The sequence below is a fragment of the Epinephelus moara genome, chromosome 13 (genome assembly GCF_006386435.1).
Source record: "Epinephelus moara isolate mb chromosome 13, YSFRI_EMoa_1.0, whole genome shotgun sequence".
NCBI lineage: Eukaryota > Metazoa > Chordata > Actinopteri > Perciformes > Serranidae > Epinephelus > Epinephelus moara.
The window spans coordinates 21,343,250-21,464,944 of NC_065518.1; the positions used below are offsets into that span (position 1 = coordinate 21,343,250).

At 44.2% G+C, this 121,695-nt stretch overlaps 2 protein-coding genes across 4 annotated transcripts; both read left to right on the forward strand.

The window, feature by feature from the left end:
• Positions 1-16,968: 16,968 nt before the first annotated feature.
• Positions 16,969-19,978, forward strand: nog2 (noggin 2). Its single transcript, XM_050059966.1, has one exon. The coding sequence runs from the start codon at positions 18,237-18,239 to the stop codon at positions 18,870-18,872; it is 636 nt and encodes a 211-aa protein (XP_049915923.1). The 5' UTR covers positions 16,969-18,236; the 3' UTR covers positions 18,873-19,978.
• An 18,280-nt stretch (positions 19,979-38,258) lies between these two features.
• ntn2 (netrin 2) lies at positions 38,259-93,874 on the forward strand. Of its 3 annotated transcripts, none has more exons than XM_050060561.1 (7): positions 38,259-38,398; positions 54,039-55,312; positions 69,872-70,060; positions 79,205-79,354; positions 81,672-81,725; positions 87,576-87,650; positions 88,818-93,874. In XM_050060561.1, exons 2-7 carry the CDS (start codon positions 54,262-54,264, stop codon positions 89,201-89,203), a joined length of 1,905 nt encoding a protein of 634 aa, XP_049916518.1. In that variant the 5' UTR covers positions 38,259-38,398; positions 54,039-54,261; the 3' UTR covers positions 89,204-93,874. The 3 variants fall into 3 exon arrangements, with proteins under 3 accessions (XP_049916518.1, XP_049916519.1, XP_049916517.1); XM_050060562.1 differs by lacking the exon at positions 38,259-38,398 and adding an exon at positions 40,634-40,832; XM_050060560.1 differs by lacking the exon at positions 38,259-38,398 and adding an exon at positions 40,858-41,300.
• The last annotated feature ends 27,821 nt before the right edge of the window (positions 93,875-121,695 follow it).

The following is a 121,695-nucleotide window of genomic DNA, read 5'->3' on the forward strand; positions in this document are numbered from 1 at the left end:
GTGGTCGGTGAGGCCGTTAAATACATCGCGACTGGAGGACGGAGAATTATTTTCTCTAGTACTGCCGATGAAAGAAATTGAATTGTTATTTCTTCTTTGTGTCTCACTAGAGCTACGTATCGGGTAGTGACAGCAACACTGCCCCCACAGTTCCCGGTGGTACTGCTCTGTTTGGCCCGTATCCGTAAGCTTTATGGAAACATGCAGAAATACGGATGAAATGAACGCAGAGCACGGACAGAAGGCTCCATCCATAGCCCTTAGTCCCTTATGATTTTCTGCGTAGTTTGAGATCCTCAGGCAGAGGTCTTCTGCTTGTCCCGGAGTCCAGGCTGAAGACCAAAGGGGACAGAGCCTTTGCCACCAGGGCCCCAAGGCTCTGGAATGACCAGCCTGAGGATATAAGGCTGTCTGAGTCACTGGCTTTGTTTAAAGCCCGATTTTGCGTCGTGGAGGCTATTGTAATCTTTTGAGTGTTCATACCTGGCGATGTGTTTCATGTCAGCAGGAGTCTCGCCAATTGCATTACGACCTGTGTGTGCACCACAAGATTTCTCCACCGAGCCCCTGCCGACAGAGCCCGTGATCCTGTGGACGCTGCCATTGTTGTTGTTGCTTGCCGGCTTGTCAGTGATGCTAGATCTTGGGAGAGAACCAAGCAACCAGGGCTATGGAAACAAGCCCAAAAGAAGCGACTATCATGCGTTTAAATAACTTAATAGACGGATATATAGAGGAAGGTGACATTTAGAGAGCAAGCCCAAATAAGCAACTCCACTTTAAGGTGACATTTAGAGAGCAAGCCCAAATAAGCAACTCCACTTTAGAAACAAGCCCAAAGTTGCGGCAAATAAAAGGACCTGGCAAGTGGCAACCCTGCGGCTTGTCCTCCTGCGTGCTGATGTGGGACGTATCCGGCCTCTCATTGGCTGATGCTCTTTGTCAGTCGTGTCAGCCTTCTCCAGTTTTCTAGCATGCCAGATATCCAGTCCCAGTCACAGACGAGGAGGCGTAGGCTTGTCCACACGAGGACTCATCGTGGCAGACTATCTGCCGACTCACCTCCGACCCAAGGTGGCTCTCAAGATCCTCTGAAATTTTAAAATCATGGTGAAACTCTTGTAATGTGAACTAGGCTTAAGTCGCTCCTAAAAACGTACTTCTATCGGAAAGCATATCCGGACGTTATCTGAGCTGTCTTCTTTTTTGAGTTAGCTGCTAACTACTATCAGCCTGCTAGCAGCACACATAACACACTGTCCAAACCGCACACCTGTCCCGTCCATGGTCCCATCCTGACAGTTGTCCCTTTACACAGACATTTATTGAGTGCAGTTATTACTTCCGTTACCAGCCTAAATGTGAGACAGCTCTGTCAAACCTTTTACAGAGAGCATCAAGGTAGAATAACAGCATGTTAACTTGCTGGAGTAGGAGTTAGTAAATGGGATCTCATCTGATCTTTTTACAAGTATGCACATTGTCTCAGCTCAAGTTTCTTAGGTTATGTTTTCATTCATTCATTCATTCATTCATGCATTCATTCATTCATTCATTCATTCATGTTGTTTCCTGTTTTACTTTGAAACTCACACCTCCTCTCATTTCAGATCACTTCACTTCCTACCCCTGTGTGTTTTCCCTCCCTTTTGATGGCCTCACCTGTGTCTGATTGTCTGCCCCGCCCTGATTCGCCTCACCTGTGCCTTGTTACCCTCCCCCTTAGCACAGTATTTAGTGTGTGTCTTGTTTTCTCTCTGTGCCAGTTCGTCTTAGCTCCTTGTGTGTCTAACGTTCCAGCCTTTTGTTTCCTTGTGCCTGTTTCTTGTTTTGTTGTTTGGACTTAGCCTTTTTTTTTTGACTCTGCCTCTGCCTTGTCCCTTTGGATTTGTTTGCCTCTGATGATCGTCCTATGTGTACGTTCACACTTTGGACCAGTAAGGACTCATTTATTTACCAGAACTGCCTCCTGAGTCGTGCGTTTGAGTCCATTCTCTCCTGGTTCACCAGTTTTAACACACATTTATGTACCCACACAACACAGTGGCATCTGATCATTAACAAATCATATGGACCTACCTATATGTGTTTGGTCAGCCCAGTCGCCAGAAGAAAATATTGGCATTGTACGTTTCTGCTAACTGTGATCAGGAGGTGGAAGGGATGGTGGATGGCGTGACATCTAGGCAAGACATATGCAAAGCTGCAGACCACTGCTAGAGACCAAAGACAACAAAACCTGCAGTTTGTTCACTGGGTGTTTTAAGCCAAAACATGATCTTTTCCAACCATAACCAAGAGGCTTTTGTGCCTAAACATAACCACGTATTAACCACAGCATTGTTGAAATGTAAAGAAATGTAAAGTTTCAACATATCAGCTACATAATAATGTACAAATGCTACATATTCTGGCAACTGGATTGGTTCGGTGCCTCCTGTCACTCCCAAAACAGGCCCACACAAAACAGAAAAGGGTCACATCTTGACATAAAACTTCACAAAGAGGTCAAAGCAAAAACAATCCATCCAACATCCTTGTGGAGTGTAGCTGCAACCCCCGATGCTCCCCGTGTCAACCGCTTGCACAGTTATGACCCACACTGATTTGTCTGAAAGCGCTCCAACCTTCCCTCACCCACCCTGTGCTGTGAACGCTGGGGAAAACAACAGCTTGGGTCTGCAGTGAAAGCTGGGTGCATGCAGAGGAGCCAGAGGAGTTGGTACGAAGCGAGCCAACACCGATGCCAAAAAAAATCTAAAAAGCAGACAAAGATGAGAGAAGGACGGACCAGCCGAGGGTATTCTGTGTTCAGTATCCTGCGCCTGGCAAACAACCTGAAAGCAATTTATTTTCTTTCCCCAGACATTTAGGATCAAATCCACGTTAGTCATTGACATAAAAGGGTCTTGAAAAGAAAGGAAAGAGGAAGGAGAAAAACAGCAGCTTGGTTTGATGTGTGTGTGTGTGTGTGTGTGCATGTGGACATGTGAGGATTCAGGTACCTCAGAATAAACGGAGGAAATGTTTGAAGATGCAAAACGCAGTCGGGCTGCTAGTTCGAGTCTAATGGGGGATTTAGAAAACAAGAGGAGAATGTAAGAGAAAGGACAAATCTTGTGTTTCAGCCTCAATGCTGTGACCGATGGGCTTGTACACACACACATACACACACACATTCACACATACATCCATATTAACCCCAGCTCCAGCCCCCTTTGTGCAAAGGATGATGTCATGCCTTCTGAAAACATGTGGGGGGCGGCGTCGGGGGGTTTAGGGGGGGATTCCTTTGGTCCTTTCAAGTTTGCAGGGGGAGCCTTGGGCCACGGCAGGGTAGACAGTACGAGGGCAGGAGGCTCAACGCTGCCACCCCCCAATCCCACCCCACCCCAGCAAGCAGTCACATTAGGCACGCTCCGGCCACGCCATCAAAGGCCCGGCTCACAGCACACACACACACACACACATACACACACTTGCATCAGCACACACTAAAGTATGCGTGCACACAGTTGCTTTCCCACTGCATCTACGGACCCACAGACACTTTGACACAAGTCAAACGAGCATGTTCACACTCAGATGAAACAAACGCGTGGCTAAAAATAACAGCACACATGCACACACGCTCGAAAGACACACACACACAACTCACACACTTGCATACCAACAGATCAAACCCGCACACACTTCAATCATGCCCACCCCCCCGGCTGTGTTATTGTTTTGAAAATATGATTGCGGTGACGGATGGGGTGGGGAGAGGAGAGGGCTCTGGCAGGGGCGAGTGGCAGGGCCCCTCTATTGTCCGCGACCAGTGTGAGTCTGTGTCCATAGCTATAGAAACTGGGGCCACACTGGGAAGGCATGCTTTCATCTCCACCACAGGCTCACCGCTGGCAATAAGGGGTCAAATAAATCCCCCTGGATGTAGTGAGGAGGGGGGGAGTTTGCAGGCATACATGCGGGCACACACACACACACACACACACACACACACACACACACACTGAGCATGTTTACCTGAGCTATCTCATGTTCACATTTAAATAGACAGCAAGACAGACAGTTTGTTTGTGTGCCTTTTTCTGGCTACTATTTTTAAAACTCTTTCATTACGCTCCTCACTTCCTGCATTTCCACTTTAAAGGAATAGTTCACCCCCAAATGATGATTTGTGTACCAATTACTCACCCTGTGTTATGTTGAATTCATGAGGAAAACTTTGTTTTTTCCTTGCATGCCTCCTGTGAATGAAGAATCCATGAAAGGAGAAAATTCTTGATTAATTGAAGCCATAGGGGTCCAAGTTAACGACAGCAAAACTACATCAAAAATATTCATGTACCAACTCTCACATAATTTGTGCAGTATAATCCAAGTCTCATTTATCCCGTCACATGCTCAGTACTTCCCAAACAGACTGAAACTCATCTATGTTCTCTTCATAACCAGACTCCACTGACAAAAACAGTAATTTTACCTCACTGAACACGGGAGCTGCTGGTCTGCCACTGCCTGGATCGGTTAGTTTGTTGGTGTGATTGTTTGACTCATATGTGATCATTTAAAGCACCTTAGTCACATGATATTAGAAACAAACTATTGATCGAGGCAGCGTTAGACTAGCAGCTCCTGTGCTGAGTGAGGTAAAATTACTGTTTTTGTCAATGGAGTCTGGTTTTAAAGAGAGCATAGATACGTTTCACTTCCAGTTCAGTCCCCCATCTGAAACGACTATCTGTCTGACAAGTACTGAGCGTACGACTGGATAAATGAGATCTGGATTATACTGCAGGAGTTGTGTAACAGTTTTAATATGAATATTTGGATATAGTTTTGTTAAATTCGGACCCCTTTTATTTCAAATCATCAAGATTTCTTTCTGTATTTGGATTCTTCAATCACAGTGGAGGCATGTGAGAAAGACAAAGTTTTCCTTACAAATTCAGTGGGTGAATAATTGATATACAAATGATCATTTTGGGGAGAGGAATATTCCTTTAACTGCCACATCAGCTTCTTTCAGTGCTTCAATTTTAGCTATAACTTTGATTCTCTTGAAGTGTATTTTTAGCTTTTCAGTGAATATACAAAAACATTTCAAAATGCCATTGGATCAACACTTGGCGACATTTAAACTGTTTCAATCTTTTTGCACTGCAGTCTGTCAGCGAAGCAAATGTTCAGGTTAGCTCTGCCAACAATTGCACTTTTAACAGATGTGTGTATTTTCTTTAATTTACTTTGTGCCAGTTTTAAACAAGAGGCGTAAACCAAAAGAATCAAATCCTTTCCTTTGACGTGTCCTCTGTCTTGATAATGCTTGAAAGTATTTTTACTTTCATCTAGTTAATGAATACATATTGAATGGCTGCATTTACATAGGACCAGGGGCCTTGTCTCCACAGCACAGAAGTGGTTTAAGTCATTCTGGGTAAACGCGCCCTGAGCATGCAGCACATGTGACACAGGATCACAATGTTGATCATCAGGATTCACAATGTCTTGAGACATTCCAGACTCACTGATTGCACACACACCCTTAAACACACACACTATATACACAAACAAAGACATGCATAAAAAAGCACTTGCTTGAATACATGGAGTGCTGTGCAGGATTTGGATTTGACTAGATGGACTTCCTTTGGGGATCTTAATGAGTCACACTGACCAGATTGTTTGATGAGCATGCCATCATCCTCCCCCATTCTTCTTCTCTGGTGTTATATCACACTTGTCCAATTCGGCTCCATCTCCAAGGCCCTGAACCCTGCCCTGCTGAGGACCAAACCTTCACAGATTACTGCCAGACTCACTCATTATAATGCTGTGAGTGTGTGTGTGGGCACACACACTCACAGCATTATAATGAGTGTGTGTGTGTGTGTGTGTGTGTGTGTGTGTGTGTGTGTGTGTGTGTGTGTGTGTGTGTGTGTGTGTGTGTGCCCACAGCCCGGCATGAAGATGTAAAAGCTGGATATCTGGATCAACTGACCAAATATTAGACATACAGAGAGGTAAATATTGTCTGAAGCTGAGTGGATCACCAGTTTCATGTTGTGATATAATGGCTCAGTAAAACTTCATATTGAAACAGTTTTGAGAACTGGTTTCAACAAATTTTCGAAGACACATCTCCACAAAACAATGAAGGTAGAAGCTGCTCTATTTAGTCCCGGTGCCGACTGTTGCATCAACATCAGCACACACACACATTTCGGTATGATTAATGACTGATACAAGCATAGGGAAGACTTCACCGGACATACATACGTACAAAGTGAGCAGCCAGCTGTCCTACTCGCACCTGTGTGTGAGCGGTGCGGTGGGGTGGGGGATGTCTGGTGGAACCAGAGCCAGTCAGAGAGTCACCAGGCCTAAGGAGAGGAGAGGAGAGGAGAGGAGAGAGGGAAGGTCAGCACCACCGCATGCCACAGACAGACTGACGATACTTCTACTGGGCTCCACGCCGGGGACCTGGCTGTAATTACACCACACACTCACACACACACACACACACACACACACACACACACACACACACACACACACACACACACACACACATTCATGCATGCACACACACTGTTACCAGACTGACTGAGAAAGGTGCCCCGGCTCCTGAATTCTGTCTCCCTATCTCATTATAGTTTTATGTCCACCATGACATCCTCTATCACACCTGAACGGCCTCAGAACTACAGTTACAAGCAGTTTGAGGAAGGTAACCTGAAAGAGAGGGCTGTGATATGTTGACTGCATGTCAAGAATGTTCCAAAATAACAGAAATCATACACAAGATGGGTAATGTATATGCACACATGAACCTTTAGGCTGTTCACAAAATACGTTTCCTCCAAAACGTAAAGCACCCAAATTCGAACATATTCCACATAATGATGAGCCAGTAATTTGTGCATAACCCGCAAATTTTGAAAGACTGCGATCATGTAAACAATGTTCTGAGGGGAGTAAACAAGGAGGCAGTCCCGAGTAAGCAGGCAGGTTGTGGTGGTGGATGGGCCACAAAATACAAGACTTTCCCCCAGGACTTTCCTCTGGAGTCACGTGTTTGCAACCGTGTGAACTTTGAGTCATTTAAAGGTATGTCCTCATCATGTTTGTTTTCCTAAACCTAACTACAGTAACGTAACTTGGCTAAACCTAACCTCCAGAACTGTGCGTTAAGGACGTAACATCATTCACGGAGTGCAAATTCGTAGGATATCATACGAACCATTCTATAAGAATACCTTGAATACCATGTCTGATTGGGGAACATGCTACTACAATAGCTTCAGCTTTTGGAAATCTTTCCAGATGATTTCTAAACCTGGCAGCAGGAATTTGCTCCCATTCAGTCCAATCCAATTGCCAACATGAACACTGATATTAGGCGATTGCAAAACCATTGATAGAGTTAAATAAAACATCCCATGCCAGTGTTTTTAAAATTCATAACAATGTCTGTGTATGATAAATGTTAGGAAAAGATCTTGGTCTTTGGAGTGGATTCAGCCACAAGAGCATTAGTAAGGTTGGATACTGATGTTGGACGATAAGGAGTCATGGATGGATAACTGAATGGGTTTACTACAAAAACACAAAGACACAAAATTACCTCAAAAAGAAACAAAACAACCACAAAAAGAGGCAAACTTCTTCCACAATAAACTTGTGACTGTGTCTAGATGGTAACCCCCAACACATTCTCACTCCGACCTCGTCACAAGTTCTGCCTGCTAAATGCATTGTCTTCTTTCAAAATACACTTCCCTTTTCACGCGGTTGTAATCCAAGATTTGCAAAACTTCTCCAGATATTTCATGTTCCAGGTTTCAAGGGATAATTTTAACACAAACCAGTTTGTTTCCCCAACCGAATCTAATTGCTTTTTGTGTCCAAACCTGACTGGACCTTAATCACAGCCTTGGCACATCGTAAAACTGCCAGACAAGAATATTTTGAAGCGGCTTGCAAGAGTTTTGCAAATCTGGGGTTACCATCTGGCCTCGACCCAAACCCGTTTGCCTGGCTTTATGCATGTGGGCATTGCAATGTTGACACAAGAAAGGACCTTCCCCAAACTGTTGCTACAAAATTGGATGCACACATTCTCCTTAAACATCATCATCAACTGTAGCATTTAGATTTGCCTTAATTAGATCTAAGAGGCCTTGCTCAAACTGGTGTCCACATGCTTTTTTTCGCCAGAGTGTATCTGAATAGTCAGATTCAGAGTGCTCTCACACAAACATGGATTTCCCAATTTTCTTTTTGAATGGACACTTGTAGTCTGAGCTCTCAACTGGCCAAATCCAAGGTTAAATAAGGTCAACAAGGTTATTGGCACAAACCACAATTGTGATCCTGTTTGGCTCTCAGACTGACACCAGCACAGATCTCTGGTATCAATAGCTCCTTGTTGATCTACTTGGCCAGGCAGTTTGCCGTCTCTCTCTTTCTCTCTCTGTCTCCATGGGCCCTCTGACTTGTGAAAGTTATTGGAGTGTAAATGCCTTTAACTGCCTCTGTCTGCTGCTCTGCGTATGGAGAGCGCTATCTGTTGTCTGCTTCCTGCTTCTTAGCTATCTGTGCCCGTAGCCGAGAGTTTCCAGTTCAATCGGGAATTGATTAGTTCAATTATTATAATCTGATCAATGTAATTTGATAAAAGATTGCAACAGACTTAAGAGAGGAGATGTTGGGAGAATGCCTTGTTGGGTTTAAGTGTTTTGAATATTGAATAAGGGCCCAGATACATCAAACCGGCATCAAAGAACTAATGGCGACAAAGGCTTTGCCTCACGTTGCCTGTGTCTCGACCAAACAGTTACACTTGCCAACGGCAAACTAGCACGTACTGTGCCTACGTGACAGGATATAACTCTCCATACCAGCGGTAGTCTGTATTCATCTTTAAAAAAGGGAAACCAGAAGACCAACAGGACCGAATTAAGATGCTAGTTAGTCAGCTAGCACATTAACAACACAACACAATGTTGGAACAAATTACACGCACTAGCGAACAATAACACAAACAATTATGAACCATTTCTTCTAAAGGGCTCAGTGGCTAAAAAAAATAATCTAACCTCATAAAACAAGGTTGTTTGTCTTCTTGTGCACTGAGCTGAACTGCCAGTCAAAAGAATTTCATTCACAGACGGACTGCTGTCTCTGATACTGGTTCAACATGCTGAATTGGCCAAAAAGGAAAAAAAAAAGCCAACACGGGCCGACTACTGCCAATGGCGCAGAACTCACTGCCAAAACAAGGGGGACAGATGTTCACAGATGGCCCAACATCGATCAACGGCCGACCATCAGCTTGGTGTGTCAGGGCTCTTATACAAAAAAACTATCTACCCATTTTTACATTCAGTTTTGTAACAAGATTTTCGAAATCTATCATCATTTTTTAGGTTTCATTATGCAACACTGCATTTCGGCTTTGTCAGTCTCTGTAACTATGCTGTCTGTAGCTGCTCACATTACTTTGAGCAGGCGGTCAATTAAGAAGCGATTCTTATTCACAATGACAGGTGGGTGGGAATGGGTGTTCCCTGCTCCCACTGAGTACCCAATTAAAAAAACCCACCTTAATCCTTGATTGAGACATAAGCAGTTTGACGTTGAGGTCTAAGGAGGCTGTAGGCCTTTATTATTCTGCTGCTCTTTAACCACAGCACCACTTCAGTTTCTTGTGACATTGTCACTTCATTACTTCCCCCTTCAGTTTTCATATGTACTCCGGGCCCCCAAAGCCCAGCTCCATTTCCCTGTGGTGACAGAGAAAGGCAGACGCTCCTGTTTACTCATGGCTCCAGGGGCTTGTGGCTCCCGATTAGCAAACCAGTGTGAGTCAACATCTGGTACATCCCTTGGACAAACTATCTCTCTGAGCGCACACTCAGCCTGTTGTCAAACCCCCGTCCCTTTTCCGTCCGGTTCCCAAGCAGGCAGGCACCCCCTGGGCGGCAGTGCGCGCTCACACATCGGCGAGACATTTCCCAAAGCCTTCCCAGTCCTCCTGGCATCTCGGCAGGCTGTCACCTTCTTACCCTGCTGCGTGTTCCACAAACATACCAGAGGGCCAAAGGGCAGCGGAGGCCAGCGCTGCCCGTTTGTCGACATGCTTGATTGGGGTTAGGGGCGGTGGGACTCGTTCAGGTCGCGACACCGATGCGGTCCATCATGTGTGTGCAACCTGCGTTGATTATTTGACTGCATTCCATCCAGGACACAGGAGTTTTTAATGCGGTTTTAACAGGCTGCCAGGTTTAAACAAGGGCAACCTCAATCTGAATCCTGTCACAGACCAGTGAAGACGCCATCGTAGAATTTCCCTCCCTTTGTTTTTGTTACGCAGTGCCAGTCTATGAAAGTATCTTGGCTCTAGACTCAACAGAACACACATGCTGAGGAGAGTGTCAGGCAAGGGAACATCTGTTGTGGTCAGTGGCTGTGGGCAAACTGTTTCATTTCGACAAGATGGCCTGTGGCAACACAATGGCTTAGTGGTTGGGAGAATGACCGAATTGCCAGTACTTGTGGTCAGGGTTTACCTAAGTTGGACAGAGCTTCTGAAAGACATGTGGTCACATTTTACATCAAATCACTCTTTAGTTAGGGATATAAAAAAGGGTAATGACATTGTCTTGACACAATTGTGTTTTCAAAATTTGATCTTTTCAAGTGGAGTTTGAAGTAACTTATTCATTCCAAATGATGTTTCGTCTGAAGTCTTTATTCCATTCTAGTTTCTTTTCCATTTGTCATCTTGTGTAAACCAAGAGCACGGGAAGTAATTTCATAACAACAAGCATGCAGAGTGGGATCGATACAGCGTGCCAACGATGATTTCACTGATGAGAGAGTAGATTAGGATGACAGATTGAATCTTGAGGAGTCGCGAGTAGTGAAAACACATGACTTAACCATCCAAATAAACTGTGATATACTGTATGTTCCACTATCACGGCTCTCATATCGCTGCCATGGCTTTCATTCAACCACTGCTTGATGTCTTCAACCCGCCAAATCTGTCCAGAGGAATGTGGAGCACTGGTCAGCGTGGCTGTCTGAAGATGTTTGTGTTCTACTGTGTAAAGCAGAGGCCTTTAGGTCTTAACATTGCTGGCATCCTTTTTCTTTTCCCCCTTCTTTCTCTGTATCTCTCTCTCTGTCTTGGTCTCTCTGTCTGTCTTCCTCTCTTGGCTGTTGTGCCACCGTGGAGAAGGCAACAGTGACCCTATTGTGAACGGTGGGAATTGGGCAGCAGGCCAATGATGTCATCCTGCCATAGGGAAGACCAGGGGGAACGCCCTCCTGGCGTTCGGAATGCACTATTTTTTCCTGTTGTTTTCCGGAAGGCGGTGATCAATTTAATTCCATCCTCATCACTCCCTGCCATGGGGAGGGGGGCGAAGGAAGGAGGGAGGGAGGGAGGCAAGAGGAGGAGGAGGTGCAGAGAATAGAAAAAGCATGGGGGCACTCTCTTCCAAAATGGGATGCAACAAATGAAACGAAAGAGGAGGAAAAGATGAAGTGCACAGGATGGTCCAAGCTGTTGAGATCCTGATTTTATTTTAACTCCATAAGATGTGAATGAGGCTAATCACCCTGGAATGCTCTGAGGTCACACCGGCCTCCCCAATTAAAAGCTGCTGGGCACCATTACAGAAGAATAGTAATGATTCATCAAGAAAGAGAGGGGAGAGGCTTACGGAAACTGACAGCCCCTAACTTCAAGTAACCCCACCATGCCCAAAGAGATTGATTCTAGTAGGCACACACAGGGGGGACTTCTACTGAAGTACTTTGCAACAAGAGTGGTAATTACAACTTCGCTCATAATTTTTAGCCATGCTAGCTAAGCCTGTTCTCATTCCCAGGTCTCAGGTAAAATACCATCGCTTTGGTACACCCCTTGCCATGTGATACTGATGTCAAAGGCACCCTTTGGCATCTCTATGAGACACGCTGGGTTTTCAGCTAACTCTAATGCCTGTGTGACACGTAAAGTTAAAACAGCAGTTATTTTGGTGTGCCCGGGTGGGTCAACTGGTAAAGCATGTACATATAAGGCTAAGTCCTTTGCTTCACGTCGCCCCTAGCTGTCATTTGTCTTGTTTATCTTAAGCTTTCGCTATCGAATAAAGACAAAATGCCCCCCAAAGAAATCTAGAAAAAAAAAGCTGTTTTAATGTTACATAACTTAAGTCTGCCAACGCGATAATGTTATGCTGTTGTTTTTTTTTACCCAGTTTATTATTATTATTACCCATCTTCCTTCCCTATGGGACATAAGGCTTCAGTGAAAGTTAGGGGCCTTCTGGGTTTTCTTTTGTCTAGTGGTGTCCATCTTAAGGCAACTCTCGTGATCCAGCCCTGTTCCATTCTTAGCACATGGCCTAGCCATCTCAAATGTCTGTGTGCGATTTTCTTGGCAATGGTCTGGCTACCTGTTTTCTTGTACAGTTGAAGGTTGGAGAGTTAGTTTGGCCAGAAGATCTGCCATATTTGTTTGAGGCATCCATTGTGAACGTTTTGTGAGAGTTTATTACCAAAGCATGATGTTTCTTCTAAACTTAAACCAAGTGGTTTCATTGCCTAAGCCTAAAGATGACCACATGACAACTTTAAGCACCTGTTAGAACAGAGTTCACCCAGGAGACAGTTGTGCGTCACATACAGCAGTTAAAGGGTGGGTCTCATAGACACGCCGAAGGCACAAGAAAGCATCATTATTTGACAACCTGGGATGAGAATGTGTTGACTAGCAGCCTGAATCTAAGGATAGCAGTGGTGGTTGGTGTGGTGCTGATTGTTCAGTCCACCATTTTTACCAAGACTGGAACTTCTCAACAACAATTAAATGGATTGCCAAGAAATTTAATGCGGACATTCATGGTCCCCAGAGAATGGATCCTAGTGATCTTGGTGGTCCCCTAACTTTTCCTTTAGCAACACCAGTAGGACAAAGTTCTCACATTTCCTGTGAAATATGTCAACATCCACTACATAGATCAGCACAAAATTTTGTACAGACATTCATGGCTCCCAGATGATGAATCCTAGTGACTTTAGTGATCGCTCGGTCTCTAGCGCCACCATGAAGTTCAAATTTGTGGTTCTGGATGAAATATCTGAAACACTTGTAGATTGATTGCCTTGAAATATGGTTCAGACATTCCTGTCCCCTTCAGGATAAATTGGAGTCACTTTGGTGGTCCCTTAACTTTTCATCTAGTGACATCACATTTCAATTTGTCACTAGTTATTTTGGTTTATGACCAAATACTTGCAAAACTAATGGCATTCCTCTCAGCCTCAGCTGTGACTGAACACGTACAGAATCTAAAGCAATACATTTATATTCAAAGTGTGTGCATGTGTGTGCTATAGTGATGTTTTTCTGGCTTAGCTTGAGTTCATCAGGCCCCCAAGTTCAAAGTGGGCCCCGCCATCACATCACAAAGCCACCGAGCCGTCTCCGATATGATCACCATTAATCACAGCTTGTGATCAAGCATCGAGCAACATTTTCTCCATCATGACTGGAATGCCGTAGTAGAAACAAAGGATGTAGGGCCGTGCTCAGATTGGCTTCAGATTGCACATCAGAGTGGCGTGGTGTTCTCTCAGTAACGGGGACAAGCTATACACTAAGTGCTGTATTCTTTTCTTCTCCTTGTCATCAGAGGAAAAGGGGAAAAATATCACTTTGATGCTGTTTACTGGGTATTTTGCAAAAATAACTTTATGATGAATTTTAGGGGAGAGAAAAAAAAAAGTGTGGAGGGGGCTTCAAAAGTAGCGTTAACGGGAGACAGATTTTTGACATGCTTCCCGAGCCATCTGCTTTGGGTTAAGGCTCGGAGACAGAGTCGAATATGGAGGAGAAAGAAGAGGGGAGTAAGACTGGAGAAGATGGCGAGGGCAGCAGGGAATAGAGGGAATGCAATATTGACAGGCAGTGGTGGAAAGCTATTTATTTGCATTGTGAACCTCTCTGTTTTGAATTATTGTGGCATGGGGTGCATGTGTATTCAAGACCAGAGATATCTATCGAGCCAGTCCAACAGTACAATAAGTTGATCTTGCTCATACAGCTATTACAACAGAATATTTCAGTGGGTGCTGGATTTTACTAGAAACAAATATGCTGTGGTTCCAGTCTCAGGAGACTTGGAAATGTTAAGTTAAGAATACTTTGAATTTTTTTCTGCAGTTTTGACAATTCCAAAAATTGTGTGACGGCTCCGCTTGGTTCTGAAATCTGTCAGCGTGCCAAAGATCCAACTGAGAGTGTTCTGCTGGAGACGCCACAACATAAAACTAATTAGGAGACATGCTCCAGGCATATCTGTTGGTTTGAAGGGAGGGGGGGCTTGGGGATTTGAGAGTTGCACTATCGCTGCCACTCAAGACTATTTCTAAAAGGCCACAGCACCATGCCAAATTCCTCAACTTCCCTTATCTCCTCACATTAGCTCATTTAACGCAGCAAGAGTAAGATATGAAATGCGAAAACAATGCTGATTTTGTCAGCTCTGCTTAGCGATGTTTTTCATCTTGGTCTCTGAGTCTGTCCTGTTTACTCCCCTCTCTCCTCTCCGTCTCCATCCACCCCCCCTGTGCCATTCTACCAGTCCCCAGTGGGCACAGTCAGCCAGTCTGGCCAGGCCTGCCCCTTGCTGTGCCCCTGCACTGGATAAGCTCCTGCCTGGACCTTGGGTAGGGGCCTTTGTGTAGAGCTGTGGGGGTGTTAGTGTGTGTATGTGTTTGTGTTGCGTGTTAGTGTGTGGATAGCATTCACAGCAGTAGAGGAGAAGGGGGTCCTATCTGTGCCTAAGGGCTGCCCCCCAACGCACCCTCACCATGCGCCCTATTGAGACCTAAGGGAGCGTGAACAATCACTGCAAAACCAAAGAGCTAAGTCCCCTTGTTATACAAGCCCAATTTTCAGCACCAGCCCCACCTCTCTCCTCCATGGCGCGTCCCACCCCCCATCCCAGCACCCCAGCCCCACTCGTCAGAGGTTGACGGGCTTCGTTAAAGCGAGCCGGGGTCCTTTTATGGCGTTATTTAATTAGCCATTCCACAGCAAACTGCCATCCGGCACCACCGCCGCCCCCTCCCATCCTCTTCTCTTTGCTGAAACCACCACCATCTTCATCATCTTCTGCCTTCACCCCCACTTGCTCAACATCATCACCATCACCACCACCACCAACCCTCCCTACTGTGCTCACCGGTCCCCTCCTCTCTCCTCTCCTTGTCTTTATCTTCAGTAATTAGCCAGGAGATGGGGGTGGACTCATTGCTAGGGTTGCTCCACAGCATTAGTGCCTGAGACTATAGGAGGAAGGGAAGTGTCTCTCCCTGCATGGGGTTTCTTCTCTCAGTTCAGCACCTCAAGACCTGTGGAGGAAGACAATGGAAATGGCCAGTTCTACAGTAGCCAGCTCAGCCTTACTGTCCCCGCTGCCCACTGAGCTCTGTCTACACTGCCACCCTAATCATTAACCAGATTATGACATTGTGTCTGCATGCATGCTGGAGGGGTCAGCGGGAATTTACTATTAGGATGTAAAAGACTGCTGGCAACTCTTCCGATGTGGTTCATGCTGTTAGCATTGGATAATGAAGTCTCTTAATCCAGCCAGCCACTAAAATTAGAGCACCTCTAGTGATAAAAGATCCTCCATCCTTCAGCACTTCAGCAGGAAACTTTTTTTTCATATCATGCTCACATTATAGATGACTCAGGTTAATCACTGCATTCGGCACAATGACTCAAGCATTGGTTTTTAGATCTTTGATCACAAAACTGGTGAGCAATTTCACTCGAGCTGTATCATAACTATGTATGAGCGCACATTCCTTCCCCATGCACTCAAACATGAGGAGTCAAACAGTGAGGGAGAGGCTGGGGAGCCCCTCACTGCAGGTCCACACCGTGCTGGATCGACGCCCTCTAGTGACCACTACAAAAGACAAGCACAATGACAAATCGAAATGCCCAATAACTGGTCAGCCAGGGTAAATACAACAACCAGAGCCAGGATCAGTTAATGGGGAACCACATGTAGACTATGACCACCCTATGTGACTTTAATGACATAATGAGTAAAACTGTTTTATGTATGATTTGGAAAAAAAAAAAAGTTAAAATAATTTTGATTAAATGTATTGTTGTTTGTTTAAACTGCAGGCCAACATATGCACCAAAAAACAAATAGCGGTTTATTATGGCTACAGAAACTGTCTAGAAACATTGATTTAGTAGACAAATTAAACTTGCCTGAATCATTCCTAAGTGGCATTAAATAAGGTCCAACATAGTTGAAGCAAAAGTCCAGCATGGCCTAATGACTGCTTAGCATGGGAAAGGTACCGCTTAGTTATCCATGGCCATTTATAGCCCTTAATTACGCGCCTATTTTGTGACCCCTGAGTTCAACGGGCCAATTCCTGTGTGGACCCAAATGCTGACGAACAAAGGTGGAATGTGATGCCCCTTTTCCGCAGACAAGCGACTAAACGTTTCCCATCAATTTCATGGGAAAGTTCAAGCCAAGGAAAGTCCTCAGCTGAATATTGACAGCGTATTGAACCTATTAGTGTATGACAGACACTCTGCTGATGAAACGCGCAGGAGAAAACAGTTGGTATAGCACTTCTAAGTGTGTGTGTGAGATTTCAGATGCCCTGTAATGTAATAACTCTGCTCGTGTTGTGGAATATTACGCTATAATACGGGATAAAAGTGGTGCTCTAGGACCCAGTTGATTCTGTGATTGTGGCTGATATTTTCCACGTTGTGAGGGGAGAAGGGGGGGAGGAGGGGGGGTGGCCCGGAGGGGGGGCTGTCAATCATAGTGAAAGTGGCCGGGGTGGGCAGGCCCCTCTGACACTTTGTACCGTCGGAGGGGGATATTTAACTTGGGACTGAGCACCACTCGCTACAGACACACTCACACACAGTGTGCCTAAGCAAAGAAACGCTCCAGCGCCAAGTCTCTCAGACTCCTGAAGTAGGAGCGACTCTGTAGGAGCTTCTGTACCAGTTATCAAAGGAGTAGAGACGCTCCCTCGGGAATTGACCGCTTGCATCGACCGGGCAAAAAGGCTCCAGATTATGGACTGTCTCGTCATGCAGCGACAGTGGGACCTGGAGCTTTTCTGAAAAGGATTCAGCAATGCCACAGTGAAAGGAACTTTGAACTAACAGCGTTTACTGGCGTTTTTTTGCAGTTTGCATTTGATATGCACTGACACTGCAATCTGTAACGCCGCTTTTCAGCGTTTATTTCAAATTACATGCACAGCCGAGAGTTGTGTTGGGAATATACAGCCTGAGACTTTTGTGTAAAGAGCTGCTCTGCGATTTGGAACATCCTCTGGAAAGATAAATGGCTGTTATTTCATAAGTTGCATCCCACTGCGGCGCATTCTTCTCTAAGTTATTTTTGGACATTTTCAGCGAGGTGCACGGATCGACGGCTGGAATACCACAGGGGACTGACTGCAGAGAACATTTCCTCAGTCCATGGATTGTGCGCCCTGGGACCTTGTCAAACCTGAGAGCGTCAGGCGACGTTAAGAGAAGCCACGTTTATAAAAGCCGTGCGTAAAAATAACATTGGCCAAGGCAGCCCTCATTGCCGGGCGCGTGACATTTAAAACTTGGTCAAGTACTCTTTTGTGCGCCCTTCTCTCTCGGGACGCTCCGGATCTATTCTGTCTCTTTAGAAAACACTTCATTCCATGCAGCTCTCGCCTCGGCCGCTGTCATCCAGTGTAGACAGTTCGTCGTGGCTTCGAGTCCCCGGGGTAACCATGACAACCGAAAGAAACCCAAAGTGAATCCAAGGGAGCGGGGTGAGGCCGGAGAGAGCGTGAATAGAGTTTTCCCCATTCTGTTTTGTGCTTTTTTTTGTGTTTAGACTAAACACTTTTTTTGCAAAGCAGGGGCACCGCGCCGCGCTGCAGAGTTGCATCAGCGGGCAAATTGCAAAGTTGAAGGAGCCCTAAAAAGCAAAGCGCTCCATGTCATTCAAACCCGACGTGGTCTATTAAAAGTATCGCCTTGCTGGTGACTGAACTTCTACTATTTATGAAGCCCCGGGCAAGTCATTGCAGAGAACACAGTGACCGGGAAGAGAATTGAATATTATTTACGCGAGAAGAACCGGTGCGTAAAACCAAGAGGAATAATGGGCCTCTCACAAACGCTACTCGTTTACGTGCTGGTGTGTGTTCACCTTGGAGTTTCACAGCATTACCTTCGCCTCCGTCCATCGCCCAGTGATCACCTCCCCGTGCCCGACCTCAAGGAGGACCCCGACCCGGAGTACGACCCCCGGGAGCAGGACTTGGCCGAGAGGACTCTGAGGAAAAAGCTCGGCAGTAACTTTGACCCCAACTTCATGTCCATCACCTCGCCCATGCTGGTGAACCTCTCCGCGCCAGACAACCAGGTGAAGCTGCAGGGGCCCATGCCTAACGAGATTAAAAAGCTGGACCTCACAGAGACCCCCTATGGAAAGCGGGTAAAAGTGGGCAAGAAAGCCCGCAGGAAATTTCTGCAGTGGCTGTGGACCTACACGCACTGCCCTGTGGTACACACCTGGAAGGATTTGGGCGTGAGGTTCTGGCCACGTTACATCAAGGAGGGAAACTGTTTCTCTGAGCGCTCGTGCTCCTTCCCTGAGGGGATGTCTTGCAAACCCGTCAAGTCAATCAACAAGATTTTCCTCCGGTGGTATTGTCAAGGCTTTCTAAGACAGAAATACTGTACGTGGATACAGGTGCAATACCCAATCATCTCAGAGTGCAAGTGTTCGTGCTGATTTTCTCTAAAGGAAGTGGAGTGGTGGTCGAGGGGGGAGTGGACTGGAAATACGGTTTCTATTGCACTGTTAACTCTCTACAGAGGTGGGCACCATAGCAAATCTATTTTTTTATATAGCATTTTAAGTGAAATACCAACATTGTACATATTTAAGAAAAATGCAGCTATTTTTTCTAATTGAACCAGGACCATATTTTATTCTCAGCCCTGAAACGTTGTTTTTTGGGGGAACACGAGCACTTCATAAGGAAGAGCTTCTTTTTTTTTTTTTTTTTTTTTTTTGATATTTTTTATGAGACATTGAGGATGCAATGCATATGCTACACTTCTCCAAGAGGTGACCTTTTTTTTCTCTTCAACTGAACATTGATGCTGACTGTTATTTCACTGCAATGCTGCCTAGAGTTTTTGTATAATATTAATATCAATAATAATTAAATTGTAAAAAAAAAAGAAGAAAAGTTGAGGTTAAAGATATATATAAAGGCGTGAACTCAGCTTTTTTTTTTTTGGAATACATAGTATTGTAGAAATAAACAAAATCTGTACGTTTTATTTATTATTTTAACGATTGTGAGTATAGAGCATAAGGAAAGAGAATAGCAGAGTATACCAGAAAAAAATATGGGAGATGTCTACTTGAATATTTCTAAAAATTTAAAAAAAAATCAATAAAATAAATAAAAAAGTAAAACATATCAGTGTACATGTTATGTTTACACGTTTTAGCAATAAAGTCTATCCTTTCAACGTGTATTAGTGTCAAGCCATGTTGCTTACAACGAGTGTCTATATCCAGGGGGCGTGTACACTGTAAAAAATATCATCTGAGCATGTTGTTTCATTCAGTTAGGATCTGTCCTTGCAAGAAAAGTCTGCTGGTTATTTCACTTGTTTGCACCAGAGTTTGAGTTCCTATAAATACGCATAATTTGATTCAGGAAAAAAAAGTTTTCTTGGTTTGGAAAGAAGCGAAATCGAAAAGTTTTATGAAAAAATGTTGCACAAGACTGATGTTTTTTGCAGTGTAGACGGTCGGGCTCCGAAGTGGAGTGGAGTTACTAACTGCACAGTAAGTCCAAGCTTCAGTGACTCTGTGTGGACTGCCTGACGCTCCACGCCGTCACAGTGATTTTAGAAAGGGCTGATTTACTACGCTGTGTAATGCGCAACACATACCTCAAGCGCCTCCACAGAACTGGCATTCATTTGTCTCAGCCAGAGAGAGAGGAGAGAGGAGGAGGAGGAGAGGCCACGCACATTCATCCCCCCCCCCCCCCCCACCCCCCCACGCCCCCCCTGTCTGCGCACATGCTCGTTTCAGGGGGCTCCGAGGTGTTAACATAATGGGTAAAATATGATTCAGACATTTCAAACAGTGTCAGATGATGAAATGGCGAGCGTATACGCGCGAGCCAGGGGCGTCTGGGGTCTGTGCTTTTTACTCTGGAAGCTCCACACAAGTTCCACTGAGGTATTTGTATAGAGGTGGACTGGAGCAGACCGGCGCCTATTCAAGTCTGACCGCCCTGGAGAGAGAAAAAAAAAACACAAAGCCCATAAAACAATGGTCAACTGTTTTTGACGTTAGCAGACTATTAATTGGAGAGCTGCTGTCTGCGAGTTAAAGAGATATGGCCAATTAAACGCGCTGGAGACGCGCAGGGAAATTAACTATGAAATCAAAGCGTGGACTCATTTTCTGTAAGTAGGGGGGGTTTATAGTGTTTATATTATTCTTTAAATACAATCAACGACTTAAACAGAGCTATGACTGCATGTCTGAAAGCTAAAAGGAGCGTGTGTAGTATTTCCACTGAGCGCATCTTGTGCGCGTTAAAGTGATTTGTGTTTTTGCGGGCAGAGTTGGATTTGACACTTGCCGCCCGGTTATTGTGACAGAACCACTGAGGGGATTTGGTAAGCAGAGGAGAAGGACGGCAGCATGCCAGCGGAGGAGGAGGAGGAGGAGGAGAAGGAGCAGCAGCAGGAGGAGGAGGAGGAGGAGGGGGGGGAGCTGCTTTCCTTACTGTCAGCTTCTTTCTTGATGATGTCTCGGGGTTTTTAGAAACTGCGTCTCTGACTCGACGGCGCCACTCAGCCGCCCCCTCTCGACTGCGCAGAATGAGGCACTTTGGGAAACAGTAACCCTTTCAGGCTCTGCCCGGAGAGTATTTTAGAAGCGTGTGAAAGGCAATACGCCGCCCTGGCTCCAGCCAGTTAGGTGCGCACCTTTTAGAAACAGACCCTGCCAGCCAGTCAGATCAGTGGTTCTCAAAGTGGGGTCCGGGGGCCTCCAGGTGGTCCTTTAGGGGAGTCCAGGGGGTCCTCAGCAAAATGATGAATCATTGATTTTTAGCATGAATCACCAGAATGAACCCCATTTTGGCTATTTAATCAGTCCAATCCTTATCATATACCTGATATGAAATAAACAGCATGTCAGTGAGGTGTCCCTGCACACACATCTGATTAAAATGAGACTTTAAACTAATATTACATGCATGATCAAGACACATATATTAAAGTACATATTCTGGGGTTATATTTTAGAGCTCATCTGATTAGATAAACTCACGTTTCATCCAACACTGGCTATTTTCTCAAAATCCAGCCCCAGCTCCAAATCCACCGTCCCAGAAATAGTAACCTTTTAAACACAGAGTTAACATAGAAGCATCTAACACAGTTGCAGATTAAATAGGGACCATGTGTTGTTTTTTTCTAACACCCAAGTGAAAAATGCCAATCCTCAAATGAGCAACTGTCACTGACTCCTGTCTTCACTTTATGCACAAGCGGCCACGCTGACCGTGCAACAACTTAACACCATTCATAAAATCTACACTTTCATTCATCAACAAATCGCAACGTTTCATCACAAAACTCACTTGATGTACATTTACGGTCCTCACGGCTACAGACAGACTTTTGATTGACGTTTTACGCTGGGAAAAAATGGGAAACTGTCTCCCCGTCAACGCATGAGGCGCTGACACTTCAGAGCGGCCTGCGTTCACATAAAAATGTCAAGACAGTAGTGGCCTTTACCCTGTCAGACGCTCAGCATCATTGCAGTCTGACACAGTCTCCACATTCATCAGATCTCTGACAAAGCGGTCCACGATATTAAATACATGTTGGTATGCCTGGAAGCTTCATATGTATTTAAACCCTCATGATAAAGCACATATTTGCAGCCTGTAAGGAGAATTAAATAAAGGCCTGGAGACAATTAGGATAGGGATGATGGGGAGGGGGAGGTTTGTGGGGAGGGGTGGTAAGTTTTGTGGTGAGGATGATGAGGCTGTGTCTCCTGATGAGACTCAATTATTATGATGGATTGTGGTCCGATTGGGAATGATTGGGGCGCGTCAGCGGGCGGTGGGTGGTAAAGGGTCTGCGGTGATTTTCATTCGAGCAAACACGCGGAAGACGCTTTGATACCTGTGTGGATCCATGTTTGAGAATAAGTGTGTGAGTGTGCTGATTGCATGCTTGCACACAATCAGCCACAGGCGCACGTGCACGCACACATCTCCGGCGTGTGTGCGGCGAGCTGACAGACAGACAGAGACGGAGACAAGGGTCTGTGGCTGTAAGTAAGGCCCAAACCCTATGGTTGTAAAAGCCAGTGAGTCAGCAGTGTTGAGGTTATTGATGATGACAGGGTATTAGATGAAGCACTGAGGGGAGGGAGGGCACACACACACACACACACACACACACACACACACACACACACACAGACATAAGCGGAGTCACCACAGATGATACCCGGCATTCCGTTAGACCACCAACTCCGGCTTGTGGTGTCTGGAGGTGTGTGTGTGTGTGTAAGGGCGTCAAGCATTTGTTCATGTGTAAGAAGCAAGAGTGTGCCTGCAGTGTGTGTGGGAGAGAGAAGCTGTACGTGATGTGATGGTGCATGAGTGCACGTATGTGTGTTTCCAAAGATCCATTACAGTCTTCCTGGTGGTCCTCAGTTGATTGGTCACTCTCAAAACCACCACACGGCCCTCATTGGTTAATTACACTCTTCTCTCACCAGGCATGCATGTGTGTGTTTTTATCCGTGTGGGTGTTTAAGATGGGAACTTCCTCAAGGAATTCACCCTCTTAACACGCTCCCAGTGCTTCGAGGCTGATCCAAGATCAGCCGCCCCATCCTAATGTCGACCATCCATCACCACGAGAGCTCACAAACCTGACCTGGAGTCAGCAGCGGCAGGCGCAGAATTCATGACATGCCATTACATCAACACAGCGGCCATCTTTGCCAGCAAACAACAGGTGACTGTAGTCAAATAACAGGTGATTGTAATCAAACGCCGGTCATTGTCGACAAGCGGCGCTTCTGACAATTAAGCAGACTGGTAATGCACTGGAAATGCATGCAATGCCACAAACAGTCATTCATCTTTCACAGGACTTAAATTGTAGTTTCTTACCACTGGTTGTTGAGAGGTCTGGAGGTAGCTTCAGTATGCTGCAAGACTGAAGAGTGTAAAGATCAGCAAGCTGGAGTTTCCCACTTAAACACAGACAAAAGGCCAAAGTTGACCAGGCGTTAAGTTTCCAGGCTCCTTTCTTACTGTCTGAAAACATGTCTTAACTAAAGGTCCAGTGTTTAGGATTTAGGAGCATCTATTTGCAGAAATAGAAACTCATGGAATATGTCTTCATGCATGCATCATGTTTTCGTTATCTTAGAATGAGCCATTTATCTACATATATAGCAGGTCCTCTTCCACTGAGTCCACCATGTTGTTTCTATAGTAGCCTAGAACAAGTAAAAGGACAAATCAAACACTGGCTTTAGATAGAGCCATTCACATTTTTGCATCGGCCACCGTAGTTCAAATTTCAGTTCTGCAACCTCACCACTAGATGTCACTAAATCTTACACACTAGACCTTTAAAACATTTCTCCATGCACACAGTTGGTTCTTTTTGGCTGGTGTGGAGCATGTGACACCAGCTCTATAAATGCGAAGGTCTGTCCATGAGTGAGTACGTGAGTAAGTTTCTAAGTGAGTAATGGCATGAGTGTTGTTGTTACTCATTGGAGCCATTGCTCTTTCAAAATAAATAGGTGGTGATAGTCATCTATTACTGTATTCCTCATTTTCTGTGACCAGTGTAACATGGTGGAATCAGCAAGCTAGTTAGCTACCTAGCCGCTACATGAGTAAAATTCAACAACGTAATGTATAATCCACACACTCTTGTCACAGTGTAGGAAAGCAAATTGCTATCATCAGGTGAGTGACAACTTTGTTCTTCTCATTTTCTGTACCCATGTTAGCAAAAAAGTATGCTGGAATTAGCAGGATAGCGAGCTAAATAGCTAGCCACAGCCATCTTAGTAGCAACCCGTAACTAGAGATTGACGGGTTAATTGGTTCGGCCGATAAATGGGCACCCAAAGAACGTTTTACCAACTATCATTATCAGCAAAACTTTGTTCCGATAGTGGCTGATGGCTAAGCAACCTCCGCGAGTCACATGGAGACGTATGTCACCAAGCGGAGCTAAAGAGAGGAGGGTGGTGTGAAACGATCAGTGAGTTCGGCTCCTGAGAAAACAGAAAACAAGTGTACTTCATTTAAATCTGTATTTACATGAATTTTTGGGCAAGACCACAACAATGAGGCAAAGTCATAGATGCACAATAATAACAGTAGGTGACTCAGTGAATGCTACAGCTTCCTGTTTCAAATTAAAAGCCGTCTACCATTTCATACATGGTCCAGCCATATACTAGGTGACCTAGTCTTGTATGTTTGCTGTTGTGGCTGCCTGTTGTAATCCTCTTGAGTCAAGGTTATCTTATTAATCTTATTTGTCTTCTGTCTTAGTCTCTTGATCCCAGTGATCTGATAAGCAATAATCATCTAAATGATGTCTGTTATATGCGGTTTGTGTCCTTGGAGCTCCCACTAAACACACAACAGTCAAAGGCCTGCAGCAAGAGCCTGGTTGCCCTATATGTTCTTATGCTGCTACCCTTTTAATCAGACGCATAGTGTCAGAGTCACATTTCTGTAGTCATGCTTGCTGATTACTCAGTTTAACTCTTGTTAGATGTAACAGATATTGTAAGCCCAAAGTAAGGCCTAAAAATAGAGCTGTGGGTGGCGTGGCACTCGCAGGGCTGGGAATAGTGCATATTCTGAGCTCTGTTTCCATGGTTACTTGTGCTTTCTCCCGTTGCCAGCATGGGTCTCGAATTCAGAAAATAGTCCCTTTTGCATCAATGGCCGTGTTATTATCCCTTTAAGAACGGCCTAATTTTACTTTTTATCATGTTTTTTTCCCCCTCACCAACCAGGAAACGCGCGTTAAAGTTTGTGGAGCGTGTTTGGTACATGCCAGTGTCACAGACCATGGATTGTGAAAGTGTTATGCCCCGGGGCTAAAAATGTATGGACACAAATACGCCATTAACCACTACTGACTTTACCATCTTTACCTCATCAAACTAAAATCAGAAACCTGGCTTGTCTGTCAAATGGGACACAAAATTGAGGCTGTTTTGAGCCCACTGACCCCCCCGGGCCTCTGCAGAGTGAGTACAACAAGGAACAAACTCACAACACAAACATGCACAACACAAACTGCCTGTAACACACACACACACAAACACACACAAGCACACACGTAGCATCTCAGGATAGACATTAAAGTTGGACAGCACTCATCACCAGCCCATACAAACACTAGGTGTTCCCAGAGTACTCCTGATACCTAATTGGTCCCTGGTCGTCATAACGACGCACACAGGTAAACTATCTTTAAGTTGTTTACTTGTCTACTAAACTCGATCGTGATTGCACCGGCTCGATAATATACACACTTGTGAGTTTTCCCCCAATTAAAATCTATATTTTCCATATCCATCTCCTCTCAGCTCACTGATTGCTGCTGTACACTCCCTACACACACACATACACACACACAGTCACACACACTCACATATACACCTCCCCCTCACAGCCTGTCCGGCGGCTGTCTCCCAGTACCCCTCTGTGCGCCTAGATGGCATGCTGAGAATGTTTACTTTCGCCACAGTGTGTATTTACAGAGCCTAATAGTTTTTTAGGCCGCAATGGCGCCTCGCTTCGTAACATGTGTACAACCCACCTACTCCCTCTTACTCCCTCACACACACACACACACACAGAAAACATACATCGCCCCCACCAAACAACAAATCAAACCTCTGGTATTTTGGGGGTTTGGCAAATGGCGTGAGCTCGGATGCAGCCAGGTGACATGAGGAAGCAGCAACAGCAGAATGTGATGTTACCTCTCCTGTGATTGGAGTGAATGGATCTGATGATGCCAAAAATAAGGCAGGAGAGGAGAGCATGTGTGCTATTAGAGGGTGAATGAATGCACGGAGGGCTCGCAATGAATGGACACATGATGTCTTGAATGGTTATGCGTGACATGTGGCGTCCAAAGAGATTTGGGAATGTGTGTACACTATGTGTGAGCAGGTCTGTGAGGGAGATGATGAAGTGTAGCTGAGTAAAGCAGATCATAAAGTGTAAGTGGCTTTTCTGATAGCAGATAACTCCCTCCTAATCACACTTGCAAAATAGATGTGGATCATATGAACTGACCAACTCTCTCGGGGTTATTGATTCTAAATAAGTTATATAAGGCCTTATATTGACACAATCAGCCAAGACCTGTGTTTTTATGCCGACTGTCCTGTCCTCTGTGGTGGAATGTAACAAAGTACATTTCCTACTGTGCTTATGTGCAGATTAGAGGTACTTGTATTTTTACTCCACTACATCTCGTAAGGCAATTTGTCTGCATCTGACAGTTTTAGTTACTTTTCAGATCATTATTCATATCCATTCTGTCCAATGAAAACCACGTGTCTCCAAATTTGGTGATTTTGAATCTGGAATGTTTCCGATAAAGGATCAGCTGAAGGATCAAGTTATCTACTGAGCAGTCATAGTTAAAGTTAGCACAACAACTACATGGTTTTCAACATGGAAGTGGCTGAGTGGCTAGCAGCTAACGGTGCTAACTCCCCCGACAGTGCTAAACAATGTCAAAAGTGCTAACGGTGTTAACCAAGGGGGAACCACTACCATAAACTACATGAAATAATAGACGTAGCTACTGTGACATCACCCGTTGGCTTTTGGATTGCTGTTTTGAAGCCTTGAGTTCTGCATTTTGACGTCGCCATCTTGGTTTTTTTTTTTGGAGCCAGAAGTGACCGTATTTGGAAGAGATGTTGGAGCTTTGGAGTGAGCGTGGATCTAACTCATAGACTGCAGCGACATCTTGCAAGCAGCCTGTCACTCAAACGGCCCTGCCCTTAAACGTGCTCAACTTTGGGTCTTATAAAAATGTAAATAGGTGAGTTATAAAAAAATTCACCCTTGTGCAGTTGTCATTAATGTTAAAATTAGCTATAGAGACATGCTTATTTCTGCTGTGAAGTTGGGCATTCTAACATGGGGGACTATAGGGATTCAGGCTGTTTTGGAGCCAGCCTCAAGTGGCCGTTTAAGGAACTGCAGTTTTTGCACCTCTGTGTTGGCTTCCTCTTAAAGCCTCAGGGTTGCCACTTGGGTGCTATCCTTCTGTTACTACATTGTCCTGATATCAGCAGTAATTTCCGTATGAGCGCAGTGCAAAGCTGCAGTGATGAGCTAGCCAGCGGGATACACACATGCATGAGCAGCAGGACCGGCTTACCTAAACAAACCATAGAGAAGCTTGGATTACAACACACACAGAGGTAGTGTGATTTTATTCTCTGCTCAGGACGCCATTACACCACTATATCTTTACATCGCAAATCGTGATTTGCTGCCATATTGCTGCTCTAAATGTCGCATAAGAACCTTTGAGTAAAGGATCTGAATATTTCTTCCACCACTGTCTTTACAGACAGTAATAGACAGCGGGGTCATGGGTCATGATTACATACTGTTGAGCTGCGTAAAGACCTCAATTTAAGAAAGTCAGTCCTCTGCAGTTTTACTCAGGCTCTTCCTAACAGGTTCCACATAAGCAATCAGGAAAAAAAAGTATAGGACTCAATGATTAAAAAGTACGTTCAATTAATCTTTTGTCCCCTGAGAAATCAGGTGACTTAATGAACAAGGTAGTGTGTGAACAAGGAATGAAATGGCTGCTTTCGATGGTCTATGTGCACCACATTTCAACTAGTGCAGTTTTATAGTAAAGTCCTGGCTTGCGTGTGTGTGTGTATACTTTAATTCTTATTATGTTTTTGTGTGTGTGTGTGTGTTTCAATCGTGTTTCTTACCACCTGAATTTAGAGGATATTAATGTTTATCTTGAACTTGTTGACATGGATTTTGGTGAGATCTTGCAAAACAGTTCTGCATTTTTTCCATGTTGTTGTTCAGTGCAGTCTGTCCCCGCTGATGAGTACACGAAAAACAATGTGTTGCCATGTTGACATATGGTATTTCCAGTAAGCCTCTGTTCAGTGGAGTCAATTATCGTAGCCATTACACAGTGTTAAATCCTTTGGAGAAGAAGCAGATGTTCCAACGCTGTATCATCAATAGTCAATTGAACAAAATCTGTGGCAGCCGATAAGACGTGTTTGCTGTGTGTTGAATAATTGGTGCCACTTTAAAGCCACTGTGTGTCAAAATGAGCCGATCATGGTGAGAACTGGTGCAGTCTATGTGTTGCTTTCAGCACATTAGACTCTCTGTGTTGGATCCAGTGACCCAAAAATGAAGCCAAAACACCTCAATCGCCCCGACATAGCTGGCTTCAGTATAGGTCATAACAACATGATTGACAGCTGTGGTGTGCTTGGGATCAATGGTGCTGCTCACGATAAAATGGGATGGTAGCATGGAAGGGAACTCGTTACAGTTTAGATTGCCACTGCGCAGACTCTGGCTCCAAATGACGTCACCGGCACAGCTGCTATATTGTGGCATTTTGGCTTCATTTTTATACAGTGAGAAGAAGTGGAGATGTGTTGTCCATCTTTATTGACAGTCATTGGTGTCAATCCTTGTGCTCGAGATCAATGGCGGTGCTCACGATTGGTTTAAATGGGTGTATGGGTGGATACTCAATATTGCGGCTCCATTTCCCGATTGCTACTGCGCAGACCCTGCCTGCAAATGATGTCACCAGTGCAAGACTGGGAATTTTTATATGTTTAATATGTCTTGTTGCAACCTTAGTGGCAGCTAATGGGTATCTGAATAAAGAATAATGATGGCAGCACCCATATCCAGGATACTTTGGCTTTTTTGTGCAATGGGAAGTGGATATGCGTCGTCCATCTTTATACAGTCTTTGGTTGGATCCAACATGCGGTCATGGAGATCTTTTAACCCACAACATCAGCCCCATTCTCTATTGACAGGCATTGCGAGACATGTGGGAGCACACTAATGTAAGTAGAAGTACACAAGACAGGTTGCATACGATAGAAACCATCACAGAAGTAACTTGTGGGACACCATAAGCATGGCAGATTATTGGCATTTACCAGTGTGAAAGTATCAAAAGAATGTGTCCTTTAACACCGATCACTATAACAGGGGTGAAGAGGGCAGTGTACTCGATCCCACTGAAAGGACAGAATAGGCATTAAGAGCCGAGTCTAAAACACTCGGGCCGTTGTTTTATTCCCCTTTTCCCGTAAGACAAAGAGCGCGAGGGAACCAAACAGGTGAAAATAACTGGCTGTATTTTCCCCATTGGGCCGCCATGCACAACTTGGGCTGCTGAACCTGATGTCCTGACGCCTGCCTGTCTGTCGTATTCAGCCGAGGTGGTCTATTCAGAGTGAGGGACCAGGGGACACACAGCCCAGGGGGTGTGGACGTGTGTGTGTGTGTGTGTGTGTGTGTGTGTGTGTGTGTGTGTGTGTGTGTGTGCTCATGTATGTGTGTTGGTGTGTAAGGGGGAGGGAGGAGGCGCTGCGAGCGGCAGAGAATGCTTGGTGATGGGTTACCAAAAACAGAGCACCAGGGGACAATAGGACCCAGGACATTCCTGACATAACCCCAACACACCGGGGAGGAAGTGGAAGGGGGGATTTATTGGTGTCAACGGCCCCTCGCCCCGAGAGGAGGAACGGGTGCCTCTTTTGTCCCCTCCGGCGTTGGAGATGGACTGAATCGAGACGCCTTGCACAGAGAGGACGCCTCTAAACACATACACACATAATCACTCCTTTGAAAGAAGAACCACCAATTAGGGAATGGACATATACGGCCATAGAGGTTTAGACTCAAAGGGGGCAGTTTTGTGTGTGTGTGCGTGTGTGTGTGTGTGTGCGCGTGAGTGTGTGTTGTTGCATGCCTGCCTGCATGCACTTGTCAATAGGATCTGAATGTAAAGGGAGAGCCAAATGGGATGCTTTTCAGCTCAGATTGCACACGGGTTGACCCCATGGGAACACTGCTATGAACTTGTTTGAATCAGAGGGCATTTAGTCTCATTTAGGAATGGTTCATGTTACACTGAAAGAAACCACAATGAACAACACAATGTAATACTCTCCTAATTGGCCAGACAATTGTCAAGTGAATTTCCCATAGTGTTACCCAAATCTGTGCGTGCAGCACTTAAGACATGGGTCGTTCTCGTGTGTTGAGTGGAATTAATTTATGATATTACTTTAATCCCTCATTATACAAACTTTAAAAGCCAGTTTGTGTTATCTTGTATCAGAGATTTTAAATTATTCCCATTAAAGGCGTGTCACCCATTATGCCCATTTAATATTATTCAACTGGTGAGAAGAAACATCCTTTTAGTAAAGGGAGGGCTGGTTTTGAATTGCATTGTAATTACTGACCCACCCGGAGCCTCCTTAAGGCTTACGCAAACCATATTGAAGGTAAATACCCCTTTTGTGAACGGAAATGACTACGGAAAGCTGACCACTGGGCCTGACAAAGAATACTTTTTCTCCAGAGATACTCGAGACTTCAACCCTGCAGAAAACATCAACACCACACTGGCTGAAGACTACATCTAAGGTTATTGGTTCAGAAAATATTGATATACCTGCTGAAGCTGGATATAAACTCACTTTGGAATCTGCCCAGGACACATTTCTTACAGTCAACTGAACACATTTACAAAACAGATTTCCTCTTGGTAAATCCAAAGAAACAACTAAATATCTTCAAGGATTTACACCTGCAGAGTGCTATATTGATAACACATGCCCTCAATTGCAGTGTAGAAACGTTTATATCCCAGCAGCTACGGAAACTGCCTGGGATCAGTTTGAAAGTTTTACTGCACTACCCCAGTGTTGCCCATTTCTCACTGTCTGAGTATGAGCAAGTGTTGATGGTCTCATAACTTTGACCTGCTTAACAAACCCTGGAACAGGTGGAAGAGCATGTCAAACTTGACCAATACTGCCATCTAGTGGTGGAATGTTGTGCTGTCTCTTACTGTAAATGCAGGTGAGCTTGCAAAGCTGTGTGACTACACTGTGACCACAGATAAGCAGCAAGAAGCAAACTTTTTGATGACTTTTTGAACCAGTTTAAAGGATGTTAATTTGCACATAGCTGTTCTGGCAGGGATCAACATAGTGTGCTAAAACTGATTCAGTTCAGTTGATTTATATTGTTTCCAACTGTGCTAATTCTCATCCTCTACTACTCTATATTGTATTTTGCATGTAACTTAAGTGTAGTTAATCTAGACTCAGTGTCTGCTTAGTTTTAGCAGCTCAGTGTGGATGAACTCAGGTGCAGCGGTGCTTTGAGCTAAATGCAACATGCTCAAAAATGAATTGTTAGCATGCTGATGTTAAGCAAGTGCTAGTGCATGAGAAGAAGAAGATATACTATGAATCCTTGAGAAATTTGATTTTTTTTTTCACTCTGTTGTCAAATACACTCACATGCACAAACAAGACCTACGTATACATGCATTGACTGGAGAGATGTCAGGGTGAAGGAGCTGCCCTTGGACAGGTGCCCTGAGCAGTTGGGGGTTCAGTGCCTTGCTCAAGGGCACTTTGGTGGTGCTCAGGAGGTGGACTGGCACTTCTCCAGCCACCAGTCCACACTCCATACTTGGTCCGTACGGGGAGTTGGTCCAGCGACTCTGTGGTTGCCAACCCAGGTCCCTATGGACTGAGCTACTGCTGTCCCATCTCATCTTGGGCACTATCTTAGTTTAGCACAGTGATACGCAACGTACAGCCTTCCAAAACTGATTCATACTGATTTTTTTACACTTAAAATATGTGTATAAGTTGCCAGAGTTCATGAAAAAGCATCAAAATCAGGCTTGTGTCTGAAAAAAAAGAAGCTCCAAGATCCCCTGGACAGAGGTTCAGTCTAAGCCCTGAATGTCCTGAAATCCCCTGCATACACCTGACCTAAGGTGGGCTGCTGTGACTGGATTTACCTTTTGGCGAAGATGAGTGAGTAAAGCAAATGTCAAAATCTTTAAAACAGGCAATTTATTCATTCTAATAAATATTCATACATGTATATGACAGACATATATATCATTCATTTATCAACTTGCCCCTGGCCTCCTGTCATTTTGCAAAAACAGGTATGTTACCACAACCACTAAGGACATTAGTCTTACAGGTGTGATGAACCAAAGTACTGGACAAATTGAAATTTTCACCTGATAGTTGGGCTGGATGAAAAATAAGGGCATCACCAAAGCGATTACAATTCAATTGTCTGTAACAAATTTGATGGCAATCTAATAGCTGTTGAGACATTTTACTAAAAACTACAAATATCAATCTCATGGAGGGGCTAGAGAAAAAGTCAGGGAATCACCAAAGTCTGTGCGTATCTGTACCAAATTGTTGTGTGCCAGTAGACCTTTCTCACAGCAGATAATTTGGCTTACTACATTAGGAAAAGCACAGGTGTGACTAATAGCACTAACAATGCCTGAGCTCCATTCAAGTGTTGTAGTGACGGTGAGCCAGCATGCATGACATCAAGAATCTGAAATAAAAGTATTCATTTCATTATTTACACCTGTGCTTTTCATACTGTGACAAGTCTAAATGTCTTCCATGACAAAGGGCCTGATAGAAGTTTAGAGATATTCTCTAGATGAGTGAAAACTTGAGCTGCCGGTGGAGCCATAAAAAAGTCAGGGGATCACCAAAGTCGTTTCGATTCATCCTCTGGAAATCATGAATGTCGTTGAGAAAGGACACCGACATCCGAAGAGTTATGCCACCAGCATGCCTGAAAAGATGATTAATGACAAGGCAAAGAACACTTGACCTCTGGTGGCCTAGGGGTTAGTTGTGACGGTACAGGAGATAAAATAGCACACACTTGATCAGTATTGACATTTAGGAATTCCCAAGTTACTTTAACTCTTTCCAGTTGTCACAAGTGCATCAACTGAGCCATCGCCCACCAATCAAAACTACTAATAAATGCCATTTTTGATGTTGACGAACTTCGACAAGCGGGAATAACTCCTAATCGACTGCAGATTTTTTTGGCTGTTATTTACTATCAGTGTGCTCGAACTGAACTTCCACCATCATCCACTTCCAGCTCACTGGATTACAACTAATTCACAGAGAACCTCTGTAGCCCTGGGTGGCATTGTTGTGGCCACGCAATTTATTAGCTAATCGACAAGACAGTGCCAGACTCTGCCGCTCATGAATATCGAGGCGGAATGAGAACCAGAACGTGAGCGTTCATTAGAGAGTTTCGGCTCTTTTGCTCTTTCTACATCTTCAGAACACACATCGAGTTCAAATGGGAACTCCCAAGCGCTTCCAGCTGGCAACACTTTGGGATAATGATGCTGGATTCCACACAAATGAAGGGTCTAAATACCACCAGAGAGGTACCTGAATCCCCCCTCCTCAATGCACAGACATGCATACATGTATGTAAAAACACACACACACACACATACTTGTAGTTTTTTCTTCTCTGTGGGTTAATCACACATGCACTGCACACCAAGTGGGAAAGCCAATTTCCCACCGTCATTCTGGACAGTCACTGCTGTCAAATGTAAGCAGCTAACCCAAAAATAATCCCACAGCAAGTCAACAGTACCCCCCCCCCACATACACACACACATACACACTAAGGTCGGCCCACATCCTCCGAGTCTTCAGCACTGCAGATTGGGTTACTGCAGATTCCAAGCTGCGGCCTCAAGGTATCCTCATTTAAAAACTCTCTGCGGTTGAGTCATCAGTGTGAGCTGGAGGAGACCACCTTCAGTGGTGTGATGTCAAAATGATGGATGGGACAATAATACTGGCAGAAGAGCTATTGATAGCTCTCTTTCCTTAATGTTGACATGTTGATACCGCACACCCCAAGCGATGGATGTGTGTGTGTGTGACACAGAGAGAGAGAGACTCTAGGCCTGCACACACACATGCACTGCACAAGGACATGCTGGTATTATACCCATTAATATCTCTTCCGTTCCCACTCAGGCCCCGGGTCTTTGAAGTGGAGTGGCAGCTGAGCCCTGAGCGAGTGAGTGTGTGAGAGGATGTATACAATAACGCCAACACGCCGTCCTGACTTAAGATGAGTCGGCAGAGGGAAAGTAAACAGGCGGGGTTCCCCAAGCGGCTGTCGTTATAAACAGGGGGTGTGCTGAGAGGGGCTCATGCTGTTTATTTTTACATGAGACCTCAGTGTCGTTTGATGTGCCCTCAGTGCCCTCTTGCTCTCTCTCTCTTTCTTCTGACCTGCTTTTCCCATTTTCCCCCAAAACCCTGCCATAACTTTCCCCCCCAACCCCACTCCTCTCTCTTCAACCACCCACCCATCCTCTCTGGGGTGCTCGCCAGCAGCAACTAATTATCAGTCGGTTGGGTTCCACCGTGCCCCTGTGCTTGGCCCACTTCTCTAACGCTGACTGTAAAGGCATATGGATGTGCAGTGTGCTGCACGTTTCTGTACGTGATGCAGAGTTCCAGTGCTGAACTGAAGGGCATCAGCAGGAGGCTGCACAACAGCACCTTTACAGCCAGAGTCATGTCAGGTGTATGGGTTTGTGGAGGCGTGGAGTATATTGGCTATCTTAAAGGGACAGTTCACCTCAAAATCATAAATACATATTTTTCCTCTTTCATGTAGTGCTGCTTTTCAGTCTATATTATTTTAGTGTGAGTGGCAGAGAGTTGGAGATATTGGCCATAGGGATATCTGCTTTCTCTTGAATATAATGTAACTAGATGGCACTCGGCTTGTGGTGCTTAAAGTGCTAAAAAGATACATTTATTAAACTCAACAGCAATGTGTCTTTACAGAAATCATGACCTGGTTACTCAAGATAATCCACAGACCTTGTTGTGAGCAGATTCATGTAGGAACTATTTTCTTTCGACCAAACTACACCCACCAACCGTAACATTGTGCAGAGGGAAGCGTGCATCTACTGCTAGCTCACTTAGCACCACTGAACTAGGTAACATTACAACTCAGCTGAGGTTCATTAATGTCACACCTCGCACTTTCACAAGCATGAGCCTCTAATCCATGAGTAGATGCACACTTCCTTCTGTGCGGTGATTCAAGTAGCAGGTGTAGTTTGGTAGAAAGAAAATAGTTCCTACATGAAACTGCTCAAAACAAGGTCTGTGGATTTTCTTGAGTTCCCATTTCATTATTTCTGTAAAGAGACATTGCTGTTTAGTTTTTCAAATGCAATTTTGGCACTTTGAGCACCACAAGCTGAGTGCCATCTAGTTTCATTATATGCAAGAGAGGGCAGACATCTCTACGGCTGATATCTCCAACACTTGGGAACACACACCAAAACAATGTAGACTGATAAACAGCACTACAGGTAAGAGGAAAAATGCATATGTTTGATTTTAGGGAAGACTGTCCCTTTAAGTGTGAACTTGATTTTGAACTTGTTGATAACATTTAATTGTACCACATTTTATTAAGGCAACCTTTATAAAAGATTCATAAATAGTAACAATGGCAACTGTAGTAAAAAGTAGCTTAATAGGCCTGTGTTTACTTTTTGAGGTACTTGTACTTCACTTGAGTATTTCTATTTTATCATATTTTATACTTACTGTACTCTGCTTCATCTAAGAGGTAAATATTAGAGGTACTTTTTACTCCATTACATTTATTTTACGGTTTTAGTTATTTAGATGAGATCAATAAAACACAGTGTGATTAATAAATGAATTATGATTTATTATTATAGATTAAGCAGCCTGTCAGTTTGTAAGTTTGTTAAAAAAAAAAAAAAAGCTCCACAGTATGAAGTGTGTGTGTTACGCTAGAAGAGTCAGAGGACGGGGTCTTTTACGTGCTACAACCTGGAGTGTAACTGGAGTTTTTGGAGTGCTCAAATAAACGGGCCTTTTTCCTGAACGCAAGAACAGGATGTCGCGCAACACCCCGTACAGCTTTCACAGGCTGCCTTTGTTGAACGGCGAGATGCTGAAGTTGTGGCTAGTTGTGCTACAAATGGATGCTAACACTCTGCAGTGCTCACTTCTCCCAAGATGACTACTGCCAGTCGAAGAAGAGAAGACATCCAATCTTCCTCAAGAAAACGGCTGTCCCACGTGTAGAGAGAGCTACAGACACAGTGGAGCAAAGCTCATGACATCACACAGCCCAGAGGTAAGGGGAAGGCTAGTATGCTATTTACAGAGATAGCACTGGCAATCTGAACTGGTCAGTGGCGAAAAAACACACACTTCATACACACATACTCACTTACAGTACCCAGCGGGGCAGCCCTCCCCCTCTCTGCTCCAACACTGACTGACAGCTGACTCCACTCATAGCACTCATAGCACTGGCGATCTGAACCGGTCAGTGGCGAAAAAAAGCACTTTTAATGCGCAAACTTATACGGGACGCATTTGCCCCCGTTACCGTTTTAGCTCGTTTTGCAGCTCCGGTTGCATCCGCCTCCCTCAATACTGAACCAATTTTAGAACGAGTTGTACCCATGAATCATACGCACACATACACATGGGGAAATAGGGCCCAGGTTGAAAAATACCGAAGTTGTCCTTTAAGCATTTTTTCCAGACATATCTGTCCATTGGAGTGGATGTTGGATGACTCTTTAAATGGTTAAATACTGTTTGAATAGTGTTCTAAGGTGATTTTCTAATGATACAATCTGCTCATAATGCATTTTATTGATTATGTCCACACAAAATACAATTTCAACATATCTTTTCTGGAAATACTTAAGAAATTTAGGATTTTTAGAGCTGTGGTGACGAATACAGAGTAAACATACATATGCAATGTGTTGTAAAGCATCACTTTAGTCATTGATATAAGTTAACCATCCATGAAAAATAAATTAGGTCATGTTTTTCTTCTTTGAAAAAAAAGTCAGTCAAGACCATCTACTGACAAATAAATAAATAAATAAATAACCCAAAAATCCACCATTTGTGTGTGTTATAAAATAATTAAATAATTAGATTCTGAATTAGGTTCTGAATGGGTCACCAATTTGGCCTTAAAAACACAGTCTTAAAATTCTAATGAATAAAATCAAACTCAGTAAAACCTTGGAACAAGCAAACACAACATAGTGTGGAAATATTCTTAAGTGGTTTTCAAAAAGAGACACAAAATCCTGAAAAATTACTCTGTGTGGTCACATATTTTAAGTGAGACCGGGGCTATGGATCATACTCTTACTTTATTTTATTCTATTTTGTTGTTTTTATTTTATTATTTAGGCCTAATTTCATTTCATTTCATTTTATTTTTTGTTTTTATTTTTATTTTTATTTTTTTATTCCATTCATTTCTTTGTTTTATTTTATTACAGGACCTTTCTTGAAGCAAAGACTATGGCCAGGCAGACACAGGTGTAACTAATACTAATGATGGCTGCACTCCATTTAAGTGCCAGTGCTCTGTTGTATGTGCTGGCTCACGTGCAGGACTTACAGGGACAACCTAATGCAGCAGGGCATCATTACTGTTATTAGTAACACCTGTGCTTACAGGTCTGAACGCTGCACTGACAGAGGGCTGATATATTACTTAAACATAGCTTCTAAATGAAGTTGTTTAATCGCCTCTTATTAAAATGACTTCTTATATTATGTGGACAAGGACGACGATGAAGTTGAGCTAACAGGATGTAAAATATGCTGAACTGTGAGGATGACTCTCTGGCCAGAAACGTGACGGAGCTTTACACATGCTCTTCCACAAGAGGGCGCCCTCTAATCACTGAAAACCAGGTAGGGGGGTTTCCCCCCCAAGGACAAGGTAAGCATCTCTCCTTGCGCCCAACAGCAGGGGCGCCCAACAGCAGGGGTGCCAAAAAATGAAGCGAGGAAAAAGCCGGAGGCTGACATTTTCTCCAGGGTGTCCGCCGCAGGGAACCCAGCGCTGAGAGCCCCGGGGCTTTGAACAGACACACCACTGAGGCTTGTTTTGCAGACAAAAATCAGCACACTGATCCAAGTGAACCAACTCTAAAGGACCGAGGAGAGCTCCCCGCTTGAATCCCATCTGACAGCAAGTGAGTGTGTTGCCTGTTGTAAGTCTTGCTTTCTTTCATTCTGTCTTTAACGCAGTCTAATCTCTCCCAGTTGTAATGGGAGAGATAATCTAACTAGATTAGTGCCTGGCTGGCGGGGCTCCTTTATTTTACAGAAATGCGTCAAAATTGGCCCTGTGTGGGGAAAATGCCTGGACTGCGTGAAGGGACACAGCTCTGCGTGTCTGTGATAGAAACAGATGAGCTGACACCAGAATGTTTCAGTTTGTTGTTTTCTCACTGAAGATTTGCAGCATTGTGCTCAATTCCAAGAAACTCTGTTTGACCACATTATTGAAAGCTTGCTGAGATTGTTCCAAATTCTCCATTTACTGGCCTGCTTTCCCCAAATGCCTCAACATTTTAAATTGAAAACAGTAAAGCAAATGACAAAAGTGTGTTTACAGCGTCATTCCCACAATAACATTAATTTCATAAAGTTAGCAGAAAAAGAAGAAGAAGAAAGAAATAGAGCAGGGAGGAATGAAAAATGTAATTAGAGGAGAATAAGGAGGATTCATTATAAAACTAATTTAGACTGCTGTGTGAAGCCGAGGAAAAGGTTATTTTAGGGGCTGATTCACGTGAGAAAATCGTCGAGAAGCAGAGGAGACTTTGAAATGAAGAATTGGTCTTAGACTAATAGGAGGATGAAGTAATTGGACAGGAGGCCAGAGGAGCAAAAGGAGTAATAACAATAAATACAGCGCGATGGCAGATGAATGTGCGCAGACTGGAAGTTTCCTGGGAGAAAATGTGTCAAGTTTTCGCTTCCAAAATAAATGCAATACTTTAACATCCTGCGCAATAGCTCATAGCCTCGCGCTCGCTCGTGTGCCATTTATCCCAGCTCGGGTCTGATGAAAGTTAATTAATTTTATCCTATTTTAGATGAAGCTGGCACCACTTTTCCCTTTTGTGCGTAAACCCCATTAATTGGCAGTGTCTTTTTCTTTTTTTTTGTCCTGCCCCATTCCCTCACTGACACCATTAATGAGTGCTGGCTGCAGGTGTGTTCTCGTGCAGGGGTCACACACACACACTCAGGATTGGGGTTAATGCTTTTTATCCTAAATTATCCGCGGGTTTGAATACATATTTAAACGGGCTTTGTAGTGAGATGAATTACTGGAATAAAGGCACCAAAGCGCAGCTTGGTCCCGGGCCGGGCCGAGCCCAGCCGAGCCGGGCCGGGCCGGGCTGTTCCCCCCAGAGGATGGTACAGTAAATACAGGAGGAATGTTGATCAGCTTACAGCGGGGCCGGGAGGTGCTCGGGATTTTGATCGGCCGTGATGCTCGAAGGCTGCACCTGCACCAACACAGAGAGCAGCGCGCGGGCTGTCGCCTGTAAATTAACGGGAATTATGAAGCGGATTGTGGCTGTCCTCGCGCCTCTGCTGGAGTGGTTTCACAAATGTAAAATGTTATAAAATGTTATTCCATGCGCATTTACAAAATGAGTAGTTGTGGTGCGCAGATGCGTTTGGCTGAGACATTTTGAAAGTTGGAACAGGCGCAAAAAACCCACCTTAACGCCATTTATGTTCTCCCGCTGCTTCATGTAGACAGAAGTCAATATTAATATCAGTAATTACCACTGACTTCAATTTTAAAAGCTGCTTTAAGTCGCCAGTGACCTCTCCAGTGCGCTTTTACGCACGCTCTCCCCTAATAGGCTGTATAAAACTGCAGACACTCATCACGACAAACCACATTTAGCTGTCGCTCTTTAACCTACACACACACACACACACACGCACACACACACACACACACACACACACACACACACACACACACACACAGGGGTATAAAGCCATATGAATGCAGTTAATGAGTTAATGTGCTGCTGTCATGGCCGAGGGCGCAGGGCCACATTTTCTGTGCCAAAAAGAACCTCTCTCGCTCTTTGCGTGCACGCACACGCACACACATCCCTCCTCATGATGCAACCACGAGCCAATACTATAATATACTTAATTCGATGCTGCTTTAATTATTACATATTAATAAAACCATCAACATAGTCGCTGCCTTGGCGCGCAGGCTAATAAATCCTACACGTGTTGGGACTGTTATTAGGATTAATAAATTACAACACCCTGCATCTGCCTCTTGTCTCGGCGCGCCCCGGAGCCCCGCTAGGTCTACTCTTTTTCAACAGGTTCAACGTTGTGTTCTCATTACGACCTCCATATGGCTGCCTGTGAACACAGCGAGCCATGGGGCATTTAGAGGCATGCGGCGCGGTGAGAATGAGTCCGTAAAGCGGCGGAGGTATTTGTTGTAAAAGTGAGACCAGTTGTGTTGTTTGAGGGGAAAACAAATCTAGGAGCAAGTGGTCGTTTGGGCAAGTGTTTTAGCGCGCGTTATTTTGGCTACACGAGGAAATGGCACACATCAGTCAATGGCAGGTAAAATTAAACTTGAGCTAGGAAAACGCAAAACGCAGTGGGACTGTTGGAATATTTAGACCTCTCTCTCTCTCTCCCTCTCTCCTACACACACACACACACACACACACACACACACACACACACACACATGGTGGGGGAAATCTGGGTTTGATTTTAATGGGGAGTAGCCTACCCCGGGCTCGCTTTACAACCTATGGATGTACTGGACGGTTTTCAGTTGGTTTGAGCTCCGGGCGCGGATGCAGCGGTCCACCTCCTCTCGGTGTCCCCCTCACTTTTTCACTATGTTGCGCGTTTTCCTCGTCTCCTTGTAATATTTTAACGAGGCGAGTGTGAGAAACACTTTTGCGTTTGGAGAGGACACTTTCTGACGGAAGAGAACCTGAAGGCTAATAACTGGTGTGGATCTCTGGAGGGACGTCCTTTTAAATTCAAAGACAGCGAGATTCACGACTTGACACCGGGGTAAGTTTATAATCTGCGGGTCTCTGTTTCTGTTCCGCATCCAACGTGTTTTCGTGGATAGTTCATTCCAATTTTACGCACCGCTTATTCTCTCAGAAAAGAGGTGAGTGACTCAGGGCGCTCGCTGAGACGGGCTGTCCATTACCTGCCATTTGTTTTAAATGAACGCAATGACTGTCATTACTTTATTACAGGCTGAGCTCGTGTGTGACTGTATAAGTAGGTGTTTTGGGTCGCTGAATCAGCGGGGCGCGCTGGATCAGAGCGGCGGACACCGCAGACAGGTGTCAGCCTCCTCGGTTTACAGCTAGCCCGTGGGTCGTAGCAAAAAAAAAAAAAAAAAAAAAGCGAGAAAAACAGCCCGCGCCGAGGATTTAATACGAGGTACAAGAGGTGGACTATACGGAGCCAGTGAGCTTTAATAGCGACTTGGAATCAGAGCCAAGCGCGGATGCCAAAGCAAGCAGCGCGCTTCTCGGTTCCCGTCTTCCTCGACACTGCCCTGGCCAAGTCTCCCAATGCGTTTGTCACTTCTAATATTTTCCCTTTTCGCTCTAACGCCACCACCTGAAAAATATTTGTGTGTTAAAAAAAACATTATTTTTCAGCACTGAAGCAACTTTAAAGAGAAAAGTACAAGAATGAGTCAGGCAGCTTGAAGTTGTGTCTGTGGTTCATTGAGGTTTAAAGTGGCGATGAGCTTGATTTGAAGGGTGAAGCCCACCATGGCTGTAGATTTAGAGCATGTGCATTTGTGTCCCCCCCCCCCTGCTTTAAAGACATGAAAGTAGCAGATGGCTTTCAGTTGGACAAAATCAAATACATTTACACCATAAAGTAATGCAGAAAACACACAAATTGGTGTGAACAAAATCACCAGAATTCTGGAAATAAAGTGTTCAATACTCAAAATTCTCTGGCAGAGGAGGCCCCCATTTCAAAGCCCCCTCAATGCGGAAATCAAACCTACGCCCTTGAAGCTCACCGTGGTCAAGGTGTGACAGGACTCCCTTGGCTCATCTCCTCTCCGCTTACAAGCAGCAACAAGCCTGGTAGTGAAAGCGAGAGTCCCATACAGATTGCTTATCTTAACTGCTTCAATAGCCTTAAAGTATGCCCCTATTGCACACTGAAACAGTGTCAGCCACTTGACCTACTTCTCACTCTCACCGCAAATGACTGGAATCATTCCACGAAGAGGAGAAGGCCTCTGAATCCTCGCTGTTCGCCGAGGTCAGGGAGAATGCAAAAGAAAAAAAGTGTGTAAACCGAGGGGAGAATGTTTGAGTCGAACACGTGTGGTGAAGCGAGGCGCTGCTCATCTGGCCACCACTGCCCTGTTTTTGCAAATTAATCATCATTATTTAATTGCATCACGCCCTGCTTCCATCAATAACAGGGCGAGGGAGGTAGAGCCAGGAGCAGCTGAGGGCACATGATGTGGAAGCTAATCCAAAGCAACATAGTGCAGATTTGTGTGTGTGTGTGTGTGTGTGTGTGTGTGCAGTTGTATGTGGTATTTATGAACCCCACAGTAAAGCGGACGGATTGAGACGGAGAAAGCTGCAGTAACATAATCGTTTTTCTTTTGCTTTTGAAAAGCAGGATCCCTCAGAACTCTTGGCTCCGTCCACTTGAGCGAGTTAAGTCAACACATCCAATATATTTTTCTCTTATGGCCTCAACAGTTTGACAGGGCGAAGTAATCTCTCTTTCTGCCAGTCCTTCGTTTTCTGCTACCATATCAGGCTCTGGCACCTGATTCCACTGTGAATATAGCACTCTAAAGTTCCCTTGAATGGCAGTTTAATATTGTGATTTGACTCCAGGTGGAATTTCACGTGTAGTATATTTTCTGTTCTGTCCTTCCTGGATCATTCCCATCCCTGATATGAGTTTATATTTAGACCTGGAGATGGATGTGGTGTGATAAAGAGCCCACATTACACTCATTGTCTCCACTTTAGAGGTGCTGTCGCCCTGCAGTAAGTGGCCCTATGTTTTCTCTTTGAGTGACAAATTGAGTGTGTGTGTGCGCCCTTGCGTTTCCTGTTAAAATACCTGTCATTCGTCAGCGTGACGCCCAAGATGTCTCCCACTGTGTGAAGAGAATCCAGGGGCAAATGCTTCATCCTGCCACTCCCTGTACCCTGCTAGGCCTGCATGTGTCAGCCACACATTTCCTCCAGATGCAGAGGGATATGTGTGTGAGGTCTGCTAGTGTGTCTGTGCCCACTTAGTGCCTATAAGTATCCTTATCTCGCGTGGAGTACTTCTGTATTGATGGCAAAGTTCTCAGATGTGACGAGTTGAATTGACAATAGACTGGAGGAATGTTTGGCTCTCCGAGCGCTATGGCGACCGTGTGTGCTACCTGCTAGCTGAAACCTGCTCATCTCAACAGTTGTTCAGCATGTGAGCACAGAGGGCAAAGCAACACGTTGTTAAAATAGCAGGCTGCTGCCATAAAGTTGGACCAACTCTTTGCTAGCATGCTAACCTGTTAAAGAAGGGGGTTCTCTAAAGGAGAATGACGTCAATTAGTTGTTTCAGCGAGTAGCCCAAAATGGCAGCTACTCATTTTGACTTAAGCATTGCGTTACGTCAAAATGCTTTTGTGTTCTCTCTCAGTACACTTTGAAGTCTTTCTGATCCACAGCTAGTTAGTGAAACTAGTTAATCTAGCTCTCTGTGCCATTGCTGCTGCGGCTGATTTTGACAGACTATGACTATAGCAATGGGACGATGAAGCTTTGGCTGTTGCTGTCGATTGTGGCTATGCACCTCGTAGCAAATCAGTTTATAATGGGTGCAACACGTGCAGGGCTTGTGTGTGTGTGTGTGTGTGCAGTGAATTGACATGGTTGTGCTGCTGGCGGAGCGTTGTTTTGAAGCTGCTGTATTCTTGTGGTGTGTTTGGGAACACATCTGTCATATCTGATAGAAGCGCTGCGGGTTCAAATCCCCTGCGGGTTGGAGATCATAACCATAACCGTATCTATAGCATCGCAGATTCAACCACAAATGCAGCCGTAGTCCGAGCAGTAACTATATCCGCAGCCGCAGCTTCAACCACTAACTTACAACCAGGCAGAGCAGCTGCAGCCAGTGGTTGTGTACTGTTGGAACTCAGCCTTTTGAAATGAGTTATGAGAAATAGATGCAAAATATAGTGTGTGTAGTATCTGCGGAGCGTTTAGCTGGCAGTGTAACTGGACTGGACCAACATGCTACTGTATAGATCAGGGGGAATGCAAACTTGAATGCGAGGTAACACAAAAGTTGTTGTGAGGAAGCACAAAAGAAGATCAGAAAGAAATTCCCATCTTGACTTGTGCCCAAACCTGACCATATCATTGTCACGTCATAAAATAGACGGCACAGGCAAATGGCGTGCTAATAGGGCTGTCAGGTCAGAAAACGCCTGTCATTCTAAAAGGCATGGCCACATGACTTATTTGTCATTTCATTTGGATGACTTGTGTTAATGTCAGCCAAGCCAAAAGACAGACATTTAGGTGCTTTCCCCTTCTCACTGGGAGACAGCTGACCTTTGAGCTTTAGGCGAAGGTCACTCGGTGCGTGCTAACATTGGCACCGAGAGAGAACGAGCGGAGGTGTAGATAGGGAGGAGAGGAACAAGGGAAGAGGGGAAAGGGAGTTTTCTGATGAGTCACAAGCTCTGGCATCCTTCACAGTGTGTCTTCCTGTGTGAGCGAGGGCACATATAAAAACCGAGCGGAGAGCATGTGTTTGTCCGTCAACAGCGTGTGTGTTTAAGTGTAACGTACGCAACCGTGCGAGTATTCCAAGCACTTAATAAAATGATTTGCGGTTTTCTTCCCCCTGCGAGTTCAAAGCGGGTCCTTGCTTTCGGCTGTGGGGTAGAGGTTGCTCTTGTGCAATGGAAAAAAAAAGAGACTGTTTTCCTGTTAGGGGGGCTTTTTTGGGAAAACCGCGGCTCTGCCTACCGCAGCCAGCCTTCAAAGGGCTTTGAAGGAGTGCTCACCTCTCCTCTCCTTAAATCCTTCCATCCCTCTAAACGAGCTACTTCCTCTCGTATTCAGGAGCACCTCACCTGCCTCTCCTGGACCGCCACTGTCCAACCGCACTGCTGCAAAGCTGCGGTTGGGGTTATGCTCAGGTCCATGGGAAATGTTCAATCAAGGAGCCCTCAGTCCACCCACACACTCTCACAACAGCACACTTTAGCCTCTCAGCATTTTTCTTTTTTTACATGTCTTTATCATCTGTGTAACCTCGCTGCATTGCCTTCATCTGACAAGCACTGAGGACAAATATGTCATCCTTTTCTTGGTGCATCTTGACAGCACACAGAGGAAATAATTCTTGTATTTAAAAGCAGATTTGACATACAGAAGGGGACTATACATTTTTGAACCCTTGTCCCTCCACTCCCAAGACTGTCACTCTGTCACTTAAAAATCCAAGGCAGAGTATAACTCTTTCCTCCCTCACTCGCAAGTTCACAGCTATATTTCTCACTTGAGAATGTATTCGGGACTGAAGCCCTGTTGGACCTCTTTGGTATTTTTAACCCTCTGCGTTGATTTTTAGCAAAGATGCCACTATGTTCCCAGGATTTTTAGTGGCATTTTTAGTGTTTATTAAGCCCCAGATGTGACTCAAATCAAGGTTCTTGGGTTTACATGGACAAATCTGTTTTTTGCCCTTATTCCAAAAAACACAATATTTCTACTAAACTGTTTACATAGCTAATAAAAATGAGTATTCCACTAGTATTTCCATTCACATGCAGCCGCGCATACTCCGATTAACGTGCCCTTACATGCCGTTTATCATGTCAAAATATGGAAAAGTAGAACAGCTGTCGCTTGTGCCAGGATTTTTTCCAAGTTTTCCACCAGTGGCAGTCTTGTTAGACTACACGAACACAGCCTCCCTCTTTCCTTTAATCACCTTCTTCAAAAGTTCAGTGATGCGATATTTGCATTTTCATAATGTTTAGACGTAGGCGTGTTCCTCCTTCCGGCCAGAAATGTGGGCTTTTCTTTTGAACATGCATGTCTGAGCCACAGCCTTGCAAACTGTTGACTAGTTGGTTAGTGTACAGCGCATCCATGACAATGCAGAGAGCTGACTGAAACAGGGAAGTGTAGCAAACTGCGGTTACACCCCCAAATGAAACGCATAGTCCAAATGTGCTATACATGCCCAAAGAATGCTGTTCAAACCTGGATAATACCAGCATATCCCACATGTCTTAGTCGGAAAATGCTTCCTCCGGAAAAAGGCCTCATTCCGAACATCCAATTGGAATATGCTGCTGACATGACCAGTTTTAATCTGGAATATTGTCATATTCAACATAATTGTGGGATTTTAGTGTGCATGGAAACGTCCCCATTGTTAGCTGCAAACCCTGCCACTGTACTTTGTATGTTATTTATGATTTTGTGTTAAATACTAGAAGAAAAATAGACATAAGTTTAGAAATATGATTTTTGAAACACAATTTGAAGTTCAGTCACCTTTACATTGTTTTTAATTTACTCTTAAAGAAGACTCAGCATCATATTTGCATTTTTCTCTTCATTTTTTATTACCAAAAACAAATAATTTACTCTAAACTGCAGTCACCACTTTCTTTTTGCTGCAGAAAACACAGCAGTGTGTGGATATGCTGGGAAATCTGTAAAAAAACAAAGAGCCCTTCTTATTCTAGATATCTATATTTTTTGTCTGTTCCATTTCTCACAATTTAACCCTGCTTAAACCCTGAATCTGAGTCACTGTTGCCCAGAACTTTCTGCTTGCTCATGTCCTTTCCCCTCCCTACGCCTGCCACTTTCTCACCAAAAACACTGACCTCACAGAACACCTCATTAACAGAAAAATACACAACTTGTCCTATCAGCAATTTTTTTTTCTCCTGCTTTTGTACCAAAGTGCATATAAATGCAGAGAGTGGTAGCTCAGCGCAACTTCCTGTCAGTGAGTCTGTGAGAATGAGCCTGACCTCGTCTTCCACCTCGCGCTGTCTGTCTTCTCTCCTCCTGTTCGGTTCTGGATCAGGTTCTGTTGATTTAAAGAACCGCTGTCGGACTCGGGGCCAGCCGTGTGGGCTGGGCCACAGAAGCTGCTGCATTCCTCTGCTGGGCGTTCTGCCTTTCTCCCTGCAGTGTCTCTCCCTGCCAGATGCAGAGATGGAAAGGCAGGGATTATTTCACTTATATGTTTTATGATTGGATCCTCCTGCTTTGTGATTAGCCTCACGAGCCCTTTAGAGCCTGAGATATATCACCAGATTATTAGTAACAGATAGCAGCTAGTTCAGGTGCAGCAGCTTGAGGTGACGGGAACAGTTCTGAAGGTTGGAATAAGAGAAAAGCAAAAAGAAAAAAAAAAGCTATGGGTATTTTTCAGATTAAACCTTTCAGAGACACTCACACGGAGCCTCTGAGCAGACTTTAGAAATTTGTCAGTGATCCCCCTGCTAATGACGCTCTCAGCTGTGAGAGGTGACCCCCTCCTGCCCTCGGCCCTCCCCGCTCCTCCTCCCCTCCTCCCCAATCCCTAATGAATGCCAGCAAGGAACTCCAAGCACCCTACACCCCAACACCCACCACCCACACACACACACACACATACACACACGCTTACACAAACAGCAGGATCGTCGTCACCACTGTGGAGACGGCCATCATCAAGTGGAATTCAGTCCACTAATATCTGACCCCGTCACCTGAGGCCTGTCAGTCATGTTGATTCATCTGGATAGGTTTATTTACCTGTTAAATGAGTGTGTGTGTAAGGTTACGGATGGAAGGATGTGATTGGTGCTGAAACAATTATTAAATTAGGCGATAAGTCCATTGACAGAAAATGAATCCCCCAAATTTTGATAATCAATTAATTGTTTAAAGCTTGGGTAGGCAGTTTAATTTTGGTGTCACTGGGCAAAAATCCCATAACAAACTTGGCTCTGTTTTCAGGCTTTAGAAAATGTAGTCCAGGACTGAATACCTTAGCCAATCACAGGCCATTTCAGAGAGAGCAGCTGTCATTCATGTCAATCACTGCTCATGAATTGTGGTCATGGAGTCAAACTAGGCAGTGCTGATCAAACACAAATCGAGATTCTGTCACTACATTGCCAATTTCACATCTCAGATGTTTTCAGAAACACATTTTAGCGCACTGTGTAGCTGTAAAATGAAAAAGTTTGCCAACAGTTGAGCCAAAGACAAGCACCACCCACAAGCTGGGGCAAACATTCTCATCTTACAGCTAAACAGTACACTGAAATATGTTTCTAAAAACATTTTAGGCAACAAATAGTCAATACAGGAACAAAATCTTGATGATATTTGACCAGGGCTGCCTAGTTTGACCATTTGACCACAGTTCACGAGCAGTGATTGATAAAATTGACAGCTGCGTTAGAGATTCCTTGGCTCTGATTGGTTGTTTTCATGATTCTTGCAAATATCAGAAGAAGAACTGTGAGGAGGCAGAGAAGCATGATTTTTTTTCACGGATTTTCTGCCTCATGTACTACTGTCAGGTTATAGTGACAGTTAATTAAAAAATGACTGCCATATTTGCTCAAAAAATGTTTCTGTAAGTAATACATTTAAGAAAAGTGGCAAAAAATTGACATTGTCTTGATTAAAATACTCAAACGTGAGCTCAGACGTTGTTCAGGTGAAAACAACAACAACCTTAAACTGTGCAGTCTGCGTAGAGGGGGATTTTTGACTGTGTTGCTGCTCACACTGTTCTTTTATATTCATCTCTCCATAATGATAATGAGAATAGCGGTGGTCCTGTTGTTAGCCCATTAAAAAGTCCTCCATGGTTCTGGGCAGCCACTAATAACCCCACCAGGGATTACTGTACAGCAGGCTGGAGGGACAGCAGGGCACCAGTTTGGACCTCAGCTTGCTGTCATCCGAGAGAGGCGACCCCGTAGACCCCCATTCACTCGCAGTCTTAGTGGGGCCACCACGCCAACTCTCTAGAGCAGCGTGAAAGGCTCCCACTTGGGATACAAAGTGGCTCAGCTGTCCCTCTCCTATCCTCACCTCCCACAGCGGCCCCTCCTCTACACCCAAGCCAAATAAAGCCTCTCAGCGACTTCTGTTTTCCTAATCTGTGAACTCTGACAGAGGCGCCCACGCTTGAAAGAGAGACAACTCAACATGGGATGATCTCCCGGTGACAGGGAGAAGCTGAAAAAACGTTGCCGAAAACCACCAGACCACCCTGTCATCTTCCTGTTCCTGTCTTTCTGCCTCTCTCTGCTGCTCCTTCTATTACTCACCCACCGCTAAAGGAAGGCGAATTTAATCTAATTTCCCCTCCTTTTGCCCTCAATCATCTACCTTCTCTAATTGGGCTGTCGCTGTTTGATTAAAACCCTTGAATACGTTCCAGTAGCCAAATGGCCTGAGTAGTCTTTGTGGTATGGCACAACTTCTCATGCAGGGGGGCTTCCACTCTCAAAGCCCCATATTTGTTCATCCATTCTCACACTGTGCCTGTACTACTAATGGCCAAATTATTTAGTACTGCAGTAACTTAGCCACCAGGGATTGTAGCACGTCCGCACAAGTACATTCTCTTTGCCATTAATCCACACAGGAATGTTGCGGTTGTGAATGCTGTTTGTATTTGTCACAGCGCTTCCAAGCAGCCTATCACTGAGAAATTGCTTAGCTGCTACAGGAACAGTTTGTCTTTTAACATACCATAATGGTGGTATGTTTGTGTGCTACTTTAAAGGTCAAGTGTGATGGACTGAAAGGGATATATTGGCAGAAATGGAATATAGTATTATCACCTGAAAATAAGAATTGTCATGCTTTTTGTTATCTTACAATGATCCATTTTTATTTAGAAGGGGAATGGGTCTTTGTCCACAAAGTCTGCCATGTTGCAACGCCATATTTCTAGTAGCCCAGAATGGACAAACCAAACACTGGCTCTAGGTAGGACCATTTGTGTTTTCGCTTTGGCCACTGAAGAGAACAGCCCCTCTGATGAGCCAAACAGTGTTTGAAAAAAACTGATTTTAATCTGAAACTGCTTTATTTTGTGTTTTTACTGGTTCAAATCATGAGGTCTGTTCGTTTTGGAGACGAGGAGACCTCTGCGGCTAATTCGGCTCCTGATAAAAACCTCCTGAACATCTTGATCTTAAGTTATAGGAGAAAATAGCTGAGCACACATTAGCAGGTATTGGGCTAGCAGCCTGTTCAAGGCAAACAGCATCAGAGAAACACTGATTTGTAACATGACACCGCTTCATTCAGTGTTTTTTTCTGGTTTTAATAAGCAGGGGTCTCATTTGTAAACATTGCGTATGCACAAAACGAGGTCCGAAAGACGCGTACGCCACTTCCCATATAAAGTTGATGGGAGAAACTTTGACCCATGCTTACGAACGTTTTTAGTATGGATCCTACACATTGTTTTATAAATGAGACCCCTGGCCAGTTTGTTTTGGAGAGGAAGAGACCTCTGCGGATAATTTGGCTCCCAGTAAAAACCTCCTGAGCAATGGACACCGAAGGAATCTTAACCTGGAGTTCACGCTTGTCACACGGGAGAAGTTTCAGCTGGTCACAATCAGCAATCCTAGCCACTAGATGCTACTAAATCCTACGCACTGCTCCTTTAAAAGTCGCAATCTGTGATCTAAATGCAAACAAAAGTGAAGCCAATACTAAAATCAAAACTCAGATGGAGGCTGATATCACTCCAAGATTGACTGATACATTTTTTAATTCATGCACTGAATTTATTAGAGGTTGACATTTGGGGAATACGCTTATTCCCTTTCGTGCTGAGAGTTAGATGAGAAGGTCGATACCACTCTCATGTCTGTACACTAAACATGAAGCTGCAGCCAGCAGCATTTCTGTGTGGTATTCATTGTCTTCTTCAGGAAGACAGAGACACACACGGGCCTGCAGCTGTTGCTACTTCAACCACATTTAATGAAAGACAATGTCTGCCCCCACTGAGGGGAAATTGTGGCTTGTTAAACACACTGTCGATGCTGAAAGCAAAGACTTTTCTCGCTGAAACAGATTCTTTACTATTTCAAAGGTCAGCCAGCTACACCACTGTGCTGACGTCCTGGCACAGCTTATGGATGCAGAAAAATTTTGTGGAGCTGGCTCACATTTTTGCAGCTTTTATAGCGATATAGAATAAGTTTTTAATAGATACCAGCTTTTTGCCACAGTGTAGTGTTGCTCAGAGGAAGCGTAACACGAGGCTAGCATCTATTTCAGAGGGCGTACAGAGTGGAATTAAACAGCCTTGTCACTGTTCTCTCTCTGTTTAACCTACACGCTCATCTGCCAGACGCGCCTGACAGCACCAGACCCTGGAAGAATCTCCCAGCAGGCCCGGCAGCACGGCGGACCGCACCATATTTAGTCATCCAAAGTCCAGACACAGACCAATGCAGTCCTCCACCTTAATCTGTCTCCCCTCTCCGTTTCTCTCTCCATCTCTCTCATTTTTTATGTCCTTTCCTCAACTCCCTCCCTCCATCTCTGTCACTTTCGCTCTCTCTCCTCCGGCTTCCATTCATATCTGTCCTCGCTCGGCCTCCCTCGAGTCAGTTCTGCTTTATCACTGTCGTGCCCCTCGCTGTTTTTCTCCCCCTCATGTGTCCTCCTTATCTACTAAAACTCTTCTTTCCTTGTTCCTGTTTGTCCTCTTTTTCAGCCTCATAAGTCTGTCAAGTATTTTCCTGCCTGTATTTTTTTTTAAACTTTCTAACTTCCTCTCACTCCCTCAACAACATGCCCGTCAAACATGAAGTCTGAATAATTCCCTCTCTCCGTCTTTTTCCTTTCTTCCTCACCTGTCATAAATTCTTCCCCCTTTACTCCGGCTCCTTCCCCCCTCCTTCCCTCTCCGAGCCTCCCCACTGTCTCTTTTCTCGGATGAGCCTGCCGCTGATGGAAGCTGGGCCTGGATGCTAATGAGTTGCTAATTCTATCAGCCGTCTCTCCATGCCCTCCCCAGTGGGTGTCGGGGCCCGCCAGCTTTACCACGGCCAGCCTTTTGATGGAGTGCCTCGGCTGATGAACTCCCGCCTGCGTGCCCACTTTAACCTCCTCGTCCTCAGACACATGTCATTGATCAATGTCCTTATCCGTCCTGGCAAGGCCCACTCTTACTCCAGTCATTTATGAGCAGGCCCATTCCCTGAAATCCATTTTTCATATGTTGAATATTGTAATAGCAGGGGATTTTTTTATAGTGTTTTCAAGTTCAGGTTTTCAAATTTCGTGGCTCATGCACTCCAAATATACACTCTTTATTCCAAGTAGAGTTCAAAATGAAGCAGAAAAGACAGTTTAAAAGATGTGGTTTCAATTTGGAGGGTTGTTGTACTTCCACTTTGTGACAGTCTTTCTGCTCTGTGTAAGTCCCTCGTGGTATTTTCCTCTAACACCCAATCTGCGCTTGAGAAGAGGCCAAATGGCTTGGGTTTAAGCACTTGAGCACAGAAGAGTGGCCCTATTTACCAGGCCACTGGGCCCTTTTTTCAGAGGGTTGCTAGCTTTGGACCCCTCACATAAGAAAAGAACGAAACTTTTGTTTTTCCGACTCCCCTTAAATCCGTCTGTCTGCCTTCCTCCGCTTGACTGAAGTGGATACAGAGGCGGCCTTTTGTTCTACCAAGATGAAGAGGGATGCTGTAGTATAAGAGGGAGAGTGAGGGTAAGGAGGAGGTGGGTGTGATTCATTGTAATTTAATAAATACCTCGCAAAGAGGGTTGGGGTGCCTTCTCAACCCCTCAGCTGTCTGTTTTGAAATGGGGCTCTTCTGGATTTGACACCCAGGGAAGTAAAAAGGGGATTAGGGAAGGAAAAGCCTCAGGCTATATACATCTCTTTCTCTGTCTTTTTCTTCGCCCCAAGGCTTTCTCTGTCCCCCCCTGCTTCAATCTTTCTCTCTTTGGGACCGAGAGGCCCCTCGTCTCGCTGTGAGCGTATGAATGATGTCATCCAGGTACCTATCTTGACCCAAAGAATTAAAAAGGCTTGAATGGAGTCTCATGGCCTCAGTTCTTCTAATGCAGAGTATAATCCTCAAATAGCTATCACTTTTGGTGAATTTTCTGGTTCAGTGAATGAACATAATGCTCCCCTCTCGAGGGTCAGCACCGTGTAACAATAGTGTTGCAACGCTTGATTTACTGTCAAATTCCTGCAAAAAAAAAATCACTTAAAAAAGCTTAATATATAAAATAGTTTGTCTTTTTTTTTCACTCTTAAAGCAGAAGTTTGACCAGGGTCACACACGGTCCACTGCTTCGCAGCATCAACAGGGATTATAGGGTGACTTCTGCCATGCTGCTCAAGCATGACCAGAAGGCTTGGCCAGTTTTGACCTGAATGGAAGTGCTGAATGAGAGGCCGGCATTAAAATTCAGGATGCAGTCACTTGCAGCCACTAATGTCTCTCTTTAAATGGTCACATCCTTTCTCTTGGGGCCCCCCAGCTCACTGTCTTATCCTCTGACAGGCTTTTAGTCAATGAAAACATTCACTTGTGATTGTACAGTACAAGAGATACAATGTAATTTGCTTTATAAGGGCAATATAATTTGTAGATGATTTTATACAGTAGAATTAGATCAGCATCACTTTCAATTTTATATCCTATTATGGTAAAAATATGTCTCTGACACTGACCTTTGTGTTTGTTTCTCTCTCTTACAGGAAGGGCTCTGGTCAGCCTGAAGTGAAGGGTCACTGAGCTCAGACACTCTCCTTCCCTCACACACATAGGGGAAAGTCACACACACACACACACACACACACACACGGACACATCTGCACGACGACACGTTTACATTTACACACAGACTCTTGGGTACACGCACAAAGACTCATCCGTGCATAAACACAGACACACGCTCACACACAGGCCCCTCTGAGCAGGATGAGGGAACCCTGGAGGTGCCTGCTGGGCCTGTGCCTCCTGGCATGCTCAGCCTCCACCCACAGTGCCACCAATCCCTTCGCAGGGCAGCAGACCCCCCCAGACCCTTGCTACGATGACACAGGCGCAGCCCGGCGCTGTATCCCCGAGTTTATCAATGCCGCCTTCGGCAAGGAGGTGATGGTGTCCAGCGTCTGTGGCCGGCCTCCGTCCCGTTCCTGCAGCGTGGTGGAGCGGGGCGACGATCGGCCTTCTGTGCGCACGTGCCAAATCTGCGACGCAGCCGACCCCCGCCGTGCCCACCCTGCTACCTACCTCACTGACCTCAACTCAGCCCACAACCTCACCTGCTGGCAGTCAGAGAATCTGAACACCTCGCCGCACAATGTGACTCTCACCCTTTCACTGGGGAAAAAGTTTGAGATCACCTATGTCAGCCTGCAGTTCTGTTCACCACGACCCGAGTCCCTGGCCATATATAAGAGCATGGACTACGGCAAGACCTGGATGCCCTACCAGTTCTACTCCTCACAGTGCCGGCGTATGTACAACCGGCCCAACAGAGCAACCATTACCAAGCAGAACGAACAGGAGGCTCTATGCACAGATGGCCACACTGACCTCTACCCGCTGTCTGGAGGACTCATTGCTTTCAGCACTCTGGACGGACGGCCCTCCGGCAAAGACTTTGACAACAGCCCCGTCCTCCAGGACTGGGTAACCGTCACCGACATCCGCGTGGTCTTCAGCCGGCCCCAGCTGCCCCGGGAGCTGCAGCTGGGGGCCGGAAGCAACAGCGGAGGGAGGGACGACGACCCCATGGCGGTGACATCCACACTGCCAACTTATTTCTATGCAGTGGGAGACTTCCAGGTGGGCGGGAGGTGTAAATGCAACGGACACGGCTCGCGCTGCCTGAAAGACAAGGAAGGCAAACTAGTGTGTGACTGCAAGCACAACACAGAGGGACCCGAATGTGACCGCTGCAAGCCCTTTCACTATGACCGACCGTGGCAGAGGGCCAATGCCCGCGAGGCCAATGAGTGTCTGCGTAAGTCTTTCCCTCTATCTGTCATTCTTTATGTGCTTTTTACATGTCTCAGTTAGTCTGCTGTGGAACATACTGTAGAGTTCTCTTTGCCTGCAAACAATACAGACCGTTCTGAGAACATTTAACACAAAGTATTTTCCTGAGAAGAGACATAACAGGATGGCTTTACAGTAAGTGTAATATTGTGACTAGGGCAACAGCTTTGGTCCGTGTTTACTTCCTGTCAGCTACTGCATTGACTAACACTTGCAGGAAACACAATTGTGCCCATTTAGTGGCTGTTAAAGGGATAGTTTGGATTTTTTTGAAGTGGGGTTGTGTCCCAAAGTCAGTGTTTTACCTACAGTAGATGGTGATAGGTTTGGAGAAGCAGCAGAAGTCCCAACAAAGAAACTAAGCGATGTTCTGCTGTGGACGGAGTGACAGCAAGGCAAATTTTAGCCACCAAAAAACCCCATAACAGTTTAAGTGTACGCTATATTGAGAATATTTTCATAGTTTTACCTTTCTGTCAGACAGCCCGTTCTCACGGAGAAGCCGTTTAGTTCCCTATCTATGCTCTCGTCAGCCACCAGACTCCTTAGACAAAAACTGTGCTTTTAGTTTGCCGAACACAGGAGCTGTCGGTCTGCCGCTGCCTCGATCAGGAAGTTAGTTTGTATTATTGTGTGACTTCAGTAAATCTAAACAAACCCGTTTAAATGCCAAAATCACACATTAGAAGAGCCAATCGAGATAGCGATAGACCAGCAACTCCTGTGTTTTGCAATGTTAAATCACTGTTTTTCTCAAATAGGCCTGGCTTTGAAAACAGCAAAAAAAATGGCTCCAGTTCCCTGTCTAATGGTAATGTAAAACAATAAAATATTCTAAATATAGCACTTAAACTGATATTGTTTTTTTAAGTGGTTGAACAAGTTTTTGTTGCTGACCCCTTCATAGCAGTACATTAGCTTGGCTTCCATGTCAGACTCTATCCAGATACTCCAAACTGGCGCTGTGCTTAATGACATCTACTGTAGGTAATACGCTGGCTATGAAAAAGTCAAGGAATACCACTTCAAAAGATCTGGACTATCCCTTTAATAAAGAAGCATGCATATGTAAATTTCTGCTCTGTTCCTTTCCCCTTTCTATGAATCAGGGAGATATTGTTTCCCAACAGTATATCTCCTCAGCACGCTCAGAATTCCTAATGAGCAAATGGGATTCGGACAGAAGATTGGCCGCCTTATATCTGATACAAATATCCCATTCTAGGTTGAAAGAGTGTATGAAAATCTTTTTGGAAACCCAGGTTGTTTATTTCTTCATTGGATGGAGTCATGACCGTTTCACCACCCACTCTCAGGATATGACAGCAACGTAAAATCAGGCCAACAAATTGAATTTATACACAGACACACAAGGAAAGAGAGAGGGAGGCAGAAACGGACAGATTTAACTATGATGACCTGTGTTTGACTGTCACATGGGTAATTAAGAGTGTTGCCAGAGCACACCGGATGAATTTGTGTTTGTACAGGTGAGGACTTCTGGTAGGGCAGTGGTTGAGCTTGCAACTTTGGCAACGTCTCCCAAAACACAAGGCCCTTCCTTTTTCCTCGCATTTCCCATCAGCCCCTTCTATTTACCGTTCCTCCACAGGGAAACAGGCCTACTCTTAACAAAATCATGTTTTCTGGACTTGTCCATGAAAAAAAGCCTCTTTTTTCACCAGCAAGTCTAAACAGTGGATGACAACAGCTCGAGTCATTGGCACACGGCTACAGCTAAGTCATCCAAGAATGTTATTTGGCAGTGTTTGCCTTCACCTCAAGACATGCTCCGTAAAAGTCATCCAGACGTGCTCTGAACACTCGCCAAGTAAAATTATAGCAATTTCTGTGGCAATTTTTGTTAATATAAATGGATTACCTTTGTATTGGATTAGGCTTTTATGTGATATTTAGCGCATATATTAATTTCATGGCTGTACAAAGGTTTTAGACACACGCCGTGCTCCCCGTGTGTTTTCAGCAGGAATGCTCTTTCTAATGTGTTTCTTTGGTGGTCATTTTTACAGCATTTCTCTGTTAGTATAAATAGACATAGGTGGAACTTAATTCAGGTCAATTTTGCTTGTCATAAAAATTTGTTAGCGTAGGAAAATAAAACCATATTAGAAACCGCTGTCCCCGTTTTAACCTCTCGCCATAATGAAATAAAATTACACCCGGAGAGAGAGAAAAAAAAACAGGAGCAGAACATTGAAAAACAGTGTATATTTTTCTTACATGTTATAATTGCCCGGTGAGCTGGCCTGAGATCATATTTAGCATTAAACAGTGCCAGATCTGTTTAAAGGGGACAGAGAGTGACAGAGCCAGAGGAGTGAGGCCATTTTAGCATTAGACCTGCCGCTGAAGCCAGCGTTCCCTCACTCCCGCGCCAACACTACCTTACTTTGGCTTCATCTGCCCTTGACGCCCTCACTTACTCCGCTCTCAGATACAGTCACACACACACATTACACACCTTAGCCCCTTCTACAACAATATCCTGTAAATCCCTCAGTGTTTTCTCGCTCATACTTTCTGCACACGCCCTCTTTCAAATGTCCCGTAGCCGTTTCCGAAATGTTACGCCTGCTTCCCGTAGAGCTCTTCTCAGCGGGATTGATATGTCACTTCCATCCACAATTTCTGGACTAAACAGCCCGGCCGCACTGGCCAACTCCGATGACCTAATCCCAGTGTTGATACAGGGCAGTTAAAGCCTATTGCGAGTCGCACGCTATACCTGATCACACATCCGGACACGCCAAAAAAGCCAGTCCCAGATGTCCCCGATTTCATGTTCCAAAAGCCTCTTTACAGCTTATTCCGGTAGAACGGGTTCCAACATATCCTCAAAGTAGCAGGAGAGCCTTTAAAAAGCCTCTCCAGTGTATCTTAAAACCCATTCTTTAAATGCATCCGCCCCTTGTTGATTTCTGCGCTTGCTTTTCTTTCTGCAGTGCGAGCCGCTGTGACAGCAAGGTGCAAGTATTTAGCCCGGGCGAGTGCGCAAGAGTGGCAAGTTACAGAGCCAAGGAGTCCCTTAGGTGTCACCAGAGCCTTCATGAGGCCCTGTGGGTGTCTGGGTTGGAGGTAGGGTCCGAGGGGGCTGGGCTGAGGTCATGATCCTTTGCGGAGTGGTGACAAGGTTAAGCTCGCGAGTGGGGGGGTGAGAAATGAGGAATCCAGAGTGGGTAGACGTAGAGCCAAATACATTTTGTTTGACACAGCAGTTGTTCGGAAATGATGCGCCCAGTGCGCCAGTTTCACCCCTTAAACATTGCTGTTGAGATGGCTTTAAAGGTTTTGCTCACTCGTAGCAGTCTTGACTCGGATCTTTACCCTGCATGACAAGAACATTGTCTCTAACAGGCTGGTTTGATTGTTCGCCGGTTTTACTAAATGTTTGACATGCACCGCACCAAGATTACTGTCTGTGCTCTTGGCAAGCTCACGTACTGTCTCCAGACACAAGCCATGCACACACACACACACACACACACACACACACCCCATCTGCCGCCTCCCTCACTATGAATCCTGCCTCAAGACATGGGTTTACAAATCTCCGCTCTAGTAGTCAGAGAGGGCAGCCTCGTAAAGGAGCGTGTCTGTTTGTATTGAGGGAGACATGATGGAAAAAGCTGTGATTTATCTGCCCCGCAGTTTGAGCCACAGGACAGAATGAGGAAACAGATGGATAAGAGCTATTTGGTTACCGGTTGTGATGGAGTATTGGCTTTTCTGCTGGCACTGTCGATGCTGTAATGTATACTTTGTGTTGACTTAAAAATGCGAGACGGTGTATCATGCCATAACAGAGTCTGCCAAAGTCGCCGTATGAGATGAAGAGGCCTCTTGTGGAGTCAACGACAATATGACATCCCGAGTAGATGATAATTTATGGCGGTGTCGGAGCTCGCCACTCTTGGCTGCAGCCATCTTGGCCCTGTTTGGCTGCGGCACCAAGCTGTTCTATTCTCCAGCCCCTTCCTTTCCCCTCGTTTTGGACTCAGCCTGCAGGAAGTCCAGAGTACTGCTCTGGGGCCAGACACCATCCATCCCTAATGGACCAGCCAAGCCAGGTCTGCTCCCAGTGTTGTGGCAGGCACACTGGTATGCATTCATAGCATTAAATACAGAGGTCATGTGAAGGCTGTTTTGGATTGCCACTCGGGCTGATTTGCCAGAAATGCAGGTGAGCTGCGGTTGGTAGCGGAGCTGGGTGTTCCCGCTCTGCTGCAGCCTCTGGGTGTGGCGTTTAATAATTTAAATGATAGGTTTTGACATATTGAGTCCAGCGGGGAATAAGTGATACGGTGTTCTGTTTTTGCACAAGAAGAGTTTCCTTTGAAATTAAATCAATCAATGAAATATATAAGTATTCACAGTCTCATTATACATCGGTCCATGTCATCACCTGAAGGGAATTCCCACAAATTAGTTATTACCGCTAAAAAAAGTTATTACCCGTTACATAATAGATGTTATTAGATCATGTCTGCCACACTAATGAATGAGCAGCTGCATTAAAATGTGAATTTTAAAGAGGAGAAGCAGAACAGACAGATTTCGAAGCCTCGTCACAAGCCCCGCTCCAACCTTTTGTGGGGGCTCGTGGTTTTCGGTGGGCTCGGCCTCTGTTTTTTGGAAACTATTAGCTGGAATTACAGGGGGATTTGACAGATGGGTTTCTTGGGGAGAGCGGTGTGGATCCAGCAGAGGTGTGTATGTGTGCGAATGTGTGTGTGTGTGTCAGAGGAAGAGGCCAGCCAGGAACACATGCTCAGGAACAGGGCTCAGAATAAGCCCTCAGATCTGTACAGAGCTGTGGAAACTCTGAAGACCACAGAAGCAAAAACTCTCTTTTCTTGAAATATTTCTCTCTCTATGTGTTCGTTTCCCTCACCGACAAGGGGCAGATGTTTTTTTGATGCTGATTAGAATTTCAAAATAGGCCTCCATCCTTTCACACCATTTTTTCCCCCTTCCACGTAGTGAGGGGCAAGCAGAGGTCAGGCCCATGTTTCAGTCGTACACCCGATTCGTCAAGACACTTTTTAGGCCCGGCTATCGAGAAATGACCTCATATTTAAACACGCCACACGTGAAACCATGTGAGTTTGCATGATTTGGATAACATGAGCAACTTCGCATTTTTATAGTTTCCTAATCGTGGCGTGGAGAGGAGCAGGATCTGTGTGCTTTTGTTCTTGCGACACAGTGTTTGGTCTCGAGTAGAACAAAGTTAACCTCACTGGATTGCGTTGAATTTCCACACTGAACCCTGAGGATCCATCATTGCAGCACACAGCAGCCTGAAACTGTCTTTCACGGCCAGCTGAAATGTTGCTGTCCGTCCCTAGAGGGCAACATGATATGAAGATGGAGTGTAGATGGGTGAGGATGAAGAAAGCCAGAGCTGCCTTGATATTACTACATGCATGTGCCATGTTCCTACTTTCGCTAATTGACTTAAAGACCCCCCCTCCGCCTCCACCGCCTGTCGCTGGAGGCTAACAGGGAACCGACACTTCAATTACTTACAGCGCGACACATAAATGAGCAGGAGATGTTTGTGTGTGTGTGTTGAAGGGGGTTGCTGGGTGAAAGAAAGTGAATTTAAAAAAAGAAACCTCCTGTGCTTTCAAATAATTACACAGCCAAGGAATGTTGTTCTAAAATCAACAGCCCTATGAAACGATGCCTCTGGGGTGGTTTGCGTGAGACGCAGGGGCAACGGCACAGCGAGGCCAACAAACATGAGGTGTGTGAGATTTGCTTTCGTGTGTGTGTGTGTGTGTGTGTGTGTGTGTGTTTGAAGCAAGACCTTTATCTGGCTGAGACAACAGGGTTTGGTCAGTTTGTACTGTAGACGTGCTCTTTGCTTTTATTCCCTCTGTCAGTATTGCAACTTTGGTCCTCGGCCAACCCACAAGGAATTGATGCTTTTCTTGCTCTATGAAGCCACCCATAAAGGCTCTCTGGCAAGCAGGGAACATGGTGAAACAAATGTTAAGGACAGCAAAGTGTCAAATAACAGCGTTAATGTCAACCGGGTTAAAGCGCTGGATCCTTCGGAAATGCTCTGCGGCTGCCCGAGGCCAAGTGCGTGTGTGTGCATATGCATCTCTTCGCATGTGTGAGAGCCACATGTAATCTAGTAGTGCGATGTAGCGTTTCATCCCCGTGCCAAAGCAAACTGGTGGAGCTGCAGTGTGCCCACCCTGCTCTCCCAGGCCCCCATCCACTCTCCCCCACAGATGGTAGCAATCACCTCCCGAGGTGCCCGTCACCGCCGGCACTCTCTTCCTCTCTATCCTTGTGTAACTGACTCTTGTCATAGATTAACTTTCTTTGCCTGGACCTTTTCCTGTCCGCTACCTCTTCTTTTATTTCATGTATGTTTCTCTTTTTGCTGAATTCAGCCTTTTTTTTTTCTTCTCTCATTGAGTTATCTGTGTTTTGGTAACAGTTTGCCTCTTTTTATGCTGTTGCAGGCCTCTGTGCTCTATTGCCTGAGAAAATATGTGGTTTTTGGCCGCCGGCCGGTGTTGCTGGTGGCAGCAAGATTCAGAGACTGTTAAGAGAAAATATATGTCTGTTTTTTAACAATGAGTGCACGATAATTGCTCGGCTCCCTTTGACTGTGGTTTTGTCTAACTGTGACTGACATGGTTGCTGTCACTGTGCTTGAAATTATGTGTACGTTATGTATACATTCATACACTAATGCATGTGAAATGGAAGTTGTCTGTTACTGTAGAACAGCAGGAGTGACATAAAAGGACGCAGAAGACTAAGCTGTTTTCCTTAGGTTTGTGTACAAGTTTGACTGCTGAGACTGATCTACAGATGGGTGTTGAATGAAAGGGGCACTCCACCATTTTTAGATGAAAACAATTGAATAATGTCCTTTGTGGCTCTGAGAAATAAACCCTGATGATGTCATCAGGGTAATCTGGAATTGGGCTATAACCTGTAACACTGAAAGAAAGACCAGAGGGTGACGTATGAAAGACAGGGGCATTTACCACGCAAGGATGGTCTAATAAAATACACTAAAGTAGGGTTGGGTACCGGACTTTTAAGTATACTGACCGAATTACATTGGTACTACTGAGTTCTGATTCATGTTAAATCCATCTGTGCCAAATGCCTGAGAGCACATCTTGGTAAAAACACCAGGTTTAGACGAGAGGTGGAAGTGCCCTGAACCCTGGAAGCCGGTTATGGAACTTCATGACCGGCAACGGACCTCTCCAGAGCCACTGGGTTCAACTTCAGACAGGAGGTAGAGGTGCCCTGCAGCCGAGAAGCCGGCCGTGGAGCTCCATCAGCTCCCCAGCGAGCCAAAACTATGGTTGCAGCGCCAGTCTACCGTGATAGTTTCAGCATCTGGTCCATTTCCTTTTCTATATTCTTTGTTATAATCCAGTTTCACTGCTAGACAAGCAGACACACAGAGAGAAGATTAGTTCTATGTGTGATTACAAGGAGCAGAGGAGCAGAATTGCTTTTCACCATACTGTACTATACTACATCAGAAATTAAAGTTCTGACATTACAGAGAAAGTAAACTATGGGGAAAAAGTGCCATTTTTTAATGGTACCAAATTATAGGTACTGGTACCCAACCCTACTGAGGCTTGTTACGCCGTAGGAGTCTAAAAGTAAACAGCCAAGATGGCACCTGCCGAAGGACCGCGTCCATTCAGTTTAGCTTTGGAAGAAACGCGAAGCCAACTACACTTATCTTTTTCCTTAAGAGAGGAACAGAAGACTACCCTAGAAGCCTTCGTTTCCAGGAAGGACGTTTTTGCCGTTTTGCCGACGGGATATGGCAAAAGCATAATATATCAGTGAGCCCCACTGGTCGGCAAACAAATGGGGCTTAGTGCAATGAATACGTCACCTTGTTTTTTGCTCTGATTGGCTATCATGCTATCCAATTGTGTGCGGCGGCATTTAATATGCCTCAGTTAGTGCCACCCCTTGGGTAGGAAGGGTGTATCGGTGAGGGCCAGACTCAAAATCTTTCTAGATTTGAGTCTGGATTTCCAGGCTAAGCTAATATTGTAAGAGCATTACATTTGTTGTAATAGAAAAGCTCAAGAAGCTAACTCCTGGCAACGACCTGTCAAACAGAAAACAGTGAAAGTTATTCACTCTCGCGTTGGAATGAGATTACACTTGGTGTTTCGCCTTGCTATATTTGGGTTTTTCGGTGCTTTGCTTGCAATATTTGTAGCTTCCTCTTGGATGCATGCTGCTACTACCTGGCCACTACTAACCTCACCTGCGTGCTGTTATTGGCCGGGAGCTACACACCATTGCTCAAAGGTTGCAGCCCATAAACATCCAGAACGCTGCACAATGAGAACGAAATAAGAAAAACCAGGCAGATGGCTTTGCAGATGCATATGACGCCACGAACTCCTAGTGAGTCACAAGTGATGATTGAGAGGGATTACTTTTGTATGAGTCTGTACATTTTATAAGGAAAATCCTGCATAATACACAGTACTTTATCCCACACTAGGGAGTAAATGTCAGCATATCTCAGCTCCTGTGATGTCATTCCTTTAAAACATAAAGCTAATAATAAAAACCACAGCAGCTTCACTAATGCTTGTAACAGATCCTCAAAGATCCTGAAACTCTGTTAATGGGATGAGCTCCATCCTTTCCAAGGATATTCCCTCATCAGGTGTTTTGATGATGGCTATGGAGAGAGCTGTCTCATATGCTGGGTCAGTATCTCCCATAGGTATTCATTAAATGTGCGGAGGCCACGTATGATACACATCATTTTCACACTCATCAAACCACTGACATAAAAGTCCCTGTAAAACTGAAAGTGATCTCATTTCAAATTGAAAAGTACATGGTGGTCGTTGCAGTGGATTTTACTTTTACTGCTCAGTTCTGGGTGACCCATCATCATCTCAGGAGTCTTCTGCGTTCACATACAACCTGATCAGAGAAAAACATTAGGTTTCCCCTCTGCCACGCCACTGTCATCTCTGGCCTCAGCGGTGAATTTACACAGTAGGTTCCATCTGTCACTTTCTATTTCGAAACCAGCCCAGGCATTGCATGCATCCCCCCGATTGGACCTCATGGTTGTGTATGCCAAGAGTCATGGCAAACGTACATCTGTTTTTACCTCGCTTTTTACTGATTCGCCATGATAATTTGATTGCACAACAGTCGTCTACTTCTGCCCCTGCGCTCGGGACTGCGGGACGTTGCCTGTGGGGAAAAAAAAAAAAAAAGAGCAACCAAGACAGACAGAGAGTGAAGGCAAAGACGGGACACAGATAACAATGTTTAGATGTGGGGAAGTGAAGTGGACCAGAGAGAGGGAACAGAGCTCAACTCTCCACTGACACCAGGCCCCCCAACATGGCAACCCTCCAGCCTAATCTCATTAAAATCTTCCCCCGGCTGATGCCATCCAGAGAGAGAGAGAGGGGAGATGGAGGAAAGGATGGACAAGAGAAAGGGTCGGGGCAGGAAACAGGCGAAAGGAGGGAGAGGCAAAGCAGTGAGAGTATTTGAGATGGGGTCTCGTGAAAGTAAGAGGAGAGAGGGGAGGGTGGCTCAGGGGAGGGGTGGGAGAGGAATTAAGGGGACTCTCAGTTCAAAAGGGCTTCCAAGAGCTGGCTCTTAAGCCCACGGCGTGAGGCTAACCGCAGAAACCATTGGAGGGAGGGGAGGGCTGAGACGTGGTGTCAAAGTAGAAGTGAAAGATATGTCTGTGTGGAAGAGAAGGAAAGAGCAAGCGGTTCTAAAGCAGCTATGTTACAGCGAGGTAGACGCTCCTGTGTACATTATACGGTCCACGAAATGCACACAGCAGGACTACAGGAGTTGTAGTTTCCTGTTAGTCCTCGGCTCAGAGTTCTTAAATCTTTGTCTCAGCTTGTTGTCCACAGCTCATTAGAGTCCACAGACCCAGCGGTGTTTACATCTGTTTAAGTCTCACTTCTGACTTTTTTTTTTTGTGGCGTCTTTTGTTACTTGATCCATGTCATTATGTGAGCAGTTACTACCGCTTGAAGGAGTGTCTCTGGTGTGTGTGTTTGTCCACACTGTACACTGCTTTGGCTCTAATGAGGAGCTAATTAACCGGGTGTTCCCCTCGGTGCCCTGAGCAGGTGGCTGGAGCAGCCAGGCGGAACTCAGCCCAAACACACAGCACACACACACACACACACACACACACACACACCGACACACACATACACATGATGGCAGGAGCCCATATAGCAGAGCCTGTTTGGCCAGGCGGAGAGGGCACCCAAGGGGGGCTGCAGCAGGTCTGGACCACGGCCGGGGCCAAGAGGGGAGAGGGTGGTGGTGGGAGAGCGGCCCTCCAATTTTCAAGGACCAATTTTAGCCATGGGATTTGGGTTTTGCACAGGCATCCAAAATCAATTGGCTGTGCTTACCGGCTTGGCTTTGGTGGAGCTGAAGGAAAAATGAGGTTAGATTTATCCCTGACATATGGAGGGGAGCAGAGAGGCGGTGCACTCCACAAACACACTTGCATTTTATTTGTCGAAGGGCAGTCTTTACGGGCCAATTTGTCATAGCACACACATGACAGGCCAGACTGTGAGCTTGTTTGGAACACATGTACTTGTTGAGGCACCTTTAATGAAAGCTGAATTAGAGCAGCTTGACCTTACCTGTAGGAAGTAAGGAAGTAAGCACCACCTACGTCACAAATGGAGACGTGTGCAAACTGTGTAGAGGAATATATCAGATAGAAATTTACTCTTGCAGTTATTCCACTCAAATTTGCATTTGGCTCGCTTTATTTTGATGACAAAGTGGTGCAGCTATTCCCTACTCTAATATTTTCCTAGGGGTTTCTTGCTCCTTTGCCTCCACCCCCTCCTTTATTTTTGTTGCAGCATCCCTCTGTTTGCCAAGCCTGTAGCTTGTGTTTGTTGTTTGATTTCCACGACAACACAAGGAACCAGATTTACGCATCCTTGAATTGGACACTGACCCATAAAGGAGCCGCGCTCACTGGAGGATCGCAGATTCTTTGCTGACTTTCCACCACCCACAGAACAACACAGAAAAAGTCTGCTCTTTTCCAACAGATAAGAATAAGTGTTTTTGCAAAGCACCAGTGAGGCTTTGATGTGTTAATGAATTGAAAAATGGCCTTCAACAGCGTTCAGTTATCCCCGCTGAGCCTAATTTGGGTGGGGGGGGGGGCTGCTGCGGTGGTGGGGGTGGCAGGTTGGGGTGTCAGTGTGTGTGTGTGCGCACAAGCACTTCAAAACAAACCCATAAACATTCCAGGATCTTTAGGCAGCTGCAGCTCCGAGCTGAAGTTAACTGCACGCAGCATGTACACCATAGAAAACCCACCTACATGCATACAAACACCTACCTGAGTGCCTTTTGCTTAGTTTCTCAACCTTAGTTCAGTTTCATTCATCTTTTCCCAAACTACTTTTTCTGCCAGACACTAATTCTCTAATTCTCTGTCAGTCACAAAAAGTCTGGCTGTTGTTAAAGCCGTCAGCGCTACACATGCTAAATCATTCAAAGGTTATATTCTGGAACTTTCTTTGCATTCTCCACACTTGAACGTATCCTCTCCTGCCTCGGACTTTGTTGCCCGATCTTGTTGCACGGCAGCGAATCGAGAAGATGCCATGAGAGGCAACGTCGGTACTTCAGCGGGGGAGAAAACGCAATCCATCGCTTTCATGTTCTGCTACAAGGTGTTAATGGACACAAGTGCTCACAGCTGTGTGTGTGTTTGAGACGCTTGATCATAATCACAGTCCCCCACCTCGGTCTCCCCCCCCCCCACAGCAGCCCCAGCCGCTCACCAGAGCTGGTGTGTTCTTTGTCACATTCCCCTTAGAAGAAGTTGGACAGGCTGTTTAGTTGTTCGCATGCACACACACACTACACACATGCATCCACACCGATTCAATTTGGAACATTTTTTTAGTTAAAACATGCAACATATCACTTAAAACTTTGTTCAGTGTGCACGCTTCCATCAGAATACATATTTATATTTTTATCCAGGGTCAAAGGTCAGTCCTCATCTTGCCATTTCATGAAAGCACACCAAAACATCCAGCGGTGTCTCTTCACAATATGGAGCCATACATGACAAAATATTTAATTAACTACAGAATTCCATACAAATTGGGCCACGTAATAACCAGATGGAATTGGGAAACAGTCTGGGAATGTGCTCCCCCCTTTTTTTTCCAGGGTCTGCAACCAGGGAAAACTGGGCCTCTTTCCCAACCTGGTGCCAGGCTTCCCCTTTTCAGTGTGGATGGAGGGGCATATCATTCACTGCTTACATATTACTGGACATATATATTCAAGTCACTCCTCTCCTGTGAGAGAGCCATGGGTGTCATTAACAGTCATTTTTGATCAACTGCAAGGAGCTCATCTGACATTATACAGATCATTGAGCTCAGTGTAACGGCAGAGCTGACCTTGGCTGCAGCAGCAGTGCATGTGTCAGCTGGTGATGAAGAAAGAGACTTTAAAGGGTAACTTGGTTAATTTTCAACCTGGACCCTATAGTCCCATGATTTTGTATTGAAGTGTCTAATGAAGAAAACACTTTTTGAAACTTGTTTAGTATTGAACAAGAGCGCTGCAGGCAGCAGCAGTGAAACATGCTGCAATGTAACCACTTGGGGCAATTGTGCACCGCTAGTCTATACCTCTAAAAGTGCTTGTTTTTGCTAATGACAGGCTCAGCTTGTTATTTAAAATGTCTGACAATATTATGGAAAGGATCCCTACAGAGATAGATCTTTTTGTTTAATGAGAAACAAGCCCAAAATCTGTATCAGCAAGCCCACCAGACTCCATTTAAATAAACAGCAATTTTAGCATGTATAGAGACAGCACATTTTCACATCCAACTGGGTGAATTAAGGGTTTATTTCAACCAAACCAGAGTTAGTGATTGTTGGAACAGTGGAAAGACAATCCAAGAGGGTTTTTTTGAGTTTTATTTTGTTTCTGTTGACTCTAAATAAAGTGTGTTGTCCAATGATAAATTACTGTTTTTTTAAAATGGAGTCTGGTGGGTTTGTCGATAGTGATTTCAGGGCTGTTTCTAGCTGAACAAAAAGAGTCTTACTCTGTAGGGATCCTCTTCATAATGTTGTCAGACACTTCTAATAACAATCTGAACCTGTCAGTGGCAAAAACAAGCACTTTTAGTGGAAGTAAATTGACGGTGCACTGTTGCTTATTATTGTTACATTGCTGCAGCGCACTCAATTTGAAAAACTGTTGCCTCCATTAGTCACGTACACCCAAAAACATTGGAAAATGGAGTCCAGGTGACAAGTAAACATCTTTTTTGTTACCTTCTCTGACTCATAAAAGTACTTGTATTACTTTTCTCTAACTGCCCACTCACCAGTCACTGTATGGCACACAAAGCCACACATACATAAAGTCCTCCCAGTCCTTGAGCCATTCTGTCTTTGCTTATTCCCCATTGTTGTGTCTTTTTCTCTTCTAAACTTCTATTGTTAGTGCATGTTTCTTAATCACACTCACACCAGAATAATTAATATCACCCTCTGTTGTGATGCCCTAATAATCCTTCTTTTGCCATAACTGTTGACATTTTCGGTCAAACAGCTCTGCTGTTGTTTACTCCTTTCTAATTTATCTGCGGATAACTTTGAACCAGAGCTAAGCTCCGCAGCAGTCGTCTTTGAAGCCGCGGCCAAGTCTTCAGGTCCCAGGTCTGACTCTGATTTAACCAGCAGAGGGTCTGGATCAAACTCTATTTCACAAACAAGAAGGGCAGGTTTCTCATTAAGGCTTCTCAAATGCAAACCCCACATGTAGAGAGTGGAGCGGAGTTTCTGAATAATGTCAGAGCTGGTGAATGTGGTCTAATATGGAGAAATCAATGGAAAGACTGGTGAGGCAAAGAGACATAAAGGCATCTGGGAGGGACTGCGAAGAGATATAACCTCACTTCACATGTCCCATATATTGCGGTTCGCCTCATTTAGAAGACAGCTAGCTCGAGTCCGTTCCTTTATCTGAATCGCTCTCGCTTTTAATAGATCTTAGGAGTCTTTACTCATCAGTGATTCATGAAATTAATGTCTCTCTTTCCAGTGATTAATAACTAATGGGCCGAGAGAAGCAGAATTCATTAATTATGAAATGGAGAAAATGAGCTCTGCAAATATCACTTTTGATTGATGAGTTCTGGAATAGCAGCCAAGCACACAGCCGCAGTGTAGATTATAAACCACTCACTGTTATACTGCCTCACTGGAAAATCTCCGCCAACTCTCCTGCGATATACTTGGTAGTGACCATATGTTTTACTGCATTGCACACTCCGTGTGAATATTTCATCTGAGCTAACTTCCATTTAGACTCTTTAAGGATAAATACTGTGGAGATACTTTTACATTTACCCTCCTTTGCTGATGTTCACACAACTGATAACTTTTCTCTCTTCCCTCTGCAGCATGCAACTGTAACCTCCATGCCCGTCGCTGCCGATTCAACATGGAGTTGTATAAGCTGTCGGGGAGGAAGAGCGGAGGCGTCTGCATGAACTGCCGTCACAACACCGCAGGCCGCCACTGCCACTACTGCAAGGAGGGCTTTTATAGAGACATGGCGAGGCCGATCACTCACCGACGAGCCTGCAAAGGTAAGAGGCTTGTCTGTAACAGCTGTGGCATTCATTACACTTCACTTGTCAATCCATCAGCAGCTCTGATCTATTTTTCTTCCATTTTCTGTTTCTAATAAGGTTTGAGCATCTCTAGGTGGGACTCATTTTGTTTTCTGTTCAAACATGCTGTGGTGTCTCCAAGGCAGTCTTAAAGAGGCTCATTTTTTTAAGCTAGCATCGAAGGTAGTGGTATCTTGCAAAACAAAACAAGCCAAGGCATCCATTGGTGGTAACCACGTCAGCATAAGTTGTCAGGAAAGGGGTTAATATCGCTCCAAAATTAGGCTGGATAACCACAAGTCTCCCCTTGACTTGAGAAGGCTTGTTCCCAGGAACTGTTTTATTTCATACAATCATGTACTCCTTCAAATTAGAATTGTATATTTTTCTTTTGAAGAAAAAGGACAATTAACCTTTTAAAGAACAATGAATCACCTAACATATGTAACAAATTAAAACAAGATTGCTGTGGAGCTCAAAATGTTAACTGTACCAATATTAAGGCCCAGACACACCAAACCAACATCAAAGAACTAGTGGCATAAAGGTCTAATTTTTGCATCGCTTCATGTCGCCTGTGATTTGGCTAAAAAGCTGCACCTGAACACACCGCAAAGATTACAGCCAATGGCAAACTAGCACGAATGTTCTGTGCCTGTGTGAGAGGAAATAACCTTCCATACCAGCAGGTGGCAGTAGTCTGTATTTGTCATCAAAAAAGTAAGACCAGAATGCAGGTATATTTCTGATCAATCTGAATCACTTGCAAGGGCCTGCTCTCTCTACAGGCCCCTCCACCCCAGAGGCCCCTGTGCAATTGCACTGCCTGCACTCTCTATATTTATGCCCTTGCTTATGGTATAACAAGTTTGTTTCGATGTGATGCCCTCATGACTTGAGTCCTTTGTTTACTTTCCTCACTTCAATTTCCCTTCTCGAGCACTGAGCTGTACTGCCAATCAGATCGATTTCATTCACTGACAGACTCCACTGTCTCCGATGCCGATTCAACATGCTGAATTGGCTGAAAAAAAGCCAGGGCCAAGGGCTGACTAGTACAAACGGTGCGGGGAAAACCACCAAAACTAGCGTCAGCTTGACGTATCAGGGCCTTTAGTTTATACACATCAGATAATTAGTGACAAGAACTATAGAAAAAGAAGCCAAAATATATCAGTAAGCGATTCCTCTACATATTGACATAAGTTTCAACTAGCCTAGATACTTTAACTGCATAATCAACCCAGTCTCACTCCGAAGTCATCAAAATCCAGTGCTTGGGCTGTGACTTGCCGCGTCAGACACTGATGAAAAAAGCCGCCTTTAACGTTGGTATGATACACGGCCAGCTGCCGTTATAATTTAAAAGCGTGCGGCAGCATTAGGGGGAAATGCAACGGGACAAGGACAAAAGTTAAGGCAGCAAAAGTCCAAGTAGGGCGGGTGGGAGTGGTGGTGGATGGGTCCAACAAACACCGACTTTCACTCAGGAGAGCGTTGCTCGCGTTCCTTAAGATTATGAAGCCAAACCCTGTTCTTTTTTCCTAAACCTAGTTGTTTAGTTGTTGAAAGAAAAAAACATCAATTCACAATTTTTTTTACGTAGTGTGTTTGTTTTGAAAGAGACTGCATGTAAATGTTAAATTTCCTGTGAAAATGGAAGTGTAATTTGAAAGAAGACAGTGTATGTAACAGGCAGAACTTCGTCGTCAACCGAATTTCACCCAGGGTACCTTTCATGTTGTATCTGGACATGGAAGGTCCATGAGTCAGAGTGAGAATGTGTTGGCATAACAGAATTCCTGAAAATCAGTTATGGCTTTTAGTTTTGGTCTGCCAACCCAAGATTCTCAGTGGCCCCATCTGGCCAACCCTAAGAAAAATTTCTGGTGGCACCACTGCAAATATGGTGTGACCGCTGCTCCTACACCCAGTTCTCCAGCTGTCAGAAACATGCAACAGAAGTATTTTTCTGGGAAAGAATTAACAAGCACTCAATGTTTACAACAACTAATGGAGAAATATTCACAGACAAGGATCACTTTTGTGTTAAATCAATCAGTAAGAGAGTAGCAAAAATGAATATTTATTTATATGAACATGTCACAGATTATTACTTTAAGCTCGGTTTGACTTTTTATTTGGCGAGTGCTGTGCGAAATGTTTACAAAGTGTTCAAACAAAAGCTGATTGAGACGTTCTAACCCTTGTAATACTTGTGTAATCGTGTCTGAAAAAGTTTAAGACGTTATTATTGGAAACATACACGGTCATGGTGACTTTTAATAAAAAATATCAGCATATCTGAGTTGCTGTACCATAGCAGGGAGAAGGAATTGATACTATGCCCGAAGCTTTTCTGGCTGTCCTCACAAATGTTCCCCCCATACCACACACCACATAATATTATCACTTGACCAAGGCATTCCTCGTGGAAAAATGTATTTTACCCCTTTTATTATTTCACATTTGCAGTGAATATTTTTCAGCCTGATATTATGCTGGAAGCATTTCTCTCCTCTTGCTGGACTGGTTGCAAAAACAACACTAGTTTCCTGTACTTGTTGCTCAGGAAAATATTCAAATCAATCGCAGAGAGTGAGAGAGAGGGAGTTTTTTTTCCTGTTGATCCTGATGTAGGTAAAGAATCACTTCCAGAAAATAAAAAACAGCATTAGCGAGAGCTGCCAACGCTCACAGCCGTGAAGATCTTTTGGTTGAAATTTCATGGCGAAAATCTCCTGCTGGCTTCCGCTCACTTTTTCCTTCTGCAGCCGGCCCAAGCTGTAACTGAACACCGGGAGGTTAGAAATGGCACAGTATCAGGCCGCACTTGCCCATGTTAGCTGCGCTGAGATGCCGAGCCATTCATCATATAATGGCAAGCGACTTGGTCACATACCTTAAATCTGAAGTCATCTGACCTGTTGCTGCACCAAAGCACTGACAGAAAGAGATCCACCTCGGCCCTGGCAGGAGATCAGTCCTGAGATGGCATCCCCGCGTGCAAATTGTTCCCTCATCTTCCATTTCCTGCAATACCTGCGAGTGTGATGCTCCCACACACACGCAGGCTCCACTGACACTGCAATTTGTCCTTATCAAAGCCTTACGATCAGGTGGTAAACAGTTTATCTGCCTCCCTCACAAAGGCCCCAGATGTGACGGAAATGAAAGTTAACGTCCGCAAAGCCTCAGCTGAGCGACTGGCTCCGTGATTGATCAGAGCAATTCCGCAGCCTTCTAGGAGCCGTCATTTTCCTTTGCCTCAGTACTTGCTCACTTTTTTTTCATCTCCATCCCCCATGATCTTTTATAACCACCATCTCCTCTTCCTCCCCAACTTCTTGTCTTTCTTTTTCTTTCATCCCTAATTTTATTTTCCAGCTCTGATTTTTACTCTCCTCCATGTGTCAGGGTCAAGACAGAGGTCAGAGGTGCAGCATGGCTAAAGGGGGTCAGGTCTGAAATGGAGTTACAACAATAAAATACAGGTGTTTTCTAAAGGTAAGACAGGAGTGGGGGAGGGCTGGGGTTCTGGTCAGGCTCTAAGAGGACGAACAGGCCATGTCTGTTTCTAATGAGACCTGCTCTGTAGATGGGGTGTCTATGAGAAGGAGTAACCACCTCTCCCCTGCCTCCATCACCACCACAACTTACCTCCCACGCACCACAAAACTGCAGGGCTCCAGCTCCCCAGTTGAAATGCCCGGGCAGCACCCGCTCGACGAGCCCTTTACAGTGTCACAGGCATTAAAACAGTCAGCAAAATGAATGAGACATGGCAATCACCACATGGCCTGGCTGCAGTATAAGAGCTCTTCAGAGTGCAAGGTTTTTATGTGAATCCAAGCCGTACAGCTGGTATCCGTTGACCACAAGGAACATTGATAAAAGGCATTAAAAACGAGGCCACGGTCCATGTGAAGTGACGCCGGCCAACATAAACCACACCGGCCGTATGTCTTAAATATCACTCTGAAGCAGGGCATGAGGATCTCTGCTGTCAGAAAACACTGGATAGAAAAAGTGTTACGCAACCTAATTCTAAGCGTAATTTCAGGTTAGTTAATATAGTGTGTGTCCTATAGCAAGTGTCAAGTTTAGCTAGTACCTGCGACTTCAAGGTTTTAATCTCAGATGTCACTGAGAGGGTTGAGCTGTTCTATTGATTTTAGCTTTTCAGTCCTTTAACATAGCATTATTACTTTAAAAGCTTCAGTAATACTAATATCTCTTAAAAATTAGTTGTGCAAGATGTACTTAATTCTCTTGATTATATGACTCAGGGACTGTTCTTTACTTATCAAAGGAGAGGGTTGGCTGTGGGGTGTGACTTTGTCTTGAACCTTCCAGATGCTCCACACATTTGTTCCTTGAGCCTCCCTTAGTATCTGGGGGACAATGCAAGAACCTCCCTCGCCAGATTTACATCAAATGTAGGTACTGGAGATAAAACAATGAGTTATTATCAAAACAAAGCTAATTTCTTAGGCAAAACACAAATCCTTCTTAGAAATGACATCATCATCATTATCAAGGAAGTTTTTATATTTTCTGGAAGGGGTGTACATCGCCAGTTTCATCACGATACAATATTATATTGATTCTTTGGCAATGATAAGATATTTTCCGATATTGCAAAGTCTGCCACGATACGATTTCGATTCGGTGCAATTTAGGGGCCTGTGACTGATATGAGACGATATTATATGCCCATTTAACACTATCGATTTCTTCAAAGATAAAAACAACACTAACACATAAAACACCACATGGCAAAACCTTCAGGGCTTTCTGTCAAGGTCCTTCCTGGAAGAAATCTTTTCATTTTAACCCAAACCATCTTCTTTTTACTAAAACTTCAGGTCTACCTAGCTTAAAGCCCTGAAGGCGAACTTCCCCAAAGAGCCATAAAACACAGATTAACAGCAAGATCATTTCACAAAAGTATCAACTTCAGCTCATTATTAGCTTAAGCATGTTTAAAGGAGAAGTCCGGTATTTTGCGCTTTGAGCCATGAAACTCACCGAGTGGTCAGTGGTGTTCGTTGATGTTCTGACATAAAAATCGTAGCAAACTGTGGTTTCCATCCGTGTTTTCGCTATTCATCTCGATTGTGGAACTTTTTTTCAGCTGTCTCACACCCGTATGTAAACTTCCGCTTGATTGTTTGTTTGACCATGAAGCGTTATACGCTTCAGCCCACTTGATGGTGATAATGCTCCTATACGTGGGTGTCGCCAACTGGCAGGAAACCATTGCAATGTAATGGGGCACAGAAAAGAAGCAGAAGAAGAAGGTTGGCATCGTGTTCAAAGGCATCGTACTGGGAAGGCTGTTTACAAGCAAGTAATCCATTGTGCAGTTGTTTAGACTTATTACAAAACTTTTTGTTTGTTCTTGTTCTTCCACACAGCACTGTCGAGCTGGCACTTTCGCTGAGCTAAAAGACTACAGTGACTACAACCTTGTCGTAAACAACCCCGTTTCCGTTTCCAGTGGCGGATTACTACCAACGGACAATGAGGCTTCCTATAGAAAACCAATGGGGTAGACTAAATGTCATATAAATCATCACGGAAACCACAGTTTGCTACAATTTTTATGTCAGAACATCAACGAACACCACTGACCACTCAGTGAGTTTCATGGCTTTGGAAAGGAATGTTTAGCGTGGTTTTAGGACAGGTTCACACATGGCCATAGGCAGCAGTGTTAAACCAGGCAGGGGAGAGCCAAATTCTCCGAAAATGAGCAGTCGTCACTATTTTGGTCTTGGCCACTCTATTTCACCATAAACAACCTAGAAATGGGGCTCAAAGTGCAAAATACTGGACTTCTCCTTTAAATTGAATAAATTAGCTTAGCAGCTAGCAGACTTTTTTCTGTACTCCTACATTAAAAAATTACGTGTAATGTTATTTTTGTTCCTGCTCACTGTTAGTTTAAGTCACTGCAACGCCCAACAGAACAGTTCAGTTGAATTTCTGTCTGCATGCACGTTTTTTTCAGCCAAACAGTGATACAGAGCAGCTAATGTTGCTGTAGTGAGAAGTTAGTGAGTGAGATGCCTGTCCAGGCAGGTCCATGGTGTTTTATCTCGTAACGGCATTGTTTACTGTACGTACGCAATGTGCTCTGTCTGTTGACCCGTATTTTCTTCGAAATCTAAAATATTTCCACGCCGCTGATTTATTTCTGAGTAAATAATGTTATCCTCATCATCTCTCTCGGCCGCTTGCCGTCTGCCTGCCGCTGTTTGACAGTGACACAGACTTTCAAAATAAAAGCATATCCTAAAGATGACGATATGGATCGATGTTCTTACTTAGCATCAATGACACATGATCATTGATCATTGAATTGATATATCAATTCAGATTGATGGATTATTACACCTCTAGTTTCTGGCTATGATAAATGGTGGAATTTTGGCAATTTTTTTTAAAGAAAACATGCCTTTCAAACCCAGAGTTCAGAGGGTATTTATAATGAATACAAAATACAACCATTTGAAGTTGTATGTCCCCAACTAAAGCCAGAATTTAAAAAGATTATTTGATTTTTATTTTGCACCACCCTGTCCTGCATCATAAATAATGAACAGTCCCTAAAAACTGCACATATTTGAACACTTTTATTTATTTTGACAGTTAAATTATGAGCAGAACATAGCTGACTGATAAAAAACATATTTCCAACTAAGGGCACAAATAACACCACCCTCTCCAAATGTGGCAACTGCCAATAACTGCTGACAAAGAGCAGTCCTCCCAAGTGCTTTAGCCCATATGCACACACACACACACACACACACACGCACAGAGCAACACGAATCAGTTAAACTGAGCCTGTCAAAGGAACTACAAATCCCAACGCAGTGCCTGTCACGTCTGCAGTTGCAAAGGCTTGAAAAGTCATCAACCTCTGAGGACGTTTTTACTGCTTCTTAACTGGCCTGAGCCCCTGCACATAAAACTTCAGAAAAGCAGTTCAAGGAGGAGAGCTGGGGGTGGAGATTGACACCACCCTCCCCCTCCCGCCATCCCCATCCTGCCTCTTACAGCCCAGTTCAGATCTGGCAGTTGCTGGTTGTTTACTGAACATTGTGGACTCTGACAGTAAACTCCGATGTCTTAACAGCCTATGATTGTTTAGAGGGGAAGTGAGAATGTCTAACAATACTCACATCTTGTTCATACTGACTGGATTGTGTTGATAGCTTGCACTGTTCAGCGATCAGCCAGGAAACAATGGCCACATGCCTCGGCAGGCATGATAGACCAACTCCAGACTTGTATCAGACAGATCAAATAACGGGGGTTTATCCCACATGTGCTTTGGACAAATAATTTCACAGGGAAGAAGGAGGGGGGCATAAACTGTAGGAATGAGTGGTCTGTGGACGCTGTAGTGTCTGGTAACAACGGTAGGAGCTCTGACTGATGCAGGTGAGGATGTAGCTTACAAAGAGACCCTTGTCGACCTGACCTCTGACATCCTGCCATATGCAGATGCCTGTTCCCTTCAGGTCAGTCTGGAACTCTTACCAAGTGTTATCAAAGCTTGACTTTTCCTGGTCCGGCCTGCGTGACTCAAGTGGTGGGGATTTTGCACGGACGCTGAAGCATCAGATTTACGTCTCTGTTGCGCAACTTCAAACAGAGCGCAGCCACTCTGACACCTGTGGACCGGTCGGCCTTGCCGGAAAAAAAAGAAAGGCAAACGTGTTTCTGAAGATCTGAGCCGCAGTTAATCCCCTTCCCCAACCCCGCCGCCAGACACACACACACGATCACTCTTGGGTCAGTTTCAGCCATTTAAACCCTCCCTTTGCCCAGTCAACAGGTGGTAGGGTCCTCAGGCTGTCCTCTGTTGTAGCAGCTCAAAAATGTCCGGCGCAAATAAACACATTCACAGTTCCGTCGAGCGGTGGGAAGAAACCGCGGCATGTTAGCAGCTGCCTTCCTCTGGCAAGCCCTGGAACAAACTGTTGGGTTACAGGGTTTTTCCCCAAAGTGTAATTTTGGCCTTTCTTGTCTTTTCTTGATAAGATTGGACAATTACAGCTATTGTGTTACAGTCAAGTCACTCTTTTTTTGCACTATCCTGTGCCTGTTTTCCAAAGAGTTACATTGGAAATAAAGGGGAAAGGCAGAATGTTCACCTTGCACTTTATGGTTTGTTGTATTTTTGGCAGCACGTCTCCTTCATACGATAGGAGAGGATACTTTTCTCTACTTGTTCTCTTCTGGACGGAGAATGTCACATTTCAAGTGAAACCAATCAGTCACACCGCTGCTCAAGAAGACGCAGAAGTCCAGCATTTGTTTTGATATGTCACTGATGTGTTTGTCTGGCCGGATTGCCGTGAAATGTTAAGTATGTGTTTATTACTCAAAGAACAAATGTCTGTTTATTTAGTGGAGTCGGCGTAGCCACAGTTTGGTTAGATTCACTCTTGTTTATGCTGGGGAGCACACACCAGAGGCTCTGTTCGGGCTGTGCCTCTCTGATTCACTCCCATCCTCTCCTTCACCTCACACTCTGTGATATGTTGCTTCTCCCTCCCTCTGTCATCCTCTCTAACATCTTGTAAAGCTCTCTCAGAAGGCTTTTGGACCAACACGCCAGCTCTTATATTTAACAGCTCTTTAAACCAAAAAAGAAAAAGACTCACGTTGCTTAAAGGGGGCTTGGATAAATTGCCTAGAACCAGCAGAAGTCATAAAAACCTCGCCAAAGCGTGTTGACCGGAGCATTGCTTGTTGCTGTTGGCATTTGCCGGGCATCGACTGAACTTTCGGGAAGTGATGAAACGGCAGAACGTGTGTCACCAGGCAGGCACACGGCATTTAGGAGAGCGGATACAAGCAGGCAGGAGAGAGGAGGGCACAGTGGGCCTTTCTAGGTCTCTAACACATCCTCTGCTTGTCGCCTGCTGTCTTCTGCTTTCACATGTAGCATTCAACCCTGATACATATCTGTTTACTACTGGCAAACAACAGAAGATTACTCCTTTGGGTGTAATTTCTGCAAATATGTAATGAATTAACGTCGAATATGTTTTCTTTCTCCTACCTTCCCCCTTCACACCTGTCCCCAACCCCCCTCAGCCTGTGACTGCCACCCTGTGGGCGCAGCAGGCAAGACGTGCAACCAGACCACAGGCCAGTGCCCCTGCAAGGACGGCGTCACCGGCATCACCTGCAACCGCTGCGCAAAGGGCTACCAGCAGAGCCGCTCACCCGTGGCCCCGTGCATCAGTGAGTGACTCGCATGCACACACAGCTACCAGTCACTGCATCCTCAGCTTGGTAATTTAATCACCCTGGCAGTGAGTCACGGCATAAAACTGCAAAACACAGACAAGCCCCATTGTGAGGAACATAATGTAACAACAGGCCTAATACATAGTTACAACAGAGTACACTAAAAGCAGCACATACTCAAACCAGTGAGATTACAGGGCGTAATTGAAAGCACACTCCCCCCGTAGCCTAAAGTCATTCTGGCCTTGTGACAGGCACACCCAGCCCGATCTCTGCGCTGCATGTATACAATACATGTGCTCTGCGGGTTTGCATGGCCACTGAAAATGCAATGATAATTTCATAGAGAACAGACCGAAACATGTGTGCAAACAAGGGCCCAGATGTAAAAGCAGGCTGAACTGAAATGTGATCTTTGTTAAAGTGGAGCGGGGAGCTGGTAGTGTGAGAACTCAAGACTTGGTTATTGTTGTTCCACTTGCTGTCAACGATGTATAATGTGTGTGTGTGTGTGTGTCTGTGTGTGTGTGTACTCTGTAGTTTGCATGTCGGCTACATCAGGTTTTTAATTTCCTGTGACAAACGTGCATGTGTGCGTGTGAGTTATGAAATTTGCCAGCGGCCCGGCACATGCAGGCATAGTGTAATAGAGGGCAACTTTCCACAACACTGTGTGCCAGGCGGTACGGGCACACATTGCACACACTCACAAGACAAACCTCCACCAAAGCAAACCGTGCCGCCCAGTGCCGTACCGAGCTCCGCCACACTGTGCCACATGCTGCCGTGTTGTTTCTCTCACATGCGGCTCCGGAGCAGATGGCGGACGGGGCCGAGAAGGGAGAAAACAACTGTGGTCATGGATGGCAGACCCCACTCACTCCAGTGCCACTGAACCATCCAGCGAGAACAAGACAAATTGTGTATGTGCGTTTAAGTACATGCGCACATTTGGATCCATCACGAATAGACAACTGTGTGTGTCAATACGGCCCCATGGCGGGCATCTCACCTCCTACTGAGGCTCCCGGACCCCGAGACAGAAGACAAGCCCATTAAGCAGCCAATTAGTATGATGGCAGCAACCCTCATCTGAATGATCCTTTCATCATCTGTCTGTCTTCACAAGACGTGGCCATGAGGGCACACGGACTCAAAGTGGCTCCGAGCAGCTGCGCCTGCCTTCACAAAGCTCCGTGCCCTTGTTTGTTTTTGTTGGCGGGGTGTCCATAATTTCAGAGAGACAACTGCCGCCTCCCGCCAACACACTCCCACTCGCTCAGTTCAAACCCTCAACCTCCAAATCCAATCAAAAGCAGATCCTCTGGGTGGATGCTAAGCCGGCGTTCCAGTAACTCTGTTTACGGTAAAAGCCGAGGGCCCGTTGTTAGCATTAGCATTTGTATTGGAAAGTTGCATACGATTAGAAGAGAAGTCCTGGAGGAATTCCACAAGGCACTTTTTAGTGTAGCCAGCGGGCACAGCAAGGGAGGGCTGCATCTGTCTCAAGACGATCCAAGCAAAATTGCCCCCTTGCCATCTGTCCATCTGTCTATACATCGCTTGCATGGAGATTACACAGCAGTGTTAACCCAGCATCTGTTGGGGGAGGACGAGACTAATCTAGTGCAGCCACCTTTCCATTTTAATCAGTGTGCCTCAAAGAATCAACTTCTGCCTCAGATGTATCAAGTGTGCCGACTTTGAACGGATTGACTTCTCCGAACTGGATTACTGGGTGATTACCGTGTGATACATCCAGAGAGTTTGGCTCAAAACGTAAATTTGGTCCTTTGACCTCCATTATTTCTTCCACTTATATTGACTCAGGATCTCTCTTCTTTAAAAATGACAGTGAAACCACCACATTAGTTGGTGGAATGCATGGTTTATTTGAGCCTGTCTTCCCTCTCACCACCAATAAGTACGCCTGTCAGTCTGTCAGTGTTTATCTAGCTTGTCTGTCTGCAATGCGCCATGTGTTTTCATGTGCATAGTTGACATATATCACAATCCAAACCTACTGTAAAACAACCCTGGTATTTTTTCCTATTGGATTTGTTGGGCAAATCCACTTTCTACTTCTTCTGCCCTCTGTATTTTGTTGTGGCTTTATTAATATATTCACCAAACCTTCCCATATGCACTCTTTGCAATTACTTTTAATGAATTCAGACATACTTCATTTCTCTGACCACACATGCACTCTCCACAGGCATGCAGCCAGATCACTTAGCCCATACTTGAAAGGCATGGATTTACATTTACCCAGTGAAATAACTTTTGTATTTCGTGTGTGTGTGTGTTTCAGAAATCCCAGTGGTCAACCCCACAGCTGTGGTGAGCAGCACGGAGGAACCAGCAGGTTAGTGTTTGCCCTCTGCACCTCGCCCATAAGCACCAACGCTTTATGAGAGGAACAAAAACATATTTCTTAATATTCCTGGACTTGAGTTTTAAGGTGTGGAATAAATATTAATGAAGGGCGGGGTCCCCTCCTTTTGAAGTTCTGCAGAATGAACGAGTGCACCGGGAACGGCAGAATTTTTCCATTGTCTTAAAAACCTATGTCCTTGGCACAGTTTCCTCTAACCGCTAACCTCAAGTTAGTGGAGCCTCGCTGTGCTCAAAAAAAATATAGCTCGTGCTCAAAGCCAAGGCCAGCAGATAGGCAGCAGAGGTGATTAGTTAAAGTTTAGCTGGGAGATATAGTGGAAGTTTTGAGGCGTGAAAGGAGTGCTGGCAAGTGTCTGGGGGGAAATTTGTTCAGTCTCTCCCTCTAACTGTCCAATTTACGCTCCGGTCAATTACCCTGCCCTTATTTTTCACTCTGCGTCTGTTTGATTTGAATGGTGGTGTTGATTTGGAAATGTTGATTCATTAGTGAGTTTACAACATATATCATCACTCAGGCTGCTGATCGCACCCCTCACTTTGCAACAGATACTTCACCATACGATTCAAAGCATATCATTTTATTGTTTTTACATCTTTGCTCTTATACAAATTAAATATTTTGTTTGCTAATTACACTTTTGACCTATGGACTTCTTACATTTGAAGTCCAGTTTGAGGGTATGAGTTATAGGGTTAAAGATGTCTATAATGGCTGGTACTGACTTAACGGGAAAATTGTGAAGCTGAACGCCAAACACGCAGTCAGTGCATAATGCATACAGTGACTATGGAAAAACATCCTATTAAATCCAATGGTATAGAATAAATGCATTGGTTTGCATTAAAGCAATACTTTAACACCCATTTCAATAATTCATTCCTTGTCACATTGAATTTGTCAAGAAAACTTTGTTTTTCTTGCATACCTCAGGTGAACGAAGAATCCAAAAACTGAGGAAATTCTTGATGAATTGAAATCATAAGCTGCAGCATTTAACAACAGCAAAACTATATCAAAACAGCTATTTCCGAACTTCCACAAAGCTCATGCAGTATAATCCAAGTATCATTTATTCAGTCACAACAGCACATTCTCAGCTTCCGCCCTTTCCAACAGACAAATTAATGAAAAGTAAAGGTTGTCAGTGATCCCTTAAAAGTCAGACACTATTGACAAAGTCGTAATTTTATCTCACTGAACACTTGATTTGTTTGTGTTATTGGTGGACCAGCAGCTCCTGTGTTCAGCAAGGTAAAATTACTGCTTTTGTCAATGGAGTCTGGCTTTGTGTAGATAATTTTCACTTGTAGTTCAGTTCCCTGCCAGAAAGGGCTATGTGTTTGAGGATTACTGGGCATTCGACTGGATGAATGATACTTGGATTATACTGCATGAATAATGTGAGAGTTGGTGAACAGATGTTTTGATTTAGTTTTGCTGTTGTTCTTCTGGTACTCAGATGACAAAAGTTAGAATGGCTGTTTAACTGTGATGCGTTTAAGTTTGCCAATTTTGCTGCAAAAGTCTGAAGGAGAAGGCAAGATAGTTTAACTAGTACTTGTTTTGATTTTTTCAGTGCTGTATGGTAAATGCCTTGTGAGTGATCCATGAACTCGGCCTTACAATAGTAGTTGTTGTTCAAATTATGTACATTGCTTTTGTTGTTTTGCACAATTTTCTTTCCTTTTAATGTTGTCTGAAAATATGTATGCTGGACTTTGGTCCTGGCTGTTTTTTAAAATTGTATTTTATGGTGTCTTGTAAGCCCATGCAGGCTGGGCATAACTGTTTGCATGACACAATAATAAAATAGTAATTTATTCATTCATTGTAAAACATGGACTGCTATGACTTCAGTTTATCAAATTTAATGTAAAAAAAAAAGGTGAGTTATTGATACACAAATGGTAATTTGGGGGATGAAGTGTTCATTTAACGTAATAGTTTGACATTTTGGGGGAAAAAACACTTGTTTGCTTTATTGCCAAGAGATAGATGAGAAGATTTATACCACTGTCATAATTGTGCTGTAGATTCTGTATATTGGCTAAGCTACATTAGCCTAGGTTAGCCTAACATAAAGACTGGAAACAGAAATAATCAAAGAAGTTGTCCATCACATGAATAACCGTAAAATCACAAATCTTTGTTTTTACACTTTTTTTGTACAGATTTAAGAAATAAAATATAATAGACTTTGTTGCCTTTGGACATGCAGACTAGCTGCTAAACTAAGATAAGCTAAGCTAAGCTAATCATCTGCTGCTGGCAGCTGCATATTTACCACACAGACATGAAAGTATTATTTAACATCTACTACAACTCCAAAAAAAAAAAAAAAAAAATCTAAATATTCTTTTGAAGGTAAATATATCAATAATAATAGGTTATTATTAATAATAATAATTTTCCTCAACATTTGCAGTTTTTTTTTCTTCATCAGTGACTTCTCTCAATCTGTTTCTCCTCATTACTTGGGCCTTTGAGCCTTTGTGAAAAACAAACAAAAAAAATGCACAGTCCAACCCTTTCTTGTGTTTACTACTTCCCTGGGAAAATGTTACGGGGTCTCAGAACACAAGAGTTGTTGATCGCCAATTCACCTCAGGCCCTACCAAACACACCACAGCGTTTCCCCTCCATCTTTCTGCTTCCTAAACTCCCATAGAATGAGCTCTGCCATCAGAGAAACCCAAGGCCCCCAAAAAGTTTTTGTGTAAGGGGCGGTGGGTGCAATTTGTCCTTGTCACGGCACAGTGAGAGGGGCTCAAGGGAACGAGGGCATCGAGAGCCCCCGGAGCCAATTGTGAGTGTTTTTCAGTGGGCCGGTCTTCTGGGTCAGTGGGCGATTCACCGAGAGCTTTTCCAGGTGAACAGCCAGCAGTGAGTGACTCTTCATGGGAAAACACACACTGTCTCCCAGCCAGTCGCCAATACCTTCAGGCCAGCCACTGTGTACAGCACACACAACGGCAGCAATCTAATGAAACCCATGCACATCTCATACAAATGCATGCCCGTCACAGCTGCATGCACACTTACATAATAATGATCTGCACATGAAACCACACGCCCACTTTTAATGAAAAAGAAGCAAGCAAGCTATGATATTAACATCATTTCTTTAAAGTACAAAACACACATAAACACAAATCCATCCACACGTTCACCTCTGCACCCGTCCACATCTACACCTCCACTCATCATGTTTTTAAAGTCACCCTGTCTCGAGGTTATTGGAAGCTGCCATCTGCTCTCTCTTTCTCCCTTTCTTTCCTTGTCTCTCCTCTCTCTGGCTAATAAAATCTCCAGCGCTCTGATATACAGCCAAGCCTCCTGGACATTTTTATGGGCTCCTTGGTCCCCCGTTTCTTCCTCCTCATGCACTCCTTCCATTGCTCCATCCGTCCTTCCCCAAAAAATGAACGATGCAACACCCCTACTCTCATGCAACCCCAGAAAGCGTAATTTCTCTCTCTCACGACCATTTTTTTTCTAATTAGGGCATTTCACGTCCAGCAATTTTATTTGGTTTGCTTTGGGAAGCAATATGACTGAATGGTTTTCCTTTTGAAGGCAATGAAAGGCCTGACCGCGGATACCAGTCCAGTAACAAGCATGTGGTTTTTCAGTTTCATGCCCTGACATTCCAAGCGAGCAGCATGGTCAGCTTTTCGTGTCCCCCTCACTAAAACTGACTCGAACCATGTTGGAATATGACCCTCTTGGCATTCTCTGCATTTTCAGTCCATCATTTTCATGTGTCCTCCTCATAGTTTTGTAATTGAAATAAGTGGATCCAAAATTCTACGGTTCATAAAACCCAGTGGCATCCAGTCAAGTACAGTACGAGCCTCGCTAATGATCAACAGTGTCTCGCTCTTTCTTGTCACAGCTCCAGTAGCAGGAGTTACCATGAGCACAATTTATGAAAACACAATGCGATGCTATAAATTTTATCAGGAATTCTTGATATTGATTTCTAACATGAGCACTTTCTCCTGTTTTTGTGAGTTCATTTAATTTGGCCCGTCTTCTTCGTTCTCCATTGCCTCTGCTCTCAGCTCATGGAAAACGTGGTTCTTGATCACAGAGAAGCAAAGCTTTTAATGTCAGGATGACAAAATAAATATTTCAGGGCTGCAAGAAACAAACCATGAGAACTAATGACATGCATGTGCTCTATCTGACTTAACTTAAATCCTACTTTCTCGGCCCATAGGAAGTTTTGTATACAGTCATTTTTCAACATCAGTTTGCAAATAAATTCAACTACTATTGTAATTTTTTACTCAGATTGAAGGTAAACTTTGGGCCATAGAGTCAAGACATGTGAGGCTGTGGCCAGAGAAGTAGTTGCTTTAAGTCTGTTAGTACACTTCCATGTAGTGTACTGTGTACACTACACTGTGTGCGTGACTTTCGACAGTGTAGTGCTCTCTCAGACCAACCATGGCTGTTGTGCACTTCCCGAAAATGACCATCACAACATTTGACCGCTTCTCCTTCTTTTTAATGGCAAATTGCAACCGGACGGAGCATTACCTTCAACATTTGACCGCAGTTTCTGCTGGCTTCTGTTCCCCAGAGCAACTCCAACTGCTGCAGCTTCCTCGGCTGCCCTTCTCAAAAGTTTACTGGTCCTTCCCCTTCCGCTGCTTAGCCAAGACAGTGACCACTGAGGTGGAGAAGTGTCCAACATTCCTACCTTTTGACCGCTATGAGAACACCATCCACAGTGCACTGCATTTTGCCACACTTGACAGTGTGAACTCAATTATACACCCAAAATAGCAAGCGTAAATATGGAAGAACGGGAATTGAGACACAGAACCAGATGGAGAAATTCAGGGCAGAACTGTTTCCAGTGCAACTTCCATGTACGTGTAACTGTGTGAAGAAGTGTTGACCTGAAAAAGACGCTCATAGATACTCGATGACTAAACCAAACCAAGGCTGTTTTTAAAGTCAGTCAGAAACGAAGAGATCTGAGACTCAGCCAAAAGGTCGATTTCAACTGTCACAATCATAACTGTAACACCTCATCACTTGCGACTCCACCTATGAATGGTCAGCGGAGGTCATCTGTCCAGTGTGTGGTCTCAGTTGTCACACTGGCAGCCAAGGTCTATTCACATCCATCCAACCATGACCTGCTTCCACCGTGCTCTGTCTTTCCTCAAGACCCCCGAAAACATGTCAAACCGAACACTTTTACTACTCTGGTCTGCTTCACCTTGCGTCCCGACACTGGCTATTGCAACAGTTTGATGTGCGATTTGTCAGAAAGTTGTATTTTAGCGTACAAAAACCAAACCAAGCTCAACATTATCCAACCTGCTCCGGTTTCTCTTGGAGCCTTCGGACCTGTCAGGGAAAATATATTGTGAGGTGTGAATATGAGCATACTTGCCACAAGGTTATGAAACAATACAAGTGGAAATAGAATCCAGAAAAGTAGCTTTGATACGTACATATTCTTGTGTTGATGTTTAACAGCCTTGGCCTGTGTGCATGTGAAGCACATAGTGATTTATTTTGATGCTGTTGGGTGTGTTTATTGGTGGTTTCACAGCACATAACAGTTTACAGTGTTTTGTCACACTAACTTTAGCCCAACAGATGTGCTGGTGCTGCTACAAAAGCACCACATAATGAGCTATAAAACGGTGTGTCCTGAAATCGAACCTTATGACAACGATTGAAATTTCAAGTGTGTAAGTGTCCTGTTATGTGTGTAATTTAAGTGTCAGTGAGTAATATTAAGTTACAGCCTGCATTACAAGAGTGAATGTTGGGTGTCCTTGTGCTTTGCAGATTGCGAGTCCTATTGTAAACCAGTGAAGGGCAACCTGAAGATCAACATGAAGAAATACTGCAAAAAGGATTATGGTAAGAGAGTAAAATTAATTACTAATAGGTGCATTTACATGGACCCTAATATTCCACTAATAATCAGAATAAAAGTGCCTCATTTAACAACCTCCGTTGGGACTGGTCCAATCGGAGGGTATTTTTCATTGGGTTGAGAGGGGTGGTGTAAACCTTTGAAAGTCTGCTCAATAGGAAAACATTAGCATCTAATAAAACATGTAAGCACATAATCCATGCTCCACATGAAGGTAACATTAAGTGAGCTCTCTCTACGCAACTTTCTCTGCTGATTTTGACAATCGTTAACCAATTAGAAAAATATTTGGCACTCTGCTAGTGAAACATATCCTCAAACGGTGATATCTTCAGAAAACGCACGGTTTGTATATCTAACAATTTGGCACCCCACCAATGACATTACAGTATGTACTTAACATAAAGTTACATGCTTAACGTAAAGTTGCTTTGGTTAGGTTTGGAAAAAGAAGCATGATGAGGACGTACCTGAAAATAACTCAAAGTTCACTCCAAGTTCTGAACGCCAGTCTCCTGCGAAAAGTCCTGGATAAAAGTCCTGTGCTTTTTGACCCATTCACCATCCCACCCATCTCCCTACGGGGAACGCTTCTGTCTTTACGCTCATCAGCACATTGGTCATGTGAACGCAGCCTTCCCAAATACGTGGGTTTTACACGAATTACTGGCTCGTGATGTCGTATGATATGTACAAATTTTGGTCCATTACTTTTCGTGGGAAAACTTACGTGAGTGCACTAATTAATAAACGTATCTTTGATTTCGAAACGGTAGCCTTTTGAAACATTGCTGCTACAGGTTGCATTTGTGGAGTCGCTGGACATTATAGTCGTCTATCGCTAACAGTAGTTCTAGCCTGCATAGACATTTACATTGTTCATTTGTAGTGTCTACCAGTAGTCTACCATATGAGGTGTTTAGGGGACATCTGTTTGTTGTGTTTAAGCTATATTCTGATAAAGTCCTTTGAGGTGTGTAAATGCACATCTTAACGGATCACTTAATTTAGTGTCCATGTCAACAGTTAAGTTGGAATCTTTTATCAAAATTATCAGATTTAAGCGATATTGTCTATGTAACCGCAGCTAATCATAATTAATAATTATACTGTGTTGGGAGTATTAACCCGAACCTTTTTTTTTTCCTCAGCGGTGCAAGTGAACGTCCTGGACATGGAGACGGTGGGCGACTGGGCAAAGTTCTCCGTTAATTTGGTGTCCGTGTACAAGAGCCGCGGCGAGCCCCTGAAGCGAGGCGACAACATCCTGTGGGTGCACATGAAGGACCTGGCGTGCAAATGTCCCAAGATCCAGATGAGCAAACGATTCTTGGTGATGGGCGGCAGCGACGGCGGGACGAGCCCAGCGACGGGTCCAGGGGTCGGGCCCGGGGGAGGAGCCACCAGTCCCGGAGCAGAGCGCGTGGGCCTGGTGGCTGATAAGAACAGCCTGGTGATCCAGTGGAGGGACGTTTGGACGAGACGCCTGAGGAAGTTCCAGCGCAAAGAGAAGAAGGGGAAGTGCAGCAAAGCGTGATGGGATAGCGGCGTTACCTCTCCCTCCATCGCCCCACCTTCATGAACCCTTACCCAAGCATCTCCCTGTCCTCCCCCATCACAGGAACACTGCACATTAGAAAGACTGCATGTACCCTACCTGTTTTAAGGACCACGTTTTGTGTATATTGTATAATTATTTTCCTCTTTTTTTAAGTTTTGTCTTTATGTCTTTTTTGTCCAATTGGTTTGCCTTAAAAAGGGACCATTAAAAAGGGTATGAAGTGTAGACAAAAGCAGACGCCATTCCCTCCCTCAACGACGACAGCGGAAATGTCCACTCGTCCCCTGACTCAGACCCACTGACCCTCCGCTTTCTCTTCCTGTCAAGACTGACTGTCTCCTGACACTTTTTTTGACATATACAACACTTCACACACTTCTCTGAGGATTTTATTCAACAGTGTTTGTCACTGACTGATTTCAGCAACAAGACAAGCTGCACATCCTCAGCTTGGCCTCCTCACGTTTCATTGTTGAAACAACCTCAGATCAGCTCGAGCTGGACTGCCCGACATGACAACCTTTCAACATTTGCTGTTAAAATGTTCATTAAAAAAACGGGCCTACTTGCTTTAGGTCTCTGCAGTAACTACTACAGACTGTAACTATGAAACTTGTGTCCTGTGAGGAACCAAGGGCTCCCTTTGCAGGGACGTTTTCCACAGCAAACCTCAGTCTCACCACCACTGCTGCTGCCACCAGACAGCCCTCACAGAATAAACTGCTCTTGTATCTTGCAAGTATTTGATGCCACTGCTCACAGTAGAGGTTATATTCTTCGTGTGGCTATGTTTTATCTCATCCATCCATATCCCAGCCGTATCCTTTTTTTTGAGATGTATCCTTTTGTTTCATTTTAAACAGAGCAAACCCGTTAGCATGTGTGAGTCACATTCCAGGCCTCCAGGGCTGTGCCTCTTCACCACCAGCCCCTCTCATGAGTGGTTTACAAAGTCATGCATCACCATCATGACTCATTGCTTGTCACTTTTTCTGGAAGACAGATTAAGCGGTGTGGACAAATGGCTGGAATTTCAGAACAATACCAATATTTCCAAGGAGACTTCTTTTTTTTCGCTTTATGGATAATGTCTTCCGCTGGGTAGTGGCCTTCCAGATGTTGCTGTGTGGCCAATGTCATTTCTTTGTATTTAAATGTCTGAACATTTTCCTGATGTGTCCAGTGACTGGCAGGCTTTTGTTTGCCGAAATAAGAGATTGAAACGAGAGTTCCTTTTCATGCAGTAAAAAGAAAACAAAGTGGGATAAACAACACAGTCGTGTTTCTCTCGAGTGTATTTTGACAAAATGAATGAGGCTGGAAAGTTTTTAGTGCTCACTGATTGTATTATGACATGAGAGGATCATATTTCATTCCTCATGTGCTTTGTTATGTTTGCATGTTTGTGGTTTTTGCTGGTCCATCAAAACCGTACAGTGAGCAGAGCACGGACTAAACTAAAAATGAGCATCAAGATCCAAAGGAAAACTTCCCAAGTCATCTTCCCCCCACTTGCCTACCCTCACACAGTCCCTGTCATCCTTTGCCAAATAAGCATAGTCAGTTTTTAAATTCAATTAAGAGACTATGGAAGTCAGGACCAACGAAAACCACAGAGAGACCCGTCTGGTTGCTCTCAAGCTTTTTATCTGCCTTTTGCTGTTATTTCATTTTGTAAAGCACATTACAATTTATTTAAATAGAGTACAAGATAAACACACAGTTTTGAGGGGCACATCAAGCCAGCGTAGCAGCGAGTGTGCCGACAGGCATGTCATGCTAGCGAGTGGTTACGCTCCTCTGGCTGCGGCCGTATGTTTGGTTTGTCATTCTTCCAAAAGTGTCTCTCCTCTGCTCTCTTCTCTCTGTCAGCCACCACCCTCCCCAAGCTCTCCTTTTTTTAACCCGTTTTTGCATGTTGTGTATTCAATGTCTTAGATAAGTGACAGCACAGAACAAGGCTGCCAAAACTCCTCAGTGGTGTACTGTACTGCACTGTAGCTCTTGTTTTCACGTCTTCCGAGAATGTATGTCAAACTGTGAAGAACACACACACGCAGGTGTATGGTCTGATTGTAAGTGTTTATGAAATAATGTCACCAAGCTTAAGAATGTGGACGCCATGACAGCTGATGCTATTATAAACTCTGAATGGGATGTTGTTCAATATGATTGTGGATCTTCATGCTTAACTGTCTGTCTCATAATGACTTTTTAATTATCCAAAAACAACCATAGACTGTCTATAAAGATGGAAAACACATCTTGACTTCGCCTACAATACAAAAAAAGAAGCCATCTTGCTCTGGTGCGGGCTGCTCTCAGATTGGTCACCAAACAAGGGATTTTACCCCAAGAGACCCGTGTTTAGAGAGTGTACGTCATTTCCAGGTACATCATTTCCTAAACGTAAGTGCTAATATTGTAGGCAACTAGACTTGCTTACGTTTCTTGAAGACGCTTCGCCTCTCATCCAAGAAGCTTCTTCAGTTCTAAATGACTGGTACGAAGTTGCAGGTTTTAAACCCTGTGTGGGTGGGAACCCTTGCAGAGTCGTAGGGTTTACGTGAGCTCTTAGTTTCAGAGTCGTTAGTTGCCTATGATATTAGCACTTATGATTACCATGGCCTGGATGACTGAGAATCTTCACCGACATCATTTCCTAAAGCTAACCTCCTTATCTTTACTTGCCTCAACCTAACTTTCGTAACTTTACGTTAAGTACGTAACTTTACGATAAGTACTTAATGTCATTCATAGGGTGCTAATTCTATACAAACTATTGTGTGTGCATTTCTGTAGGATATCAAACAAACTGTTGTATAATGATGATGGCTGGTGACATCATTTGGAGCCAGGGTCTGCACAGCAGCAATCTCTGGGATATCAACTTCCCACCCTTACACCCATCCAACCAATCGGGAGCAGCGCCACTGATTGCGAGAACCCACAAAGTTGTCAGTCATGACAGCAACCCCCCCTTTTTATAGTATCAAATAACTAGTTATAACCAAACCTATTGGAAAAATGAACACTTGAACATAATTTGACACATACTTTGATCTTTAAGTTTCGCCAATGTCCCATCTGCTAATATAAAGGGGGCGGGGTTTGTGACCAATACCAGTACTACTGCATTAAAGATATTTTGGCTTCACTTTCGGGGAGCTGTCATGCCGTCCATCTTTATCTACAGTCTATGAAAACAAAACCCCAAACCAAAATGAGTCATCACCCACTGTGATTTCTGGTGTGTGACAAAAGAGCAAAGGACACAAAAAACAAAATGGTGACAGCGCTATACCCAGGGCGCAACCCACCGCTGGAATTTCACAAAAATGCAGAACCAAACAGTCGATTATTTGTGTGTTGGCTGTCTGCAGCGGCCCGTCAGACAGGTGGTGTTACAGTAGCACCAGTCTCCTCGCCCTGGTATGTGAGTACAGCGTGACACATTATGATTGATGGTGAAATAACGTGCCCGTGAGGCCTCTCTGGCGCTCAACTCCTTAAGCGCCCAACATACTGGCGGAGGAGCGGCAGTGTCCTTGAATCTGCACGCACAAAATCCCACTTTTCTTTCTATCAGCTCTTCTGTCGTTTTCCTTTTCTCGAGTGCCCACCCTGAATGTTGGTGTAAAGATAAGAAGTAAGAGTGAGCCAGATGTTGTTTAGGGGGGGTGGAAGTCTTGTGAAAGCTATTTAGTGAGCCTCGTAGGGAGAGCCGTCCTGTTGTTTTACGTTAACAAGCCGAGCAGCTTGGCAGTGGAACTGAGGCCATAACTGCTTTGCTTTGTTTCGCCCCCCCTTTTTGCAGCATTTATAGCATTTGCAGGTGTGTGTGTGTGTGTGTGTGTGTGTGTGTGTGTGTGTGTGTGTGTGTGTGTGTGTGTGTGTCTAATTAACCTTACCCGAGTAAACAAGTGATATGCACATGAAGTGAAGGTGCAGAAAGGTTTGCCAATGTTTTAATGTTTGCAATGACGAGTCTGAACAGCCGATGATGAAGGATTATCATTTACATTTCCCCTGGCCTGATTTCCTTCTGGTTCACTTCCATCTCGCCTTGTTAAATAAGTCTTGACACGTTTTTTTAATGTTGTAAATATGTACTGAACTGCCTCTGCCATTCATGTTGTCTTTTTGTAAAAGCGTCACTTGGCCTGGGATGACTCACGTGTATGGATGTACAAACCAGATGATGTTATATGGATGTGGAAAACCAGAAACATATGCTTTTGTGATCACGACCAGAAGATGTGGTTCAGATATTACACAGAATGTATTCCTTTTTTTTTTTTTTTTTGGTTTTTACGTTGTTTCCAGACAACAACCGCCCAATTGTAAATGACTTTGAGGAGAGTACAAATGTGACGCGGGCTGATTGGACCCTCTGCTTTTCCTATAGAGGCACAGACGGGAACTGACACAACAACCCACCACTTTCTGTTACTTTAACGTCCTGGGAGTAATGGCTCACTCACACACAAATTATCCACCTACCTTTCATGGGGGGAACAAAGGGATTCTTCTCTCAGTTCAGTCCTGCTCTGTTATATCAAAGTCTTCCTTGTACATTTTTCCTCTGAGGCAATGAACCACTGACTTTTTAATCTAAATGATAAAAAAATAAATTATTAGTTAATGAGCTGTGTGTTGTGTTGATAATCTGTCTCTTTAATTGAAGTCATTAGCCTGAGCTGCGGAAATAATGTCAACTTGATATGTGTGTGTTTCCCATTGGAAAGTATGCTCGCATACAGTGGGCACTGCTCTGGTGTGTTTCCACTCACAGGGGCTAGACTGGGGTCTGAAAGGGGAGAGCACCGGGTAGAGCGAGCGGCTCCCCGTCTGTATGAACAGAGCAAAAGCTCTGTAAATAAACAGCGAGGCACACACACACACACACACACACTTGGATGTGCACCTCACCTCTGAGAAAACCCACCTCCCGAGTCAGGTCTAAAGCAGGAAACTCCTTACTCTCTTTCTCTCTTTTTTTTCCTCCACCCCCTCTCTCACCTACACTCTCCTTTCTCCTCGTCTCCCCACCCTCTAACCAAACAGGCCAGCTCCATCCATCCTGCTGAAGGTAAATTACAGGAAAGCGACCATTTATCATCGCTCTCCCCAGGCATGGCCATCAAGGCTGTGAGAATAGAGGTTGCTGAGATTGTCTGGGCACACACACACACACACACACACACACACACACACACACAACATATGTCTCTGCATTGAGCACATCCATCCTCAACATCCTGGCCTCCCAACAGCTTGCTTGTCTTTCTATCTCCCTTTGTCTCTCTGTCTTTCTCTTTTATTACTCTATTACAAGCTGCGATATCGGACAAAATCAAGCAGCACATTATCCACTTTGAGGCACAGTCCCTACAAAATCATCACCCTCACTCAGTATTTTCTGCATCATCTGGTTAATCTTAGCACAAATTCACGGCAGATGATAACTGTTAAAATGCCAACCTGTCCCTTGAGTTATCAGACTGTAGGATGGAGAGGGGGTGTGAACACTCCAATGAGCATGAAGCTTCAGGCTGCCACCAGCGTTGTGCAGGTACAACAAAACTTATAACAATGGAGTTACCTCTCGTTAACTGTGTAGCCATTTTTGGTAGCCAAGTGGCAACCTTGTTTTTGTGAGCTTTTGAACATGGTCTGATTGTTCCACCCCAAGGTCTCTAAAGCCAGTAGGCCACCTTTCCATCCCTTAACAGGTGTTTTTGTACATAAAGGATATATAAGACAACGCACCTACTGTTCAGGGTTGGGAGTACAGTAAGCCTCTGCAGCAGTGTATCAAAATAGGTTTTTAGCACTATTCTGTCCAATATTACAACCTGCACAAACACCCAAATTCTCATTTATTGTTCTGCTTGCATTTCCTGAAGTTGCAGTGCATCATGCTGTGTTAGGGTCAGGTTAAAAGAAAGGTGATCTACATCCTGAGGCTGTAGCTTGTGGTGCAGGGGCACGGGGAAAATAATATCAAAAATATAGTATGCAGGATTTTTCTAAAAGGGTAAGGGTAAGGGTTACAGTAGGTAAACCCTTTCAATCATCACTTATGACATCTTAACTCAAGATATTAAAAGGATGCCGGTTAAGCTTTAGGAGTGGGAGAATAAAACAGTAGTCTCATCCTCTCCTCGTTCAGTATGTATTCATATGGCCACCACTCAAGGTTGTGACCAAGCTCAGCTCAAGTTCAGTCAGGACCACTTTAGTCAAAGAAAACCTTATTTCCATTTGCAGTATTGTATTTGGCGGTATGGTTCTGTTCTGGGGCCTCTCTGCATTCCTAGGCCAATGCAGAAAGCTTCTTCCACATGCCTATGTGGAAAGCCTGAGGCAGAAAAAGCACACCTCCCTGCCCTTCCATGTGCAAACAAGGAAAGCATGAGGCAGAGAGAGCACACCTCCCTGCCCTTCCATGTGCAAACAAGGAAAGCCCGAGGCAGAGAGAGCACACCTCTCTGCCCTTCCATGTGCAAACAAGGAAAGCATGAGGCAGAGAGAGCACACCTCCCTGCCCTTCCATGTGCAAACAAGGAAAGCATGAGGCAGGAAGAGCAGCAGCAAAGACCCCCCAGGAACAGAACAGAGCAGCATCAATGACAAACAGCAATGACATTGATAAGTCAGACAGCATGAAAAGAAGGAGCTGAGTGGCTTGCAAAGGAAGCAGCAACAATAGGCAGGCCAAAGCAGTTTAAATAGGGCGCCCTGAATGAGATTTGCCAACTGGTTCCATAGAAAGGACAACTGTATCTCCTACAGTATAGAATATAGACAGAAGGCTCCATCTATCTCCGTCTTGCGGTCTAAACCTAACCAACCCAGCTAACGAAGGCAACGAGTACTAGCCATGAGAGAGTAGTCTTTGCTATCCTAGGAAATGCAAATTCGCATCCAGTAAGCTCATGTCTTATACTCAGAAATTCTAGAAATTTGATAGATGGATAAAGAGCTGAGGGATTCTCGCTCTTGTGTTCATCGTCAGTTATAGCTACACCTAAATAGATAAAGAGTTAAATTGATTATTGTCACTTTTCTGCAACTTTGTGAATGATAACTCAGTGATGATATCTTCAAGTGTGTTTTGAAAGCCATTTCAGTGTTTGCAGAGAAAACTGGAGCTCTGGAGAGTTACTGGTCTCAGAGAGAAGCTGCTGCTTAGAGTGCTGGAAAAGAGCAAAGTAGATCCGGCCAAATGCTGTCCATTCTTCCCCCTCCCTATCCTACTGACACTCACACACACATCCACACAAACACACACCACCCAGCGGCAGACGAGGGGGGCTTACCAATTGTGCTTTCATAAGCTGCCAAAGCGGCTTCATTGGCTTTAAATGGAGCCTCATTACCACTGTGCTTCAAAGCTCAACAACGGCATTTTCCAGCATGGGGTCTGTGTGCATGTGTGTGTGTGTGTGTGTGTGTGTGTGGGTCTGTTTCCTAAATCTTCTTTTTCCTAATGTTTTACTTTTCGCCACATTCACGACTTTCCATTCTAATGATCTCTATGACTTATTTCCCCCCATCTCGTTCCCCTCGGAGACAGCGAGAGCATGTGTGAATATCTGAATGTATCTGTGAACACTCATGTATGCTTGTCTGTGAGTCTGGGAGTGTGTGCGGGTCACCAAGTACTAACCCCCACAGAAAACCGCAAAAAATGTGGCGAGAAATCTGTGTGGACCAAGATCATAAATATTCAGTGGTGAAGGTCTGATCTCCCTCTCTCTGCTGCATGTCTTTTCTCTGAGTGAAACCAGCTGTCGACTGAAGAGACACCACTCCCTCTGGAACTGACAACATGCGTGACAATGACCACACCTCCGCTCGCACATCTGTCATCCTTCAATCTCTCCATCTTTCCATTTTTTCCATTTAAGCTTAAAAAAGCACATTTAATGCCTCCAAAGGAAATGTCTTCTTCTCACTTTCAAACCCGTCCAATCTTTGAGCCCACAAATGAGCCAATTGCGTCTGTGATACTCGTGGACAATTTTCCAGACACAAACACACAGTGTCGAGGATTGTCAGAGACTGCTGTTGCACAAAACTGGGATTCAGTGTTCCTTTGTTGGTCTTTTTTATTGGAGAAACAAACTTTATTGAGCCAGTGAGTGATTGAAAATGAGTGAGGAATAGGGGGTAATTTAAAACCAGTGTGGTCCCTGATAGGAGCATTGTGCAGCACCAGTCTGCTCCTAATCCACCCCTCAGCTTTGTGTTTGATTGGGTACTGTTGAAAATGGGGATGAGTCTGCCTCTTCAAAGCCTGTAACATAAGAGGAATGTGTGTGTGTGCATGTGTGCGTGTGTGTGTGCTGCCCATGTATTAAGGTGATCACAAAAAGCGAATTGTGTGCAGATGGACAAATAGAAATTACACTGATACATTTTGCATAAGCCCTTTGTGAGTCGTCTCACTTATTACAACACATTTTAATAGCTTTGCTTCAAGAATTACAATCCTGGCTTTAGGGCTGAGTAATTATTAAACTTTCACTTCAGTGCGAGTACAAACACTTTTAATGATGTATTAAAGAACAGTCGAGTGTGTTGCAGTGTTGCATTTGGCCGAGGACGCTCCATCTGGTCGCGGTGGGCTACTTCAGGATGGAGCCTGAGGCAGGCATTTGGGTTTGGGATAAAGTTTGGATACAGAAATCAGAGTGTCTTGGCTTTGATTTTGCTAAGGTCTGAGAAAAGAGGAATGTCAAATAGATAATTCTTCCGCGGACTCTTTAAAGAAGCAGTGTGCAGGATTTGGTGGCATCTAGCAGTGAGGATTGCAGATTGCAACCAGCTGAATCTTCTCCCATGGTCTCTTTCTCTCCAAAACAAACGAACCCTGTGATTTAAACTGGTAAAAACACTGAATAAAGCAGTTTCACATTTAAAAAGTCAGTGTTTGTCTCACCCTGCTCGCTGTGGAGGAGCTGCATAATAGGGTGGCCACCACAAAATGCAAATGGGCCTATCCAGAGACAGTGTTTAGCTTGCCCGTTCTGTGCTATTGTAGAAACATGGCAACCTATCCTCATACAACTGCTCATATGATATCCTACAAATTAGCACCCCACAAATGAAAAATGGTGAGGACGTACCTTAAAACGACTCCAAGTTCACGAAAGGTCTCGTAGGGAAAGTCCAAGCAACACTTCCAGGGCAAAAATTAAGTTAATTGGGAACTGCCAAAAAACTGCAGTTCTTTGGATGGCCACTTGAGGCTGGCTCCAGAAGCCAGTCAATCCTCATAGACCTCCATGTTAAAATGCCCAAATTTACGGCTGAAATAAACATGTTTACAGCCTGGTACAGAACATTGTTTTGGTCTCTATAGCTAATTTCCTCCTTCGTGACAACTGTACAGGGGTGATGGGTTTTTTTTTAATAACTTACCTGTTTACATTTTATCAAGGCTTGAAATTACACATAACTGTGTGCCTGTGAGTGACAGGCTGCCACAGCTCCAGCCTCTTGCCCAAATATGGTCACTTCTGGCTCTAAAAAACAAGATGGCTTTTCAAGGTTTTCAAAATGGAGAATCCACAAACCAATCAATGACATCACAGCAGCTACATCCATTAATTTCACAGTCAATGGGAAAGTCCTGTGTTTTGTGACCATCTTATAGGACCACTACTTTGTTTGCTCCTGTCCGCCCACTGATAACGTGATCACAACCTTCCCAAATATGTAGAATTACTTGCCCATGAATATGTAGGATATGTACAACTTTTGGTGAAATATTTTTCATAGGAAAACATACAAACAGTGCATGAGAACAACCTGGATATCATAGTGCAACATGGTGGACTCCACTGATGAGGACCCACCCCTTAAGTAGATATAAATGGCTCCCTCCATGGTAACAAAAACACCATGATTCTTATTTTCAGTTGATTATGCACCAAAAGAAACATACTTACGCCATTATAATCCATTTCTGCCATTATATCCCCCTAATTCCCACACTGGATCTTTAAAAGTTGGACTGGATGACAGCTTGAGAGGACTCTATGCTCACTGATTAGATCCTCTGTAAAGGGTCAATTAATCATCTGTACAGGTTTTAGCTTCATCAAAGCAGATTAACTGGAATATAAAATGAGAAAAATACTCACAGAGCAGTGCATGATGAGTCCCACATTTTATTGGAGAAATGTATTCTGAAATAATAGATTTCAGAGAGCATTATTCATTCACATTTTACAAGTGATGACAGACTGATTGGTGAAAATGTGCCATTTGAGGAGTATTCGTGCTGAATTGGCTTTGAGTCCCACCGGTCGTCTCGGCCAAACATTTGATTAAATATGCATAATTCAGTGGTGAACTGGGGGGCGAGCTGTGTTTAAAATAAATCTGACTCATTTTTTGGAATACATACACACATTTCTTTGTAAATGGACAGAGAGGAACATGGTTTGCTGTAGAGTCCTACAGAGCCAGGGAGGAATGGTGTTGACAATATGTCTTTAAGCATTTTCCAAAAAACTCAGGCTCTAGACAGAGTTTAATTTCAGATAAGACAAGGGTTCAATTGCCAATCAAAAAGTAGTCCTTGTTGGACTCTGTTATCCTTTCCCTCTTTCCATGCATTGGAGTCTTCCTTTTATCACTAATAAAAAACTAGATTTAGTAAGAATGCCTCTCTTTCCTCTAGGCTCAGGCCTTCTTTCAGCTCCACACCCCAGGCTATACTGTACCGTACTGCGTAAGGCTGGGCCGATCCACTTCAGGCCCCATCTGTTGGCATTTAGCACCAGCTTCCCCGCCTCTGCACTGATCTCCGGTCTACATTAACTGCCCTAATTTGTCTGCCAAAGCCCACTCTGATTGCTACCATGTGATGTTATGTGAAAGGTGAGGGATGCCTACTTATCTGTGAAGACGGACGGAGAGGCAGAGCAGGGGGAGGGTTCAAAACAAACGAGGGCAAGCGGGGTTAGGGGAGAAAAGGCAAGGAAAGGAAAGTGATTAGAGAATGACATGAAGAATAGAGACCACATGACAGCATGGGGACGAGTTTGGAAGAATGGGCAGCAGCTGAGGCGGCTCATGAAATGTGTAAAAAGTCATCTTTGTGGTTTTGATGATTTTGTGAAGACAGGGGCCTTTTCCCTCCAGAGATTACTAAGACAGTGATATGTCCAGACTGAGATGTCATCAAGCTCCACAGTCCGCCAGGACTTTTGCGGTCACGCTTCAATGTCTGCAGGCCAACACAACCCCCCCCAGCGAAACATCCTTTTTATCCTCTCTGAAGTTTCTTTTCTGAGGCTTTTTTTCTTCCTCTGTATCCACTACTCAAGAAAGGAAGCTGGAGGCTTATCTGTGCTGGTGGGAACTGTGGTCTTTGTTTGTGACAGTGGACTAGATTGAATACAGTATACTGTACACTGTCTTCTATCACCTCTTATTCTCTTGGTTTCACATAGCATTGACTCAATAAGGCGAGCGTATACTTGAAACAAACAAGTTTGTGCGATGTGTTGTCCAACCAAAGTGTTTATTCCGGTTCTAAGTGACCACGCTGGGGTCAGGGTGGAAAGCCTGCTACAATGGAAAGTTGCAAATTGCTTGAAACCATACAAACAGAGATAACGGCACCTACATGTGGGTAACTGCACCTGGTTGTACAAGAGAAGTAATGGAAGTAGTCTGCAGCCATGCTAGCAGCTCTGTGAGGCTTCAGCTGTGTTGCTTTGAACTTAATGCTAATGTCAGTTTGCTAACACACTTTCAATAACAATGCTAACATGCTGATGTTAAGCAGGTATTTACCATGTCCACCATCTAAATTTGGGGTGTTAGCATGCTAACATTTTCTAAATAACACAAAGAACAGCTAAGGCTGATGGGTAGTCATTAGTTTTTTTTTTAGGTATTTGGTCATACATCACATAATTTGCCTGATATCAGACAGAACTGTGAACTCGTTACACTTCGTTTCCATTGTCAGTGTGACATTGCGTCCACTCTAACTGATTTTAATTGTGGAGGATGATTCAGTTTTCCCTAACCAATCACTAGAGACCACTGTATCCGCCTGAATCTAACATTTTTTTAAGTCCACACTGAGGCATAGATACGCCAACATACTGGTTTTGCTAGGGTTTTAAGAGTGAAGTGGAGCGAAGCAAAAACAAACTTTGATGTCGGACCATATTGAGAAGACATGACGTCTATGTAATCAGTCAACTCGGTAGAGTGGGCAGATTCAAAAGTCTGGACCCAGGCAAGCTTACAGCTTGACAACAGTGTTAGTCCCGCTCATGGCGCTGATTGGATCGATTGCTTTTTAACCGAGAAACCGCTGTTTTTAACATGGTGCCAGATGAATCAGTCAACTCAGTAGAGTGGACAGATTCAAAGGTCTGGACCCAGGCAAACACATAATCTTCTCCCCATGTTGCGTTGGCAACAAAACATCTACATCTAACTCGTACATCTAAATCGACATCAACTGGCATTTCATGGACTTTCCCCCACTATCACCAGAGTCACAAGGTTATAAAAAGAGCCAGCAAAGCTCTCTGCAGGCAGCAACCTGCTCTTGGCTCCCCCCACGAAGCCTCAGCCCAACTGTGGCGTGACTAGACTGCAGCTGCTCACCGAGACATGGTTCTGCCAGACGGACTCTCTACCCAGAGGCCCATCACAACTAATGACGGCTTCTGGACCATTATTCTTCCACCATGTCTCCATCGGGCCATGGATATTTGCACTTAAATATGTTGATGTAATATGAAAAATAGTCGGAGAGCGAAGGACTTGATCCATGGCGCTTTTTCTATAGCTTTTTGACAGTCTTGACATTCAATCACTCACTGGCCCAATAAAGTCTTGTCATTTATAGACTTGGAAACTATTAAAAACCAGTGTCAAACTGTGCTGCTGTAACTGATAAAATTAGTGACTCCAGAGCTGCATCACAGACATGGTATCAATCCATCCCAAAGAATTATTTTCATAATGTTCAGGTACAAATGCATAACCCACTGCCGAATGATTGATTAAAGGAGATAGGTTGGTGAGATTTTGGGAGAGGACATTTTGAAGGGGAATGCTTCCTCAGGGAGCAGAGGGGCACCCTTCCCCTCCTCTCCCCAGTCCACCAGAGGAAGTTCTGGACAACCAGGGCCTTGTGTCTGCCAGGGAAAGCAGGAATCAGGCTCTTGGTTCAACAGCACAGGCACCTGTGAAAATATGGGCAGCACACCACGTATCAAACCAAATAAACTCACCTTGGCGTAGAGCGAGGGCACGCTCTGATGACAGATGCCACTCGGCAGCCACGCCTGCAGGCCTATAAAACACCTAGCCGGCGTGATGGTAGAGTGAAGCACTAGATCTGGTTTTCATGGCATAGAGGCTTCATTTGTGTCTCTATTCAGATTTTGGTCAGAGCACAAATGGATGCCAAAAAATGGTTAAACTGTACAGAGGGTTCTGAAGTGCGAAAATAGCACACAGAAACTGCCACCTATAACCTTGGCAGCTGCACAACACCAGAATACACATACAAAGAGTGATTGAGGCTGCAATCAGTCATTTTTAATAAAAGCAAATTCCTATGACTGTGTGTCACAGTTCAGTGGCTAGCTGGGCTGTGCAGGACCCAAGGCTTGACATGGTGCTGTAAAACCAGAGGAAACCACACTTCCTGTCCTCTACTCCTGTTTCTTGAGCGGTAACTGCCGAAGCCAAGCTATGGCCACGGCAACACAAGCTGCAGTGGCTGCACGCAGTAGAACCAGGCCACATAATAAGAAAGCCGTCACAATTTACTTTGGCATACTAACCCCGGGGCCGGCATTACCAACGCTGACTGAGCCCGCCAGGCGCTCACAAAACACACACAACATGCTAGACGGGTATCCAGACACAGGCGAGGACCATCCTGGCACAATCCGTTCCCGTTTCCTTTTTCTCCTGACAGGCATAATGAGAGACTCATGCTTGGCAGAATGTTGACATGCTTTGGAGTGGCGCGGCGTGTTGGTAAATCGTTACTCAGGAGCGCTCGTTGCAGGAGAAGAAAAGGTAGCTCATTGTGCAAACACAAGTAACTGGAAAAACAATCCATACCAGCACCATAGGCCAGAAAGTCATAACCACTGGCTGCATAACCAGACCTTAAACTTTTCCTCTTTTAAAGACTGCAGCCTTGCATCCGGGAAGCCTGACTGCAACGCAAATTATTTCCATCATAATGTTCAATGAACCTGTTTAAATCACTTTTTACACTGAATATAGTTAATGATTATGTTTACCTCATGCTTTCCACTGTGTGAAGAATGTCAAATTTGGATCATTTTACCATATGGCTCCGCTAATGAATTTGTCTTGATGTGGTTCAGCTTGGAAACCTGCAGTATTCGTCTTCATTAAAGCAATTTATAAGTGACATGAAGATGTAATGATTTGCTTTGAAGTTACTGGACCAGCAAAACCTACACTGGGGAAAAAAGATGAAACGCAGGTGTGTACACTACACGTTACCACACAATACAAGAGCAACGATATTCTGAGATATGGAACTGTCAGTAAGGAGCAATAGAGAGGATCTTTGAGTAATGCTCCACCTGAATGTGCACCTGTCGCAGCTATTCCAGAAACCCGAGATAGGGATGGGGGCAGGGAAAACCCCGCCGATGTGGTTGTGACTGAGCCAGATGTGTCTTTTAAAGAATTTTAACAGACTTTAAAATGACGACGCTTCTTTTAAAGGTCCACTGTGAAGGATTTAGGGATGTATCATGGCAGAAATTGAATATAATATAATATAATACATGTGGTTTTTCTTAGTGAATAATCACCTGAAAATAAGCCATTTATATCTAATTAACAAACAGGCCCATGTCCATGTAATCCGCCATGTTGCACCACCATTTTTCTACAGTAGCCCAGATTGGACAAACTAAACGCCATTTGAGTTTTCACGAGTTTGCGTTCACCGCCATAGTTAGCAGCCCCTCCAAGACGAGCCAAACAGCATCAGATAAACATTGATTTGTAATGTGAAACTGCTTTATTCAGTGTTTTACCGGGTTAAATCACCAGGTCCATTTGTTTTGAAGAGCAAGAGACCTTTGGGAATAATTTGGCTCCCAGTAAAAACCTCCTGAACGTCTGGAACTTACGTTATTGGAGAGAAAAGGTGAGCACACATTCGCTAGCACTGTGCTAGCGGCAGTGGCCATCATAGCACATTTGGTGGCCTAGGCAAGCCTCCACCCAGCGTTATTTGTACTACTTTTGTGCTAGCGAAACACAGAAATCTACACTATAAAAAAATAAATGAACAGTTTAAAAGTCATTCAGTCCTTTATTACATTACCTTTGAATGAGCACAAATTCAATAATGCACATTTATGAAACAAACTTCAACATAACCTTCTTTCACATGAAAAACATCTTTAAAAAATAAACAAAAAGCCTTTTTACTACACATGACACATCATAATTCCCTCTCTAATATCTATTTTATAGTGCTGTGAAAACATCAACAAATTTCTTACCAAAAATTTTACAAGATTGCCCTGAACATATCATGAGGGCGTTACAATTTACCTTCACTCAGTACTCATTTTTACTGAATAGAGCTTGAATGCTTCACAATGTAAATCAGGTCAGCCTCCAGTGAGCTGTTGTTGGCTGCTAGAGGTGTAAACAATTAGCTTTTGTTGTTTTGACATGATAACGATACAGCGTGTTTCGGGTTCACGTGATGTCGGATAACTCGCCCAGCTCCTCCTGAGAGCAGGTAAATTGTAAGGAGCTGGGTAGGGGGGCCAAGGGACGGCAGGAACCCAAAAAAAGAGGCCTCTCTATTATTTAGTGGGCTTTGCTGTGTAGTTATGTTGTTGAGGCCTTATGTAATATTTCAAAATAATAGTAGTAATAGTGTTAGGAAAAAATAGTAAAAGATAAACATTTAGATTTTTTTTTTCTTTCCCCGTTTGTGGCGTCCCCTATGGATGACTGCACCTTCAGCCTTCGCCTATACTGCCTATGCCATCTATGATGAGCCCAAGCAGTGTCAGAGAAACACTAATTTCTAACAGGAAGCTGCTTTTTTCATTGATTTTAATCACCTGATCCGTTTGTTTTGGAGAGGAGGAGATCTTTTCAGATAATTTGGCTCCCAGTAAAAACCTCCTACACAACGGACACTGAAAGAATCCTTACTAGGAGTTCACGCTTGACACACGGGAGAAGTTTCAGCTGGTTGCAATCTGCAGTCCTCACCACTAGATGCCACTAAATCCCACACACTCTTCCTTTAAAGCTTGATAATCCTCCTTTCTCCTTGAACCACCGTGCACTCTCACGTGACCTTTAGGTTCTATATACTTTTTTTCTCCCATGCCTCATGCTTTGAAAAGTCAACACTGATGTTCATATGTGAAGGCTCGCGTGTTTACATAGCCCACTGACACAAGAAGGTCCATTTCGCAGAGAGATGAAGCAGCTTTGCACATAATCAAAAACACAGCAGACCCGAACCCAGCATCATGAAGAAGCACTTAACTCCTGAATCCAGCGATATCCCCTCTGCTGCAGAGCAAGAGACCTACAAATGACAGTTATCTTTGGGGTCCAAGTTCAGAGGCAGGGGGCTGTATGTGTGCCAGGGTGCCATGACAAAGTTATGATTATTATTTCAAGGCTGAGGTGAGGAGAGGGTTATTGGGGGAAGAGGGAGTGGGGCGGCCGTACCACACAAAAAGCATGCATAATAACAACCAGGTGAGACGGCTCCGTAAGCTCGCTGGAATGCAACAGACTCCTGATTGCAAAAATAAAAACGAGGTTTGAAAATGAGCAAGAATAGAAATGAAGAGAACGCAAACAGGAGAGAAAGAGGGTTTTTGTTTATGTCCTTCTTGTCAAGAACACCATACTTGACCTTCACAAATTGCCAAGCTTGTAATCATAATAGAGTTAAGTGCAGACGGCACAAGCCAAACTCGCTTTCATAACACAAAATCTGTTTGTTTTACGCCAGAAACACCATAGGTCTCTGGCAGCTCTCGCCTGCTTTACTCTCCAACCAGAACTCCTCTTCATCCCTTATTTGTCTTTCAACAAATCTAACTGCTCAGTCAGTCAGTTAAAGGGCGACATTGAGTGGGAGTCAATTACAAGACACCTTTTGAAAAGTCCCTGAAGACCTGTTGGTTTGTGGTGTGAACAGCGGTATCGCATTACACATCTAAAGTGAGCTGCAATAGACTGACGGTCATTAGAAGGTGTTGAGCTACAATATGGCTAACACCAGCCCTACAATAACCACTGTGGTTATGACTTTTCAGCGGCGGTTAGCGCGGCCTACTGTGGAGTTTGATCGACTCAAGCGCTTAGGAGTGAATTAATGCTGACTTGTAGCCATTAGCGTCTTACCTCAGAAACATATGAACCTGAATAGTTATTTGCGGGTAGATAATTTGAAGCAGATTTGTGACATGTGTCATCTGAAAAATTCACTCTGACAGTTTGTTTTTGCTGTGAGGTTTAGCCAAAACAAGAGTTGGTAGGTTTAGAGAAAGTGAAAAATGTGTGTTTGAGAATCTGACAGTCTTACTTTCATCACTGTTTCAAGGCAAATTATTTCACGGTGTAAAATAAATTCCCTCTGAATTCCCTTTAATGACATGCATTATTTTCTAATGACTTAACTTCTGCTAGGAGCGCCCCAGAAGAATGGACTCCTTTCTTTAATATGTTTGTTATGACCTCTTCCTGTCTTTTATTGCCGCACACTTGTGATACCCCCCAAAACAAAAGACGAGCTGTATAATCACACACCATTATCCAGGTGACTATCGTTATATTTCACAGTGTAATACATGCATCCTTTAATTTTTCTCATTCTTTTTTTAACTGCCGCCATCTGGCTTTAATTAAGGGGCCATATGGATGCCCCCACCACAACGCTCCACCTCCCCCCAAAAGATGGAAAGTTACACATGTGTGCAGCGCTCACTTGTATACCTGAGAGGTGAGCTCTTTCCAAGAAGAACGGTGGCTAGACGGTGAAGAATTTATCAAAATGAATAAGGATTTTAAGAAAGTGATACGCGGGCTACTGCTGTTAAAGTCGGCCAAGCTTTTATCCTTCACAGAAGCGTGTGGCCTTGGTAAACCAGCAAAAGTGAGCAGTGAGACAGCCTTAAAAGCCCACTCTAGACTACCTGCTACCAAACAGTTAGAGACAAGCTGGTGAACACAGTGGAGCATTCAGCAGCTAAAGAGACAGGTATTTCCCTCAGGAGTTGGTAGAGACCAAAAATAGAGCTAAAATTAGGGAGAACACTCAGAGAACGCATTGCATTCTTAACCAAAGTGAAAAATAATTTGTGTATCCACATGGTAATTGGGATTCACTTCAAAGTTTAGTGGATTCGTCCTTGATCCATGCCTAAAACATAAACTCCTTGGAGGCTGTAAATTGAATTAAAATTGAACTTATACTCATCAGTTGATCATGACGTCAGATGAATAATAATGTTGCTACAACAAGCAACTGTTTAAAATAGTTCACTCATAATTGTAATCTAGAAAGTGTCACCTCCTACATTTTACCACAACGTACAGCAAAGCAGATTATCTGATCAAATCTGGTATGTCTAAACACCTACATATTTTTGGGCACAAACGTCCAAACACGTTTTTGAAGCTTCCTCTTGGATGCCTGCTGCATAGGGTCCAGCACCTGGTCACTACCTTTATTTTTAATGTCCCAACCTGTGGCTCAGAGGTAAAGCGGGTCGTCCACTAATCAAAAGATCAGTGGTTCGATCCCCGGCTCCTCCAGTCTGCATGTTGAAGTATCTTTGAGCAAGATAATGAACCCCTAATTGCTCCTGATGGCTGTTCCATTGGTGTGTGAGTGTTTGTAAAAAAAAATCTGGGTAGCAGGTGACACCTTGTATGGTAGCCTCCACCAGCAGTCTATTAATGTGTGTGTGAATGGGTGAATGTGACTCGTAGGTGTGGCTCATCAGTCCTGCTGCTAATCAGCCTGCTCACCTGAAAGCCATCCACCAATCAACTCCAGCAGTACATATACCCCAGTTCTGCAGTCCAGTCTCCGCTAGATCGTCCAGTCTGCCTTGTGGAACGAACCACGGCCTACTTGTTGTTGCTTGCTTTTTTTTTTTTTTTTCTTAATTTTCATTTTTGATTTTCATTTCATTTTTGCTTAAAACTTCACACTCACTGGTTACACGTGCTTCTGCCACTTCAGCCTGCCACCTGCTTCCAGCCTTGATCTGCAAACCTTGAATTTATACATAAACATTAAATTCGGAATCATGATGAAAGGTCTCCGGAAGCCAGATATTTTAGTGTGTATAATCATAATGTTAATGAACTTTAGCATTGCGATAGTTTAAGTTCTCTGTCAGGGAGGAAATCAAGAAAAAAATACTACAGAGAGGGTGTTGTTTTATGATCTAATTGCAAGTTTACCATATCAGTTTAGAAGGTGATAATGTGTAAAACACTTTTTCATACATGTTGTGAATGGGTGCTTTGATATAGTTTGTGGATTTTTTGTTCACTGTAGAGGCATGGGAGAAAAACAAAGTGTCCTCATGAATTCACTGCAACACAGGGTGAGTGACTGACATACAAATGAACATTTTTTGAGTGAAGTATTCCTTGAAGTTGGGAAGTTGAACTTCTCTGCCTCACAATTAGACGGTACATTTGTGAATTTGTCTGTCAGCGATTTTACAAATGACAGTTTTAGTGCAACTGTCAACACCTAAACTCAGTCACTCATGTTGTCTGCCAACCCTTAAAGCTACACCCCAAACAGCTGCCTCCCCACCTCCATCGCATCGGCCTCGGAGCAGCACAGGGATTCCCCTCACTCTCCTTCTTGTCTATTTGTCTTGACATCTTTTACCACCGTGCTAGCTGCCGTGTCCATCCTTCAGCTTTTCTCCCACGGTAGAGCGCGCAGTCATACTGCAGATGGCATGGACCTCCGCCCACTCCGAGTATTCCACCTCACAGCCTCGTACATACCTGCGGCCGAGCCCAGCTGCAGCAGTACAAACATACACAGAGCCCGCATTCCTATACACCCTGGGCCTGCCTGTCTGCTTAGCATCAGCCACTGACTGGCAGACTGGTGCTATAATGTTGTGGCAATGTTAGTGTAATGTTAGATGATGGTGAAAGTGAAGAGAGCAGCTGCTGCAGCCCAGGCAGTGAATCCTGATGCACTGGGCTGACCACAGTTACGATCACATTACATCACCCTCCCACATATCAGTATTATTTCTAAGAAGAGCTCAATTTTTCATATGAAACTGTATTTTTTAATTGTATTAAAATTCTGCAATACATTTTAAGACTGACAAGAGTTTAAAATGATAAACAATACACACACACAAAGTACAAGACACACACCAACAGATAAGTTCACTGCCTCACTACTATATTCCCAAAGTAAAAACATGTCTTGGAGCTTTCCTATCAGACCTTACTCTGACTCAACCTGTAAACCAAAGTTCATTCAATTAAGCAGTGAGTGAATGTTGGACCCGTTCAACAAACAAAAGTCTACACGGCATTCATCATTTGCTTAAACTCAAAGCATCGGGGATGGATCTCCTCCAGGTGAAACAGAAGAGACGTGTTGTGGAAACACTGCTCATGTTGAGAAAGTAAGCTCTGTAATTCCATTTTGTTATTACAGGGATTTTAGACCCTTTTAACATTTTTAGAATGTCGTTAAATTTGTCTGAATCTTAACTTGAAACCTTTGTCTTTTACTTAGTGCTCCCACATCTAGATTTAGGCCAACATATTAGGGGTCTCAGACCTGAAAATCTACAATAACAGTTAATTAAGTGCCATATTTTCTTTCAGTTAGTTTGTATTTTCATGCATATGATAATAAACATCATTAGTTTCCATGTTTCACAATGGTTGAATTAGATTAGCAGCATATTTCCTATAGTTTAAACTTCTTTTAGTGAGCACCACAATGTGCTAAAACTAAGGTGTTTCAGCTTTAACAGGTTAATGCATGTTGTTATTGTGTCAATCATGCTCAGTTATCCAGTTTATCTTGTAACACTGCCATCTGGGGCTCTATACACTGTATAATTAATAAAAACATAATTTAGTGGAATAGTTTTAAAAAAGTTGGAAAATAAGCTTGCTTTTTGGCGAGAGTTAGGTGACAAAATCAATACCACTCATATGCTGGTATGATAGAATATGAAGTCACAGCCAAAAGCCAGTTAGCTTAGCTTAGCACAAAGCTTAGATCATTCAGCATGTGAGGAAATATGTGCCTGTGATGAGTGTTAGTGATGAGCAAAAATGGACAAACAGATCTATTTGAACGACTCTCTTTAGTGTCCAGCATGTCAAACATTTGAGTGCAAGTTTTCCCATTCACTGTTATCATAGGGTACTGCTTATGCTGCTTGCTACAGTGAGTGAACAAGAAGCGATTAAATTGGACTTGAGTGGACACCTCTGCCGGCCAAGGCCAATGGTGTGTTCATATGCTCCTCAAATGGTCATTTTTCTGACTTTGTTGTGTTCATTAGCTTTAAGTTGTAATGTGGAAACAACATGGATGCTACAAAGAAGATATGTTGTATTTTATTGCTCAGAAGTTTAAACCAGTGGTTCCCAATTGGTGGGTTGCGGTCCAAAAGTTGGTCACGGGTCCATTCTGAATGGACCACAAGTGACTCACAAAGGCGTCAAGTTTGTAGTACAGTGAATTTCCGGCACAGAGCTTTTATTTTGAAGCGCCGTTCTCTACTGTAGAGTGACTGACTAAGAGACAGCTACTTGACAGAGGTAGCAAACTCTCTCAATGACATCGCCAAATGCAAGTATGATGCTCAAAATATTCAACTTTGTGGACCTTGAATTAATGACTAAGGAGAAATCTGGACCTTGAATCAATGAAATGAAAAGAATATTTTAAATTTATTAGTGTAAATTTATACATGATGATGTGGGGTGGGCAGTGCTAGCGATCGAACATTTATGTACTATACAGCCCCCCAGTAAAGCAGCTCAGCCTTACAGTGAATTTTTCCCAGTGGCCACTTGCACTATTGCAGTGAAGAAAATCCCCTGTGGCCCAAAAAGCAATTGTACCACCACCATTGTATATGACATCTGTAGCCTGCTGAAAGGACACCTCAAACTGCAAATAAGGTCAAGTATGACCCTTTCTATTATGTATTTTCTTATTTGTTTTATATTTGTAAAACCTTCTTCAAGCCAAGAAAAGGGCGGGGCCGGCAGCAGAAACCCTTGGTGTTTCTCAAAGTCAAGAATCCTTCTTTAATAGGACGAGTCCTGCCAAGGAAGGATGCTACAGAGGCAAGGCAAGAGTCCTTCCAAGCATTTGGTCAACACACACTGGAACAGGCTAACAAGTGTCCCCAGGTGTGCGTCATTAATCCTCAGCAGACTGAGGGAGTTTCAGGGTACTGTGATAACCTTGGCACGCTCTAATGTTGTTGTACAATTTGAACAAATGTAAGCAGTATTTTCAAAGTCATGTGACAACTAGAGAGAAAATATTTCTGGATTATACTTGAAAAACAAACAGGTTGGCTCAATGAAACTTTTGTGGCACTTAGCGCTCTATCACTGCTGTTAAGTGATTAATTTGAAAACTTTTCTTTTTTATCTAAATCACAGTATTTTAAACATCTCATTATTCGGCAGTGGACATATTGGAAAAACCCAAATTATGGGGTTTCTGTCATTTTTTCATGCTTGTATGATAAAAATCCAAATGATATGGATATTAATGATAATGATATTAATCTAAATAAATGACATAGTTATCTAAATCCTGCCGAGCTCCGCTGGCGCAGGTTTCATTGAAGAGGACCCGCCTTCACTTCACTTTCAGCAAATTGTGCGCCACGAATTGTGGGTACTTTATACCATGCATCCTTGATAAATTCTCTGAATGAAGGACTCTTTCCTTGGTAGAATTCGAATGATCCTTGACACTGGAACAGTCCTTGGGCGGGATTTGATGACGTAGCATCCTTGAAATTCAGCCGTTTAAGGATCCTTCCTTGACTTTGAGAAACACCCACTGCTGCGCATATTTAGTGGGCCGCATACCGTGGAAGTAAACCCAGAAGCTAGAAAAACATTTTGGCGGATGCACCAGGAGAGCAACTCCATTGGGATGAGTTGTCATCTGGTATAAATCTATGGTACTGTAACAGAGTGTTATAAAGAAACCACACCAATCAAAACTCAAAAGGTTCGATACATTTACATAGGTCAATTCAAAGGAACCCCAACTTTTGTGATTAGTTGTGACATAAATATCAATTGTTTGACAGCTCTAATAGTAAATATTGTTTTGTGTGTCTATGTATGCATGTGAGTGCGTGCATGTGTCAGACCCAGCCAGTCTCATTAAATGCATCCTCTGGCTTGTAAAGACCGTTCAGAGAGGCACACCTGAGTCGGCTCGTAAAAGCCTGCAGCCGGAGCGACCTGTGCAGCTGTCTGCCTGTCTTGCTCTGTGGCTGTTAGCTGCTTGTTACACATCCACCACTCTCACAGCTAACTTATCACCTGGTCACTTGCCTTCTCTAGTTCTTGATAACTGTGTGCTGTTACTGAAGGACATGATGATTTCCGGTGTGTATTCATCTCAGATTTTCTTACCTGTGCTTCAGCCCCTGTCACCTCTCACCACCACACACCTGCACAGCCACTTAAATACCTGTTGTGGTACATAACCCCTTATTCACTTTCCCCTCCGTAGCTTTTCCTTCCACATACTCTGGATAAGTGCATGTTTGTGTGCAGCTTAACATTCTCAACAACCTATGCTCAAGTAAACCTGCACACAGACATGCAATTTACACACACAGAAACTCACACTTCCCTCCTGTGGGTATATGAATATCTAGCTTATGGCCAGCAGGGTGGAAGGTGAGCTTTTCCCATTGGGAGCTCTGCCAGTTTTCTTTTCATTACTCTACCTGGGGGCTGAACCCCCACTATCACAATAAGCTTTATTTTTATCGACATGTCCAGACGGAAGCGGCATTCCAGGGAATTAGGCTCAATTTCACTTGGCCTCCAGTGTTTTTAGGGAATACCATGCTCCCACAACTGCCCCCCGTGTTCCCCCCAGTTTTTTTTCTCACTTAATATCACATCTCCACTGATATTGTATATTATCATTCCAAATCTGCATAGATTAATTCCATTTGTTTGAAAGGTTTCATTGCAGCAGGTATTGTGCTGCCAGTTAAACACCCTGTGTTTACACTCACCACCCTGGTTTCTATCTGAACTTGCCAAAAGGCACATGTCAAAGACTTCTTTATCAGATTATTAGCAAAAGCTGCTTGGGAATATGTATCAGGTGTTGTCCGATAACACAGTAAGACATCCCACCTGGCAGCAAGCACAGCAACTGTTATGTGAATGTTGTATCTGCCGTAGTTTGCATACTTAGGGGAGCCGTAAAGCCACATATTTGTGTAGTATTCTGTGTTAGTGTACACTACAGCAGTGGTATTTTAAGGAATGGTTGCAGTTGTTGTCGAAAAACCGACCTCCACACCGCTGTCGCCTGTAAATCAACTTGCAGAGACAGAGAGAAGCCAAGACAACCACAAGAGTTAACTGCAATATCTTTAAATATATAATACTTGAGTACAGGGCCTGGGTGGTAGCCTTTAAAGTTATAATCCACAAAGAAGAAATAACAATTTCATTTTCAACACTTAGTACTGCCCGTGTAGCACAACTGTGGTTTGGCCAGTAAATGAAAGCCTTAATATTTCTTATGTTAAAACAACCATTGCTGGGCGGGTCTTTCCCAGGGGAACTCCGCGGCCAGGATGTGATGTATTCTATATATGTGGCAGCAGCTTTCTTTAGAATAAACAGAGAACAGCGATAGCCCACATACAGAGAAAAGAGCACCACCTACATTAACTTAAATTTCATCAACAGAGGTTTCAAGGAAACAACAGTACAGTGTTGGTCATATTTTTTAACAAACAAGTCATCTCTGGGAAAGATTCTTATCAAAAGAAACAGATTAAAAACAGGCGGTATACTTACAAGAAATCTAATTTCTGTGGATGTTTCAAGTTAAAGATGTAAACCACCTAATTTAACATTTGGAATGTGTCATCAATATTCAGTCTCAGGAGTTGGTCCATACACATGTAATGAACTATCACATGGGTATTCATAAACTCAGAATGTTCAGCCCAATGGCTGTATATAAAGATGGTCAACGCGTCTCCACTTCCTTCGACTGTATAAACATGAAGCCAAAAATATCCCGGATACGGGCGTTGCCATCTTGTACTGGGGGGCTGATTTGGAACCAAAGTCTGCGCAGTAGCAAACGGCAAGTGGAGTCGCTGTATCAAGTTCCCGCCCATACACCTATCTGACCCAACTGTGAACAGCACCATTGATTGCGAGCACAACGATCAACACGCACAACTTTTAATCATGTTATCACACCCCCTTTTTATAGTATCAAAACGTTAAGAAAAATGAACACAGTATGAATGACCTGACATAATATTCATTCATTCAGTCATTCATTTCCCATGACCACTTATCCTGTTAGGGGTTGCCGGGGGGGGCTGGAGCATATCCCAGCTGACACTGGGCAAGAGGTGGGGTACATCCTGGACAGGTCGCCAGACTATCCGTAACGTAACCTAACCTAACCTAACCTAACCTAACCTAACCTAACCTAGCATAGCATAGCATAGCATAGCATAGCATAGCAAAGCATAGCATAGCATAGCATAGCATAGCATAGCATAGCATAGCATAGCAAAGCATATCATAGTGTACCAGCACCAGCTGTAAATGAACAATAGAAAACATATTTTTAAGTAGTTACCCTTTGAAATTATATATCAAAATTTCTGTTCATTATTTAACAAGAAAGACATTTTTTTTGCCTTTAACTAACTAACCAATCAGGGATTCTCACTTTAATATATGTAGAAACCAGAGGTGGGGGACTCGAGTCACATGACTTGACACGAGTCAGACTGGAGTCTCAAATTTGAGAACTTAAGAGTTGCTTGACTGACAATTACAAAAGACACAACTTGACTCTGACTATTTAATGACCTGAGACAGATGACTCGAAAGGACTTCACTTGTTTTTTAAGTTCAGTTTGAAATTTTCATTTTTTTCTAGATATTCAGAAGTCACATTTTGTATTTGTTTTTGGACAATGCACACAAACCTGGCAACCTACTGGGATGCGCAGGCCAGCAGAGGCCAACGAACGAAGCAGCTACTTAGAGGGGGCTAGTCCAAAAATAATCAAAATTGGATTCAGGGGTTATATTGTTGATTGTTGCAGCTTAAAAAATAGTGACACAGTGACCACAATGTCCAACTTTATTTGTCACTACAAAAGCCTCGAAGAAAGCTACGAGAATGTGTGTTTTTTTTAAGCTTACTTGTTAGCTTATTGGCTGGTCAAACGTTAGCTAGAAAGCTAATGTTGGGCGAGATTATCAGAATTTCATATGACTTGACTTGTTACTTGCTTTACCTGAGCAATGATTTGACTCGTCTTGCTTGACTTATAGCAGGGACTCGACCCCAGTCATGGCAGTGTCGGCAGCCTTCTGGGGCGTCAATCATACCGAATCTCAGCCAAGTCGGGCAACCGGCCCTGGCCTGGCTAATTTCATCTGGCATGTCGAGTTCAGGCCAGTTCTGGGCCAGGTCATTTTGGCTACCTGGGACTTAACTTGCCTGATTCTCACCCCAGTAACTTGGAACTTGCATGAGACTTAAAGGTTAAGATTGTGACTGGCACATGTGTGACTAAATCCCACCTGTAGTGAAAACAATGACACTGAAATACGGTAGCTGTACAGAGGATGCTTTTTTGCTACTTGTTCCCATCTTTCTCAATAGTTTTGTCTAAATCTTAAATTCAGCAAGCACTGGAAGCATATTTAAAACACAGACCCTTAAGGCACACACACACACACACACACACACACACACACACACACACACACACACACACACACAGAAGAGCCTGTCTGTTTTTCGTCTCTCTCTTTCACTGTTATTAATTTTTTTTTTCTGCTGTGACCTGCTCAAGAAACTCGAGTCAATAATTAAACTTCTCATTCTGATCAACTTGGCAAAATAATCTACATTCTGTATTAATTTATTAAGTAACAAAACAGTTTTTCCTTAAACTATCGAGCCGTCTGTGTTGTTTTATGCAGGATGGTTTGTAACTCTAGCCGGGACCATGTCAGCATGTCTGGTATGACAGAATTCAAGAGAAACGCTACCATTAGTGAGAGAGGTTAAACCACTGGCTGTGGAAACTGTATCAACAGCTTCTGGGTCAAACCACAAGCATCAAGTCCACGTCCAATATGCTGAAGCCTTTTCATAACCCCAAACCCTGCAAAATAAATCAAAGAAGTGGAGTTTTCGACATCGCCTGTCCTGATGCTAAGATGATGTTTAATCAGAAACAGTTGGTGGAAACACTTTGAATCCACCTGTTAAGGCTCAGTTTCTGGCCTCAGCCTATTAGTGTTTTATCATCCATGGTTTGAGGTGGGGGAGTATGGTTGTGGAGAGGGGGTTGACCTTGGGGAGTGGTGCCTCACCCTCAGTCTGAGTCTGCATATGGAGCACCCCACCTGTAATTATCTGGGGATTACCCCTTTATATGAGCAAGCTTTATAGCGTCCGAAGGGACTTCCTGCTCTCCCCCCCAAAAAACCCTCCAATAAAAACCCACCTCTGAAGCATCACAGCAGGGCACCAGCCAATCAGTGTTTTTCCTCACAACCCCATGTTTAGCAAATGGATTTTTAAAGGACATTCAGGTCATGTGGACTCGTTTATATGTTAAGAATATATATAAGAGAGAGTCATAGTGCCTGTCAGATTACTCACGCCAGGATTCAAAGATGCTGGTTCAGTCAGTGTAAACTGAGAAGTTGGCGTATTTCAACCACCTGCTCTCACGACATGGATGTTTTCACGAGCAGCATGCTCACAGCTGGAATACGTCTTGTGTAGCTCACTTGCCACCTGGATTGAACAGGTTACTGGAACAGTTTCACTGTTGGTCAATCTTTTATTTGAATAGTGGCACTGATCAAGTCGCTAGATGTCTCGGGACGCTTTCCAGCTCAAACCCTACGAGGCACAACTCCTAATCCACATTTTGTTGAGAGGAACAAGGAAAAGGAAAGAACTGTAAAATCAGGCAGGAATTCTGTTTATGGGGCGCCAGAACACAGCTGCCTGTTGGAGCTGGCGATGGAAGTTCATGTCACAGGCGAAGCTGCGAGCTGCTGGATCTATAGTGGCGTTAGCCAGATGGTTAAGTCTTTTAAGCACACATATGTATATAGACTGACAGATTTAAAAACACTCCAAGCTTACTACAGGTGCATCCACTGTCTAGGTAACACAGTAAAACACACACAGATACACACCTACATTTTGCACCAGCTATGTTATTGCTCCTGGACTGTGCCTTTACAGCCTGTAGCACCGCTGTCGCACGCAATGTGCCGACTGAAAGCTCCCCAAGTCACAGAGAGAGAGGGGAAGCCAAAGTGGGAGGGGAGCAACTAAGGGAAAATGCACAGGATTTAGACATTAGAGTATGAGAGTATGAAAAAAAAGACCATTAAGTGACTCGTAGCTTTGCCAAACACAGTCACACCCAACTCAAAGGATCAGCTAAGTTCCACCATTTGTCCACTGCCAACCACGAGAATTAATTTCATGGATCAAAATTGAAATCCCCATTCAAGTGAGAAATCCAAGAGAACATTTTGTTAAAACTCTGTTCTGTTTTGGTCAAAACTCGCAGCTTGTATTTCACAAACTGAAAGATTAAAGCAAAGCCAGTGTGCACAGGTGGCTCAGAGAAAGAAAATGCAATGAACACCCATTTTTACGAGCCTCAAAACCCCCAAGGTGTGTGTTGTGTGCCTCATTCTGGGTTGTGTTTGGACTGTTTTTCCTGGCCCGTAAAAACAAGCATATTTCAAGGGAAATATGTGAAGCACAGAGATTTTAAAGGCACTGCAGCACTTTTATAAATGAAACTCCATTAAACTTGTGATGGTTTCCTCAATTCAAAGTGAGAACAACTTGGGTCGTCTTCTTTACGATGATCGTTGTTGACCTTAAGGGAATGAACAGAGTTGTTGGCACACTGAGGAGGGAGCTGGCCTTCTTTCATCTTTTAAGGAAAAGGGTAAAGCTTAAACCTGCAATTGCCCTTTTTCTTGGCCACTTGGGGGCAGCAGCAACGAGCAGTGAACACAACACTGACATGTTATTACCTTTCGCATTAATATAGTGCCTACTTTAGATCCTTTTTGTACCCAGATCAACAAAATATTAGTTGTATGCTTTTGCTTGTAGCTAATAACCACAAGCGTTCTTTGATTTAATACATGTGATTGGCCTTCTACCGCAGCAGCTACAACCAAAACAGCCTGTGGTGCAATGAAGTAAAGTTGGCAGTTCTGTCCAGCAAGATGTATGGTTATACTACACACCTGTGACGTCTGAACATTTTTTTCAATGATGGGTATCAAATTATGTACTCTATGGGTTTCGGTACCACTTTAAGGGTCCTGGTTTTAAGGGTCAGCAGTCAGCAGCCTCAGAATCAGCAGCCACCACCACCACCAGTGTCTGGACTCCATGAGGGGATTTATCTTCCTGCTCCTCAGATGTCCCTCGATCGCAAAATATCTCCCTCTGGTGTCCAAGCTCCAAAGACTTCTTTTCTTTACGTCATTCTTCTGTTTTTCTGATTGAACTGGCTCTTGTCTTTAGCGAGAAAGGTTACAATCTGCATTCACTGCCAGAACAAATAACTCTGCAGTAGTCAAGGGTATTTATTGGCTACAGCTCCGATCAGCTGTGATGCAAACATCACAGACATGGTCATTTTCGCCACTTTTCTGACTTGACCATCACTAATTTCTGCGACTCTTTTGTCATCTCAGACACAAATTTAGTCCACCTCTTTTTTCCAGCATGTTCGTGATGTTGAACGTGACGCACCAGAAAAAAAAACAGAAGGGCATACTCATCTGCTGGCAATGGGAAGAAAGTCTGTCGCCTATTTCTGTCGTGTTTTTCCATGTTTCCAAAATGTGCACTAATTTTGGTGGAAAATCTGGATACATTAGTTTACTTCCTGGCACTGCAGTTTGGTGCACAACAGGTTGCATTTTTTTTAGTTTTTGCTTGCTGTAGCAAAAAAGATGCTGATGAAAGTGGTAAGAGTGAATCGACAAAAGTTTTGGCCCGAAAACCAAGACAATTAGCTGAAAGAGGCTACAAGGGTGGGGGCATGCTCAAACAGAGGCACTTCTGCTGCAGTTGAACATTTTCGTGTCTTTAATAACTACATTTGACTCCAAATCAGTGCTGTACTTACCAAGCATAGTGAATGATTGTAGCATTGTGACTTTTTCAAGCTACAGAAGAAACTGAGACAGAACAGGTACCTTCACAGGTCTATGGTGCTTTTTCTGTCTGAACCTGGCAAGGTGCCTCCCCCAATAATTATAACCAGATGCAAAGTGGAGGTCAAGAGGGGTCATTCCCCTTTTATTAAAGGGTTTATTAAAAATAATACAGGGACAGGGCTAGAATCATACTTCATCATTCTCTTTGTGGCTATTTTTTTCTTTGGCAGTGCATGCAGCCCTAGCAGGTGCTGACATTCCTTCTCAACTTCTTCCCTCTCTTCCAACGCTCTTTCACTCTCTCCTCGGCCTATCCCCGCACTCGCTCCCTCTCTTCCCTCTTATTGTTCCCTTTTTAATTGCAGATATAAAAATGGCCAAATGCTGCCCCTTTGATGGGGAGGGACATTCCAGGCATCTCTCAGATGTCTGCGCTGCTTTGCGGTAACCCAACTCCGGTTGAAAGCATTTTCCTGGGAAAAAGAGGCGGCTCGCAATCGACGGGGCACAGGGACACCTGCAGCTCTGGCGCAGCGGTGACTACAGATCAACCCTGGACGTGACTCAACACCGGCCTGAACACACAGACGCACACACACATCCTAACACTTGCATTCACACAGAAGAAGTACTCCAGCACTCAATTCCACACACGTACGTTACATTCCACTTAGTACTTCCCCCACCTTTCAAAGCACCTCTCCGGTTCATTCAGTGATGTCCATGCTGATGAGAGTAATACGGTGAAAATAAGGACAGCTGCTCGCATAAACCCTGTCATCAATTTGTCCCAGTCATTAAAATTGTCTGTAATTGGCCTAATTGTGGTCAATCATGCTTGCCAATGGTGCAGAAAAGTGTAGGCTATCCTTTTACGAGAAGAGTGGATGATAAAGTTGGCGCAGGCCGCTCTGCTTCGGAACAGTGATTGCTAAGTATAATCTTTGTCTAATCCTCACCACAAATGACCTATTTGATCAAAAGGAGAACAAACGATGCACTAATGGCAGACAGGTTGAAACAGTATGAGGCCCGTCTTGTTTTATTTTAACTCCACGATCCAACTCCATCTGCTTAAAGTCAATGTATCATTTGATCAGTTGCAGCGCCTCATGACAGGAGCTGAGCCGCCACAGGATTACATTCTCGGACCTACATGGTGAGGTCTGCTGAGACAAAACACTTTCAGGTACTGCGAAACTAAACTCCTCCAGCGGGGCCATCGACTGTCACTCTGGGCCGTGAGATGATTGACTCCCAGAATACTTTTCTCTTCAAACATCGCATTTCTTATGCACACAAACACGGACACATCAAGCGTGAGGAGAATGTGACAGGCGGCCGTGAGTGACAGCTAAGCATATGCCAGAGAGAGCTCGGAGGTGGGCGAGGAGGGAGACGGGCACAGGGTGTGAGTTTCTCGGGAGGTGTGCTGGGGCAGCTCAGGTCGACCGGGACACATGGCTGCGCTGGGAGGAATTTGTATTAAATTCACCCCCCTCAAAATTGTTTCCAGCCTGTGGCCATCAAAACGCTGTCAGATCACCCGCTCGCTCTCGGTGTCTTCTCTCCCTCTTATTCCCCCCACCGGCACCCATCACATACACACACACACACACACACACACACACACAACCCTCCGTTCTGTCTCCACTTTGAGTCTTCGCTTACACAAACAGTCAGAGAAAGAAAGGGGGGGTGTGGGGGCAGTCTGGCTGTCTGAGCTGTGGTGTGTGTGTGTGTGTGTGTGTGTGTGTGTGTGTGTGTGTGTGTGTGTGTGTGTTGCAGCCTGTATTGTTGTGTATGCATGCATGTGCGTGTGCAGCCTTGTTCTCGAGCCATCAGGAAAGGTCTAACCTCTAAAATGCAGTGCTTGGAATAATTTAGGCGCAACTGAAAATATGTCTTGT

Excerpts from the sequence above, each read along its gene's own strand:
- nog2 (XM_050059966.1), top strand. The coding sequence starts at position 18,237 with ATGGGCCTCTCACAAACGCTACTCGTTTACGTGCTGGTGTGTGTTCAC.
- ntn2 (XM_050060561.1), top strand. The coding sequence starts at position 54,262 with ATGAGGGAACCCTGGAGGTGCCTGCTGGGCCTGTGCCTCCTGGCATGC. Across the intron at positions 79,355-81,671 it reads ACCCGTGGCCCCGTGCATCA|AAATCCCAGTGGTCAACCCC; the intron begins GTGAGTGACTCG and ends TGTGTGTTTCAG. Across the intron at positions 81,726-87,575 it reads CAGCACGGAGGAACCAGCAG|ATTGCGAGTCCTATTGTAAA; the intron begins GTTAGTGTTTGC and ends TGTGCTTTGCAG.